Here is a 127,301-nt window from a genome sequence, read left to right as displayed (position 1 = left end):
TATATTATATTATATTATATTATATTATATTATATTATATTATATTATATTATATTATATATAGAAATTATATACTCTAGATTTAAATATTATATAATTAAATATTATTTACATATTATAAAATATATCTATATAATTATATATCATATATACTATATTATATATAGTACATATAATTAAATATTATTTATATATTTAAATATTTATATAAAATATTAAGTACACTTAAGAATACTTTCCCATTATTTGAGCTGTTAACATACAGAATGGCGCTAAATCTTTCCATAAACCCCTTGTCAGTACATCTACCAACCCAACATAAGCTACTAATTACTCTTCATTTTTTAGGACTATTATTCTTTATTATCTCATCATCATCTCATGATTAAGAACTATTACTGCTTTTTCTATTACTTTTTCAGGAATTCAAGTTAATCTGCCTGTCTTATAATTCCTTGGTGTTTGGATGAGTTCAAACTTTGCCTGGCTTCCCCCAATGTTTACTGAGAGTTGCAAATTTCTCCAAGTATTACAGTTTGTCTCTAAGAATTAAAAGTTATCAAATTTATCTCCTTTAAAAAAAAAAAGGGTTGTCTCGCAACCCAAACATTACATCAGGTTTTCATCTTTAACCTATCCCGTTGCTTTATGCAGAGTTGGACACAATTTGTGTAAACTAAACAGTGCTCCTGGTATAGGAAATGGTCTTGCAAGTATTTCCTTGTCTTCCATTGTTTACATGCCTCCTAATGAAGTGTCTGACAAAATGCTGTGGAAATGAAGAGCAGGCTTTAAACAGTGCATGCTATGTTTCCATAAGAAACATTAAACTCATGGGTGCAGGAACACTGCCTCATGTAAAATGAGAAGAAAAATGTATTCTGCACTGAAGCTTTCCAGAGCAGACTTAAGTGTGATAGACTATGATGCTGCCAAGTAAAAGTGTGAGATTACTGAAAATGTGGGCAAGAGCCCCAACTCATTTTAAATGCACATTGGCTTCATAATATGGAAAATCAGCTAAATTAAGAGTACTCTGTACATGCAGTGATCTGAACAGCATCCAAAAAAAATGTACTTTGATGGATGATGTGCCTACTTAGACAAATATTTAGAGAAAAGAGGTGACTGAAAAAATAATGACATTGGCTGCAGAGAACGTGGCTAATGGATAGTCCTTCAGTTGGGAGTTGGCTCTGACTTGAATTTGAATATTGGCCAAGGCTTACCAGATTTCTAGAGGCAATTTCAGACCATCCTAGCAGTTTTTAGTGCAGTGTACCATGGCACAAGGTCTTGTATCTGAAGAACTAAAAACATTTTCCTTGATGTCATATAGACTTTACAGCACCATAATTTTGTGCAGATGCAAAAATTAGAGGATTTATGGTTTGACTTGAGGGGAGGAGCACTTCATAAGTGGCACAAGGGAAGAACTAGGGACAGATACACCAACCTTTAGAATTTTTGTTTTGTTCCTGCATGAATTTGAAATCAGGATGGGTTTGGGTAGAGCTCGGTTCTGATGAGGTATTTTTTAAGGTGGTTACACATGGTGGTTTTAAGGTGCTAGCAGTGGCTGCAGTTTACTGACTGTCCTGTCCACAGCAGTCAAGGTGCTGTGGAGTACTAGCAATGGATAAAGGAAGATGAACCTAATTCTTTCAGAATTCCTGAATGTGAATAATGAATGTGAATGTGAATATGAATGTGAATGTGGTATCTGGTTTACCTCAGGTAAGATCAAAGATCATTCCCCACCCCTCTTTTTGTGTCCATACAACAGGGAGTAGGTGAGAGAAGAGGGAGAGAGGAGTTAGGGGGTGGCTGGTCTTGCTGGATGCCCATGGCTGCTGCCTGGGCTAGCACATGCCTGGCCTTGGCTCCCTGCAGCACGTCTAGTTTGCACTGTCAGCACTAACAAGGCAAACAAAACCTGTCCTGAAAATGGGATCTGAACTATAAATCCCATCCATGACCATCACTCTTGTAGCTCTTTACCACTCAGTTGACTGTCTTCCTACATAGGGATTAATTCAGGGAAAGGATGGTGCCTTTCTCTCCAAAACAGGCAATTCTGCACAAACGGTGTGACCAAGATAGTGTGCCCAGGGCATGTTCAGGCTAAGTAGAGATTTCTTCTCCTACAGAGCAGAAAGTGATTCAAACAACAGAAGGAAGTAAAAAAGAAGAAAATGCACTGCAGTGATATTACAACTCTTAGACTGTAAGAGCTGTGAGAGATTAACTTCCCCTTAAAACAAAGAAATCTGGAAACTATTTTGGATTAAAGCCAGCCCTTGTAGCTATTTACAGAACTCCTTTTGCTGTTTTATTTGAACTAGTGTGCAACTTATCAGAAAAAAGCAAAACAAAACAACAAAAAAAATCAAACAAACAAAGAAGCAAAAAAAAAAAAAGAAACTAAGCCCTACAGATCTTTTTATAGTTTTGTAGTTAAGAGATTCCTTTGGTAACAGTCCATGTGAATGTCTGCTCTCTCTATCTCCTTCTGTGCTGTTAATTATGAAATTTCCTTCCTCTTTCAGAAAATAGGTTTGATACAATTGTGTTTGGAAGGTTTGTGAGGAGGGGAGGAACTCCAGTGTCTTTGCCAGTGGATGCAAAGAAACTTCAGTCACTCCCCCCACAGAGACTGACAGATAGGTCAGGCCATGAATCTGTATTGGGTGAGGACATTTTTCAGATATGGATTTTTTCACACACCCTCGTTACCCATATTTAAAGTCACTTTCTGGACCTCACCAATCCATGAGCAGTGGGGGAACAAAATGTTTTAAATATATTTTTATTCCAAATTTCCTGCTTCGCCATGTTTCTCTAAGGTATTCAAGTCAAATTTGGCATTTAAATTTGGTAGGGAATTTACAAAAGGAAAGGGATTTAGAATCTTTAAAAAAAAAATATCACAAAATCATAGAATACCTTCATCAGGATCATCAAAGACAATTCCTTGTTCATTACAGGACACCCTAACACTAAACTATAAAACTAAAAGCATTGTCCAGATGCTCCTTGAAGTGTTTGCCCATGGGGAAAGTGGTATATACTTTTTTTTATAAGAAAGGAAACAGTGATAAAGAAAAGGAAGAAAACTAAAGAGTAATCATAGAGATAATATAAAGATCAGGCATTTTTCCAGTTATTCTTAAAACTATCTACTGGTATCCAGGAAGTATGACTGGACTAATTATTTTTTTCTTCCACTATCAATTATTTAAACAATAGTCCAAAAATGCATGTTGATTATCTCCAGTGATTGCCGAGGCTCAGTTAACGAGAAGCAGATAAAGGGTAGTACAAAAGGTTGATGAGTGTATCTATAAACCAGCCCTCAGGGAGCATATGTTTGTTTGTCTGCTGTGTCTCAGCCAAAATATTGAGGTTCAGATGCTGTGTCACCAGGCAGGGCTATGCAACATCAGCAGCTGTGACGTGCACCCTTGGGTGCAGTGTCCTAGATGGGGGACTCTTCCATCCCTTAAATGTGGCCCCTGTTGTCAATCGTATTTTTCATGATCTTTTAATTGAATTATGTGATCTACAACCTTCCTAACATTAAGAAAATTATATTTATTTTTAAATATTATTTAAACATGTGTAACATTCTTAGATGTTATGCAACTTGCATGCTTTCAAGGAGGTCCCATTAACGATTTAACATTGCTACATGAAGTTTTTCAAAATTTAAGTCTGACTATAAGCCCATAAGGTGAAGATGATTTCATTTCAGTACACATCCTTTCCTTGCTGTTCTATCCCAAGTTAACATAATTGACACTTGTACCCCAAAAGGCTCATGGGTTGAGATAAGAACAGAGAGAACATTATTTTTAGAAGGTAAAAACAATTGTCACAGGCAAAATAGATTCTACTTGGGGAAATTTTTTAGTCTATTACCATTCAAATCAGAATAGGATGGTGAAAAATAAAAATATTTCTGCTTATTTACTGCATGCTTTGTGGTTGCTTTCACTCAGTAGATTCAGGAGTCAAGCAAATTAATGCAATAGCCAGAGTAGTTTCAGTCTCATGGTTTCTTTCCCTAAATTAGTTCTTATTTTGATCTGTGTGGATTTCATTTGTCTGACCTTGTCAGAACAGCTTTAAACTGTTGCCTTTGTCAGCCTGAATGAGAAGTATTATGAAGGATTATGGCAAAGAGTACCCTTGCTAGAACCTGACCAGAGCAACAGCGGGCTCATCAAAATATTCAATGAAATTTGGCAAAACAAGAAGAACTAATGCCATAACCCATGAGAGCAATGACCTTGCAATGAGCCCCCATGGCTGGGGCTGGTCTGCAAGTGCAGGAGTGCCTTGGCTGCTCTCAGACACTGCAGCTGCTGCATGGCCCATGCCCACAGCTGCTTTTCATCAGAGCAGATCTCTGCTTGGAGGGGATCCCAAAGCACTGTATGGATCTTTCTGTGTCACTGCAGCAGTCTGTGAACACCTAACATCAGTAACTGGCAAATTATCTGCAAAGCCACCATGGCCTGTTACCTCCCACCTCCCATCCATTCAGACCCATCAGACAGGTGACTATTAAGGTGCTGTTGAGATTGTGCTTTCCCCCTTAATCCTAGAGATAGTGGAAGTTTAATGAACCTCGTGGGATTCCAGGGAATCCTTAACAGGTTAGCTTTTATATTTATTTTCTTTAACTCTCTATAAGAGATCAGTGTTTGGGATGTTGGCATAACAACCGAATCTGAAGTAATGGAGATTTGTCTAAAGTCATGCTGGGGAGTACAACTTTGTTGTCAGTCCAGCTTCTGACCTTTCAGACTGGGACTGGCCAACCTGCACTTCATGGCCCAATGCAGCTTGCCCTGAGATTCACCTGTGAGCAGCAGCTAGGGGCAGGTGTCTGACACTACCAGATTTCACAAGAGCAGAGGGACAGGAAGGCAGTGCCACCTCCTGCCTGGTGCTCTCTGAGGTATGTGTCAGGTGCAAGGGACATTGTGAGGCTGGCTGTTCTAACTTTGCCAGTCCTTGGAATCTGCCCTCAAGGATTTCAACAGCCTTGAGCAGGTACCCCTTTGAGGGAATCAGCACAGCACCCCATAATTCACAGTACTGGCTGTAGGAGGAGAGGTACAAGCACACCAGGTATATTTGGGGTATCAAGGATGCAATGCAATTGTTCAGATTTTTAGCCCTAAGACCGGTCTGAGACCAGGCTGAAGGGAAACCAATGTTTGCTTTACTACCAGGCTGTAGGTGGATCTGGCATGGGTTGAGGTGAAGAGGAGGCTGAAGAAAAGGGATCCTTTCTTTTTTATTTCCTTGTTATTGCAAAATACCCAACTGAGAAGAAAATGGAATTCCTCTTGGCCTCAGGTAACAGGTTGTACAGGCTCCAGGGTAAAACAAGTCTGTTAAAATCCCTGGCAATATAAATGACAGTGGTCACATGCAGCAAGAAAATACTGCCAGGATAACGCAGATCACTTAAAGCCAAAGAAAACTTGTTCTTTCTAGGCAAGATCTTTAGCAGCAGATTAAAATTTTATGTTTTTAGAAAGAATGTATTTTCCAAAAGTAGTGGTAGACTTTATCCTTGTTAGCATATTTTGTCATCATCTGAAAAACAAAATTCAGTTAACTTTGCTCTAACATCTGTGCCTAACATTTCCTTGTAATTCCTTATTTCACTGCTCAATTTCTTCCTTTTATTTTAATCCTGTATATTTTCTCATGGAATTTGCCCCCTTTCTTGCATTGTATTTTTGCTGAGAAGACAAGCAGGATCAAATCCTGCATTTGGGAAATACAGTTGTCTTGGCTAAAAACAGGAGAGGATGACAAATTTTCTTGATGTCATACTTTTGCTACAGGTGCCAATCGATATGTTGCTACACTTCAATGATATTTTTACATCACAGACTGTTTTTTATTTCCATTTAGAGCTTTTTCTAAACAAAACAAAATACTTCCATTTTAAAAATCTGCTGTGATAAAATCAGGCCTTTATACAGTTATAGGGACAGTCTTTAGAGGTTGGGAATGGAGTATTAAGAGTGCTGTTCTTCTCAAGTTTCCAACTTTAAGTCTGGAAACCAAAGTGCTAAGTGATGGCCCTGGGTAGTATCTTGATCTGGGTAAAACACAATATGTTGCATTTCCTGAACTTGTGACTGACTTTTGGTATGGATCTCAAACAAGAATTACATACTTTGTAAGAAAAAGAAGAATTTATTTTTCAATAAGCCATTTTTCACATAAATTTCTAGTTGCATTTACATGGAAATGTAGGATAATGGCAAAATCCTGTTGAGGGGCAGAATTTTTTCTAACATCCTGCAGAATTAATTGCACTTAAATGTTCTAAAATCTCATCTCACAGATGAAAATATGAATGTGTTTTCCTGCTAGAATTTTTTTTTATTCTGCATAGGTAAGATGTAAGATTTAAAATCTAAGGCTGAATTTCTGTCTCTAATGTTTTATTGTTAATTTGATCTCACAAGCTTCACACGTCTCCTCAGCAGAGACAGTGGGAATGCAGTGAGGTATGAACTTGTGACCACCTGCTTTCCCAAGGAAGCATGGTTTGCCCTCAGTCATTCTTTTTAGAAGGTAAAATTCGTGCCATGTGGTCTTGTTTTTTAGAAATGTGGCATGTGACAGAATGTTTCCTTATTTAGCACTCAGAGTTTTTACCCAACCATCCAGCCTGCAAAACTGAGGAGGACTGGCTGCTATCCTCTCTTTCAGCAGGACTTTATCGCCAGCAACTCGCACCATCCAGGTTTTGCTGAAGGGAAGAAAAGGAAACAGCATTTGCAATTATGTTCTCTGGGTTCTTGCTTGTTCTCTCTCTTGTTCACAGTTCTTCGCAGCTGGCGGGTAAGTGCCTCCTGCTTGCTTCCTTTGAAGGTTCCTGTGAAAGTGCTTCCACTCCTCTGGCATTTCTGGGTGATTGTGGTTCTGTGGTGCTGCCAGTGTGTACATTATTAGTTTGGGGATGGGGAACCTCTTAATGGCAGGCAAGAGGCAGGGGAATGATCTCACAGAATAAAAAGAAATGGTTAGAGAAGGAACCAGAGGCTTTATTTATATATAGTGGCACTATCATTTTAATAACCCCAGAAGATCAGACCTAAGAAAATAATGATATATATTTAAATGCCTTTTAAAAAATTTATTTAATCCTTTACTTCTGTGCTCTGCTTTTTGAGCTGTTGGTGTCTGGGTAATGGTTTTCAAAATCAGGCAGGAAAAATCTCCAGAAGTGGTGAAATGTGGGAGTATTGGTAGGACATTAAGATATTCACAGATGAGGGCTGTAAAGGTGGTTTTATTCACTGTTTTGAACAGACTCATTGAATTTACTGACATTGATAAAGTTGATGGAAGAATTTCTTTATAATAAAATTGGATTTGGTGTAGGAAATCTCTTGTGGAATTGCAGTGTACAACACTACTGTTATCCTTTTAACTGCACTTTTCTTGTAGATATTAAACAGGTGGCTTCTGCAGACCTGAATGTTGAAGGTTAAATTCTTTCACCTTTCTAACTCCGGAAGATTACCACACATTGTCTCAGAGTATATGATATTTTTTTAATCACCATGGTCTCCCTGCAGGCCAGAATAATTATTTTCAGTGCATTGTATATTATCAATTACATTAATTTCATTTTTTGCAAGCTTATTAAGGAAATGTCTTTAACCTCTTAAATACATTTTTATTAAATATGATACCTACAGCTTAGGACATATAACAGGGACCAAAACTGGTTACAAATCTCACAAGCTTTGGCAGGAAATACAACCAGATGAGTCACAAAATACAAGACAAGGCAGCAGAGCAAATTCATAGGCATGGTTCACAACTGCTGCTGATAAACTCATTGCAGGATTGAAATTAGCTCCCCTACTTCTACCTTATCTTGGAGCCAGCACTTCAGACATGATCAGATAAACTGCCTGGAGAGCTAGGGACCCAGTTTCTGGTGCAGATGCACCTTCTAACTGCCACCAGCTTTTACACACTAGTAAGTGTCAGATGCTACTACTCCCCAGTCCTTGCTGCTTTCTCAGATTGGCTTCCCAAAGTAATTTCTAGTTTTATAGACAATAGCTCGTGGTAAGGGATGGAAGATCTTGTAGTCAGCAAGGCTGAGGAGACCAGAGCGACCCTGAGGAGCCCAGACTGGTTCACTCACATTTATATGATGAAAATGAAAGGAAAGCTGGATTTGGGGGAGGGCTCAGAAAAGATGGCTGTGTACTCACTAAGAGACCTGTAAGATCTGGAAGGGTGAGAAAAGTTCATAGAGGTCAGAAGTCTACAGGGCCATGCACCTGAGGATAGGCTGGAAGGAAGAAGGTAATGGCAGTAGAGGTGTGGTTCAGGGAATTCACTGATGTAAAATTATCCAAGAAGCTCTGCTCAGCTCAGCTACTGCTGCTGCCCACCACTAATCTGTTGTATGGTGACCTATAATTATGACATACATTTTCTATTGTCTTCTTTATTTTTAATCAGTAGAATCAATGTTGCTCTGGACCCTGTTGAAAAATAAAATGTTTTTATCTGACATGAGTGCAATGACTTCTTGTTCGTGGGAATGGGAAGCAAAATCATATCCCATATCCACATATATTCTGTATTAACTATGTGTTGTTTTGTTTTACAGACATTAAAACATTTTTGCTATATAATAAAGTCAACAGGCTCTGTCTTGAGGCATCTATTGCACAGTCAGTTAGAACTGCCACTTGCAACCAAGACAATGAATCACAAAAATTCAGGTGGATCACAGATCATCAGCTTATGAGTGTGAAACTGAAATTATGCCTGGGGGTGCCATTGAAGAAGGATCAGGCCATGGTCACCCTGTATCCCTGTAATCAAAAAAGTGAGCTCCAGTGGTGGGAATGCAGAAATGAAAGCCTTCTTACAATCCAAGGAGAGGATTTATTTTTCAGTCCTGGCAACGAAGAGCATGATAATGTTTTGTTAAAAAAGGAGCTGAGTGCAAAGAATAAATGGAGTATCTATGGAGCCACGGACATTTTATGTTCCCAGGGATATGAAGGTACAGAAAATTGATTCTTTAATCCTTTGCATTAATTCCTTTATTAGTGTTAGAGTGTTTAGGATCTTTGTCTCTGATTGTTCTGACTCCTTCACTGACCATGAGAGTTCTAGAAAATCCATACACTGAGGTACTTTACCTTGAATTTAATATTTATTTCCAAGCATGTATTATACATATACACTTTTTTAGTCTATATATTATAGTGCATTAGTGTTTCAAGTACTGTAAGTAATACATGTACTCTTTATATATTCTATAAATACATATTATTAATGAATATGTATATAAATACTTACTATCATACTATATGTAAGTATCCTCTAAAGTCATTATTGCTCACCATACTGTGTCACTGCATTATCAACAAAGCATGTAAACACTGTTAAATTTCTTATACAGTCACAGGGATATGAAATTCACATCCCTATAAATGAAGCACAATACGGGTGAGGTCTGCAAGTCCTGATTTAGGTGGAGGAAGCATGGCTTTTTTGACTCAGTAGATGAGGATGCTTATGGAATAATTATAGTCACCAGTGCAATTACCTTTTTTGACTAGCTGAAGTCTGATTGTTCTGAATGGCTTTCCCACATCCAGAATGAATGCTCTAAAAGCCATCTCACAGGATGTTTGAACACTGAACTCTTAGCTTTGCATGTGGGAAGCTGCTTCACTGTATGAGACACTTAAATGGTCACTAGAATAAAACCAGAGAGATAGTCTAATATATGTTTACTTTTTTTCCCAGGAATGAATTGTTTGAAATAGAAGTAACTTAGGCTAGAGCTCTGGAGCATTATTAAGATTGTAAAAGCATCTTGGTCAGAAATTTAATTATAGAACTCATCTATGATATATTACTTCTCATCAGAATAGCACTGCTCTAAAACATATGTCAGCAGCTGAAGTCTGAAAAAGTGCTGAAACACTGTTTTTTATGGTCATGGGACAGGAACCATGGAAAGCACTTTGAGGTGTAATTCTGCCACAGACCTTGATTTTTCCCTGGTTTACATTAATTTGTTACTTTTCATATTCATGTTATCATTTTTTCTTCTCAGAGACCTTCACACTGCTGGGAAATGCTTTTGGGGCCCCGTGTGTCTTCCCTTTCATGTACCAGCAGCAGTGGTGGGTGGAGTGCACGGCCGCGGGTCGCACCGACGGCTGGCTCTGGTGCGCGACCACCGCCGACTACGACACGGACCAGCGATACGGCTTTTGCCCATCCAGGGGTAAGGCACCTGCTCCCTCCCAGCTCCCCTCAGTGTGCCACTGGCAAACCAGCGTGAGCAGAATGTGATTATCTGTATAATAACAACTCATAACTCACAAGAATGTATTTTAGTCTATGATGCATTGCCACATGCTGCAGCTCACTATGCGAGGAAATAACATGGTGCACAAAGATGTGAAGTCAGTGATGGAAGAGAAAATCAGCATTCAGTTCTAACTGAATGGGGTAACTGTGGGGGCGTTGCTGAGCAGCACAATAATTCTGAGCTCCTTCCTGTTTCCCAGCAAGTGTGCTGTCACTGTTGTACAACCCTTCTCTGAGAATTCCCGTTGTGATGGATGTGGGCACAAAAATGAGCACTGTAGGAAGATTGATGTTGAAGTTAATGTTTCAATCTGCATGATTCTCATGTGAATACATTTTTTTGCTGAAGTGGAATGTGTCCTTTTATCCATGCTTTTAAGCCCTGTCATATTGCCCAGGAAGCAGTCTTTCCACCCCTTTGACATCTGCCTGGAATTTCTCTTCAATTTCAACCACTTTCTTCTATTTCTGTGGTCACTTCCCCCTCTATCTCCCTGTGTGGCCTGGGGAGCTTCGCATTCATGATGTTGAAATTTCCACCTGACACATCTCATCTTTCCTCTGTATTTTACCCCATGGCTCCTGTTCAGCATTGCCTTATTTTATTAGAACATCCCTTTACTCCACTTGATTTAAAGTGGACCTTCAGTGTGGCACACATCCCCAGCCAACGATGCTTTCCAGGTTCCTGCAAAGATACCTCACACATTGAGCCCTGGTGTGTGACATAGAGTCATTGAATAACTTTCAGTTTTTGAAAGCTAGTCCCAGCCTTCAGTTCTTTTTTAAAAATTCGTCTTCATACTGACTTTTGGGAATGATCAAATACCAGATACAATTTTATATTGTGCTTGATTGAGCACGTGGAGATCTTCTAATCAGAGGAGGAGCATGGTGCTGCTCACAACATTGCTGTGTGACAGGCACATACAGAGGCTCTTTGAAAGGGGATGGGATTCATCTAAGAACCTTTTTGATACTAAATTCAGGTCTAGAGCTAGTTCTTACAGCACTCAGTGAGAGCTGCTGTCCAGAGAGAGAAGGAAATGTTGCACATATTTTCAAAATTTTCCCCTGGGACTTCTGCCATGCACTCTATGCATTGCATTTTCCTGTGATCACTTTCCTTGTGGTAATTCCTGACTTGTCTCTCTTCATGGAACAGGAGGCAGTGTAGGCCAGCTTTACCCGTCAGCTCACCAGCCTTAATTTTGTCCTTCCCCATCTGCTCATAACATTTTCAGTGGTCTTGAAAGAGCAGCTCCAGGTGAAATTTAAGGAGATGAATGAGAACCTGCCTCACACAGAACGAGAACCTGCAAGTCAGTTTTCTGCTGGGAACTTACTGTGTTACTCTGTTGTTATTATTCTTTCCACAGATAAAGACAGCACATGGACTACAGATCTGTCAACAAATGTTCACTACCAAGTAAATCCTGACTCAGCTCTCACATGGCACCAAGCCAGGAAGAGCTGTCAACAGCAAAACTCAGAATTACTGAGTATCACAGACATTCATGAACAAACATACCTTAAAGGTAAGGCAGTAGAGCAAACCCTGGGTTACATTCTGAATCTGTTCTGGCCATCATAATAGCTAAGGATTATTTATGATCATTAAGTATCATTTTGGCCATTTCCTTTAGACCTAAATATGTGTGAGCAAGAAAACAAAACCTTTTAGAATCTGCAAGTTCATATCAAAATTGCTGCCAAATTTACGTAGAATTCAAAGTAAACCAGCATCTTGCAAGTGTAACAGTTTGACTTCATATTTAGAATTCTTATTTTTTATCAAAACATATATTTATATGTTTTATATATATAATTTTTTTCTCTTTTTTGATGGAAGAAAAAATCCTGAAAAGGAAATTAAAGTCTTACTTTTGGTGAAAAGGAAAGTTCAAAAAAACAGAAAAGAAAGAAAAAAAAATTATGCCAAAAGAAAGATGTATTTTGTTTCAAGTGCAGTTTTGACAGCTTTTTTTGTCATTCACTTGACAAAATGAAAAATATCAGTTAGTTCTAGGTATAAAATTGTAGTTTTACTTATCCACATATAGATGAAGAAATGATATGGAAGAAATATTTATTGTTGGTTTTAAGGATTAATTTAATTTCTAACAGATATATTGTTATTGTTTATATTTATACTCTACCAATAATTCTACTTAAATGTGCAGAATTTAGCCTATTCTGCAGAAAAAATTTTGCTTTGGATATACTCTGTGGATATAATCTCTGTCCATTTTGCATTAGTTGATAGAATAAAACAGGGAATTTCTGTTTGTTAGCCTTTTTACAGTATTCAAACTTTGGCATATTTCAATATATTAGGTACCATAGTATCTACAGATATTTGCAGTTAGATATTTAGGAATTGCAAGTCTTCCTATACACTTGTTAGTGACCATTGCTAATAAAAAAGAGATTTATAAAAAAATCTATCTTATTTTTGTAACTTAGAATTAACAGAAGGTACAGATTCTGCACTGTGGATTGGGCTCAACAGACTGGACTTAAGTAGTGGATGGGAGTGGATTGGAGGCAGCCCTTTCCAGTACTTAAACTGGGCTCCAGGTAGGTGTGAAATTGTATGATTTTATATTTCCAAAAAGAAAATGTACATACCTCAAATACTGCTGTAAATTTTATTATCAGATAGATATGCCATGAGATAAGTATTTTAGCTTTTCTTGCTTTAGCTTAAACAAAATATCTTTTTCTATGGCAATATACGACCTTCAATGTATTGCAAAAATATTTTAGCTTAGTGAAAGCAACACTGCCTGTCCCAAAAATATTCAGTCTTCCATTTCTTGAATAGTAGCTGAAGTTGAGTTTACAGGTTTTTATCCACTTACCTAACTCACACACTACATTACATACAGACATTTCCATTACTGCAGACATACCTTAACTCTTGCCAAAACTGGGAAAGACATGACCTCCATCACTTCATCCAGGAGTGGTCTCTCCTGTTCATTTTAGACCTTAGAGCTCTGTTTTAGTTTCAGAAAAGTTAATTTTTTTTTTCATCTCTACTTTTACCAAAGGAAGCCCGTCTCCAGAATCTGAAAAACTCTGTGCTGTTTTGAATCCTGAAACAAAAGCTAAGTGGCAAAATTGGGAATGTGATCAGAAACTTGGTTATATTTGTAAGAAAAAGAACTTTACTTTGGTTCCTTCAGGTATGTTGATACATACTGATAATTAAAGTAGAAACTGTTATCTGAATCACTCAACATATTGAAAAAGATGAACAGAACAATTTTATTACAAATATTTCTTGTTTCTCAAGTTTGCTTTTTACAATGATTGCAGCCTTTCTAGTCTCATCTCCAGCTCCACATCACACAGACTGAAAGAGATAAAAGCAGAGAATGTCCAACTGGTCCCTCCTGTCTGTGTTTCAGTGGCCAGGTCTCCTTTAAGTACACACACTGCTGGCCATCAAAAGGGAGAACAACCCAAAAATTATTTCAGAAGAGGTTCATTAGTCAATATAAGCCCAAGAAAGAAAGATGCATAACTTAGCATGGTTCTAAGTCGTTCTCCATGACTTGTGGTCAAACAGCACCCAGATAAGCAAGTTCAGAGTTCACTGCAGAAGTGGTGGAAAATGGAGACAATGGAAGATTGACACATTGAAGTGAGAAAAGATATTTTAAGTGAATGAAGATTTCCCTGTTGGTGTGACCCTATGAATTCATGTAGCTATAAAAATTTGTCATGATGGCTTTTACTCTATCAATATACTTAATCCTTGAAAAATTCATAAACCTTATACGTTAGCTGCAGATAATGTCTGATTTCTCCTGTTTGACAAATCAGTACTAGGTGTTACAGAAGCTGATACAGTTAAGAAATTACAAAACTAATACGTTTGATTACTATATTATAAAATTAATATATTTGTTGCAGACATTTGACTAAACTTAGAATTTGTATTAGATAATATTTGTATTAAAAAGCTTTCCTTCTCCAAGCTAATAATGGCCTGGTTTAGAGAATCACATTTATGTCTACTACATTTTGTGTTCATCATTTCCTTATGATGAGAATTTCAAAAGAAAATTGTAAGTTTAGAACTTTTGCACAGATGAAGTGGAGATATTTGCAGAGCCATGTCTCTTGCATGGCAATTGAACTCCTCTAAAGCCTTGTTATGTGTTCCTAGGTGACCCTGGGCCTGTTACTTGCCCAGATGGATGGGTGTCCTATGTGGATCACTGCTATAAGGTCTTCAGGGACAGCAAAGGATGGGAAGAAGCTTCCACCTCTTGTCAGAAGGAAGGGAGTCACTTGGCCAGCATCCAAAGCCTTGAGGAGCACAGTTTTATCGTGTCTCAACTTGGGTACAGTGAGTATTCCCAGGGGGTCTCTTGCCTTTGCCTGCATGGAAAACAAGACTGCTGAATTGATAGTACCTGCTAAATTCTGGATGTTGTCAAAACTCTGATTTTATTTATTGTCAAAATAATTCATGTAGGTCTTGGGGACTGGCCTTAGGGGTTTTCTCTGTTTTTTACATTTTGTTGAAAGAAGTTTAAAACATTCATGCTCCAAGTTACATAAAATCAGTATTTCAAAATTTGACCAGTGCAACAGAATTGAAAAGTAACTATTCAGAGTTCTATTCTTCCATCAGCATTCAGCTGGTAATCCACACCCACTGTTATGAGGAAGAACAAAATCTTTCCATCCAGTGCAAGGATTTCCTTACAGCCTAGTTTTCCAAAGCATACAGTCTTTATTTTAATATCTCTATAAAAATATTAGCTTATAAAATTATCATAAAACTTACTAAATAATTTTATACTTCATAAACTTGTGAAAGGAATTCTTTGTACAAAGCTTAATGGTTGGTGCTGTGAAAAGGGTGGAGTGCCAAGAATGGTCTTATCTCTGTTTCCAACTTTAGAGCCAACAGACAAGCTGTGGATTGGGCTGAATGACCGTAAGGTTCAAATGTATTTTGAGTGGAGTGATGGTACCCCGGTGACATACACCAAATGGCACCTGGGACAGCCATCCACTACAAACAACAGGCCAGAAGACTGTGTCCTGATCAAGGGCCAGGTGACATTACTCATTACATATTGTACTTCCATACTGTACTTCTGTATTACAACTAATTACTTAATGAAAGAATAACATGCTCTGTTAGTTCAGCAAATGGCTAAGGCCAGAGCAAGAGATACAGGGATCAAATTAAATGAGATTGAGATTGGATGGGACCTTTAAAAGAGGTCTGCATCACTGATGAAATTTTCTCTTTTAAAAAGTGACAAATGAAACTATCAGGGCTACGAAACTGATCTCTGAAGGTATTTAGAGTGTATTTTCCCCTTTCCTCTGGTGGTAATGATGGTATATGGGGATCTCTGATTCCTGCTGGCTCCTCTTTGCCTGCTCATTTGCCATCCCTTAGCACAACTCCTGTGCAGGACCCAGCACAACAGGTCAGGGAGCAGCTCCATGCACCCTGCTCCCTTCTTATCATATCCAGCTGTGGCTATAGACCAGTCTACTATTTCACTGAATGTGAGCAGATTTGGTTTTGATATCATGTAGGAAAATTGGATAAGGAAAATAAATTCATTTAAAGATAAAAGGAAAAAGAAAACAAATAGTTTTCATTATAAAGAAAAACTTAATTTATCTTTTTTAGATTATTCATCTTTATCTTCTTTTTATTTTTGACTTTTTTTGACACAGAATGGCTATTGGGCAGACCATATCTGTGACAGGAAGGCTGGATACATTTGTAAAAGAAAAGCTACATCACAAATAGCTGGAGAAAAAGAAATTACTGCTGCAGGTTGCAAAAAAGTAAGTATGTGAGAATGGAATGTCAGTTTCTCAGATTAAATAGGTACATTGTCTGAGAATCAATTAAAATTATTTGAATTATTTGTATTATTTACATGTTTGTTGTTTTTTTTTTTTATTTATGATGAAGTTTCTCCCTCTCCCTCAGTTACCCTAAACTTTAGAAAACCATTTACAGAAACTGCTTAGGAGGGGTCTGTAATTTCACTGCAAAAAGTTTTGAATTCATAATATTAGTGATTGTTGTGCTTCATTAATTAATTTCATTCATTAATTTTTAAATGGCATATGTCACTTAATGCATGATATCACGATTATTTAAAATTTGTAAGAAAATGCTAAAACCATGTTACAGGACTGGAGACGATATGGGACCTACTGCTATTTTATTGGACATGTTCCAGCAACATTTTCAGAAGCAAACACCACTTGTGAAAGAGAAGAAGGTTACTTAGCCACAGTTGAAAGTAGGTATGATAATGACATTTTCTTAGCTTTTAAATAGCTAAAGATTGTATCTTATGAAATATGCTTAGAAAAGCTAACACAACACCAAACAGCAAAATGGTTAAGTAACAGATGAAGTCTCTATCTGAATAACGAAAAAGTCTTGTTTTTTTTAGTTGTTTATATGGAATCTGAATCCTATGTAAGGTCTCCTCCCCCAGTCTGAATCAAGGAACAGGAGAAAAAATTCCATCATCACATTGGACTAGTAGGATCTGGGTAAACGACTTTATTGCACCTTTATGATGTCTTTTACAGGTATGAACAAGCCTTTCTGACTAGCCTTGTTGGGCTGAGGCCTGAGAAATATTTCTGGCTTGGGCTCTCTGATGTGCAGGATGGAGGCACTTTCAGCTGGGCCAGTGGTGAAGCTGTCTCCTTCACGAATTGGGATGCAGGAATGCCTGGTATGTGCTGTGATCAGCAGTGATGGGTGCTCTCTGAGACTGTGGTCCCTATCTAGGCTACGTGGGCAATGTTGGGAATTTTATGTTTTAAACTTTTGGTATATTCCACAAGTACTTGCAGCTTTCAAATCCCATATTCTAATTTCAAAGGGAAAATTTTAAACTGCAGTCTTATATTAGGACATCTGATATGTTTATCCATAAGATTAACTTTTGGCCTGTCTTCACAGATAAAAGAGATAAAAAGAGTTAAAAAGAGATAAAAGAGATAAAAGGAGTTAAAAATGAGTCCTAAGACTATTCCACACTTATCCCTCTAGTGAAAACTAGCCTGGGAGAAGAATTTGAAACAGAGAAACTATAATATGGATTTTAAGTTAGAATTCCAAACTCAAAGTATCAAAATTCCCTGTGCCATTATTATTTTTATGTGTGATACTAAGAAAACTGCATTCATGGGTTCATACCATGCAGAAGTACAGAAAACAAGATTTCATTATGCCACGAGGAAATCTGTTCTCCAAGGGATATACTGTGTTCCTCTTAGTGATCATTTGTCTGAAGACTTCCTTGAAAACCTTCAGTGAGGTTATAAAATATAAAATAAAATCAATAAAAAATTAAGAAAGACAAAGACTAAGAAAACCTTAGCAAATGCCATAAGAAGAAAGTTTGCCAGGGAGCCTATGCTGTCAGAAGTTGATCAGAGCATGAAGAAAGCACTCAGAGGTCATGTTTAGGAATTTTCCCTCTGGCCATCCAAGTGACACTCTGGAGTTACACTCACACCACCTGAGCTGGGACCTCCCCAGCTACACCCCCCACACTCACACAGTCAGACAAGGTTTCCTTAACAGCTTGAACCCAGGTTTCCCCAGTTTTTTTGATCCCTAAAATAATTCAGTCATGGTGCAAGAATAAAATAACAGCTTGAGCTGAGTGCCTCCAAGGAGGGTCCATGAAGAAAGGGAACCCTGGGATTTTTACCCTTACAGTCTAAATGCAGTAATGTCTGGGGTCCTTGGCCCCTGCTGAGTCTTTGGATGTCTGGTCACCTTGCAGGACCACCGGTGACATCTTTCCTATGTCAAGGGTCAGCACCAATTCCCAGCCCTTTGCTTGGGTCCCACCACCCAGAGCTCAGACTCTAGCTGGCACTGCAGCTCACAAACCAAATGTATTCCTCAGCAATCAGGCTGGAACAGTAAAGGAAAATCTGTTTCCTTGATTCTGTGTTCACTGAGAAGAAAATAGACTTTTGTGTCCTGGAGATTTTCTTCGTGAGGGTATCTTTGGAGAGTCTATTTCAAGCTGAAACATCAAGAAAATAGATCATGGAGGAAATTGATGGCATGAAGTCAGGACTAAGCGTGGCTGCAAGTGTCCAGGAACTGTTAAGATTACATGAAATAAGCCCTTCTCTTTAATGTGTAACTTCCTGCTAAAGCTGCTTTGACATCTAAACTTGGCAAAAAGACAAATTTGGTGCCAACATTTAAAATGGTTGCAAGGAGATATGGGGAAATACAAATGAATGAGTCATTAGTAATTAATTAATCAATTAGCTGAATCTGTAATAAAGGAGATATAGTGGGAAAGATACATAAAATCACTTCTGGAAAGGGAGTTCATACTTACAGATCTCCCAGAGCTCCACACAGTAGGTGAAAGCATATGAATGAGAGAAATCTAATAAGTGTGGTCTATCTCAATTACCAAAAGCTTTTCAGCTAATCTGACCTAACACAGAAAAGCTCTTACACGTATAAAAATATTGATCAAAAGGCACTGACTGGAAGGTGGATTTTTTTTTATAGGGGCTATTTTCTGCTGGGGATGTGTGTTCAATGATAGAACCCCCATAATGTCCTGTGCCCATCCTGTTCAATGTATTTGCAGACCATCTGGTAAATATGCAATAGTGAGGTGACAAGATTGGCTGATGAGAGTAAATTATTTCTCATAGCAAAAATGTGCCTGTGAGAGAACTCAGGATGGTATCAGGAGAATAAGTGACTGAGCATGATCAGTAAAACAGTAGGTGAACTTTGATGTGGGTAAAGGATGCTCTTAGGAATAAACATGTGTCTTGGACTGCCATAAAATGAGGGATTTATAGCTGAATTTCATTTCAGCTCCTGGAACCATGGTAGACGGGCCCACTAAAACATCAGGTCTGTGCCCAACAAAAATGAAAACAAAACAAAACAAAACAACCCCAAATAAAATGTTAAATATACTTAGAAAATTAAGAAAGAGCACAAGTAAGCCATTGAATAAGCTCATTTTGTGCATTTGACTGTATCTTGTGTGATGCAGACAGTTCTGTTTCCCTCTGAGACAACAGTCTAAAATTACAGCAAACATCACAGGATAAGTTTCATCCTGAAGCTGTCTAGGGTTGCATGCTGCCCTCACCAGTGGGGTTTCTGCGATCTGTGTGAAAACCACTCGTGACCAAGGTAATGATATCTCATGTGAAACAGGCTTAACATAAATAGAAATAAAATTCTCACTTTAAAACACAAGATTTCACTGTATAAACTCTCACTCTATTTTCTACCCAAATAATTAATTATGCAGGATATTCAAAATGGAAAACAAAAAGAGTAGTATTCTATATTCATCATGACCTCCTTAAACAGAAAATACTACTCTGCCTGTATGAAAACCACCCAAAAATATAAATTTGCTTTTCAAATGTTGTTGCATGGCAAAGAGTGAATGGCTGCTGCTCAAAGATTTTGACAAAGAATTAAATAATTCACACTTTAGAAAATATCCAACGTATTTGTTTTGTTTTGTTTTTCTCACAAAGGAAATAATCCAGGATGTGTTGCCATGAGAACTGGGACTGCAGCTGGATTATGGGATGTTCTTGACTGTGAGACAAAGCAAAAATATATTTGCAAGCAGTGGGCAAAGGGTGCAACAGTTCCACCTATTCCAACTACTGCTCTGGTCCCCACATGCCCTGAAGGTTGGGTTTCAAACAATCATAGAAGTTCCTGCTTTAAAGTAAGTGACTAAATCTTTGAAAGAAGCCTCTTGGTTGGGAAAAAAAAAAAAAAAAAAGGAACTGATATTTTCATTTTGCAATATCTGAGATTGGAATAGAGCAAAACACAAAACCCCCAAAATTCTTCTCAGGAAATTATCCATGAGAGGGAAGAAGCTAAGGAAGAAAGATAAAATTGAAGGGAGGGAAGGGAGGGGAGAAGGGCACAGGAAAGAAAATGAGGAAGTTTGTGCTTCAGGGGTTGAAGGAACTGGAGCAGGAAATGGAAGAAGAGGAACATAAATATCAAGGCCCCAGAAAGATATAAAGAAAATAAAAGAGAAAAAAAAAAAAGAAAAAAAGAAAAAAAAAAACCCAGGAAACAACTCCATATTAAAATTGTTAAAAGGAAAATGTCAAAATTCTGTATTAAACAGAAGCAGCAAAGTTAGTTAGTTGGTGCTGCTCTTTATGTCTGTTCTGCAAAGATATGGTATTTGCCTGAGACGTGTGGCAGTTCAGGGAACAAACAGAGAAACAGTGAAGTGCAGCCTCCAGCAGCTCAATGCCTGAGGCTGGACCTTGCTAAAATCAGCACATTACCCCACAAAAATAAAGGATAAAAAGTCACAGAAAAGGTTAATTAAATCAGTGTTTATGAAGGACATTTACTTGAGAGTTTCTGATGCAAAGCTACAGATAACTTGTGTTTGAAGTATAGTCAGCTATATCTGAGCAGGCATAAAAAAGGAGATTGAACAAGAAATAAGTGCAATGTGGGAACAGTGGTTTGGGGTCATGCAAAGTTGAAATGTGCTAAGCATAAGATGTTAATATTTTTTATCGCTTTATTGAACTGAGTCCACTTTTTTTTTTTTTTTTGGGCTCCTTCATCCCAAAGTCATAATTTTAACTTTGGTCAAATATGTGTTTGTTGTCTCTTAAACTAGTTAGACATCATACTGTAAATGTTAAGTGAGAGTTGTAAATGACCACGAGGTTGTTCTTTTGCCTGAATCTTCAGACTCCTTACAGACCATTTTTCCTCTCCACCACTTATGTTTATGTCCATTTATGTTTAAACAAGACTATAATTCTTTTATTGTTGTAACATATATAATTAATTTTTCCATAGTGTTTTTGCCGATCAAAAATTAGAAAGAAATCATGGTTTGAAGCTCGAGATTTTTGCAGACAAATAGGAGGGGATCTGGTCACCATTAACACTAAGGAGGAGATACCTTTACTAACCCAAGCAATAAGGTTGGTATTCAATGTGTGTTTATCTTACCAGATTTAAGGACTTTTCACATGATCTATTATTAAATTATTTCTGAAATGTATGGATTCCTCAAATGCCAGAAGACCTGGGATACTTTAAAATTTTTCTATTCAGTAATGTTTTAACCTTTTCATGGAAAATAAGAGTGATTTGTGTCGACAAAAATTTAAAAAAAACATTATTAAATATTAAAAAACCATTAAAATTTTAAGCATCCAATATCATGATTGCTAGATACAGTTTAGAAACACATGAAATTAGCGATATTTCTACAAGGGTAGAAAATATGACCAATGTGTCGACTGTTGAAATAGATATGTATCTACCTCACAGTGGTCAGTGCTGAAACCACTTTTTGAATCTGAGAAAGTTTTTCCTAAGTAAACAGTACATTAGGGAAATGATCAATACTATTAATAAGTCAGATAAACTAAGCTATTGACACTGAACCACAGAAATATTACACATTTCTATGAAAAACATGTGTATGCACTTCGTGAAAAGTAATAGGGAAATTTGAAACTTCATTGCTTTTATAATGTGCTCTAGAAAGTTCAACAATGTACTTATGGGTTTTTTTGTGTTGGTGCTTACACACTGCTCTGTCCTGTCATTCCTTTTAGTGCCGCTCGCTGTACATTTGAAGCAGTTTGGCTCGGTATATTTTCCTTGAATCCAGATGAAGGATTTGCCTGGAGTGATGGCTCTCCTGTGAGTGTCTTAATTTTTCATCATATTTGTTTGCATAAGACACTTTGGGATTTGTACATATGCTTTTTGGATTTTTGCTGTCATCCTCATTAAAGAAAACACTAGTCCTACAAACATTCATGTAGCTGCTAATTTGTATTGTCATGACTAATATCAAAGCTAAACATTTTAATACATAGAAATTATCTGTATCTCATCAGAATCTGTAGGTTTCTGTGTAATACTCCAATTTATTTTCTTTTCCAAGAAGATAATATTTACACCTAAGGTCAAAACATAAATATTCATTATATGTGTATCATGTATCCTGTCCCTGGTAGCAGCCATAAATGTCTAAAGAGCTAATCAAAGCGCAAGCATGTTTCCCATTGTACTCCTGAATCCCCTAGTAAATGACGGCTCAGGGTATTTTAGAACTAGAACTCATATCTGTAATTTTAATTTTTTTATTTCTGGAAATTTATCCAGTCATCTCTTGAGCACATGTAATTATCTACAGCTGTGAAAAACATTCCTGCAGGATTCTACTCTTTATTACCCTCCATTTACTACTGCTCCCTATTCTTTTTTATTTTTTTAATACAAACAAGGACCTTTTATCTTATCCTGTTCACATTACTTTCCATAAAAGTTTCAGAAAGGGACATTATCAAGAATTCTTGGCAATAATAACTAGGTTGTATCACACGGCTCTCCCTTCCCATTTGGACGTCAGTTTCTTCAGAGATAACTCCTCTAGGCTTGTAGGACACCACTTCCCTCCCAAAAGTCATCCTCATCAACCACAGGCAAGGAAAAAGGTAATGCTGAGTTGATGCACAGCATGGTCAGTGCCACCAGGCAGATGTTGGACAATGTCATTTTGAACCAGGTCAGATGTGGAGTGAAAAGCACCCTGTCTGCACATGATTAGCATGAGTGATACGTGGGCAAAGTTCACAACTAGGCAAAGTTCCCTTGCCTGTTTCTCTTCTGCCTGTGTCTATGGCTCCAGGCACAAACAAGAGGAAAAGCCCTCCATGGCAAGGCAGCCATGTCTGAACACTGACATCATTGGCCCACCCTAGAATCACTTTCTCTGCATTTCCAGCTCTTTTTGGCTAAAACCAGAATCTTTGAGACAAAAGCAGTTAGTTTCCATTTTCCAGTGGAAAGTACAGCTACCAAAACAGATGAAAAGACTAACACAGTTGATTTCTTCTGTAGGTTAGGTACACAGACTGGGGTGATAGTCCAAGGAATTCAGGACGACACAAGTTTTGTGGCTCATTCCATTCTGCGAGATATTCTAATCTGTGGTCTCATGATGTCTGTCAAGTACTGCATTACTGGGCTTGCCAAATAAAACAAGGTAGATTTCTTCTTCTCTTTTGGCAAGAAGATTAAAATGCTTTAATAAGTAGTTGCTTTCTAAGTTACTGGAGAAAGAGACAAAATTTTGAAGAACTACTTTTTCCAAATGCAGGTCAAGAGCATTAAGTAACATATTATAGGCTGAGATTTTTCAATTATGGATGATAAGAATGAATTGATGTTTTTTTTTTAATATAAATTACGGTGTATAAAGAATCCATATATTTGAAAGATTACAGAATTTTTTAATATTAAGAAACTTTTGCTTTTACTTTTGTAGTGTTGGGGGTAAGGAGTTGTAAGGGCTTGTATTGTAGTCCTTACAATACTGGTTTTTATACTAACACAGGTGAAACTAAAAATCAAGTATATCTTTGTCAGATTTGTTGGCACCTCAAATTCTTCAGTGGAATTATTCAGAATTCAACAGCTTTTGGAAAAGCAATGGTTCACAGAAGTGCTATTTCTTTTTCTTTCCCAACCAGAAATAACTCACAGTCAGTATATGTGTGTATATCTCTATCTATATATATATACAAATACATAAAGTATTATTTCCTTTTGCTTATGAATGTTACTCAGAGAGTTTTTTTGATAGAGCTAAAATAAATCTAGTGGAAATTTTCTCCCTCTTGATGAAAATACCCCCAGGTGAAATATGGAATATCTACTGATGGATCAGTAAAGAAGCTGTATGCCACAGTTTAAAATGTTTGAGATAAATCTACTGTGACTTACAGGCTGAAAGAGCAATTTTCCTTTGCCTTGCTCTGTGCAGGAATGTGATTCAGCCAAAGCTATGGCTTTGTTGATGTGAAGCACAGGTTATGATACCAAGTTGAAGTAGACCACCTTGCATATTTAGCAATGTGAAGCTGAACTGTTTAGCTAAGCCTGCTTGCTAGTCAGTGGCAAATCCTGCTCTGTTCCTCACTCTTCTTGCAGTCAGTCACAAGCTACGTCATTACACAGTTTATAGAGATGTATCATGCCTTCTCTTTTCTTCTTTTTCAGGAGTGTCACTAAAACCTGAACCTATTGACACATATGGTAGGCCTTTGTATATATTTATTTTTATTGCTCATAATTTTTTTCCCTAAAATTATTATTCTAAAAAAAGCTTTTGTGTTCTACACATACAGAATTTGAGGGTTCCTTATTTATCTTCCAGAATATAAAACCACTGCAGATGGATGGGTCATATTTGAAGATAAGCTCTACTACATCAGCAATGAACAGGTCCCCATGGAAAGAGCCCAAGAGTTTTGCAGGAAGAATTCTGCAGACCTCGCTGTTGTTAACAGTAACAGTGAGAGAAGGTTCCTACATAGAGCACTAAAAGAAAATGTAAGAATCATGATAAACAGACAGCCTAAAGTAGAAACACTTTCGACAATTTGCTTGTAAAACCTGAGTTGTCTCAGAAGCAGAGCCATCAGCATTTTCACTAATGAAATATCCCCAGATGCACCCTTTGATCCCGTGGGATCTGGCCTCTCCTGCTCTGCACCAGCTGCGCTGATGCAGTTGGCAGGAAGAGTGATGCAGGAAGGTACCAACTCTCCTGGGAAGTAGCTGGTCTTTGAGGGAGAATAAAAAAGGAGTACTGGCTTCTGACTCAAAATCTGCTTCTTTTCTACTCCATCCTAAGGGCCTTCAGTGCTGCAGTTCTTGTCTCTGATGTCCCAGAGAAAAACCTGACTTCTGTGCCTGGGCACATAGACCTGTTGCTGTGGTTAACTGCAAGCAGGTGCTTTACAGCTGTGGACTAGTAGCTGCTCTGTGGACCTAAACAATGGTGTATCAATTTCTGCTTGTTTTGCTTCAAAGATTCATTTTTTCTAATTGAAATGGTGTCTTTCTGATTTAGGAAGGCTATGATGGAGAGAAAATAGGATATTTCATTGGTCTAAGAGTGAGCCTTGATAAAAAGCTCAGGTAAGTTAAGACGATCAGTGCAGCTTCTAACACATAGAAACAAATAGAGTATTTTATGCAGATGGAGGTACTGAATAGGTTCACTTGAAGGTCTGAAGGCTGTTCCATGTACTGTGCAAAAAGCAAAATAGAATAGTTCTAGAATATTCTAAACTCCAATCATTTTTCCCAAAAATAAATGATAAAAGAATCTTTTTTTCCTCAAGTAAGCACTTAGCCAAAGAAAAGCTTGGCATCTCTACTCTCCATATGCACTTTTTCAAGTTTCTTCCAGAGATTTTCCCCATAAATTGGAGTGATACTTCATTGTACTGAATTTTATACCTATAAACATACACACATACACTAAAACATGCCCTATATCATAAGGTTTGGCTTTCCTATGGTTTTTATCTGTATATCAGAAGGGTTCTCCAGAGTTAGGAAGACACAGACAATGAGTCTGAAAAGCAGTCTCTGCAAACTCCTGTTCCAGGAGAAAAGTCAGCAGAAATTTACAATACAGAAACAGTAACAAATATTCTGAAAAGACCAACACACAAATCAAGTCAAAACTAAAATAAGAGATACCAAAGAGCATGATACACTGCCTACCTTCCTACCTGCTAGTTAGGATGTGTCTGGGAGGTGAAAAAATGCGCTTCTGAGGTTGACCTGGAAAAAGTTAGAGGAGATTTGAATTTAACCTTTCTATTTCAATGCCACTGTTGAATGTATGTAAATCAATTACCTTAAGATGGGCAGAAGAGGATTAGGGAGACAAGTTGGTAGTGACTGAGTCAGTAGATGATTTTAACCTCCTGATTTTAGGACTCAGTGAGAATTTCCTTTATTTAGATCAATTGTATCAGCAGCAGCAAGATATAGATGAGGCAGCTGAATTCCTTTCCCAATTTAGGCTAATCTAAATTCTGAAATACTGATTAAAATGTGGTGGCAACCTCTTCTTCAGTAGTGACATATTAAAGTAAATAACAGATAAACATTGAGGAAAAAATTTCAACTTTTGTACTTTAGAAAGAACGGTTTTAAAGAATGTCCTTTAGTTTAAAGAAAAACAGAACAACTCCCCCCTCCCCCTCCACATAGAGCAGGGTAAAATCCACATCAAAATATTTCATTCTTATTTTCACCTATAAAACACCAGGAATAATCAGAGTGAAAAGTATAATAGCTAGGATTACTATAGTTATTGTAGTAACTTAAGACAAACTTTTTTTTTTCATTCTCATGTATTATGATGAACAGATTTTGATTTCTTTTACTAAATGTTGTCAGAAAATCCTGTCCATTAACAGAAAATATGCTTGGTGTATTTTTTTTCTACTTTGCAACCAAAAAAATTTTACAGAATTTTTTGAAATTAGAATAATCAAGTAAAGGAAGGGAAATTTCTAACAGCCTCTCCCATTGTAGCCAGTTTCCTTGAATTCTCATAGACCTTCTTAATCATGAGGTGTTCATTAGGACTACCATGTCACAAATAAATAAATAAATTAATTAATAACTACTTGTTTATATCTATATCTTATTTTTAAGCTGGATGGATGGAACTCCAGTAACCTACGTGGCCTGGGCTCCTAATGAACCCAACTTTGCAAATAATGAGGAAAATTGTGTAGTAATGCAGTCAAAACATGGTAAGTGACAACACAAAACTATTACATTTTATTTGTCTCTGCTTGGATTATAACTGATGCTGTCAAACATCTGCTGCCAACTGTCACACAATCTTTGGTAGCTGTTTTCTGCATTTTCTTTCCAGTGACAAACCAACACAACTTTTCCCAGTCATAGGACCACCAGCCATGGAAGAGTCTTTGTCCTCAGAATGGGGAGGTTTCAGTATCATGAGTAATTCAAAGCAGATGTTTCTTTCTTGGTTTGTAAGAGTGATATTGCACCTTTTTACAGGGCTTTTCACTACTTCTTTTAGTAAAAGTTTGAATAGTCCATCTTCTCTACCATGAACTTAAGAAAACATGGCAGCTACAGGAAATGGGAGTTGGAGGTACATCAATGAAGAAAGAAACAAATACATCTAATGTCCTAAGATATGTTTACAAGTACCCTGAAAAGCAAATTTCTTGCAAATCCTAAAGCTCTATTTCCTCTTGGGTCTACTTCTGTAACTTAACTAATGCGCTAATTAGTAGACACATGTTGATCTCGCTATGCTTTACAAAGAATTCATGCAGTATGTTTGAACACTGTATTGTGCCATTAGATTGATATGGTGTTTATTATCTGATCCATTTCTGATCTATTTTCTTTACAAATTTGCTTACTGGTGTATTTCTCCTGCTACTTGCAATATGAAGATGCCAGAGCTCAAAAAAAACCCCATAAGCAGAGACAGACACTGTGGAGAGAACCCCTGAACCAGGAGCAGATGGGTCAGGGAGCTCAAAATAACTACAAGAGGCTACAGTGGAGCTTATTTGAAGGTCCCATGGTTACTTTACCCTTAGATCAAGCTGTAGCTTTAAATACAAAATAGACAAAAATGTGCTTGTAAAAAAAAAATAAAATAAAGTGATACATTATTATTACTAAATATTAAATACTATAACATTTTGATTTTTTTATTCTTTTTTTTTTGTTTGTTTTTCAGGCTTGTGGAATGACATTAACTGTGGCTCTGCCAATAAATTTGTTTGTGAAAAACATAACAGTTCTATCAATTCAACATTGCCTTCTCCACTGACTCCTGGAGGATGTCCAGAAAGTTGGATTTTTTTTAACAGCAAGGTATGTCAACAAATATCTTTAGTAAATTGTGTAAAGCAGTGGAACTGAGAAGAAAATCCTGAAAATATCACATTTTTTATGAAAAAAGAGTAAATCTTAGTCAAAATGTGCAGACTAGATGGCTGAGCTTTTTTTGAGGTGATTATAGACATTTAACTTTGCAGAGAAATACAGTAAAAGTAGATGTATGCTGAATATGTTTCAGAGAACATAGTTTCTGTGGGCTTAAAATACACAGTTACTGTTTCAGAAAACCTCTCCTCCTCTCTTCATGTACATTATTTTGTTTAGAAATGCAAGCTTGTAATGGTCAGTCTTGTAAAACAGGTGGAAAGGTTTAGAAAGAATGTATTTGAGCAATCCCTTCAGCCTTTAGGGGTTTACAAAGCTTTGAATTCAGAAAAAGGATGGCAAACTACAAATTTTTTTGATTACAGCTTTGCAATCAGACACAGTCTGGGAGTTCTCACTGCAGTAAGAGAAGAGTTTGTACCAAGCTGAGTTGAAGCTCTAGCTACCAAAGGCTATTTTGTCTGCTTTATGTACACTGTGCTGCTATTACATCCTCAGAATGTTAGGTCAGTGTGCCAAAGGATATTTCATACCCTTTGGCACGATGAACAGTTGTAACCACAGTCATCAGAAGGAGGACAAAGCACTGTAGAGATTATTCCCTGCAGCTGTGTCACCCAAAACCACATTTCTTGGTTTCAAATGATGTCTCTATTACTGCAGGAAGAAGGCAGATGAAAACATGAAAAGTGATTATGTACTCAACCTCATTACAATCAGTTCATTTGATACCAGACCCCCAGATTACACCTTGTGCAACGAGGGGGGATAAGTGTATCCCTGGGTAGACATCCAGACTTTCTACCCTTGAGCTCTGACACTCATTCTAGCCCTGATTTCTTTTTCTGCAGAAAAGTACATCTTAGAGCTTATGGATAATATTGACATACAGTAGATCCAGTCTTTGCTAGTTTGAAAAAATTGCTTGATTTGTTTCTAGTGTTTCAAAGTATTTGCTTCCAATATAACAAGAAATCTCACATGGCATGCTGCACGAGATGTTTGCTTCAGTTTGGGAGGAAACCTGGCTACTATATCAAATGGACAAGTGCAAGGTATGTACATGGGCTCTATTGAAAGAAAAAAACTCTCAATCTCTCACTAAAGAAAGAGCTGTATTCTCCAGTATAAAATATGGGATTACCTAATGAAAATTGCTTATTAGCCATGTGAGTCCATGGTTTATTTTAATTTCAAACTGCAAGGCAATAGATAAAATTATTACATATATCAAATAAAGTTTGTTTCTAGCTCTTTCAGCTGCTTTGTTTTCATGAAACTTCCAGTGTGTTCTGAGGGTGGTTGCACAGATGTCTCATACTGACAGAAATCTGCATTTCCCGTCTCTCACTGGCAATAGGATTTTCTAAAATCCTGTGTGTGCATACACAGTGGGAAAGGGATGATTATCTAAACATTTAATTAATGTCAGATGGGCTGTGTCATTGAAAATGTTATCCTTTTATTATGTCCCCCACTCTGGGCTCTTGCATATTTTCCCTCTTTTGGACAAGACCTAACAAGCTTAATGAGAAATCTTTGCTTCTCTCCAGCTTTCCTTTTCTACCACTTGAAGCATGCCACAACTAATGTTTGGATTGGGATGAATGATATCAACAGAGAGTCCACATTTCTTTGGACAGATGGAAGCACTGTTTCCTACACCAACTGGGATAATGGTGCACCAGAAAAGCAGCAAAGCTACTTTGACTATTATGAGTTTAGAACATTGACAGATGATGCTCTGGAGGTAAAGGAAATTTAAGTAACCTGTATACCTTGGGCAGCTAGTTGATTTTCCTAAAATAAAAGTTACAGTAGCAATAATAGGATGCTGTAACAAGTCCTTTTATAAGCACAATGGGGTTTAGCAAATCATCCGACAGTGATTGCAAATACACCTAAATGTTTGGCAGAAGTTCTGTTAGAAGAGGGATTTTAAGCCTTCCATCTGAACTATTGCAAAAAAGCAGCTCTATAAAAGAAGCTTGGAGAAGCTTATACCAGTTCCTCCCCAAACTGCGTTAATGCAAATGCTAAAGCTGCAATACCAATCACAGAGTATGATATTTTGGTGTGATAAACCAAAATTAAGATTTTTGGTGCAACAATAATTTGGCTGCATATATGTTCCACTCCTGGCTAATGTGCTCCCACATGGCTTTATTCATTTCTGATGGTTCAAATTGATATCTTCAGTGAAATTACTATTTCTCTGCCGGAGTTCAGCCTCTTTTCCAAAGGCAGTAATTTCTGAGGAAATGATTGGCAGTTAGTCACCCAAAATTTTTAACATCTACCCTGTCCAGTCACCCCTAGACATACCCTCAGTCAACTTGCTGGTGGCTAAAACTTATTTAAAAATGCAAAAAGGAGAAACTTGGATGGCATGCCAAAAGACTGCCATGGCCAATCTTGGAATCAGGGGAGTCATGAAGGAATACTGGAGCAATTAAACATAAGGAAGTAAAGAGAAAATGTTTTGTTGCATCTGATAATGGTAACTTGATAATGACTATAAAAAAACAGCAAAGAGCATCAGCTTTCTGCAAGAGAGTCTGCTTCAGTTAGACTATTGTAAACTAGAGCTTTTAATAGTAGTTCTTATTGTTTTTCTCATTGACAAAAATGTTTTGAAGCAGATCTACATAACTGTAAATCAGAACTGAAAAGATTTATTACCTCAGTCATTTACACAGTCACTATAGGGCTTTTAATAAAACTGGAAAAATGGGTTTTAATTGGCTTCTTTGGGACCTTAACTGGCAGCAGTGGATGCCTGGTTCAAATTTAAGGGGTCACTAATAAATACCAGGTCAAGCTTCTTGGAAGAAACCTAGGAAATGTGAACACAGGTGTTCAATGAGCTCCTCTCCTCTCTGCCATCAGGCCTGCACTAGCAGCACAGGATGGGCTTCAGCTCATCCCCTCCTCATTGCCCTTCCTAATGGCTGTGCCTCTTCCCTCCCCTGCAGACAGATTGTGTCTTCATCCTGAAGTCAGACGGGAAGTGGAGAGATGACAACTGTGACAACGAAAGAGGCTACGTGTGCCAGATGAATTCCCGTGAGTTCTGTTCCACCCAGTCTCCCAAAGACAAAGAGTACCTTGGTTAGATGAGATGAATATATAACCTGATGTGATTTCTTCCAGCTTTGAGCTCATTTTGAACATCAGGCTTTCAGAGCTCCCTCAGTGCTAGGACAATGCTATGTTTAAAGTACAGTTTGTTCCACAGAAATTGCTGACAAGGAACCACTATCTTAATTGGGGTTTTGTACCTAATCATGAATAATCCTAGAGAATAATAAATGAAAATACTTTGTTTTGTTTTGTTTTTTTTTCTTAGTGAAGTTTAAGAGGTTTAGGCATCCTGTCCAAGTGCAGCATAAATCATGTTCTTGCAGTGATCTTCCCATTCTCTTGAACAAATCTGAGAAGAGCAGATCCTCTGTCACTACTTCTACTGAATGTCATATGTCAGTCAAAATGCACAGATTCTTAGATGTGTCCTTATTGTAGAAGAATATTGTTATTTTTTATTTACATCAAAATGAGTAATGAATTTTGACTCTTCTCCTGTAGAATTTTAATTATACAAATCCCAGCTACCAGAGCATATAATAGGAGTAGAGAAGGCAAAGCACAGATAACAAAACAATTTTGTCTCAGCTTTATTAAAGTATAAATTATTGCCTGGTCCCTCACTTCAGCCAATTTCTGCAGCCTCTTCACTCTCAGCACGCTAGCATACTTGTAAGAAGACCCCCTCCCTGCACAGAAAATATATAGTTTTATGGAGGCATTTTTAATTTTCTTGATCCCAGTTTCAGCTCTTCTGAATACATTTATCATCTCAAGGGTGGAAGTATACAGTGCCTGACTCAAACATGCAGGCAGCATTCAGGCATCCCTCACAGACGGGCCAACAATTTGGAGTTAACAACGAGCAGTGACCAATTAACATCAGGTCTCAAAAGTCTTAGGCTGAGACTCCAGATTATAACAGTTAATGACTTAAATGCCTTGTCCTAAGTCCTATCCACCAGTGATCAGAAATAAATGTGTACTCAGATATTTAGATTTAGTAAAATAACTAAAAGCACAGAATTCAAAATATGCAATTTAGGAGCCTTAGTCTGGACCAGTCAAGTCTATAGTAAGTATACTCTACTTCAGAGCATCCAGGATTTCACTCATCTTATTACATTAACAAATTTGCTCCATGTCTTGAAAGTTATTTTTGGCACTTTTTTGGGCTGGCGGGGTGGGTATTTGGTTTGTTTTTATTTTGTTTTTGTTGTAGTTTTGTTTTGTTTTGCTCATGAGTTAAGAAAAGATTTTGACTTACTGGCTAGGACCTTTTGACCAATTTTTATAGCTTGCATGTTACAGAAGAGCAATATGTTGTGAGTTCATCCATTCAGTTTTTCCTCCATAGTTCCCTCACAGCCTGAGGTACCAACAACAAATCCAACCTCTGGCTTTACTCGTTATGGTGACAGTAGTTATTCAATCATTTCATCTGAAATGCAATGGGAAGAGGCCAGAAAATATTGTCAAGACAAATCTGCGGAGCTTGCCAGCATTTCAGATGCCTACATCCATTCATTCTTGTGGATCCAGATGCTGAAATATGGAAAACCCGTATGGATTGGTCTTAACAGCAACATGGTATGTGCTGGGAGGATGGGAGGGGCAGGTGCTCAGGGAACTTTCCTGCTCTAGTAGTCCTCTGGACACCCAGTTTAGAACAGTGGGACAATTGAATTCTGCATGGCTTCACTGTGTCAGAAAGTGCAGCAGCCATGAAGTGACTGTTGGCTGTCCTGAAAGTCAAACTGCTATACAGGGGGATACTTAGAGCTATTATATTAATAGAAGTTACTGGGAGTATTAGGGAGATATTTTAAGATTTAAGCTGACTATTTAATGTTTAATGTCAAGTAATCTTTATGCACAAATAGCTTCTAATTTTAATTTAAATAAAGCAGAGCAGAGACGACAATTCTCTGTAATTGCTTCTCTTGATGTAGGATTTACTAAATGACTTAAGATGGCCTCATCTGACTTCCTTGATATACTGTAGAAGTTTGTTATTTCAGAAAACCTTCCCAAAAGCAACACAGTGTTGAACACTGCTCATATGTAGCTCTTGTGTAACTCTAATTGCCCAGTGACATTGCTTAGAACAGTGAATGGTGTTTAAAAAAATGGCACTCTTTTTCCAAAAAAATCAAATAGACCTATGATTGTATTTACACTATATTTGTGTGACAGAACTTTTTATGTAAAAAAAAAAAAAAAGAAAAATCTATTGCCAAATTCTCTTGTTTTCAGACTGGTGGCTATTACAAATGGACCAATAACTGGAAAACCAGGTACACAAAATGGGCAGCAGGGGAGCCAAAGGAGAACAATGCTTGTGTTTACCTCGATCTGGATGGTACTTGGAAAACAGCAGCTTGCAATGAAAGCTACTTTTCAGTTTGCATGATATCAGATGGTAAGCAAAGGCATGAAGCAATTTTAAAGACACATTCCTAGTTCCATGAGCCTGCCCAATCCTGGAGACTTTGCTCTAGCTTGGGCAACTCCCACACAGAACTATGCTTCAGGGTAGCACCTACCTCCCAGCAGAACGTGGATGTTTGATATTGGATGGTGTATGAACCTAGGCACAGGAAAAGCTGTTGTTCAAATCCATATGGCTGCACTGCTGTCATGGTAAAATTGCTTCCATAAGATGAAGCTCTATTTTCAAGGTATATCTTGCTCTTTACAAGACATGACTGTAAATCACCTGAGCGTGTGAGTGTGTAATGTAAGTAGGTTTGTGTAGGTTTGTGCACTGGCTGTATGAGCTTCAACTGGGGAAGCTCACACATGAGTGTCACTGAGCCAAAATACAGGCAAGAGTTTAATTTCCATTCTCTACTGCTAGAGCTAAAACTCTAAGAGCCCTGTGTGTCCTGTAAGAGCAGTGTGCATGTTAACTCTCTGCAGATCTGTGCAGAGGCATGTTTGCATCTAGATTTTGTAGAATTGTGCTGTTTTCTCTCCTTTATGTTTTAAGGCTGCATACATTTGTTCTGCTTATGCAGTGCAAGAACTACAGATCCATCAAATGAACTGGAGTTCACCTGTGATCAGAAACCCTCTAATTTGGCAGAGGCATGATCCCCTGATGGCTTTTTTTTTCCTTAAGTAACAACCTGAAGAGACTCAGCAGCCAGACAACATGGGACTGTGGCATTGATGATTCATTAGCCTGCAACAGCTTTCTGTGTTGTGATAATGCAAATTTGAGATTTGTATCATCCCTCAGGGTTTGCTTTTCTCGAAGTACTGCCAAGGCAGGCAGGCAGAGGTTGCAGGATGCAATCTGATTCCTTGTCCTGAGGAATGTGATCTGAGAAATAAGATGTTTCACACTTTTGGCTGCTTGGCTCTCCCTGGGTTGGAGGAATGTGGGAATTAGTCACAAGTAGATGTCCAGACAGATTAAGCTGGGTGAGAGAAATCCCACACTATTTACACACATACCATGGAATTACAGATGACTCACAATGCAATACCAATTTCATACTGTTTGGCTTCTTTAGAGATAGCTCCTACTGACCCTGCTGAGCTGCCTGGAGACTGTCCTGAAGCAGATGAACTCCAAGCTTGGATCCCTTACCATGATCACTGCTACTATGTTGAAGCATCAGCTGGGAGAACCTGGGCACTGGCCTCCCTTGAGTGTGCTCGCTTAGGTGAGAGCCTTCTTATCAAATAAAAACATTTGTACCAATATTTATACAAAACCGACCTAAAAATATAAAGATACTAATTAAAAAAAATAAAATAAATTGCCAGCTGTTCTAAGGCTGGCAAAATGAAAATAAGCTGTCAGTGCAGCCTTCTGTACTCTCAGGTCTACAGCTTCCCTGTGCATGTGGTCCCCATCAGCTCCTGGCTTGTGGGATACTGTCCTGGGGGCAGCAGTGGGGGCCACAGCCTCTAAGTACCTCCAGGTCATTGTCTTCTGAAAGAAGCAGTGGAGAGACCAACAGAGCAGCATTCATGCTGCCAGAAGCTATTGTTTGTACAGACTAAAAAGAGGTTTTAATTACAGTGGTTGATCATGTAGGTTATGGTTATTTTCTTATTAATGCCTTTCAGGAGCTACCTTGGTTTCAGTAGAAAACATGGATGAATCTCACTTTTTGACTCATAAAATTCAACCACTTGGAAATAAAGTAGGAGGCTTTTGGATAGGACTTTACCGGAATGTGGAAGGTATGTCTTAATTTCAATTTTTAATGGAAAAATGCATTGCTAATATGAGAAAAGTGAGGATTACTGTACTTTTACCAAAAAAATGGGTTTCTGCTGAAGAGTGGCTTACTACAGATATTTAAAGTAAATTGCTGAGCTAAGGAGTTAAAATATTAATGAAATAGATATGTTTTAATGTTTGTTTTTACTCTGTGAGTTGCTGTGTAGGCCAGTGGTTGTGGCTAGATAATGCTGTCCTGGACTTTGTTAACTGGGAGGAGAAAGAGTTCAGTGTGGAGCATCAGTGTGTGGAAATAACTGCACCATCTGGCTATTGGGACAAAAGTGATTGCTCTGCTGAAAAAGGATTTATCTGCAAGAAACCCAAAGGTAAGCCCTCAGTGCATCAGCCCCTAGTGACAGGACAGATCTGTTCACTCAAAACTGCTACAGCTCTTCACCACAGGTCTGGAAGTAATTCCTGGCAGTTTGGTTTGGCATATCCCACTTCTCTAACCATTTTTAATTGCCTGTTTTGGCACACTGCAAACTGTCCACATCACTGGAAACAGAGTAACATCCTGTACAGCCTAGGTTGAGAATGAAACTTTCAGAAGCTTTTGAGTGCCTAACACAGGCATTGATACAGCATCTGTCAAACACCTGTGCAAGGGTATGACTATTCCAAGAACTTATTATTGTAACAGTTATTATACCCTTGCAAAGAGGAATCAAAGTGAATAATCAATCTTCCTCTTCCAGCTTGTTATTCTCAAAAAATGTATTACTTCCCAACATTCCAAACTGGCTTCATATTGGCCCTGCTTCAGTAATGCCTCAGTGATTCTAAAAGGTCACCTGTTTGTATTGCAATTCTGATATGAGGAACACTTCCCTTCAAAATGAAAACTTCAGGTCATTAGAGAAGCTGTCTTATCAGCATTTCTGGAAAATTTCACACAATATTATGTATACCTGCCTAATGCTTCAGAGATAGAACACTACATGAATTATTCCCGAGCAGAGATACAAAGGAAATCATCTGCAAGAAAGCAGTATCATTTCAATCTTCTAACCTAGATGTTAAAAGTCAGTCTATCTAACCTAAAAAAATGGCAGGTAGCCATTGTTAAACCTTTGCACTTTCTTTTGCAGTAGCTGTGATCTCAGGTTTCATTTTCCAGCTTTTGCATTGTGCATTGTTCCCAGTAAATCATGGTGGAATCTCTGTCTTATGTTGAAACCATCCCCCCCCCCCAAAAAAAAAAAAAAGACTGGCTTTAAAATCAGTTTTAGGATCCTATTATTCAGATGAAAAGTTGAAAAACTTGATTTCAATGTAAAGATATCTCAAGACATAATAGAAAATTTGTGGTTAGCATTTACTCATTCTCCAAGTAGTCTTTAATTAGAAGACGCTGAACTGTAACCAAGAAATGCTCATCTCCCATGCACTGTTCATTTCTGTGCCTAAATCAGCACATACCCACAACAGCAAGTCAGTTAATCCCTATTAAAGACTTACTAAAAACATCCAAATTATATTCCATCCTACACAGTACTTAAATAATAAGGAATCACTGAAGTTCATCCATTGAATCATACAGTGCTCCTATATATATTATTTCCTGCCTCAGTAGGGATTACAGTTGTTTTGTATCTATTCATTATGCATTCTGCTTTGTTTTCACTTTACATTTTGCCTTTATAAATTCTCCTCTGGGTATCAAGGGTGTTTGCAATCTATAATGTAGAAGAGCCAAGAGGAGAAATATTTTCATGGTGGTTCAGAAATCTTTATTTCTATGTGTATAATTCTTCATTTCTGAGTGCCAAACTGGGTTTTTTTTGTACTTCTTCAAAAGCAACGAAACAATTTTATAAAGGTCTTTCATTTATCTCTATCTTACACAGAGGTGAATAGGAAGCTTAGTCATGTGATTCAGTAGGTGTTTTCTTGGGAAGACGTTTAGAAATCAAAAATTTTGTAATATCTAGGCTTGCAGATCTTCCCTAAAATATGCCATGTAAAACTAATCTCCAAAGAGATACATCATGTTCTTAGTACATTAAAATTAATACTTTAGGAAAAATGTGAAAAGGTATTTTCAATGAACATAGAAAAAAGTCAGTATTTTAATGTTGATAATATAAAAACAATATAAAGTTTCAAAAGTGGATAAAGTAATGTTCAGTATGAAGATGAAAGCTTAGCAATGTATTTTTTGCCTCAGTTTGTTGCCTTTTATAGCAGACATATGTGTTGCTAATGAACTTCAGGGGTTTTTGTTCCTGTACTATTTTTGTAAACAGTCAAATGTACGGATTCTAATAAAGTGTCATATGATTTCTCTCTGATCTTCATTGAAGTTGAGCCAAATGGGAGTCCCATAAAGCAAGAAGGTAAGAAGTTTCACAAGAAAATTAATAAAAATCTAAATAGAGGAAGAACTTAAAGTGAGTTCTTCCAAGCCACTCTTTTTTAGAGAGCAAGTCCTTCTGATGTTATCAGTAGTTATCAATATCTCACAGTTATCAATCCCTCTGGGTAACCCCACTGTGCCTTTCACTCACCTCTTCTTGGCCAACAGGAGCTGCTGCAGGGCTAACCCTGAGCTGGCAAGCTCAGCAGTGACCAGACTTGAGGAGAATTTTGAGAACAACTGCAGAGTGCTTTAACTAGGCTGTTGGAAATGATGTAGATGTATCTGAAAGTTTATTTCAAAAGTATTATTATAAATCATGTAACAAAAAATATTGTAAAACTCATTTCCAATAACATCCCATATCCATCTAAAGCATACATTTTCATTTAATTCTCATAAGCATCCACTGCATGCATTGTACATCACTGTACTCCAGATCCACTAAAAACATGTCAGCTTCAGGAACAGAGACCTGACTACTGAAAAGCAGCAATTCAGGGCTCAGATTTACAGCCTTCAACTTCAGGCATCTCCTTCATGCTTTTCATGTTCTATGGGGAAATAAAAACTACTATGGTTTCTCACAGTTATATGGATTCATTTCAGGCAAGGAAAAGAATGAAGACACTCATCCCCCTGTTCATGTCTCTGTTTGGCCACTCATTTTCCTGGCTGTTTTAACTGGTTTTGGAGCTGGCATGGCAGCCTATTTCTACAGAAGAAAAAGACAAAACCAGCTCTCAACATATTCTGGCAATGAAACATTATTAAAATGATGTCTTGGTGACTGAAGAACTGGTGAGAACAGATCCTGTGGCATGTTACTTGGAGCAGCAAGTTACTGAAATTAAAGGATATATTTGTTAAAACTCTGTAGTGAGATCTTAAGTGAGATCTAGCGTAATCTTAAATTAAATCACTTTCCTCTTTTTGCACTATCTGATCATTTTTTTTTATCATGAATATTTTACGAAATCAGAATTGGAGTTTGATGTTATAATTTTGTAATTGTCAAGATGTTCTCATGTGCCTTAGCAAGGATGGTCGCACAAAAAAGCTTGTCACAAACAATTGCATGTACTGGAAAAGGACTGTGGAAGTCAGCTACGGAGAATGAATGTCCAATAAAGTGTGAATGCCATTTAGAACCACAATGATGTGATACTGTGGACACTAAAATCTCAAAAATTTGAACGTAATTCTTTTGCAAACTTGAACTCATTTAACACCACAAACTTTGCTGCATCAGACCAGTACTTTTATTGTTCCTTATAGCTAAATCATATTACACTAATAAAACCGCTTCACAATCTTTTCTCAGAAAAATCTTGTCATGTTCATTTTCTGCTGTGGAAAACATGGTTCATGACAGTACAGAATATTAAGGCCAGGTGTAAGTTGTAATAATTTTTCAATTCAATAATGTGATTTTAACTGTATTATGTTCACTTACATGAATTAAAATATTCTTACCCTGACATCCTTGTTTCTTTTTGTTTATGCTTTGAAATAAATAAATTTTCTATTAATATAATTTTTGGCTTCAGCATTCCCTGTAAATCAAGTGAGGGAAAAGGGGAAGGGAGGTGCTCCTGTCAGCACAATAACTCTTTTGTCAATAACAAGGAGGGCTTCTCTCCTCAGCACTTTGAATTCAGCTTGAATAAGCACCAACTTCCCATTTTTAAATGGAAGAAAAAGGAACAGAAAACTAAGCACTGCAGCAGATGGTTCTGTACTAGAAATCTGCAAGAGACTAAATTTTAGATTTCAGAAAAATGGTAGAAAGCACTACAAGATAGCTTTGAAGTGAGTTGTAAATGCAGTTAAGAAACCAAATACTTTATGAGAAAGAGTGCTTAACAGATATCCCCAGGAAACAACCTGTCTTCCCTGGGCTGCAGAGTCAATTGAACAGGATGGAAAGTTGGGGGAAAAAAACCCAAAGAAACCAAAAACCAAACAACTAACGCAGTTGTTTTCCTCAGCACTGAACTCCAGTTTTCTCGGTGTAAATACAAGCCAGAGTGTAGTAAGCAATAGTGCTGAGAACAGGTTATTGCTCCAAGTGTTAAGCAGCAGACTGGAAACTGCCCCCAGAAATTTGCAAGTGGCATGAAGCTGGTTGGTCATGCCAAAGGGAGAGCTCTGAAGTACTCAATTCCTCTTTTTAGCCTCCCCTAGTGTCTGCATTAATCTTTCCCCACCACTGTAGCCCTGGACTAATCCTCACAAGCGTCCATTCACACCAGAGGGAGGAGAAAGCCCAGTTTGGACTAGATCCAGGCTGGCACTTGGTGAGGCAAATGAGAGAACTGGGCAGGAATTGTGCCTTCCAGGTATTTTCCCTTAGGATTTCCCTTGTCAGAGCAATGATACCTGCTCCTCCTATGACATCCACTCTTCAGTTTCTATTTATATCTCACTACTGGCTATTTCACTTCTTGATTTTTCCAATTTCATTATCACAACTTCTTTTAATTTCACTGATGTAAACAAACAAAAGAAATAGCCGGACTTGTGAACATTTGCAGTAGGACTTAGCAGCATATTTGTACAAAAACTGCCATGCCAACACAAGTCTTCAGATTAGCACTTTGCTCATAGGTTAAAAGGAGTTTTTCCAACTTAGCTTGTCTTCAGCTGTGTCCTGAACAAGCATCCTTAGGAATTTCTCAGGTAGATAAACACAGCCTTCTACTTGGTAAAGATTAAAGTATTCCAGGAAAAAGTTTCCTTTCTGTTATAGGGAAGCTTACACTAGACTACAGTGTTGAACATTTTCACTTTTTCCAGGTCTTTGACAAGCAATTATGAATAGCCCAGCCCCACACTGGGATCAAACAAACCAGCATAATGATGCTATACTTCCCTCAAAGTGAGCAAGAACTCATCATGCACTGAAAACTGTAAAGTTTCTGTTTCTGTATGGTTTGCTCTCTTTCTTCTACATACACAATGCTGTGACATTATTGCAATGTATTGAACCACTGGGATTTTGCTTCTGCTTGTTTCTGAGATGTAAGGGTTAAAACTGAGATTTTTAATTGATGATGTTTCACTGTGGGTTTCTTGTCCCCAGGTCTCAAGTTGCTTTTCCAGGTCTGTCCAGTGTATTACCCCAACAACTAACCTGTATTAATATTAGATATTAGCAATGTCACAGAAGTGACAATTGTCTCCACCTCTAGTTACAAGGATGGAGGCTTCAGTTTTGGAAGGGACTTGCTCTTCAAAGACAGCAATGTTTACAGTGTGCACTCCAGTTATTTCAAAATACCACGTGACAGGACATTTCCTTATTTAGAGTGCAGAGCTTTATCCATCAACCCGTTGTCACAGAGAAGGACCCATTACTATCTACAGAGAGAAGGATTTTTATATATTGCCAATCTTCTAATCCAACTTTCGGTAGAAGAATGAGAAGCAAGTTACATTTGCAATGAGTTTCTCCAGGTTTCTAGTTTTCCTTTCCCTCATACAATGTTCACTACAGTCATCAGGTAAGTTTCCTGTTAGTTTTGTGTTAAACTAGACATGAGAACGCTTTACCTTGGGTAGCTTTACAGTTTTAATGCATAGATTGATTATTTTGTATGTTTTATCAGACTTGATACATGATGGAAAGAGTATGTTAAGTACCCTGGCAGTTCCTGATTCACAGGATAAAAGCAGGGGGGGTGTAGGGATGATGGAAAAATTGAGGTAATAAAAGAAGGATCTTTAAACTGGAATTTCTTTCTGTGGCAATATTAAATCAGGTGGCACTGTGTGGGAGGGAAATGAATGATGAAGAGCATGGAACTCTTTCCACTTACCTTCCCCATTACACCCATGGTGCGGTGATCAGCAGAGCGATTTCCATATTTACGTGACAGCTGTGTGAGTTTCTCTTTCTGCTGCCCTGTGACATGAGGCATGAGAAGGATGAACTGGCTCCTCCCCTCCAGCCTCACCAAATTAGAAGAACAGTTCTACTCTGAAGACGTTTTTCATTCATTGGGTATAGTTACAGGGAGAAATGGTAAAGCAGTAATGTGTGGAGAACTGAGTGGAGGAACGACTTTGCATGAATGTGAGACAGAGTCAATGTCAGAAATCTCAGGATAAAAGAACATTCCCATCATAATGTAACAGTTTAAAAATATGAAGCATTGCTAACCTTAAAGAATCTGTGTTCAGGATTAATCTGAAAGACTTCTCCAAGTGGAGAAATGTGCTACTGAAACCTAAAATTTTCACTGTGTAAATATGCTCATGACAATCTGGTCTGTATTTTCTCTGGTCAGCCACCCTTTTTCTTTCAACAGTTGAGGAATAGATGGGATAAAAGATTGGTTATAGACAGAGTAATCAAGCAAATAAAGCAAACTTATTGAGCTGTGCAGAAAACAAAAATGCAGTGAATTCACTGGTTTTTTTCAGTTCTTGTAGTTTTTCTCTCTTCAGGAGCTACAATGTATCACCAACTTTACATCACAGAATTTGACTTGCCTACAGTGTATATATACCAAATTCTAATCACAGTATTTAAACTTCTCATTTTATTAAAATATTTTTATTTAAAATCTGTAGCTACACTACAGAGGAAATTAGAATTAAAATAAATTTAAAAAGATTTCATAACTTCTCATTTAGATAGACAAATATATAATAGATAGATTCATTAATAGAAAGTTAGATATTTGATCTTATTATTATCTTAATGTCCTTTAACACTTTTTTCCCTCCTAGTTACTTTTACATTAAGAGGAAATGCTAATGGACAACCTTGTGTATTCCCTTTCAAATACAAAGAGAAGCAGTACAATGAGTGCACAGATGCTGGCAGGTCAGATGGGCTCCTCTGGTGTGCAACAACTGCAGATTTTGATGCTGATGAACTGTACGGGTTTTGCCCACTAATAAGTAAGTCTTGCCCTTTATTTATTAACTTGTCATGAAATGCTGTTGAGAAAACCATCTCTTGAGCTACCAGGTTGTTTTATGAGCTACCAGCTGCACACCTGCCTGCCTGACCTTGTTAGGGTAGCCCAAATGAAAGTCACCTGGCTGGACACTGGTCCCAATGGCCAAGAGCCCTCTCTGTAGAGAATGGAGAGCAAGAGGTGCCACCAAAGAGTGGTTCAGCCCAGAAAGGTTCTGCCTGTAATGCTGGAGGTGACTGTTTCTCTTTGTGAACCAGAGGGATGAAGAGGGTTTCTTATGGGACTTAAGTGCATGGCATGAACAGCAATGATTTATACATCTATCTTATTATTTAGACATTCATCTTCCTTTCAAAAATTCCTGTTCCTCAGACATTCCTTATAAGTAAGTCAATTCTCACTTAAACTGCTATTTTCTAATTTTTTCCCCTAGAATTTTCTACCGTGTTCTAGTTTCCTATTGCCAGCCTACACAAAAATGCTGTTGTGAGAATTATCATCCCCTCCCAACTTTGTTCTGTCTCTGGCACTGAACTTATGTTTGGATCCTTCCAGTTCAAGACACAAGTATTGTTCTCACCAGTGGCCTTCCCAATAGCACAGCAGTTTCCCCAAGCATTGTGAGTTGCTCTGCAAAGACAGCAGCTGAGCTGTACATTGCTGCTCCACAGACTTCTTTTATTGTTTCTCAAGCTGTCAAAGGCCATGTTCTATCATTTTTGGGAAAACTGCTTCTCTTGAAGGTGAGCTAAGAGGTAGTTCCTACCCATCAGGTATGAAGAGCATCCAGGGTCATAGTTCACCTACATACTTGCTTTCCTCCTTTAACTTCACTCTGAAATCTCTTTATTTCAATCAATAGATGTGTTTGGTTTACCCAGAATTGCATTTTCAGGATGAGAAAATTCAAAGGCAAATATTGGGAAACAATTCACTCCTTTCTAAAAACATAGAAAATTTAAAATAGCATTTTTAATTTAAAAAAAATTTATGCATTTTTGTAATATGATGCCTAGAGTTATTTCACTTTTTTTCTGATGCATTGTGCGCATCTTTAGAGATTTTGCATTATTTGTTTTCTTTTGGTTGGTATATGTGGGTCCACTAGAACACTGCTCTTTGCCGCTTCTTCCAGACGACACAGAAAGATTTTGGACAGAAGATGTTTCAACCGGCATTCACTATCAGATAAACTCAGAATCAGCTCTAACATGGCACCAAGCAAGGAAAAGCTGTCAGCAGCAAAATGCAGAACTGCTAAGCATTACAGGGACTCGGGAACAAGCACATATAGGAGGTAAAAGGACAGAGAACAAGACCTTAAAATATGCTGAGATGAAGCTGGCTGCCTTGTCTGCCTCAGTGAAGGAAGAGGGCAGGGTGGCAGGGGTGGTTTGGGTGGTTGGTTCCCCACCAAAAGGGGATGGTCTGAGCTGCCCTTCCACTGCCTGGGGGTTTTTTATGAAGCATTGGTCACAAACCTCTTTGGGAGGGAAGTGTCCCCATGCCAGCACTGTGTTCCAGATGGGAGCTGCTGCATCTGTCCAGGGGAAGGGTTTCCTCAGCTCACCTTTGTGCAAGGGCACTCATTCCAGACCAGGGCTATGGGTTGGTCCTCTCATTTACATTTCTCCACTGTGTTTCAAGGATTATTAATATTTTCAGGAGAACATATGGAAATTGGTTAGATTGGTCCTAATATAGTGATGTTTGCACACATGAAATCAAAATAACTCCAGTGAACTTCAGATACAGGTATCATGGCATCTGTTTGGTTATAGGGAGTGTAAAGGAGGCTTTGAAAAAACCCCATTAGAAAAAAAAAAGCTGGAAAAAACTTACTGACACATGATTTTTTTCATTTTACTCAATGAAATCTGTCACAGAAAACCTTCAGCAAAATTCCCTTATGAAAATCAGAGCTTTTTTACATGTCTTATGTTCTAATGAAAACAAGTGAGTAAAACAAAATTTTATTTCAATAGTGAAATAAGATGTTAATTTGACCTACTAACTCTTGTAAATAATTTACAAATCTTACTTTTTGCTATCAATGCATCTCAGTAATGCAGAAAGTACTTGTTTGGGGGTGGTTTAAACTAAGAAATACAGATTTCTTACTTTTCACATAATTTCTTTTGGATGATCTTACTATGAATAAGAATAGGGAGATACAACTGAGGGATTTTTTTTTTTTCTAATTTAGAGCTAACTAAAGAATTTGGTTTTCCCTTCTGGATTGGATTGAATGCTTTGGATTTCAACAGTGGATGGCAATGGGCTGGGGGAAGCCCTTTCAGATATTTAAACTGGGCTCCAGGTAAGAGATGTATATGTTTTGTAATCTTTAAATTAATTCTGATAAGACACCAACTAAAAAAAAACTGCACTAGCTAACTTTATTTCAGGAAAGCCCAATCTGATTTACAGCAGCTCAAGATCTAGATCCCCATTTTAAGACTAACACTTTCAAATTACAGAGTTCACAGTGGATATCAGTTATAGCATATTCTATTTCCTTATCTAAACAGAGAGCTTGTTTATGCAACAGGGTGTCATTTGGAGTGATGCATAACCCTACACATCAAAGATCAGAATTTTCCTTAACATGTTGTCTACAAGTTTGAATACAAGTCAAATCTCCCAAAGGTAGCAAAATATTCAGTCAACAACGGCACTATGTTGTTTGGAAAAATTCTAAACACCATTGAGGAGCTTAGGGAGCCAGTTTGTAATTCCTCAGCAGTTTATGTGAAATTGCACTGGGCCACTCCAGGAAGGGAAATGGGGTGGGTTTGTGATGTTCCTCAAACAGGGTGAGTTCTTCTCCTTGCTTCTTGGAGTTTATTTTTGGTTCTGTGTTTGCTTTGTGCCATGAGTATTCCAAGTTGTCTCCTGATCTGGAAAAGTTGCAGGGTGTCAAAGGAAAAATTAAACTCTCCTCTATGGTTTTCAAAAACTGTAACAGGAAATTTCCTTTGCTGCTTACAGAGGTGCATGCTGCAACAGAAAAGAAAAAAGCTATTTCATAGGAAAGCAGAACTGTGAAACTCTTGAAATATACTGGGAGGATAATATAACTTAAAACTCAATATTCTAAAGTTTAGAAGTTTTTGACACAAGATAAATGCCCAGTTTCATCAGTTCTTCCTGTAATAACCAGAGTATCAGGAAAAGAATTAGACATTTACCAATACCATCCTGATAATAAAGTCAGTGGAGGGTCATTATTTCACTCCCAGTGTATTGACTAAAGGTAGCACCCTATAAACTTCAAGGCAGTTATCCTGTAGGGAAGAGCTTTTTCCTATTAGTGATTCAAGGAATCATAAAAAGCAGAATTTTCCACTATTAATGTGATGCTTCTGTTAATATTTTTTATTAATTTCTTGCTGTGAGATTCTATTTTCTCTCTTACTTAAAGGAAGTCCTTTCCTGCTCCCTGGGAAAATCTGTGGGCTGTTGAATCCCAGGAAGAATGCTAAATGGGAAAACCAAGCATGCAACCAGAGACTAGGCTACATTTGTAAAAAAGGATCCTTCAGTTCAAAGCCTGACATTATGCCCAAAGGTAGGTTAGTTAAATCAAAATAAAGTCTTTTATGACTTCTAGAAAGAGGAACTTGTATGAAACATCATTTTTCAACAAAGACATTAGAAACCTTCGAAAAATACAGCTATACATGACACACACAGACTTTTATAGGCTGCCTTTTTTCTCCCTTTGGGTATTAAACATTCATAGGAGAATATTACTATTTTGTTCCATCACTCTATCATTCATTCTTGTGAGACAAATTGTAGATACTCTGTCATGGTAACCAGCGCCAAAAAGTAAATTTGCATAAATATGGTAAAAATATTATTCTCACTTGCTCCAAAGGAATAACTGAAGTTACTTGTATATTCATGAGAAAAGTCCTCCTCTGTCTGATGTCTGCAGTTTGCATTGCTTTGGTTTCATGTGAGCAGAGCAGGAGCAGCACCAACACTGACACAGACCTCGTTGCACCCGTGGGTTACCCAACACACCAGCACTGTGAACATGCCCCACCCAAGAGGGGCCCACTGGAGGCTGTCACCTGGGGCTGTTGTAAAATCTACTTTTAAAGAATGAATTATACTAAACAAAGTAGAGAAATAAATTCAGAGAATCTTTATTCCAGTATCAACCTTAAAAAGAAATGTAAGATTCTATTTTTAAAGCAAGACCAAGGTAAGTTTTAAGCCACTGAGAGGATACTCATAGTCCCCACTGATTTACAGTGTGTACTGATCTGCAGTTGTCAACTGCTTCATGCTTTTCCATACCTAAAAAATATGTTTGTGAGAAACCATAGACCAGCAGGCAGAGACAACGTGAGTCACCAAAGCCAGGAGAAGACCAAGCGGTGCTGGGGGGACAGAGGAGAGGCTGATGTCTGCTTTGTTCTCTCTTTTCTCACTGATCATTATTTCAAATTGCATTTCTGACACAATGTGGGCATTTTTCAGTGGTTCTCTGTTTAAGGAGAATTAATTCTATTTACATGTTTAGCATCCTGTGCCTTAATGATATTTCCTTTTAATTTGAATGTACTTTGCATTGCCAACTACAGCTTTATGTTTATTCATATAGTCCCATTTTTGTAAAGAGTACTCAAGAGACCTCATTCTGGTGTCCTTTATTTTCCTCTTGTTCTGAAAAATTGTGTTCTGATTTTAGGGGAATTGAGGCCTGTTCAGTGCACAGATGGCTGGTGGCCATACACAGGTCACTGCTACAGCATTCACCGGGACCCCAAAACATGGGAGGATGCTCTGTATTCATGTAAGAAGCAAAATGGAGATTTGGCAAGCATCCACAACATTGCAGAATTCAGCTTTCTAGTGTCACAGCTTGGTTACAGTGAGTATATGTGTAGGCCCGTATTTCATTTGTTCCATCTGTGACATAAAAGCTGAACTTCAGATTAAATATTAATGCTTTCTCTGAAATATCACAAGTGAAAGCCTGAATCTAACTTACCGTGCTCTTTTATGTTGTTGCTGTTGCATAAATACAGAACTATATCTATGTATATCAAGACATAATCCATGTTGTAAAACCTTATATAGGAGGAGAAGAAAACAAAAAAAGGTATTCTTCCCAGAGACACATAAAGATCTCTAATTGCACTTTTGGCACCTATATTCTATGTACAAGGCTTTAGAACTGAACTTCAAACCTAGAAGATAAGCTTCTTGCTGACATTCAAACCTCTTGCTGACACTAACCTCTTGCTATCTATCCTTCTAAGAAAACAATATCTTTTCACTTCTGATGCTCCTTGGATCTGTAACCAGTCCTGACACTGCAGATGCTGGCCTTGGTGAACACACCTGATGGGCCAGCACCACTCCTCTAGTGCTGGCAGGTGTCCTCATGGCTTGGACTCAGTATGATCTCCTGAGAGGTGGGACACCCACAGCCATTCAGTGTCTTCATGCTCAGGACCATTTTGTTGCTCTGAAACACAGAAAGTTTGCAAAAATCTTCTGCCTGGTGTAAAGAGCCTTATGTTCATTAAAATCAGCATTTCTGAAAGCAATCTGAAGATTTTTCCACCATATATCTCTTACAGAGATCTTAGAGGGAACAGCATTTTTATAAAAGCACAATCTTTTGTCCAAATATATCAGTCCCTGCTGGTTCTGCATGTGGAAACATTCACTGCACAGTGGAGAGTAACAAAACTTCTTTCTTGTGGTGCTTCAGAGCCAGCAGAAGAGCTGTGGCTGGGTCTGAATGACCTGAGGGTTCACTTCTACTTTGAGTGGAGTGACGGGACTCCTGTGACGTTCACCAAATGGCAGCGCAGGCATCCCATCGACACGAGCGGTCAGGAGGACTGCGTCGCTATGAAGGGGCAGGTATAACATGCACTCATTTTACAGCACTGAAAATTACTAACTGCATCAACCCAAAATCAATTACTCATGTGCTTATTTGGGTATCATCCTTTATATCACCTAGAAATAGTTTTGGCCCAAAATTTGGTATCAACCAACCAGAAGACAAGTTCAGACGTCAGGACACATCAGAAGGAGAGGAAGCATTTTCTTAGTACCCCCTTCTGAAATTCCTTGTCTGGTGGAAATTCTGATCCAGAAATTTTACATTAAATTCTTTCCCTTGGTTTCAGAAAAGCAAAAGTTTAAGTTCTGGGAGAAGAATAGGGATGAACTAGTTAATACCATATGTGGGTACCATAGGTGCTATTTGCATACCTCATATTCCAATCAAATAGACAATTTTGTCCCTCGGTGTCACGTCACTGGGACATGGCATTGAGGCACAGAGAGCTGGCACTAGGCATGTTTCTTCAGCTGTCATCTACCTTCCAAAAAAATAGTATCAAGTTCTGTAGTATTTCTGACTGCTTGACTCACAAACTTTGTTTTCTCGCAAGGCATGATGGTTTGATACATTTACCTGCATGTGCATTTTTTGTGTATGCAAATACAAAAAATGTCACGAATTTTGAAAGAAAAAAATTGAAAATGTTGGTATGAAATCCATGCTGTTATTGAGAGAACTTTTATATCATAGAATAATGTTAATGTTTGCCAGTGTTAGGCACCAAAAGAATTGACCCCAAACTAGATTTCATGGGGGGATTAGGAGAAAGCTCTACTTAAATAGGCTGTATTTTTTTTAAAGTAGTCAGTCACATTCAGATTCTTTGATGGATAAAATAGTTAGATTTACTGCAACAGTATCAGATGTTTGGTTTAATTCATCTTTTTTCCAGCAGTGTATTGAAATAATCCTTCTCCAAAAGCAGATACTATCAGCCCCAGATGAGATGGATCTTTACAAATCCTTTCATTTAAAAGTTATGATAAGAAGTAATATTGAGACTTTAAAATGTTAATATCCTTCTTTCACCTCAAACCAGCATTAAGTAGATCTTAAACTAGTACTTACAGATGTGTCTAATATTTTTTAATAAATCTCCAGTTGGCCCTGTGAAGAAAGAGAAACAGTAGCTGTGCTTATGTGTGCCCTTTCTTGACATTTGTTCTTTCTCCCTGCTATTCTAGGATGGATACTGGGCAACTGATGTTTGTTATAAGCAACTTGGTTATATCTGTAAAAAGAAGCCTTCATCACAATCCTCTGAAAATGAGACAATTGAGGACCCAGGCTGCCAGAAAGTAAATGCTCTCTCATAACTAATAATCTTCAAAGAAATGTACAGGAAGTAATTTACTAGTTCTTGCTTCTCTTGGATACTGTCTTTGCATATTATAGAAAACCCACTGCCGAGGAACCCTGGTCTCTTCCTGCAAGCAGTTTACTAATACATGTGCATTTTAAATTTTTGTTCTGAAAATTTTCAAGGAAGTTGAGATTCATTTACATGTGCATGAATACTGCCCTGCCCTCCATTCCCAGATGAGCCAGCCTGTGATTCAGAAAACCATGGTGTCTGTATTGCTCTGTAAGAGCAGGAAGAAGTGGAGTTGTGTTACTGATATTCCTCCTTTCAGCTCTCCCTGAAAACAAGCCCTATCTGGATTCCTCTTGGCTCAGAAAATCTCTTCACTCCTTGTACTTGGGAGTGACAGGGGAAGCTTTGTGCTTGTATGTGAATTCATTTCTGGTCCGCAATATTTTGCAGTATTTCAATATTAGTGATGTCTGATTGTGCAGCTCTGGAAAGCTGGAGCTGCAGGTCCCCCTGAATGAACCACAGGCTCTTTATGGATTCAGTTTGCATAATCCCAACCCTACAGAGCACTGGGAAGCCACAGCAGGTAGCAGTCACAATTTTCTTTGAAAAGTCATGTATGCATAAAAGAGATGAAAACTAAGATCTGAATGTCATCCCTTAAACAAAAAGGCTTCCTGTAAGAGTGAACAGAATAAAAAAATTGATTTTATTTATTAAAGGTCAGCCCACTCTCATTTTAGTTTTAAACTAAGTTGTAACAAATTGAGCATTGAATATTTATACATAAAAGAGTGGAGAAATTTTTACATTGAAGTCTCCTTCCATTACATATTAAAAATCTTATGTTTGTCACAGGGTTGGAAAAGATATGGTTTTCACTGTTACTTGGTGGGTTCTGCACTTCTGACATTCTCAGAAGCAAATAAGATGTGTGAACAGAGCAAAGCTTATCTAACTACAGTGGAAAGCAGGTGGGAAAATAACTTTTTATAAAATCAGTGCTTTTAATGCAGAAACTTGCAAAACTTTTCCATTTTTTGAACCCATCAAAGTGTTTTATCACCACTTTTCAAAAAATTTCATTGTAGCAAGGCATGCAAAGACTACCCATGCAGGAAAAATAAACCCAAAACACACACCTCCATGTTGTAGGGCTATCTACTTAATCCATTATAGCAATTTTAAAATTTCAGGGCTTCTTGAGTTACAGTTTCCTCTTTTAATTTTTAATTAAGGAAACTGCTGGCTTTGGTGTGGTTTTTGGTTTTCTTTTTCATGTGTTTGGGTTTGCTGGGATTATTTTCTGTTGGACAGTAAGTACAATAATTTTCATCTACTTATTGATAGCTGGTCTCTCATTATCACAGAAAGCTTTAATAAAAATATTTTCCTAAACTACCTTCTAAGCCAAATTCTGAACAAATGTAGGAAATTTTCCCCAGAACCTGCCTTCTGACAGCCAGAATTTATCATCTCTAATCTGCCTACATCACTGTCAGGCTTCAGAGGCTTCATGGCCCCTGAGGAACATGACAGACTTCAGAGGTGATGGGTAGCAAAGCTGACAGCTTGGTCCTGTTTTGGTGGTCTGTTTGAGGTACCTCAAAGATTTGGAAAGACAGTGTAAAGAGTAGAATACAACTAGAAGCCCACGTGAACAGCAATTTGTGACTTTCAGATGCCTTCAGCTGTAAGGAGAAAGTTGTCCCACATGAAATTCTTTTGACTGAGGTTTAGACTACCAGGGTTTTTTCTGAACTTCACAGAGGAGCTGTTGTTTTGGGGTCATGTTAACACCCTCTGATTGTGTCACTTAGATTAATATTATACACTAACAGGCTGTGAATGAACACTGTTTCCCACTGCAGAAATGAACAAACATTTCTGATTAGTCTGACGGGGCTGAGGTCTGAAAAATATTTTTGGATTGGTCTCTCTGACACAGAAGAAGGAGGGAGTTTCAGGTGGACCAATGGAGAAACTCCTCAGTTCACACACTGGAACACAGCAATGCCAGGTAAGCTGTGCATAGGCTCAACCCCTGCAGCTGCACTCAAACTGGTTGTGCTTGACATCACCCTTCTCAAAATTGAGTTACCAGGATATTGAGAACTCCACAGTACTTGTCAGGTCATTTATTATGTAAAAATAATCAAGAGCTGTTTTTCCTGTGATTTCCCTGGGGTGTCAAGATAAGGAAGTTTTGTTTTCTGAACTTGCAAATCTCTGGTTTTGGTAAAGCCTTGTTACTGGGACTCATTGACCCATGTGTGGCCACTGACAGGTGGTAATAAAACTAGTTTTATAGCCAGGATATTTTTTAATCTGCATAATCTGCACCTTTCTTTTCCTAATTTTCAATGAATAAAAGTAAAGGTCTCATTCCTTATACAGCAATTAACGTTTTAGTTTTTACTACTTTCTTTTCCACATCTCCAAGGGAAAGAGCGAGGCTGTGTTGTCATGGGAACTGGAATTGCAGCTGGATTATGGGATGTCGTTAGCTGTGAGAAGACATCAAATTATCTCTGCAAACAGCGGGCAGCAGGAGTGCCACCTCCTGCTCCTCCAGGACAGGTCCCTGTGGCCTCGTGTGCCGAAGGCTGGGACAGAGCTGCCCAGGCAGACTCATGCCTCAAAGTAAGTGTGTGTCCACCCTCACTGGGAGCCTCAGCGTGGGGCAGACCAGGGGACACTGCCCTGGTCTCCAAGATGCTGCGGCATTTTTTGGGAATGATCTTCTCTTTGGTATTCAAGGCAAGAACGCATGGGGGGAAAAAAAATCCTTCAAATGTAATGAAAGTCAGCAATGGAAAACGATGAACACAAAGTGCTAGAACTACGCTTTATTTTATGTAAAAGCCAGGTGAGAGCCTCACCTAATTTATTTGCTTCCAGGGGTTTGGAACTTCAGAAAAAACAGTATTACATCTCAAGAGTTGGCAGTGTCATTTGCATAACACAATGTTTCAGTGTTTCTGAGAGAAACCATGCCCATGCCATCCTTTTCTCATACAGCATGTGGTACTCACAGCAAAATTTTTGGATCTGGGTTTAGTTGGAGACTCTTCAGCAAGTAAAACTTTTGAGCATTCTCTTGATTTAGCTAAAAATGCCTTATACAGCTCTCTCTTTTGCAAAGGAAAAAAGGAAATAAAAGACAATATAGATCAAGTAAATAAATATGCAGCCTTGTTTTTCCATGTCTTTATATAAAGTTTGCTCTCACTTGCTTTCCTGAGACTCTCTGCCTGTTGGGAAACCAGAGCTGATTTTATTCCTGTATCTACAAGGGTCCGAGCTTCCATGTCATATGTAATTATCATTATACTGGCCATTTACCAAATTTTTAATTGTCATTTCCATAAAATGTCAAGCATTTAGTCCTGTTAAACATATCCTTAGTCCAAGAATGTATGTTCTTCATGGCAGAAAGCATGTTTTGTACTTGTATGCTTGCACCTCAATACAAAAACCTCTTCCTCAGCTGGGGTCCACACTTGGCCAAACAGCTTTCTGCTTTTTATCTTTTCTACTCCAACTCACTGACCTACCCTTCCCCTTCCTTTTCTCAAAAATCGCCTGCTTTCTACTGCAAATGCCACGGTTCAGTTTTTCCATCTTTTTTTCAGCCTTTCAGTGGACAAAATTCCAATTAAGTTATAGAGTAGTTTTCTCTCCTCAGCACATTCTGAAACCTTTTGTTCTCCTCAGATGCCTCTACTAATTTTGCTTTATTTTAAAATAGATGATACTATGAAAAAATTATTTACACTTCACATTCTTAATGTTTAATATTAGAGGCTTGGACAGGTGCCATGTTGTCTCACTCAAGAATAAAGGGGTGCCAAAATGATGTGATTTGAATTACATATATTCTGTAAGTTTACAAGCTTAGCAATTTATTTATAATTTTTGTTCTCAACAGTTTTTTGTGAGAGAGGGAAACCAAAAGAAGTCTTGGTTTGAAGCTGAAGAATTCTGTAGAGAAATAGGTGGAAATCTGGTCACAATCAATACAAGAGAAGACCAAATTTTATTATGGCAATTAGCTTCGTGAGTACTTGCATAAGGACTATTTTTTATGTTCCTACTATGTTAAATAGAAATTGCTTAAAACATATCAAGGGCAGAACAAGTGAGTGAGTAAAAACAACCAAATTTAAATTACATTGATACAGGATTTTCTTTGGGAAATAGCATCCTGTAACACTGCTTTTTTTTTTTTTTAAAAAAAAAAAAGAAGTTTAATATTTTGGTAATTTTCATCACAAGTTTTAGCAAGGCTGTTTTCCAGATCTTATCAATTTCTAGCATGTTAGTCACTCTCCCTAAAGGGAGAAAATAAATACTCAGCTCTAACTGGCATTTTGTCTGCAATTCTTCTTTAACCAGCTCATTCAAAAATCCCTTGAGTTACTGGGCAATGTAAAGCAAAATTCAAGGACTTAATGTGAAGTTTTTCTGAGTAAAAACTGAAGAATCCTGAAATCAAAGAGTAATTCATTTTAATTAACCTTTGATAGCATTGTAGATCCTATGTCTTTCTTATGATGTGTGATAACTGTGACATTGTTTTCCCCTCAAATTAGACCAATATTCTGATTGTATTCCATAATGTCAAGACATGCCAATGACACATAATATATAGCTCTTTAACCAAAACTGTTTCACATAGTGCAGACTTGAGGTTTATTTTCTGGAACAGATTTAAAACTTTCCTAATGAGAAGCTTTTGTGACCTTACTCTTCTTACTTTTAAATATATTTCAGTATTGTGATCACCTGAATGTGATTTTATTTGTCTGTTAAGTCTCTTTGCTTTAGAGTATAAAATATTTGTGGAAGGAAATCTTTGTGTTATGCAGTGACTGAAATAGTAATTTTATTTGGTACATAAGCGCAACAAGATAAATCACATTAAATATTAACTAAACGACATAGGAAGTGCTAACAAGCAAATGAAAACAGTTGAAAATCAATTCTCACTATTTTTATTAGTTAAATAAACATCTATTTATGCTTTAGTTTTGTGAAAGCCTCTGTCTTTGAGCTCATACTACAACCAAGAGCTGTGCTGCGTTCACAAGGATGGGAGCCTGAGCTGGCTCTAAGCCACATCATTTTAACTTATTTTTAAATGAGAAGTCTTAGCCCAACACAGAGACTATCAACTCTCTAACTCTCTAAGAGTGCAGGGAGTGAGCTTGGCCTTGGGCCACAGCTCCCAGTTCAGGTGTGACAGAAAGCAGGATATTTCTGTGTTTTTCAGGATTTATATTCTGGTCACTCTTTCTATGCTTATAAATCTATATTGTATGAATTATTCTAGGGATAAAGGACTGAACACTCAGGCTTTCTGGATTGGTTTGTTTCTCCTAAATCCTGATGAAGGTTTCGCCTGGATTGATGGCTCCCCTGTGAGTATTTATTGCTGGATATTAATTGACATTTTGTCTTTTAGAAAATACATACTTTAGAATATATATTGAATAGCTGCAGGGAACTGTCTTAACACAGCATTGCTTGTGTTTCATCCCTGGCACCACGTTATATCCCACCTTCCACAGTCTGTGACTTTATACCTTCACAGCCTCCCAAAACGGGCACTGCTCTATGGCAGTACACGGAAGTCCAGTTGCCAACTTTCACAAAACAATATAAATGTGACTCCCTCTGCCCCTCAGTATTTCTCTTATCAAACACATGGTTTCTACACCATGTAGTCTCTGCTCCTTCTTCAGGGAGTGGTGGGGAAAGTAACCTGACCAGCATGACCTTCACAGCCATCTCAGGTCTGCTTGAACTCCTATTGATCCCATAAGAAAGGTACTTGAGATGATGAGATACTGAAATAGTGTCACCATGGCAATCTCAATTACTCCTGTTCAGCTCGGAGCACACAGTAATTGATATGTATTTCCAACACAGGTAATTTATGAGAATTGGGAGGAAAATGAACCCAACAACTATGAAGAACTTGAACATTGTGTTATGTTCAATAGATCACCCAAAATGCACTGGAATGACTTGCGCTGTGAACATTTACTTAATTGGATTTGTGAAACAAAAAAAGGTATTATTACCTTCCCATTTATATGGAGCAATAAACCCAAGCTTAAAAAGCAAATTTTATGGATTTAAACAAATCAAAAGGAAGAAAGACACTGGGAATTGTTCATTTTACAACCAGCTGCAGTGAAGGCAACACATAAAGCATGTGGAATGAATTGAAATATTTCTCTTGTCCTTGGATGTAGGAAGTTAAGGTGTCCCTATTACTTCATCTCTAGTTGTATATCTTTCTGCCATGGGTTGAATAAACTTGGGAAGCAAAGGTACTTATCCCTTCTCCTATTATCTGTTCCCTCTATTTATATCTGCTTCAGGCTTACCCCAGGTAGCTGTAGATGCAGGATGCTAGAGCTCTCTCTACAAAAGTGAAAAAACTTTGTCTCCCACTGTGAAACAACTAATGGCAACCAAGAGATCATCAGTTGATATAGGAACCAGCAACTCTGAAAACCTAATCTGATTAAAAGTGGAGTTACTGGTGTAACTGTGATGGAGTCCTGCATCCACCAACTTTGCCTGGAAAGCAGGGCCCCAGTACCAAAACTCCCACACCTGGTGCCAGGCTCACAAAATGGACCTGACAGATGTTGTGGTACCCACCAGCAGGAGAGGAAATGGGGTCTGTCTGGGATGAAGAGCTCAAGTGACAGCTGATAATGAAAGAACTTGTTTGGCTTACTCAGTCCTCCTTCTACATTCCCACTTCCTGGTTGTGAACTGAATGTTTGTACTCATCTCCATGGAAAAAGAGATTTTTAAAACCTTCTCAAAATGAAAAGAAAGTTGGATGCACACAGGGAAGTACTAGGAGGCACAATAGGAAGGGGAAGGGATAAGCAGTTACATAAAAACACTGAGTGAATCTAATATTTGATGACTCTGCCAACAAAACCCTTGAAGGGTGAATAAGGCACCATGGTAACACTGAAAAATTGCTTAACCAAAAAGGAAGAATCACTGCTCCCTTTTGGTAAATTAGTCACACAAATGCACCATCCAAGCTCTGATTTCTGCATACCAGCTCAAAGCAGCACATCCTGTGCAGCCCTTTCTGGCACACTGAGCATGCTGCTTTGTATGGACGGCTCTCTCTGCTCTTGGTGAGATTACACAGGAGGAGCTCAGAAACCACGACACAGTGACTCTGATCAGTTTAATTTAATCAAAAGCAAGAAAAAAAATGAGAAATAGATCTTGTAATTGTGAATCGAGATTATGTCAATCTTGTAATTGTGAATGGAGATCAACATGAGAGATGACATGTCAGATGTGAATTCCTTCATGTTCACTTGAGACACATATTTACAAAACGTATTCCAGCTTTACAAAAATAATGAATGCTACAGTTATGTTAAGATTAAACAATAAAATCAAAATGACCAGAAGTATGTAAATTCATAATGAGGACATTAAAATAATTTTAGTTCTACTGTTCACTAAATACTTAAGAAGAAAATGTTTAAATGATCCCAAAAAAATTTACTTGATTTTTCTTTTCTCTCATTTCTATAATACTGTGTTTCTCTCCATCAAACCACAGTGGAAGTGGAGAAAGCTAAGAGAATTAGTAGTCCAGAAGAACAAAATAGCAGGCATTTATATGAAAGCAGAGCTTCTAAAGAGAGGCTATAGCTGGCTCTGGAAATAGCAACAGCTAATTTGCTTCCTCCTGGTTGAACCTGCAATCAGAAATTGGAGTTTAATATCCATTGGCTCTCCGGGAATCTTAAAAACAGATTGTTCTAGTAAAAGCCAAGTCATCAGGAAAGGAAGAATCCATTGACACACTGGAAGTTACACCTGATATTAGCAATAAACTAGCATTAAATTTTCAGTACCTGTGGATACTACCTACCTACTAGTAGTAGTACCTATTACTATGTAGATAAACTTTAGAATTTACTAGATTGGGTTATATTGTTTGGCTCTAGTCCCAAGAATACAAAAAAATAATTAATCATAGAGTGTCAAGTAAAAATGTTAAAATAAATTTTCAGAGTAATGTTTGTTTAATCTATCACAAATTTACTGTGAATCCTGGATTTTTCAACACTGTGCTTTTAGATATACTTTACTGTAAATGCATTAGCTAATTCATAGTTTGCTTGGTGGGTTTGGTTTTTTTCCCTCTATTTTACAAAACATGTAAAGCTACATAAAGGAAATCTCTGGGATTTTGTTTTGTTTTGTTTTGTTTTCATGGTTTTGAGGAATTTTTTTTGTTTGTTTGTTTGTTGTTTTTTTTTTTTTTAAATTTGGGATGTTGCTTATGACATCTTCTATTTTACAGGTACATTGATAAAGCCTGAAGCAAACTACAAACTTGGTAGGTTTTTTTTCTCTTTCACAAAGATGACTGTATAGTTTTCAGACCTTGTATTGACCAGATGGGAAAATATTATATATGACTCTTTATCTTTCAGACTATCAACTCACCAGTGATGGATGGATTATATATGAAAATAAGCAGTACTATTTCAGCAAAGAGCATGTCCACATGGAAGAAGCACGGAGAATTTGTCGTAAGAACTTCGCAGATCTTGTTGTCATTGAGAAAGAAAGCAAAAGACGATTTCTCTGGCAATATGTAAGCAGAAAGCCTATTAAATACAGCTGACTTTTGAAGCAGAGCAAGTGATAAAATACAGGGAACATACTAAATATTTAGCAAGACCAGGGTCCTGAGCTTGTTCTATATTACTTATATTTAGAGCAATAGATTTGTTCAGGACATGTTAAAAATTACTATTGTTTTTGATAGGTAGAGGAAAATGGCATGCAAATATTAAAGGTTCAGGCCCAGGTTAATTATCTATTCTAATACATGTAGTGTTTAGCACAGTGAAAATTGCTTTCCTGTCCAGTGGGTTCCTCACTCCAGGATGTTCCACATATCTGTTTCCTGCTTGAAACCTGAGTCTGAACCTACAACCTACCTATTTTTATGTGAGGCTCAAATTCCAAGAAAATAAAGGAAAAAAAAAATCACAGGAATGGTTAATTTGCTTTCAGATTTTTGCTTGACGTTGAGGAACAGTTTAGTGCTTGACTATTCATTACTTTTATTTTAGATGTACACAAAACACAGAGGAAAATCATATTTCATTGGCTTAGTTGTCAGCTTTGATCAGAGATTCAGGTGAGTAAAAGAAAACTATTAATGGACAACAAATGATGTTAATTTCATCTCACTCACGGAGCATTTCTGTGTGTTTTCATTTTATAAGTTAAAAACTTGTGCAATTGACTTCTGGATAGTGTTCAGGAGATGTCTCAGATCCAAAGTGTTACATTCTTCTGTATTGAAGCAGAGAAGTGCATTTGCCTCCTGAATTTGGGAGAAAAAACCCAATAAAAATTCATGGCTATGACAGCTCACTTAATGCCTTACTCTGTGAGAACGCAACCCTGCATAAGTATTGAGAAGGAGCAGCTAATTTTAAGATGTTATTTACCTGATCCACTTTTGACATTAACCTAAGGGTGAGATTTACCCTGACCAGATCTTCAATGGCTACAGAGAAAGCCCAGGAGGTTTTGGTAAAACACATATATAAGGGTTAAATCAAATTAATCCCAAGTGGTTCAAGTTATGTGAGCTGGAAGCAAGAAGCATAAGCAGCATCGAGTCCAACAACTTTCTGAGATTTCTGTCAGGAAGTTTGTTTTAACAATAGGTTTGTGGAAGACTTTCAGGAGGACAACCCTTCTGGGATGTGAAGAATGTCCATAGACTGCCTCCAATGTGGTAGTACTGAACAGATGAGAAGCAGCAATAGTGCTGTGGCTATGTCCTCTCCAGGATATGTGGAGCCTTTGCCCTCTGGTCACTGCTAATACCTTGCTTAGCCCTCTGCCCAAACAGACTTTGTGACTGATTGCTGAGATGTCTGGCAGCCACTGTCCCCTTGTTTCTTCCAGGTGGCTGGATGACACCCCAGTGAATTATGTTGCCTGGGCTCCCAATGAACCCAATTTTGCAAATAATGATGAAAATTGTGTGATAATGTCAAATGATTTTGGTAAGTAAAATAGCAACAATAAATATTTGCGTAAAATTTAGGATCAAAATCCAAAATGTTTGGTACATACTTAAATTGGAGGTTACCCCACAGAGATGTAGTTCTACAATACTGACATTTTTTGTAACACGCTCAAGTTTGAAATTGTGTCATCACTTTTAGGAAACAAACATATTGCAGAGGAAGGAGGAGTGTATGTGGGTAAATGTCTTTCATTTGTGCTTTATGAATGCCATCTGAATCTGACTGCTGTAGTGGTTGTATAAGAGTTTTTCTGTATTCTGTAGTCTTTACAACGATTATCTGTATTCCTTATCTTTACAGGCTTTTGGAAAGACATAAGTTGTGCTTTGAAAAATGCCTTTATCTGTGAAAGGCACAATTCAACTTACTCAGGATTTGCTCCTACTGTACTTCCACTTCTGGGAGGATGTCCTGAAACTTGGCTTTTGTTTAACAATAAGGTACAGTAATAAATCTCAGCCATATTTATCAGATTTGCTCTAGGTGAAGAAAACAACTATCCCTTTTGTCTCATTAAATAAATTCTCTCTCTTTAAACACCAATTTACTAAGATCTGTGCTAGTTAGCAGTGCAGTGAATTTTCAGGTTGACAAATTTGTAGCTAAATATATATTAAAAAAGAGTGATTTCAACATTTGACATTATAATTTTTGTAATGTCTGTATGCCTTTATCCATAGTTACTTTTCTAGTTTCTAGATGCTTCTGCTTAGTTTAGGCATACTTGCTGCATGGAAATCCTGATTCACTATCCCTATCTGTAAGTGTAACTCTTTTTCTGAGTTATAGAGATGAAAAAATGAAAGGTCACACTTTTCATAAGTAATTGGCCATCACAGCAACTCATCTTAAGCTGAGTAACACGAACAGCAATAAATGTCAAATCAAATATAAAAGAAAAGCAAGCATTGCTTTTTGCTATGTTAAGCAAAAAAACCTGGACATATGAACTTTTAAAACACTCCAAGAAACAAACAACAGAGGAAAAACCACAAATCAATTCCATAATGAAATCAATAGGAAAAGTTTTCCTGCATTCAAAGAGCATGAAGAGGAAGGAGCCATGTCTTCTGTCCCTCAGAAAATACACAAAAAAAAATGTTTTATTGGTATTCAGGGAAAACACCTTTCAGAAGGACACTTCTTCCTAACACTGTTCCAGTCACAGGAGTTCTCACATGAGCTGAGGTTTTAGCACTCCATCTGTGGTATATCATTGAAAAAACTTGACCTGAGAGATTATTACCTGCTTCAAATTATGTTCACTATCAGGAAATAGTTCCAGTCCCTCAAAAATTCTATTTTTTTCAGTAATTTCATTCTTCAAAAGCTTTTGGCAGTTGTCTGCTTTTTCCCCAGCAGTGACCCCACACAATTGCTAGTACTGTGTACATATCACTGGGATTGGCTGGGTCTCCTTGATGGCTGATAGTATTTGTGTTTTAGCAGATCCCCCATCTGCAGCTCTTTGCATGCAGGGACTAGCACAGAATTAATCCAAATCAATGGTTTTAATAGTCTTTGACACCTGGAAGTCTGACCAATCCTTTACTCTCTTCACAGTGTTACAAAATATTTGGATCCAGCAAAGAAGATAAACTAACTTGGCACTCAGCAAGAAGTGTTTGTAGAGAATTAGGGGGAAATTTGGCCTCTATCCACAATAATCAAGTGCAAGGTATGACATCTGAGCCTTACAGCACTATCTATGAAGCCACATATTTCACCATCCAGTGATGAGGCTGAACCTACCTCCAGACCTAAATAGCATAACCTGTGAAGGAACACCTGGAGGTGTTTGATCCAGAGGAAAGACTGGAGTGAGATATTGTGGCACTTCCCAAGTTTTGTCAAATGTCTTATATGGAAGGAATAGAATAATCTGTTCCACATGGTCTTGGAAGATGTGATATATTGTAAAAGTTTATTGTCATGAAATGTTTATAGATATTCAAGTTAGACATTAAACAGACATCGATCAGAAATTACATATCTGCAGTTGGTGCTACCTTGGGAAAGACAGTCCTTATGGAGCCACGTCTGGCCCTGATTTCTATAATATTTCCAAGCAGCCTAAATAACTTCTATCAAAAAATGTTTTCCCTTTTTAATCCTCTTTTTTTTTTTTTTCCCTGAAATCAAACTGCTTCAGTTTGATTACCCATTGTAATTTTTTTCTTTTATCATTAGCTCATAACCTAACAGGTTGGAGGTTGGTATTTCCAGTATATTTAGAAGATATTTGGTTGTTTTTTTATTTGTAATTTGATTTACATGGAATTTGAAGAAAGGAAATTCCCCAGGTAATTTTATTTTATTTTTTTTTACCTGTTTCTTATCAGCTTTCCTCACCTTCCACCTAAAGGATGTTGCCAACGAAACATGGATTGGGCTGAATGACATTAACAGTGAGGGTAAATATCTTTGGACAGATGGAAGTATTTTTGACTATTCAAACTGGGCCCGAGGATTCCCATCCAGAGATATAGTCCAAGTGGTTGACTGGAAATATGTTACAATACAGGTAAACAGAAATAAAGCAGAAAATGCATAAAACAAATGACATATTCAATATTTGAGTCACCAGCCTGATTTCTGTCTCAGCTAAGATCTGATCTTTAATAGCTTAAAGCAGAAGGGAACTGAAATTTCAATGATCAAATTTTTAGAGCTGTACTCAGAAATTAATAGGCCTGTTTAGAATCCAGGCTTACTCTCATTCCTTTGTCAAAGTCTAGAAGTGCAGAAAAGTAATCTTTACTGCTAGTATTAATTACGCTTCTTATAATTATTATATTTTACTGAAAATATCCAGTGTTATTAGTTGTGATTTTTATTCTGGTTTATTGTTTTTCCTTGTATGATGTGAATCAAAATGAAACTTTGACAAATTCAGTACAGATTGCCATTAACTCCGTGGTAAAAATAATTTAAATGCTTTCCAAGGAATTTTAATAATCGGACAAAAATTCTTGCAGCAATCTGCCAATGAAAGCACATTTGCTTAAGATATATAATATAATGCATTTAATTTCCAACAAGCAATACATGAAAAGAGCCATAAAATTAGAAAGGAAAGCTATTAACTTTTTCTCCTTATACCTATTTCTACTATTTTGCTGGAAATTTTGCACTTTCTCAGCAACAATTCTATTTTTTATTTTTTCCCTAGACTGACTGTATTTCAATGACAAAAAGATCTGTAGATAATGCAGGATTATGGGAAAACACTGACTGCCAGCATAAAAAAAGCTATATTTGCCAGATGGACAGCGGTAAGTTTGACTTGTCTATTTACTTGTCATTTTTTTCTTGTTGCAAAACATGTACTGAACCTTACAACTCAGAGAAGCCAACCTTGCCTTGCCTGCAGACATCCACACTTAGATCAGGTGCCTGGTACATAGACATTTTGAAGACAGGATTCACCTTCTTAATCGTAAGAAAAATGCCCAAACCAGGTTCCCAGAAGGTCTATACCTTCAAAAGCCTGTTTTCTCTACTAACAGAAAATTGTAGTCATCTGTGCTTTACCCAATTATCAGAGATACAGGGTCCTGAATGCAGGTATTTTGCAAATACAATACAAAAAGAAATCCCTCAGTGACCTCCAGCTGGGGGTTAGCCAAGGCCAATTAAACTGATAAGTTTTCTCATCAATTTCTAGCAAGACTCAGAAGGGGAAAAGTTCGAGTTTTCTTCATGAAGCCTTAGGGTGGGAGACACATCCGGAGCACAGCTACACTGCAGAGTCCACAGGAACAAAAACAGGGAACTGCTGAGCAGAAAGTTAAAATAGAGGAAGAAACCACAGCTGGGTCAGATGATTCTGTCCTATGAAAGTGCAGAAAGCTGCATGAGGATGGCACTAGCAAAAAAAAATTTCCAGGGCATCCTCAACAATGACTGAACACAAAGTTTATGTTTTTTCTTCTGTCCCCATCACTAGCTCTAGGCCCCTGCCTTCTACTTCTGTGTATATAATTATAGGTACAAATACAGTTTCCTTTTCCACCTCATCCTACAAGGGAAAGATGCAGCAGCACAGTCATAAAATTTGCTTAGAAAGAAATTATTTATTATCTATTATATCTTTCTAAGTGGTGTGAAGATCCTGTCCTGTGCTCATGCCTGGGAAAAACTTCACCTGCACTGAGGTGGGGGGACATGGAGAGCTCTGCAGGGAGGATCATGGTGGAACAAGTATTCACATAATTTCATCTGGTCAGTCTGTGTCTATAGATACACACACAGCTCATGCTCTGCCTCTCTCTAATCCCTGAATGTGTTTTTATACCACAGTTTAAAATAGTTCCAAATTGCCATTAAAATAAATCTCTTTAGTTTTATGTAAGAAATGCTGTTACTTGATGCTTGTGCTGCCATGATATATTCATCTGCTACTCAAAAGAATTACTGCTATCCAGCCACTAGTTATTTTCACTGTTTTCTCCTCTTCCTTTCAAATTTGTACCTCTTTCCTACAGAGCCTGAACTGTTTCACCCCACAAGTGCTCCAGATTTCGATTTTGTCCATTATGGTAACAGCAGCTATTTAATCATTCCTTCTAAAATGAATTGGGAAGAAGCAAGAAAAGTATGCCAGGAGAAATCTTCAGAGCTTGCCAGTATTTTTGATTATTACAGTAATATATTCTTGCTGCTGCAAGCAGTACAGTATGGAGAGCCCTTGTGGATTGGGCTCAACAGCAACATGGTAAGATTAATAAATTCATAATTGGTAAAATTAAAAATGCCGCTACTATTAGCAGGAGAATTGTAGCATGAACAGATTTAGAAACCTCGGGCTGGTGGGAAGTCCTACATCTTTTTACTTCTTCGAGCTTGAATCATTAACCTCCATTTTAGGCAATGGAGGAGGATGAGAACCTTTGGCAGTGCTGAACTCTCTACTAGCTCTGTGTGAATCTGTGTGAATGTGTGAAGCTTAGGTAAAAATACCTGGCAAACTTTCAGATGGCCATTTTTAGCAGAGAAGACCCCTACTCAAAAGGTCCAAGATGGTCAGTAGGGCTAGTGCCTCGTGATCATTGGCAGCTGTAGCTCTTCTCTTATGTTTTGGTTCAGAAGGGTTCAGAGGCCAAACCACACACATTTGAACACACACTCTTTGTTACACCTGCTAGGTCCCAAAGGTTAAAACCAATAAAATCTATACTGCACCAGAAGTAGTGAATATTGAGATCCAGGTCCACCACTTTGTGAGGGGACATTGGAATGATAATCAGTCTTATTAGCTCTGTGACTGAGTGACAAATTAAGTTTCAGCTTCCCTACTGAATATGCAGTTATTAAATGCACTTCACTATCATGTTTCTATTGCATTGTTCTTTGATCTGACTAAATCATCTTGATAAAAAAAATGAGCTTTTTCATCAGTGATAATCATCCTAACTATTCATTGTTTTTGTTAATTGTGATTCCACACTGATATATAACACAGCAAAACTTGTCTGAAATTCAGTATCCCTGGGGACACTTGTAATAAATATTGTGTAAAAATAACATTTCCAGTTAGTTATATGATGCAGCAATACTCTGATAAAGCCCCTCAAAAGCTTACATTGTCTGAAAAAATGAACTTGTTGCTGAACAATACATATTTCCACTATTCTAACAGTGTTGCCCCTGGCCCCACCAGAAAAAATGCTCACATAATTGATGGGTAGTCACTAACCTTAAAATAAATCTTGCACAAGTCCATAGGCCATCTCTACCCAAACCAAAATAATACTGTTTAGGTCCACTTGATACCAAAGTAGGTTGTTTTTTAGTCATAGCAGTATGATTTAGAAAGCAGTTAAAATTCCATTTTGATCAAGCTTGAATCACCAGATGTTCCCCTGGTACTTATAAACAAGCCATCCTTGATCTTGCAGAGTCAAGCTTTTTGGTTCCTCCTGCTCCCCAGACAGAGTGACCTTGCCCTGGTGATGCCAAGCTCAGTATGACCTTGTGTACCTGGCATCTCTCTTGGCACAGTTAGACATTGGAGTGAGATCACATCTTATTCCCCTGTTAATGGCAGCAATATATTATCTGTGTCTGTTAGCTTTTCCTTGTAATTCTTCTGATTCTTCCTGGAAAATAAAAAAGCGGAGGAGGAAAGACTAAACAAAGACTCAAGAATTCCTGCTCAACATGTTTCTCTTTTGCTTCTTACAAAGTAATAATTTTCTCAGGCCCCTCATTAGTGAAAGCTTCAGTTTACTCCTGAATGTTTCTCCTCAAAACTGTTGGAGCTTAGAGTCCTGGTTTCATAGCCAACTCTGAGACCTGAGCTTTCCACAGGTTCTTATGGTCTTGATTCTTTTCATGGAGATCTGACTCTTCTGGCATGGTGATTCCACCTTACAACTTTGCCTGTCAAGGGACTGAGTCCCCAGGGAACATTATTTAGCCTTCAAAACACTTCCATGGGCTGTTCAGCATGGGAGCCATACTACTGTGTCTGGGTTTTATGTTGCTGAGTCCTGATTCAACCAGTATTTTAACAGTTCTTGCACAGATACACCAACTGCCTGTATCGCTTTGAAAATGTGCTTGTGTATAACTGCATTCAGCTGAAACAGCAGATGAGAGTTTAGAACAGTTATGTCAAATGTCTGTTTCAATTTTAGAGTTACGGATATTATATATGGACCAATAAAAGGAAACTGAATTTTTCTGAGTGGGACTATGGAGAACCAAAACAGAAAATAGCCTGTGTCTATCTAGCACTCTCTGGGAGTTGGAAAACAGCACATTGTGATGAGAAACATCTTCCTGTCTGCAAAAAATCTGAGGGTAAGCAATGGCAATGACTTTTGGTTTTATGGCAGAAACTTTGCTTTACCTGCTTTGACTGAATTGCAAATTTCTAGGTATATATCGAAGAATAATAAGGCTGAGTATGTAATGTAAATACCTTTATTTTGCATGAAAATGTTTTATTTTGATGGAGTTAGCATTCACCAGCCAAGATGTTGCCACTTTACTGGACTGGAGTGATAGCTGCCATGACAGCAGGCAGACAGATCATAGAGATTGTGGGAACAGCAAGCATTTCACATTAAGTCTAGAATGTAAAATGTTTTGCTGACAGAGGTTTTATGGGAAGGTCTGTAATCAATGAAGTCCACTGAGTATAAAATAAATAATTTCTTCAACAAATGCACATCATTCCTACAGTGGTTGTTAATTCATTGCTTTTGGATTTTGAAAACTAGATACAGGAGAAAGAGTTGTATCTGATAAAAAAGGGTATGCTACTGGCCCAAAAAAAAGTTCATACTTCATAGGATTTCTGTGGGTAGCACTGGGGAATACTACACAGTAAAACTACAGGCAAACCTCAGAATGGGACTGGGCTTTTTTGCTTTCTCATTTCTGTCAGAGTAACATCTGTTAGCTCTAGTGACATGCATTTAATGTAAATTCAGAGTTTATTTGGGTTTTTTTGAGTTTTTGTTTTGTTTTTGTTTTGTTTTGAGTTGGGGATTTTGTGGAGGTTTTTTGATTGGTTGGTTGTTTTTTAATTTCTTTCCTAGGCCATGCTCTGAACTTCATACTATTAATTTCCAATTCTTGTTTTAAAAAAAAACAAATACTAAGTGACAATGTTGCCATTTCTTTCCATGATGTCATTGCTTGTGGGAAAATGAGGGGTTACTACTAAAATACTCAATGAGCCTCATGCTTTGTCAGATATAAAGATGTTCAGAAATTTTATGGAAGGATTATTATCCTGAGGGAAAATATTAAATGAGAAAATTCTACTCTATGATATTTCATTTAAAATAAAACTTATTTGAACTTCTTGAGAGTTATTGAGTTTTCTAGAGGCGACTTTTTTTTGCTTTTTAATGCTTCTTTTATCTATATAAATTTGTTGGTTATTACAAAATAAACTAGAACCAAAATCCTTCAACACTCAAATATCCTTGAGACAATCCAAGTTTGGTTTAGTTAGTAACACAGAAGAGCACAGGTTCACACTGAGTCATCCTCTCACAGCTGACCAGTCCTGATCCTCATTGTCACTCTTGTCAGACACTGATAATTCTAGCACTGTGTGCCAAAGAAGACTTTTAATATTTTTAAGACAAGGTGGTTTTAAGATTTTATTTTATATATTAAGAACTGCAATCCTTACTGAATTAAAGCACTTGTAATATTTCTTCTAGATATACTTCCTTCTGATCTCCCTCAGGATATTGGACAATGTCCTGAATTCGATCACATATCTTGGATTCCTTTCCGAAGCCACTGCTATAACTTCAATGCCAATGAAATGAGCTGGGCTCAGTCTGTCACTCAGTGCATTCAATCAGGTAATTATAATTTTACCCAATATAAAACTTCAATCTTGACATCAAAAAGAAGTCTTGAAAAAATCTTGAAAAGTAATAATGCAAAATTTACAAATATTAAAAATAAGGAATAAATGTCTCATTTATTTTTATTATTATTTGCTTTTCAGTTATGTTGAATTTAAGGTGATTTCCTTATTTTATTTTTCCATCTGTGCTTGTTTCTTGTTATATTTTTTCACTCACACAATTTCTCTTTTCAGTAAGACCTTAAATTTTATGTGATTTGAAAAAACCTATTTGTTTCTGGCCTTTTCCCTTCTTTTCCATATCTTTCCCTACACAATAGGCAAAGTAAATATCATTTAAATAATCACTCATTTTTAACAGGGGCTGTGTGATCTGAAAGGGGTTGATCCAAAAGGAGTTGCATGTGCTGCTGGTAGCCCTTGCTCTGTCAGCAAGGCTCCCTGGCAGACTGCAGAGCCCAGGCAGGGAAACTGCTTCCCTCCTTCTCCTTGGAGACATCTGCTCCTGGCCATGACCAGGAACAGTACCTTGGCACTCTTTCACCTTGGCTGCTGAGTCATCAGCTATCTCATCCATGTCTCAGGAGGCCAGGAAAGAAAAAATTAATGGATCCTTTGTTTCATACCTTTTTAAGATCCTCTTAGCCCTCTTACTCTACCACCACTGCCACAAAAATTAATACATCAGTTTGAATTGCAGATTTGTTTGTTGCTCAGGTTTGTTTGTTGAGCAGTATTTCATGCCACATATTATTCCGTCAAACCATGAAGAACAAATAAATAATCATGACTCCTGTGAACAGTATCATCCAGTCACTTGAAAACATAGTGCACTTTTCCCAGTGTTTAAAAGTCATCACCTTCACTGTGCTTTTCTGCCTTTCATTTCAGATGACATCTCTCACCATCTGTGCTATTCCCCTACAGCTGTACACTACCCTTGTGGTCACTGTTTTATTCTTCTTTACTCCCTAGCAGTGGGAGAGGATTTTTTTATTAACCTTAACCTGTTTCAAACTACACTGGGGATATCTCCAATCATCTTCCACTCTTTTTTTTATAGGTGGTATGTTGACTTCTGTAGCAGATCTGGATGAATCAAACTTTTTAATAGAACATGCAGATTTATACGCAAGCAAGACAAGCGGCTTTTGGATAGGAATATACAGAAATGTAAATGGTAACTATTTTAAGTTCTATAAGTAATCATAAACAGACTTTATTAAATGGAAAAAAAAAACATTAATAAATAAGTTTTAAGCAATTAATTGGAGTAGGAGATCAGACCTGGGTCATCTCTGAGGTTGTCTCCTGTTCCTGATCTCTGAGAAAGCTTTTCCTGATGGGGAAAAAATCCTGACTGGCTCTCTCATCTTCTCTTGGCTGGGGAACACTCATGTGGGACCTGTGGGAGTCCAGCCAGAGCTCCTCTGTGACTCTATTGAGAAAATTAGGCTGCTTAAATATACAGTAAAATACAAACATACAGTAAATAACATACAGTAAAAACATAAACATACAGTAAAAACATACAGTAGAATACATGCATCTGGAAGCAAACAGTTATCAGACTACAAGCAGTCAGAAAGGGTTTTATTTTAAATTATTTTCACCCCATTGAAACATCCAAATTTTTATTTTAGGGTTTATAAAAAAAAAAGGTTTAATTTTTACTAAATATATGTTTAAGCATTACAGTAAAATCTGGATTTTCATTGAGTACTGCTGAAATAATAATTTAGAATGTTTTCATTAAAAAGTCTGAATTTAGCTTTTTTCAGTTGGAAATTTTGATATCCTATGCACAGGTATGGAAAAATAGAAATTAAAACTAAGTTATGACTGATAAATCTGCAAATCATAATTTGGGAAAGCAATTGTTTTGTTTTTGAGCCAAGAATCAAATGAGATGAAATGCATCAAAAAACAACCACGGGTAGAATTTCTGAAGAGATTAGTATTACGTTATTCAGTTGAATAAAGTAATATTGAATAGTCAATATTCACTAAGATGAAGGCTTTTCCTGTGGATCTATTAGTATTGATACTAACATTTGCCACATCAGGGCTGCTGCTTTGGCAGGACAGCAGTCCCTTAGACTTTGTCAACTGGGCTGACGGGCAGCCCTCGGGGGACGAGCTGGCTTTCTGCGTGGAGCTGTCTGCGGCCACCGGCTACTGGAATGTCCTGCCCTGCTCTTCCCAAAAGGGCTTCATTTGTAAGAAACCAAAGAGTAAGTGATTAATATTCACTCTTTCCATTTATGGTTTTATTGCAGTGGTAACAGCACAATATGAGCTTTACAGAAGACTGACCAAATGTTTCAATGTTCAGACAAAAATGATATGAATTTTTTTTTTCATTTGCCATATTTATGATTTCTATCTTCATAACCTCAGATTTTCTTACATTCTGGGAGGAATATCCAATTAGTAACTAAAAATCATAAATATTTCCTGAAAAAAAAAAGCAAACTTCTGTATTGTTTTGTTCTCCTCCAACATAAACATGTGTTTTTTTCTACTGACATTATTATTTTCTTTCTATGGAACAAGAGTGGCATCACTAATTTGCTGTTCTTCCTCTTGCTGCTCTATGATACGTGCTGTTCCAGTAAGAGGTAGATGAAGCAATTCTGTTTAAATAGGAGCGGAAGTGCGATCCAGAGAGCATATAGTGACCTTTGAAAAGAGTAGAAGTGTTTTGGTTAGGGTTTTGTTGTTTTTTTTTTTTTTAATATAGTGTTTCTGTATAACTGAGCACCATCTGCTTTAGTCAGGAAGCAGAAATATCAGAATATTGTGAGCCAAGCAACCATGTGGTATTTTGGAGTTTAACTGTTAATTCTGCAAAAAGTCCAATTTCCTGCCCTGTTTCACAACCCCAAGGTTCAGGATGTTTCTGAGGTTCAGTCCTTTCCCCCACCAAAGCAAACCTGCAGCTGGTGGGGGAAGCAGCAGTCACGGATTGTTCAGGGCATGTCCTCGAAAGGAAAATTCTGCTGTTAGGAAAATACCTAGTTTTCTTTGCAGGCAAGAGACACTACTGAATGATAGTTCTCTTTTACCAGACATCAGAAAGCAGAAACTCACTATCACCAGAAGCTTTATTTGCTGGGTTTGACTGAGAGTGTCCCTGATACGCAATGCCAAAGTACAGAGGGTATTCCCTGACACTGGGCTCTCCAGCAGAACGGCATTTCAGCACAACCAGATATTTATTCCATTAGAGCCAGCTCTGCACCCTTTCAAGAGACAAATGGAACAGCTGCTTTTCCTTTGTGTTTGCAAACACACCAGAGCCCAGTGCATTGCCCTGGGTCTGCTGCAGCAGCCCGGCTCCTGGCACATCCCACACTCCCTGGCGGAGATCCGTCCTTGCTGTGGCCATCACCCAGCAGCTTAAATTTTTTGACTGAATATTAAATCTAAAATTAGAGGCTAAGGTGGGATAAAGAAAAAAAAAACCAAAACAATGGCAAATCAAAGCAATGTAGAGGTTGGGCTTGGAATCTGAATATACCAGAAGTATGACGTGAAGTTTCATCCAGTCTTCAGTCCAGTCACAGGAATAAGAAGGTTCTGCAGGAGAGCAATCAGAAGTCTTTCTCTTCAATAAAATTTGGATCACTTGGGTCATGAAATGTTCTATGCTCTGATTTTCCTAGTAAACCCTTCAATGCTTTACAACCAGCCCCCTGTAACTCCAGCCCAGCTGCCGAGAAAAGCCTTGCAGACGGCGCCCTCTGTGCACAGCCGGGAAAAGCTGCACAAGAAAGCTTCAGTTCATACGTGTAATTATAGATGCAAATAAATTATGGTAAATTAAGACCTGCTGGGTCTCAAAAGAATTATATGTGATACAGGAAATTTCAATTGTCCTCAGCAGTCGAAGTTTTCTCAGTCTACACAAGAAACAGACCCGGTGAAAAGGGCAAGGTTAATTAATCGGAGAGAAGGGAAGGGCAAGTCCTCTTAAAACAGTCAGAAACTACCACAACATAGCTTTGAGATATTCTGGTTATTACGAAAAAAGAAAGAAGGGAGTTTAATATGCAAAAAACTGCAATTTTATTGAAGGGAATATGGGGTTAAAAGGCTTTCATGCCCTTTCAGCTCACCTAATTTAGCAGAAGTGTTTTACAGAGGTGATGTGCAGGTTACCAGACCTTTTACTAACATGAAACTGTCGGGACTTTTTTAGATTTTGACTAAACATTTGTCTGTATCTTTGACAGCTATTCTTAAAGCAGCTGGAAATGTGGAAGGTAGGATTTTTTTCCATTCCAAAGAATTTTAAAGTTATGTGCTTAATATAATTTATTTAGTTTATATATATATATATGTATATGCATATGTATATGTATATTTATGAACTTAATTTACTTAGTTGCCACTGAATTCTTTCCCAGCCTAATTTATCAGTACCTGCAAGACCCTTAGGGAGCCCCAAGATAATCAAATGCTTTGGAAAATTTATCACTCCCTCTCTGATCCTCTTTTTGCATGGCAAGATCTATGAGAAAGACTGACACAGAGACATTATAATAGATTTTCCACCTCGTAATTCAAGGAAAAATTATAGTTTTCAATAGTCTTATATTTATGTGTGGCTACAGTTTATTAATTTCTATTTACTTTTTATTTATTTACAGATGCCGAAAAGGACAAAGCCAGTGGTCACCTGAATATGTGGATACTACTTACTCTGGTCCTCATAATTTTATTGGGGGTGGGCTTCATGATTTATTTCTTGTTCAAGATCAAAACTGGAGGTGGAACTGGAAGAGAGGTGAGGCAGAGAAGCAGGCAGCTGGAATACAGCCGTGCCCTGACTGCAGGGGACAGTGGAATTGATGCTAGTAACAACAAAGGAGAAAATGAACACAGTATTGTCTGATGGGATATCACAGCCCAATTAAATGGTTAAGCTGAAAAAAAAATATAGCTGAACTAAAGGAAACCTTAGTCTCTCTTAAGTGCATGTAACTTCTGAAGTAAAATTGGCAGTTACTCCTTTGGTAAAGATTAGGAACTATTGCTGTATGCTCCTCAATAAACACTCTCAGGTATTTATTAGTACTGTACGAAATTAATACAACTAATTAAGCAAGCATAGAAAATAACAGAATTAGTGGGAATTTAGATTTAAAAGATATGGGTTACCTATTTAGGAATTTGTGACAGCATTACATGCAGAGTCAAGACTAACAATGAGCACTCAGCCCTAATGCCTGCACTTTGAGAGTATCTCACCATACACTTCAGAAGCATGCACACTGATACTTAAGTTATGTTTGGAATAAGCAGATTTACATGAATTGTTTGTCCCCATTGCTGCCCTTGCCTTATACCCTTTATGCAGTATCTTCCTTGTGATAGTATTATAAGTGAAATGCAAATACTTGTCCTTCATTCATGGCTTCAACTTGGACTTTGCAAAACAAATAAATCTGCATACATTTTTATTCTATGACTTTGAATGTTTTTTTTATCAATTATGAACATGCAACTATATAAGTCAACAATTTATACATTACACAATAACATTTCAGTGTTTAATTAGCATGCGGAAATGATATATAGGTTGTTGATTTAATGAAACTGCTTCCTTAAAAAATTGGCTAGCAGGAGGAGACACAGAAACATGAATAAGGCATATGATTAAAAAAGCCGTAAATAAACTATAGAATAAAGTAGTTGGCAAATAAATTTTGGAAGACTGCATTCCTGATTTTATTCCACTTGATCACTCATTTTAGGACAGTTTTGCTTACTATCCTCCACGTCTCTGATAAATGGACTGAAAACTGGGCACTGTGCTCATGATTCAGGCCAGTAAAAGAGTGGAGAAGAAAACAGTGCCTTGCTAGTGAAATATTTTAGAGGATTTTCTGAGATGTTTACATTTTCTAGGAATTCTCTGTTGTCTATAACATTCTGAAGGAAAAAAGATCTCAAGGATCTCTGTGAATAACAAACCTTTAGAAACTGAAGAAGAACTGCACAGGAGATGCTACATGACATTGGATTGACAATTTGTAAATATGGCAATTAAACAAAACATATTGCAAAGGATAAGGAATAAAAGCCATTTTTTACTCAAACTACTATTAATGGCATTCCTCTTGATCTTTCAGCTTATTTTTTCCTCTTCATGTAAGTTACAAAACTTTTTGTTGTTGTTTTTGTAAATACAGAACTGGATTCTGTGCTGTTTGATGGCCAGTGATAAAGGCAAAGTAAATTACAAGAATAAAGTGATTAAAAATCCAAAATAATATCATTATTTTATTTTATTTTTTATATTGATAACAAAACTACAGAGGCTCTGTGTTTTGTGAATGAGTTTCTTCTATTTTATTAAGTGATGCTTTGCTCTTGCAGAAAATACTGTGAGACTTGCCTTCATAACAAAGCCAAGAAAAATGAGAGCAAATTTGTAGGGCAATTTCAACTGAATTTCTTTCCTCCCTTTTTTTTTAAAATAACTAAGGGATAACTACAGCATCATAGCTGTAGTTCATGTCAACTTAATAAATGACTGAAGCTCACTTGTAAAATTTGAAACTATTCCTCTATCCTTGTCTCATTTATGCTTGGTATAAAGAAAGACTAAAGTACTAAAGTTCATTTGTACTTGATGCATGAAATATTTTGAGAGGCAGATTTTTTTGCCAAAATCACAGAAAGATTTGTAAAGATTTGGCTAATTTGTATTGGTTCATCTAAGATAAATTCACATGAAATAATAGCACGCGAGTTCTTCTAGCTGATACACCAGATGGATAAAAGGTAGGTGTATGCATAGTACCCAGTTTGTCAAGTCACCAAGCAAAATTAAATTGTCATGTGTGGGTTAATTTTTCCTACTGAAATAGTCAAAATTTCTCACTGCAGTAAATGAAATCAATATATTTTTTGCAGCAGTGAAGACCTATCTGGTTAAGAAATTTGCATATATTTTTCTCTGAGTTTCTCATATATGTATGACATTTAAGATACATCCATTTAAAGTGCACTCCCTGATTCTTTGTCTTTGAGGGTCAGAATGTTACAATTCCAGCACAGAAACAAGAAATTTAAAAATCATTCAGTGGAATGATCTTGAACTGCTCTAAATTTGCCACTTGCATTTGAATGGATGGAAACTTCACTTCCAGATGCAAAGTTTGAATTCTGTAATTATAGATTTCAAAATACCACATGTGACAGGATATTTCCTTATTTAGAGCCCAGAGTTTTCTCTTTCAACTAAAAATCTCCAAAACTGAGAAGGAGCCAGTGCCAACTGATTCTTTAAGGACCTCTGCTGCAGCAATTAATTTCAACTCATCTCTTTGTGAATAAGAAGACAGAATGAAAACCTTGACCTTTTCTACAGTATTAGTTTTCCTCTCATTTGTTCATACTGCTTTTCAGACACTCGGTGAGTCCATTTTTTCCTATCCCCTGCAAAAGTGGATGTGAAAGTGGGAATCTTTGTTGTCTTTCTGGTGTCTTAGAATCTTTAAGATTTTCACATAGCTTTACTACTCTGCATTTCATATTTGTCCTAAAGGGAGTGGTCCACATAAGTTTCCACAAGACACATACAGAGGTGTTGATTTACTTTTAGAGGGGAATATGCAAAATAGGGTAAAGCTGGGAATCAGAGGTCAGGACTGAGTCACATATGTGAACAAAGATTGACTTTTGAGTACAACTTCTTTATTGGTTATGTTTGCTACTGTAATGTAGATGGATTTCACAGTGTGCTCCATAGTCTTTGTGTATATATGTGACTGACTTACAAAAATGGAAAGGATAAAGGAATTAAATAGGGTGCTGCTTGTGCATCTCCTAGCCTTAGCATGAGATTGTGTGGGATGAGATGGAATTTGTGGATTGATGTAAGATGTAGCAATGTGACTGAGAAAAAGCCAGTGAAAAAATAAAGTAGAAATATATGAGAGTCAAGAACAGCTGTGAAATAACCACTACAGCAGTAAGAGTAAAGATGAGAGAGATACTTAAGGTCTGAAAACTTTCTCCTCTGTTCACTACTCAACACTGGCTTGTCCTAACATCCTATACTTGTCCTAAACATTTACTTTAATGTGTGGAGGGGTATCTCACTGCCTCTTGTGAGTTACTCTCTCAGGAATATGGCAGTGATGCTACATCTCTGTTTCCAGGTGTGATTTTGAGGCACAGAGAGCTGAAGGGCAAAACCTCGCTCTATAGTTCGTAGAATATTCCTTGTAGTCCAAATTGCAATCCCTCACGACCCAAAGCTGGTGAGAGCTGCATGCTACCTGACATTTTTAAGAGCACAGAGCTGTTTGCCCAAGAACTGGGAAAAATGTGTGTGTGTTACAGCACAGCTGCAGTTCTGGACAGCCCTTCCCAGCAGGGTTAACCTGTCTCAGTGGATTACTACATCAGGCTGCCTATAACCCTTTGGGAGTGTTAACTGTTTTGTGTGGCACTCACAATGCACAGGCATGCAGGCCCACACCTATGGTATCTATATGCTCTGCAGTGTTTGTTCTTGTGGCAATGTTTGTGCTTTATTGTGCAAATATCTTCTTCTGATAGATGTGCTAAGGGAAGTATATTGGATCAAGGCAAAGTAATAAGTCACCATCACAAGGTTTTTAACTCAAAAAAAATCCCCAAATTGTAACAGAACATGTAAATTCCAGAGGAAAAAGAGTCACAGAAGGCTCTCTCACTAACTGTATTAAGCACAAATGCGACCCCCTGGAGATGTACATTACAGGAGCTAAATCTATAATGCATGAAAGTGATGGCAAACTTCCATATTTTCAGTAAAGGCCCCTTTTGGAAATGTTGAATGAAATGTGTATTTCAGAAGAAGATAAAATTCCATTATTATGATCACATTTTTGAAGCTGTGTTAATGTAGTTTATGTCTTCTGTGTTATGTTGCCATGTATTTACAGAGCTGTACTTACTTTTCCTTCCCAGAATGAAATGTGTCTTGACAATACCATTTTGTCCTTGTAAAAATTTGCAGCCTCCTGACATGAGTCAGATCAGCATGGAATAAACAGCACATATTTCTCCTCACAAGCTCCCCTTACCATGTGCTTACCCTAACCACTTATTCTGAATGTTTTATTTTACAGACAAGGAAATATTCTTAATATTCAATGAGGATACTAAGTTCTGTTTAATTGCTCAAAGTTCTGAGGCAGTCACAACAGCCACTTGCAAGAAAAACAGTGACTTACAAAAATTCAGGTGGGTCTCTGATCATCAGTTAATGAGTGTGGCATTTGCACAATGCTTGGGAGTGCCCTACAAGAGAAACCAGGCTAAAATTTCTCTGTACCCATGCAACAAGAAAAGTGAATTGCAGAAATGGGAATGCAGAAATGCAGCCTTGGCAATCCAAGGGGAAGATTTATTTCTCAGTGCTGGCAAAAAGAAAGAAAACATTGCACTGAAAACAGGATCAGAGGCAATGGATAAATGGAAGATCTATGGAACCATGGATGATTTGTGCTCTCAAAGCCATGAAGGTAAAGTTTAAAGGTTATTTTTGGTGGTTTATTATATTTATTTGTTTGCTATCAGAGGCAGGGTCTTCTGATTTCTGCCCCACTTAGCCTAGTACCAGCTGTTCCCCTGAGACAATGGTGGACTAAAGAATGATTAGTTCATGTATTCAGACCTGTACTCCTTCATCCTGGAGAAAAACAGCTGCTTAGGTTCAGACAGCATGCAGTACGTGTGAAACGTGCATATCTTTTGTTCTTTACTTGTAAAGCAAATGTGGATGTAGGTTACTTTTAATTGTTAGTGTTAATCACTTTCCTCAGTGGTGCCTAGCAATGGCACAGAATGGGTAGAAACTGAAGCACAGGAAGTTCTGTTTGAATAAGAGGAAGAACTTTCACCAAGCACTGAAACAGACTGTCCAGAGATGTTGTGGAGTTTCCCTCACCAGAAATATTCAGTAACTGAACACAATCCTGTGCCATGTGCTCTGGGATGGCCCTGCTTGAGCTGGGAAGTTGGATCAGATGACCCACTGTGATCCCTTCCAACCTGAGCCATTCTGGGATTCTGTGACTTTGCAATCAAAGCACTTTATTTTGCTGTGTATTATAACTACTGAGATTGCATTGGTATTATTAGATGAAATGGAAAAAAAATCTGCATTTAATACATCAATATTAAATAAAAGTAAATAATTCCATGCATAATTATTACCTTCAGTTCCTCTATGAGATTTCAGATGCCAAAAAATCCCACAACATTAAGCTACATGAAATGGAAGTTAAGCCACACGATAAAAAGATAAAAAGATACAAGATTTTTAGAAAGTTGCATTTAAATATATGAGATAAAAATCACTGCAGCTCTTTCATAGCTGTCTACAGCATGAAACATCTCATTTTCTAGCTGATACAGTTGATGATGTAGAAGAACCAAAGAACCCCAGAAGCAAAGACCTACCAAGAACTTCCATGAAAGACATTGCTGGTGACAGCAGTCCCCCAATTACAGTGGTGTAACACTCAAAATGCTTTCTCCACCTAGTCTTATGGAGAGGACAGGCACATATATTCACTGAGCTATATTAAAACTTCTCTTTTGCCCCCTCAGATCTGTTTACACTGTTGGGAAATTCCAATGGAGCTCCATGTGCCTTCCCGTTCCTGTTGAGTGGAAGATGGTATGCTGAGTGCACAGCTGCTGGCAGGTCAGATGGCTTCTTCTGGTGTGCAACAACACCCAACTTCGATGAGGACCACTTGTATGGGTTCTGTCCAGCTGCCAGTAAGTCCCACATGCTGACATAGACCCTATAACACAACACTGCTATGTAAATATATCAATATTGAGATGCTGTTAATAATGCAGAAGGGAAAAACCTGGCAGTGACCTCAATTTTACTCAAAAAATATCTCTTTCATGCAATAACATCCCTTAAAGAAGGAACAAATCCTGTTTGCTAATAGCCTACAGTCAGGCTGAAGTTTCTCTGGGTGTGTCCCTGAGCAGTTAAGACTCAGGAAAAAAGCAGTGTGCTTTAAATATGACTCTCTTCAGTATAGACTCACCTGAAAATTCAGATGCTATTCACAGTCTAATACTCACTGATATTTATAGATAGTATATATATCAGTATAGACTGATAGTAGCAGTCTAACATTTTCTACCCAAGCAAAGCCCTGTTCTGTATAACAAGATTAGTCTACAGTTCATGGGAGGATGTAGTTTGTTTTTTGAGAGATATAAAATTAAAAGATTGGCTTAAAGGTTTTACTGAAATGCTAGCATCATCAGTATTTCCGTTTAATGTTTCAGAATATATTACAAAACAATGCTATCTTAACAGATAAAAGTAATGGTCATGGGAGTGCAGGATCAAGAACACCAAAATACACATTCATGAAGATATTAAAAATTCTGCCTCAAACCTAAGTTTTCAGTGCAGTACCACAGAATCAAAATCACAACTTGTCATTTTGATAGGAGCATTGCACTGGTAATGCAAGAAAACTCAGTCTCAACCAGCACCAACCACCATAATTCTGATTGATTTAGTGAAAATTATTCTCTGGGGCAATATTGTAAGCAGTAGCTTCAAAATTCCCATGACATCCTCATTATATAAACTAGAAAGTATGACATAGTTTGCATTATAAAATTGTTGGGATATTATCACTAATACTTGAGTCTACAGTTAAAAAAAGAATGTTAAAATTATCTGAATCAGCAATAAAGAAACACAATTAGAAATAGAAAACATTTCCTCTAACAAACCATCCAAGAAATTCAATTTTTTTTTTTCTCAAAAAAGAGAAATTTAGGGCAAGTTGTAATCACAGCTTGTTTTAGTACTTGCTCAGGGGACAGTTTTGCTAACAGTGAGCTCTCAGAGGACAATTTCAACATTCCAGTTATCTAAATAACATGCAGATCACAATTACAATCTCAATTCCCTCAGCTGCTCCTTCACCAGCTCTCTTGCCCTCCTCTGGATGTGCTCCAGCACCTCAAGATCTTTATTGTAGTCAGGGTCATGACTGAACAGAGTATTTGAGGTGTGGCCATATCAGTGCCGAGCACAGAGGGACAATCACTGCCCTGTTCCTGCTGGCCACGCTGCTGCTGTTACAAGCCAAGGTGCCATTGGCCTTCTTGGCCACCTGGGCACTCACTGGCTCACGTTTGGCTGGTGATCAATCAACATCCCAAGTCTGTTTCCCCTGGACAGTTTCCCAGCTGCTCTTCCCCAAGCCTACAGCAGTGTCAACGTGATTAGTGATGGCATAATTTCACAAGAAAGGTTTCACTACTGCAAATGTTTGTATTTCAGTTCTGTTCCAACCAAGAATACCCTTCAGCATAGCCTATGAACTTCTGAACAGGTTCTCAGTGTAGACAATGATCAAGATACAGTTTGGATTTATTGGCCTCTTTAAATTTTTTTTTCTCCTAGAGTTTATAAAATTTGAAGGGGAAAGTGTGAATAAAGGATGAAATGCTCATCACTGATAATGTCAATGACACACCCTCTATTCTTAACAAAGATCAAGATAGACTTGTGGGTCTGAGCCTTAATTGCTCCAAAATGTTATTTCACAAATAAGCTTGCAGTTAAATTTTGCCATAATACCTTGTATAAAATGTTTATGACATACTCAGGTACTAAATCTCCTTTCTTTCACACAGATATTGACAGATTTTGGAATACAGATCCTTTGACAGGGACCTACTACCAGATAAACCACCAGTCAGCTCTCACATGGCACCAAGCAAGGAAGAGCTGTCAGCAACAGAATGCAGAACTATTAAGTGTCACAGAGATACATGAACAAATATATCTAAGAGGTAAACTAATGAGCAAGATTCAGTAAAAACTATTTCAAAAGGTTTTTTTGACTGATTACAAATGTTTCAATGCTTTAATCATACTATAGAGAATAGCTGATGTAAGAAAATGGTATTTATACTAATCAAAAATAAAAAAACTACAGCAAATTAGGCTTTTCATATGTGGAACTTTAGTAAGTTGTGGAATTACCATTTGAAACATTTTACACTATTATTTTATTTTAAAAAAATCTAAGGATTTCCAGCCAATTAAGCAAAAGTTAGCTCAAGTTCAGGAAATACCAGAAAGGTCCCATAAAGGGGACTTAAAAGAAGAAACATTTTAGAAGAGAGCCATTATACAACAATTACACTATATGACATGTTCTACAATTATATTTTGTGTTAATAAATCAGTATTCTTCATGTATATCTAATGAAATAGTTGTTTTGAATTTTTTTACAAATTTTATACAGACTTTATGTATGAAGGTCCTTTATCAATTGCACCACAATCAAGAAAACTTATGGCAATATTAATAATAGAAATTCAATCTTTCAATTTTCAAAGCTTATTGTTTACATACAACTGTAGAATAGCATTAAGTTCAGATAAACTAATATGTAAAATAACCTTTATCAATTCTACAGAAAAAACCCTCCGAGTTTATTATCATTAAACACTAATTCTATGCTGCAATAACAAATCACTAGGCAGATTTTTACTATCTTCTTCTAAACTTCAGAATTGCAGAAATTTTCCTAGCAAATCTCATTAGAATTCAATTCTTTTGGTTACCTAGATTTGATTGACAGCAAGAGATCCTCTCTCTGGATTGGGCTTAACAGTCTGAATCTCAACACTGGCTGGCAGTGGAGTGGTGGCTTTCCCTTCAGATACTTTAACTGGGCACCAGGTAGTAATCTTTTTAAACAATTTTTGGAATTATAATCTGAGAATTATACTTTAATTCACTAGATATAACTCACAGAACTTCAAGAAGACCTAAATAACCTCATCTCCTATCAGAGGCAGATAAAGTAAAAAACACTAGTTGAGCCGTATCATACTGGGAATGCCTTCAAGTCAGTGAAATCCTCTGCGTCTCTACAGCTTCCACAGGGTTATCAGACCCTGCATCCTGCAAGGACTCAGCTGCCAGTGAGCATTGCTCTTACAAAGCCCTCCTCTTCACTTCTTATGCTTTTTTACTCTTCTCTCCTCATTCAAGAGTTCATGCCATCGATATGGCATTCATATATTTTAAAGTCAATTATTGCCATGGCAACAGTTGGTTGCAGCAAACTCTGAATAAATGCAAGCATTTCAGCCTTCTCCAGCCTCAGAGGTGCCACCTGCTTTTATCTGGCACAGAAGATGAAGGGAATGCCCAGAGCTGCTTAGTCTGGTGGAAGATTTTTCTACCTTCTGTTGAGCTGGTCTAATTCCTTGAGCTTTGCAGGACCAGGATGTTGGGTCTCAGGTCACTGAGCCCACACAGAGCCCAAATCAAACCCCCCGAGCTCCTGTAGCCCACACAATGACTATGATCATGAGTTAATCTGCACACCTCCAGTTCACTGCAGAATTCTTTTGTGGGGAGAGAGGGAAAAAAGGTAATTAATCACACTATCTGTATGCCTCTCTGAGAAGAAAACACTGACCATTCCCCAGGGATAGTGGTCCTGTGGGGAAACTCTGGGGGTGTTGGTGGAAGAGGCAGGCAGAGGAGAGACAGAAATTGTGAGGGAATGTCAGGAGGTTCTGCTTGCAGCAAGGAACAAATCTGTGTTCAAATTCCAAAGGGACATGCAGAAAGGACCACTATTCTGTAATCAAATGTGGCAGAAAGTGTTAATTATGCAACAACCATTGAAAGAAATATTTTGATGGGTACTTCTAAATTACATTTCCTTATCTTTGGTAGAAAAATAATTGTAGCAGTGAAATCATGAGCCCATAATTGACACATGAAAAGGCTATCAGTAATTTGCTCTTTTAGCTGCTGACATAAACCCTGTGCTACATAATAATAATAATTTGTTTTTAATCTCATGAAGGAAGCCCTGAGCTTGAGCCTGAAAAGCTTTGTGCAGTACTAAACCCCAGAAGAGATGCTAAATGGGAAAACCAGCCATGTGAGCTGAAACTTGGATATATCTGTAAAAAGGAAAAATCCACAAAGGATCCTTTAATTCTTCCATCGGGTATGTCAAGCAAATAAAAACCTTTTGATAAAGGCATAATTTGTGTCACTAAAGTTAAATTTAATCACTACTTAAAAAAAAAAAGAGCAAGCATTGAAATTTGTTTTTCCACTCTGATGACTGGTACAGAGCAAAGCATATAGTTATTTCTTTAGTGAAATATATTTAAATATTGAAAATGTTCCTGGAGCCCAGTAACCACACAAGCATTTTTTACTTTATGTTATTATTCACAATTCCAGAGGCACTGGGTTAAGCCATGCAGTTTCATGAAAGTATCATGGTCTTCATGGACATGAAAATAAAGTTAGAGAGGCTTCATCCTTTCTGCATTGCATTCTAATGGAAACACAGAGGTTTGTCACAGAAGACTTGGGAAAATGGCATCAGTAGGCTCAGAGCAAATTCTTGATGGGATTGCCTGTAACCTAGAAAGATGGTGAAAATGAGCAACTTCCTTTTCCACTATACTTCTCTCTGGTTTATTTAATGACAGCTGGCATGGAAAGCCATATGTGCAGAGAATTACTTGTGCTGCCTTTCCTTTATGAAAAATAAAAAAACCATAATTGGGTGGGGTACATTGTGTGGAAATGCTACATGTGAAATTCCAAAATATTCCTCTGGCCATATTCTTCTGAATACTTCACGCTAGTGAACCCCAGTAACAACTGGCTCCAGTCTTTTCGTCTTCTGCTTAAATTCAGTATATGCTTTCTGTCAAAGTACTCTGAGCAGCAACATACAGGCTGCAATAGATGTATGAGGAATGAAGTACTGCTAATTTGTTACCGCTTTCTTTTCATTCTAATTTGTTAATTAGCTAATTTTCAATATAATTGTAGTTATTCTAGACTTCAGTTTGCACCATTTAAAAACTTGAATTATCTATTGATTTTGGGGGGATGCAGAGCCTGTTAAATGCCCAGAAGAATGGTTGCCCTATGGAGGTCACTGTTTCATGGTTCATAGAGACCCCAAAGAATGGAGAGAAGCCCTAATTTCCTGCAATAAGAGCAATGGTAACCTGGCCAGTATCCACAACCCTGAAGAGCATGGCTTCATACTGTCTCAGCTTGGCTACAGTGAGTATTTCTACAGGGCAATGCTTGGTACAAATGGAGAGCTGTACTATTAGAAATCCTGCAGGATTTAAATAAAATAATTCTTGCTTGTTTTTTAAGAATATTTATAGGGAAGGCCGCAGATATATAGGTTATAAAAACCTGAAAGCAAAAAACCCACGAGAGGAATCATTATGGTCTTTTCATTTTCATTTTAATTCTTTTCATTTTGATTTTCATTTGTTTTTCACTGCATAAAATCACTTGAAGGAAATAACAGCTCTAGTCACTGCAGCATTTAAGTGGATTATCTGCATCAGACACCTTGTAGCTGTAGATACAGTAATGTACTTTACTGATAAAGCTGCCAAATCTAATTTCCTGCTGGTATTTCATTTTTAACTTCTTGAAAGAAGAACGTGAATTACATTTTAATATAAAGTCCTCTGTCTTTTAATACAGATGAATTTGCATGGCAACATTGTAATTTCAGGTAATCTCCATAAAATCTTTCTCCTATGGACTGTTTCAACTTGGGTAATAACACAGATTAATTTCTGTCCTTAGGAGCTGTGGATGAGCTGTGGATTGGCCTGAACGACCTCAACACTCAAATGTACTTTGAGTGGAGTGATGGGACTCCTGTGACATATACCAAGTGGTTGCCTGGAGAACCAACCCATGAAGTCACTGGCCAAGAAGATTGTGTCATTATGGCAGGAAAGGTGAATCATTCCACATGAATCATACAGTGCAGCACTGCACTATTTGAGTTTTGGTTATACTTCTAGGGACATTTTTAATGCCACTTAACATAGCTGCTAAGTTGCATAGAATCAAAGAACGTTCTCTTTATTCACTCAGACATATAGTTGTTCAAAATTACATTTAAAATGAAATTCCATATAACTAGTAAATGTTCATATCTGATTGTGAGTGTACATCATATGCTAAGCAAACCTTAACAGTCCAGCTTAACACTTAGCTTAACATAACCTCACCTCCAAGCTCAAATATTTGGAATCTATTAAAAAGTACAGATATCCACATTGAAACAGTATTTTGAAAAGAATGATAATGTTTCCAAAATAAAAAGGTTCTGCCTCACTGCTTTTCACCTCTTCCCAAACTGCACATAGGATGGATACTGGGCAGACAGTGCCTGTGACAGGAAGTTAGGCTACATCTGCAAAAGAGACCCACTACAAGGAGTTTCTGGAACAGAAAAGACTGATCCTGCCTGCTTGAAGGTAAGAAGAAAGCATAACCAAGAATCTGTTTAGCAAAATTTCACAAACTCCTCTTGACATTGAAGCTTTTGTTTTTTTTCTTCCCTAACAAGACTTATTCCACAACAAATTATCAGGGTGATAATTTTCACTACATTCCCATATAAGGAATAACAATAAGTCAGGCCTATTACCTCTCAGAACTTTCTGTGAAAGGCACTAAAGCCATTCTGTGGTTGCCTGCATATTTGTTATATTGTTCTGCAACCATTTCTGGTTTATTGAACATGTAGTAGGGACTGGTAACAATTTCTGGACTGTGCAGCATGATGCAAGATGATGACAAATCTCACTACTGAAGCCAAATCAAAACAATAAAATCATTTTCATAAGTGAATTTGTTTTGAGCAAGTTATTGTATCCTACTGCTTTTTTTCCTTCTTTTCCCTCTCTTTACTTTTGTATTTACTATTATTCTATATTTGGTAACCTTTCCCACAAGCCCATATGGGGAACGGAGCTGAGACACATTGTGCTCAATGGAGTTAAGCAGCAGCCAAATATTGAACACAGAGTTTATTTACCTTTCTTGGGTCCAGCAAGCAAATCTTGAAATGGCATAAAAGGGAAAAGTGGCTTGGAATTCAGCTGTAATTCTGAGGATTTTGCTCTTCAGTGTTTTTTATGTTACCTTTTCAGTCAGACTTTTTTGATGACCAGAAGTATTAAATCAACTAATTAGTCTATTTACTGTTCCTTTAGCCTTGAAAACATAGGAAACTTGAGTCAGCATCTCCAATACAGACTACTCTTTTTGGTTCTGAGCAAAGAAGAATTTTATTCGCCTGATTCTGAATGCACTCTCTCTTCTCTGTCCCTCTGACTTTTTTACCAGTAAAAAAATATCCATTATTTTCAAAAATGTGAGACTTATAGGCACTAAATCTCTTCTTTCTGCACTGAATGTTTGCTAAGCTGAATTTCCATTAGTACACTGGAATTGAAATTTATATATAAGCATGTTAGGTTATATTAAAAATATGTTAATTTATGTGTATTAATTGAAATTCAAGTACTAGAACATATGTTGTTTTTAATTGCAAGTTTATTTCATGTGTTTTTGACAGGGTTGGGAAAGACATGGTTTTTACTGCTACCTGGTTGGACATACTTCTGTAACATTTTCAGAAGCAAAGAAAACCTGTGAAAGGAGCAGTGGTTATTTAACAAGTATAGGAGACAGGTATGAAAAGTTTAAAAATTGTATATCGGATAAAATAATATTGGAATTTTAAAAAATAGTTGAGAACTTTTTTGAAAAACAAATAAAAAAAAAATAACCAACTGAAAAACCAAACTAAAAAAACTCAGAATATCCTTTTTCTGAAGAAAAAATAAAATAATAAACACAGTAAGGCTTTTTTTACTAAAAATAATTTATACATCAATGCTTTCTAGTACTTTGTAAGAACAGAAAACAGCAACTTCTGGTCTATAAGGAACAGTTTTTCAGTATAGCACAGCTTCACCCCCTATTGCAGCTGAATAACATATTGCCCATAAGAGGAAATTTAATGGAGATTCTATTCATTCTAGCTGTGTGAGGTCTGGATGCTGAGGAGTGGAAGATGGAAGGAAAGCTTGGCTTAGTCCTATCTGACTCCTGTCATTTCAGATATGAGCAAGCCTACCTGACCAGCCTCATTGGTCTGAGCTCTGAGAAGTATTTTTGGATCGGTCTCTCAGACATGGAAGAGCAAGGGATTTTCAAGTGGGTGACTGGTGAAGGTGTTCTGTACACAAACTGGAATGCAGCAATGCCTGGTACTCTACTGATGCTGAATGATTTTTGCCTTTTTCTTTTTATATTTTCTCCGTATTCTTTACTTGCATATCTGTAGCTTATTAGTAGTATTAGTGGTATTAGTAGTCACAGTACTTTTCCCTACCTTTTCCCTAACCAGAAGGACAAAACATATTCTAGAGCTCTGAGTCCCAGGGGATACAAGACCTCTATCCTATCTTGGTTCTTTCTGGGAACCAAGGCTTAAAAACAGCGCTTCAAGACATATTTTCATTAAAAAAGTTTAGTTTCCACCTGAAGGGGAAGGATGTTCATAAATCCATGTGCCCAGATAGGATCCATCCCAGGGTGATGAGGGAGCTGGCAGATGAGCTTGTGAAACCACTCTCCATCAGTTACCAGCAGTCCTGGCTCACTGGTGAGGTTCCAGATGACTGGAAGCTGGCCAGTGTGACACCCATTTCAAAAAGGGTGGGAAGGAGAATCGTGGTAATTATAGACCAGTCAGTCTGACCTCAGTACCTGGTAAGGTAATGAACAGTATATTGAGTATCATCACACAGCACACACGGGATGGCCAGGGTATCAGACCCAGCCAGCATGGGTAAGTTGTGCCTGACCAACCTGATCTCCTTTTATGACCAGGTGACCAACCTGGTGGATGCAGGAAAGGCTGTGGATATTGTCTATTTGGAGTTCAGCAAGGCCTTTGACACTGTCTCCCACAGCATTCCCTGGAAAAGCTGGCAGCCCAGGGCTTGGACATGAGCACTCTTTGCTGGGTTAGGAACTGGCAGGATGGCCCAGAGAGTGGTTGTGCTGCATCCAGCTGGCAGCCAGTCACCAGTGGTGGCCCTCAGGTGTCTGCGCTGTTCTGTTCAGTATTTTTACTGATGACACGGATGAGGGAATTGAGTCTTTCATTAGTAAATTTGCAGACAACACTAATGTGGATGCATGTGTCGATCTGTTGGAAGGGAGGATGGCTCTGCAGAGAGACCTGGAATGGTTGGATGGATGGAAAGAGTCCAATGGGATGAAGTTTAATAAGTCCAGGTGCCAAGTCCTGCATTTTGGCTACAATAACCTCTGCAAAGTTACAAGCTGGAGATGGTGTGGCTGGACAGTGCCCAGGCAGAAAGGGACCTGGGGGTGCTGGTGACAGCAGCTGAACATGAGCCAGCAGTGTGCCCTGGTGGCCAAAAAGGCCAAAGGCCCCTGGCCTGGATCAGCAATAGTGTGGACAGCAGGAGCAGGGGCATCATTCTCCCCCTGTACTCGGCACTGGTGAGGCCACACCTGGAGTGCTGTGTCCAGTTCTGGGCCCCTCAGTTCAGGACATTGAGATGCTTGAGTGCAACCAGAGGAGGCAACGAGGCTGGTGAGAGGCTGTGAACACAAACCCTGTGAGGAACAACTGGGGTTGTTTAGCCCCAGAAAAGGAGACTCTGATGTGACCTCATCACTCTCTACAACTTCCTGAAAGGTGGGGGCTGGTTCCTTCCTCCAGGCAGCACTGACAGAATGAGAGGACACAGTCTTAAATTGCACCAAGAGAAATATAGGTTGGATATTAGGAAAAGTTTTACAGAAGGGGTGATAGAGTATTGGAATGGTCTGCCAGGGGAGGTGGTGGAGTCACCATCCCTGGATGTGTTTACAAAAAGATTGGATGTGGCACTCAGTACCATGATCCAGTTGAGGTGCTAGGGCATGGGTTGGACTCAATGATCTTAAAGGTCTCGTCCAGCCTAGTGATTCTGTGATACTGTGGTTCAGAGAGAGTTGAACTGGGGGAAATTACCTCACCTCTTATATCTCTAATTGATGGTTTTTATCAATTATGCTAATTGGCTAAACTTATAAAACTGAATTCACCCTGTGGTGGGGTGGGAATCTTGTGGGTATGTTCCATATCTTCTCCTGGAGGCCTCCAATAAAGACCAGCCTTTATATTACCTCCTATATTAGTATTATCTTGAAAGTGTGTTGTTTCATTTCTAGGTTCTTTAAAGTATCACTACCACTGGACTAAATCTATTCTACTAAAGAGCTCCCTAATTCTAAACTGTTCTCCAATTTTGATAAATCCATGGTGACACATATGAACATTCTTCCTTTGAAACTGAAGTGTCTTCAATACATGTACTTGGCATCAGTGAGGCTGCAAATTGAATCTTGGGTTCAGCTTTGGGTCCCTCACTACAAGAAAAATACAGAGATGCTGCAGTGTGTCCAGAGAAGGTCAACAAAGCTGGTGAAGAGTCTGAAACATGAGTCTAACGAGGAGAGGCTGAGGGAGCTAGGGTTGTTTAGCCTGAAGGAAAAGAGGCTCAGAGGAAACTTTATCACTCTCTACAACTGCCTGAAAGGAGGTTGTAATGAGGTGAAGATCAGTCTCTTCTCCCAAGTAACAAGTAATAGAGGAAGAGAAAATATCCTCAAGGTGCATCAGGAAAGCTTTAGACTGGATACCAGGAAAGATTTCTTCACAGAAGGGATGCTCAGGCCTTGGAACAGGCTGCCCAGGGAAGTGGTTGAGTCACCATACCTGAAGGGATTTACAAGATGTGAGGATGTGTAGATGTGGCACTGATGGGCTTGGTGGTGCTGTATTAATGGCTGGACTCTACAATCTTACAGATATTTTCCAACCTAAATTATTCTATGATTTTTCTATGACGCTATGAAAATATTTATTTTCTGATTCCTCATTGTTTCCAAAAGCAAAATCAAACTGAGTGGGAAGGATGCCTTGATGATGGGCAGCCAAAGCCTTGCCACGAGTGGCAGAGGAAAGAGGCAGGCCAGGAGCTGTTTATGCACTCAAAGGGAAGGGACAATGATGAAGGACTTGCTGGTTTCCTCTTTTCACAAAGCTCCTCCTCTGAGTGGACACTACACTTTATTACTTCAAATAGTCTTTTCTAAATTAATTACATGAGCCATAAAAATGTCAAAAGAGCCTCTTTAAAACACATTCCAACTTCCTTTTTTTATCTCACAAAGGGAAGGAAGCTGGTTGTGTTGCCCTTAGAACTGGAACTGCAGCTGGACTATGGGATGTTAAGAACTGTGAAGTAAAGGCAAAATTTCTCTGCAAAAAATTAGCTGAAAAAGTCACTGTTCCTGTTGCTTCTGAAACCATTTCTGATTCAAAATGTCCCTTGGGTTGGGATACAAGCAATAACATGAATTCATGCTTCAGAGTAAGTATTGGTTTTTGCCATAAGCCTACCTGGAAACAGGAGAGCACCAAATAGATGGGTAATCTAAACACCACAAATAGCACAATGTAGCAAGCTTTTACACAACTGTTCAAATATCACTGCAGTTTTCATTCTATCAGTGATAAGTAAGGTTATCCAATTACTTTTGAATCCATATTACAATGGATAATTGTAATGGAAGGTTTACTTATATTTTCTTATGCTAGGTGGCCAGATTTATTTTTAGCACACTGAAAACACAGTGTTCTACCTGCATCTACAGGGTTTTGTGAGGGAAGAAGACCAAAAGAAAACATGGTTTGAAGCCCGAGATTTCTGCAGAGAAATAGGAGGAGACCTGGCTGCCATTAGAAATGAAGAAGAACAAACAGTCATAGAAAACTTAATAAAGTAAGAACTGTCTAATAATTGAAATTTTGGTGTAACAACACATGATGCAGTAATAAATAATAATACTCTAGTTTTGCTCCTGAGAGAATTATAAATCTATCTGGTTTTCACCGTAACAATAAGAAAAATAACTGAGAAAATATCTCATATGAGTAATATGTTTTCAAAGAAATTTTTGGAGCTCCTAAAACGTGTCAAAATCTGCAAACATTTTAAATTCAGGTAAAAACCAACACAACAACGTTTCTTGAATGCATCTCCACAGTACTAATTCTAAGTTTGTTTAGTGGATCATCTTGAAACCAAATTTAGTCTTCCAGTATCCCTGAAAATTTTTTTTCTGAGGAAAAAAACCAATATAATTACAACATCAATGTAGAAAAACAATGTGCTGCATTTTCAATATAGCCATTTGCAGAGCAGGAAATTTTAAGGTGTGAACTTTGTGTACTTGCCAATGGAAGTTTTCTGACCAACAGTACTTTTTATTTTAAAATTTCTGCATTTGAAGTGTTCAATAAGTGTCAAAGTTATTGTCCCACATGACTTATAAAATTAAGCAGAGCTAACAACATATATCCTCTTTCACTATACATTTTTTCACACTCTAGAAAGAAATCCCCATCATTTCAGCCTTTCTGGATAGGTTTGCACTGTTTGGATCCTGATGGAGGGCTTTTCTGGAGTGATGGTTCTCCGGTGAGTGTTTCACCATGCCAGTTTCTTTCTGGTCTGACTTTTTTTCTGTTGGAGAAGTTTCCATGACTGGTGTGTATGAAAGCTGTGTAAGAATTTCCAAAAATGTCTATTTTGCAACTGGGTAACTCTGAATCGTTATTCGTCATACTGGATTGGAAAAAACAAAAGAGGCCAGTAAACCCTGAGGTTATACCATTACAAAAATGATAATACAAAGGACTACTTTCAGCTACAGAAATGATTATCCAAGTCACAAATATGTAAGAATGGTCTCTCCTCATTTTTGTTAGTCTCTGGTGATAAATTGCCATGTTATTTTTTCCCGTTCTTTATTTATCATTTCATTTGATTCCAGTTTTTGTGGGACTGCTACAGTCTGTTTGATGCTGCATAAACTCAGAGCCTTTCTTTCCTCTTGCAGGGTGTTAGTAGTTACTTCAATAGCTCACATTGGCTTCACAGCCAGAGGAGGAGGAAAAGGAGTGGTTGGGAACTTTTGCTCTATTTCTCATTCCTTACAGAGTACAGTTTTTTCCCCTGTAGATGAAAATAAAAACCACAGGTGTGTTTTCTCTGTAGATGAATTATAAAGCAAAACATGATTTGTATGATCCTGCATTTCAAGATTGCGGAGCAATCAAAGAAGGCCCTTTTTCATCATGGATTAAGGAGCACTGTGAATACAGTCATAACTGGATTTGTGAAATAAAGAAAGGTAGGTTACTTTTTACTCTAAACTCAACTTAGGAAGAAATTCAAGCTGAATCCACTCTATTGTAACAGGAAGCTCTACAAGTTACATACTGGTAGCAAGTGCTGTTGATTTCACAGGAATTTTGCAAACAGAAAAGTAGGTCAAGACATATAAATACCTTTGGAATACAAGATTTCAGATGTTAACAATAAACTTTGTGTTTCATTAGAAAAAGTATATTCCATGTAAGCTTTACAAAATTACACTTCTTTATGTAATGGTATAGTAATAGAAAATATGATGAAAACAATCTCAAGAGTTTACTTTGCTATATTCACTGCTCTGCACAAGAGCAGATTTTTGTCAAAACAGAAGTTCTGACTGAGGGAAGAAGAGAGGACTACCATTTGACAAAAAGAAAAAAAAAAAAGAAAAATATTTTTTTAAAATCATATCCTTTGTGAACTGAAACTTCACTCCTCTGCTCAGATGTTGGTACACAACAACAAAGTAGTCACCTACTCTAAATTAAACAACACTGCCAGCATCACAGAATCAGTCTTTTTGTAAGATGACATGTAATGACAAGCCTGTAACAACAGGCCTGCTGCAACAAAAAGATGGTAATGAAAAACTTCAAAATACTTAATACTTTAAGACAGGGTCACATCTTCCTCTCATACTCGTAGAAAAATCTTCCCTACTTCTGTTTTTTTCTCAGCTACTGCTGGGGAAAATATGCAGTGAAATTAGAGAGGACTCAATTATAACTATGTGTTGGGATACATATTTTACTTCCCACAGTAACCACAATGTTTCTTTGGTGGCTCCCTGGGCTCTCACACACTACTTTCAATGGCTACTTTTCTAAAAAATATAATTTCTGTGCTGCTGAATTATTCAGAACAATTTTCTAACCAAGGCGCATAGTCTCAGCTTCTCATACTTAAAGTAATAGTCATAGACATATATCTCAGAGAGATGTTGTGAAGATATTTTTCCTGGTGAGCTCCTTTGTGAGTCTTCACCTGCATAATCACCACAGCTAAAAATCTTTAGCAGAAGTGTCAGTAGTAGCTGTTTACTGTTAATTAGTGGTAGCATATGAATGGCAGAAATTACAGCCTGAAGAAATTGCTATCATTAGTCAGCAGTGCATAACGGCGTGTTGAAAGATGCTGAAATAGACAGAATGCTTCATACTTCCAGAGCAGATACATTACAGTTTTTTCTTCTAAATCTTGCAACCATTTTCTTTTTAAGCTTGTGACCCATCATAAAATAGATTATTTTTAAAGGCTGACATATTTCTTTTTTTAACCCAAGCATATGTTCTCACACTTAGTAAAATGTAACTACACATACAGCAACATAAACATTGCAATAAATTCCTGTGGGGGGGAAAAAAACCCCATAGAATCACAGAATGGTTTGAGTTGGAAAGGATTTTAAAGTTTTAGTTCCAACCCCCAACTTTTGACCAGGTTGCTCAAAGCCCCATTCAATTGGCCTTGAGATTATAAAGGTGACATTTGTTTTACATTTTTGTAGCTTTTGGCCTTGCATGTTTAGAGAAACATTGCTCCAATATCACACTCCATGTGATGTGGAATTTTTTTGTTTAAATTATTTTTCAAAATGTGGCAATGTAATTCTTCCCAAAGCAGCTACATAGAAAAAAAAGTTTAACAAACAAATCAATACTAATAAAATGTTAAATATAAATTATAAAAATAAATAATAAATATAAATATATGTAAAAAAGCAAAACTATGTGTAATATTTGAATTTCTTTTTCAAATACAAGATAATGTCTATAAAGAATTGTTCCAAGTCTACCAACACTGGAGTGTTTTCTCTATTAAGTGCTCTTTCAGAAAAAAGTATTCAATCAGACTAACTTCAGCCATCCAATTTACGTAATATTCAAGATATGCTTATCAAAAATCTACCAAGACACAGGCCTGTAATGCATCTTTTGTACCCTGAACATCCATTTTTAACTTTGCACCAAAGATGCTAAATAAATATATTTTGCATTGAATATATAAAATGTGAAAAGTTAATAGACATAAAAATAATTTCCACTAATTGAACACTTATACTGATTCAATGATTGGGAAAAATTTTACATCATCTTTTTTTATCCCATTTCATTACAGGGACACCCTTGAAACCAGAACCTCTGGGCCCTTCTACCAGTAAGCTTCTGTTTATTTTCACTTACCTAAAGGGTGGTGGAATGTAACACCACCAGCTTTGCATAAGAACTGAGGAGAATTCTGATATTTCTCTTCTGGATTGCAGCATATGAAATCACAGAAGATGGCTGGATTGTAAAAGGAGACAAACAATATTTTTTCAGCCAAGAAAAGACCTCTATGGAGAAAGCCAGAACGTTCTGCAAAAACAATCGTGGAAATCTTGCTACTATTGGAAATAATAATGAAAGAAAATTTTTGTGGAAATACGTAAGGAGAAATTTTGTTATGTTATACACTGTATGGCTATATACTCTTTGTACATATTCTCCTCTTGTGAAGTACAGAAGAATGTGCTTGTTGCATAATATTACCACTTTTACCAAATATTACTACTACTAGAATTTTATTAGGATTAGGTTTAAATATTCTATGAAAAAATATTTATTCTGCTAAATGAATCTTCACTTTAGGAAATAAAACATGTAAAAGAATTTACTGTTTGTAAAATTGAACTGAATGGAGTTCTGAGCAAATACCTACTGTGCAATGAACAGGCAGAGTAGATGTATTCTCAGAAAACACTGAAGGAGTGTTTCTGCCTGAAGGAGGCAGGGTGGTTGCCTCTTATCTGAATATCATATGCTAGAATATATTACACATAGATTGAGCCAGCTGCCAGTGTAGCTTTGATAGTCCTATCTGGAGGTCATGTTGCTCTCCAAAATAGCTTTTCAAACAAAGGCTTAGACTGTTCCATGTTACAGTGATCGTTCCAACAGCCCTTCATGGATTATTACAGTTTCCTTGTACCACAGCTGAAGCACAGCAGGGGAATGCTGAGAACTTAATAGCATGAATGGTACCTCAAACCTCTGCCATAATCCTGTTTGGTTTACTAATACCAACTTAGCCACACAAACACCTTTCTGAGTCACACTATTAGATGTTTGCTTCTATTGTGTGAGAAGGGATACAACAGGAGAAGAACTCAGACAGCTTGAGACACATGAAATATATAGCTGCTTAAAACCAGGAAAGTATTAAAAATTTTATACTAAATGTTTTTCCTCAAGTCTTCTTTGACTTTTTAAATTGAGAACAGAATTTTGAAAGCTTTGATCATACCAGTAATTCAACCAAAAATGGGAATGTATCAGTAAAAACAACAGAGCAAAACTCTAAGTTGTATGGTGTCTCAGGTGACTGTGCACAATCATTTAAAGAATATGTATTAATTTCTTTGTTTCCTCAGCAAAAATCCATACTTTTTTTCTTTTATTAGATGACTAATAAATATTGGAAAACGCCAATTAAAAATAACTTTTTATGTTTAGATCTTAAGAAATGGCAAACTGAACTCATATCTCATAGGATTAATCCAGGATTCTGATCAACAGTTCAGGTAGGTAAATAAACTACATCAAGAGCCATAAAAAGCAGTTGTAGGAATATTGTATTGTCAGAGTTCCTTCTGGAGCAACCACTGCAATGGAGTTAAATGCATATTCAGAGAATGATAATGCATGTTGAAATGTGTGCCCTCCCTTGGTTAAACTACATTGCACAAAAACAGTTGTAAATGGAATTTTTGTATGCTAGGAATATGTCGATAATATTTGTTAAAAGTAAAGGTATTTTTGACTTGATATGCAGGGATTTCATTATCTAAGATCTTTTAATCCTAATGGAAACTCAATTTACAGACAGACTCAGATGTAATTTTTTAAAAAAGGAAAATTTTTCTCAATTGTTTCATGGTCATTGTCTCACCAACCACTACTGTTTTTCAGTTGGATGAGTGGAAGCCCAGTGCATTATGCAGCTTGGGCACAGGGTGAGCCAAACTTCGCACATGCTCAAGAAAATTGTGTGGTTTTAAATAAAGAAGATGGTGAGTTACACAACTCCAGTTTTTGAAGTAATTTTATGCGTGCTACTCTTCTAGTGTTAAAAATGTCTTACCAGTTTTCACCCATTCTTTCCCAGCAAGTTTGAGAAATATTCATAACAAAAATAATCATTATACTTGAGGTTTCTTCAGGGGCCATATCATCCATAAAAATGGAATATTGATTTTAACAAGGAATGCAGCAGCAATTTGATCACTGATGTTTTAGCTGCACAAAAAAAAATATTCTCTTCAAATCAGCAGCAATGTTAACAAAATAACTATAATTTGATAACACTTATTTTAAAATATTTCTTAGAAATAGAGAATATTGTAATATAATATTTTTAAAATATATTTTTGAATACTGAGAGAATTGATTTAATAATAAGAGAATAGTTAGTATGAGCATAGAAAATATATGGAATTTCACATTCTGCACTCACACAGTGATAAAGCATTACTTTACACTTGCACCTTTCAGTTCAACAGAGCTGTTTGGGAGGGTTCCACTGAGAGGCCATCTTTTCTGGCCACTTCTCCCCCAGTCACAGCAGGACCAAATGCCCCTGTATACAGTGACAGTAGGAGGTAGAGTTGAGCTGATGCAGGTTATTCCACATTCCCAGGCACATTGCTTCTGAACTTAAAAGCCCAGAAACCAGTTCCCTTTCCCACAATCTTTCAATCATATTCCATGTCTTAGCACCTAAACTTCAACTGATTTCAGGCTTGTGGAATGATGTCAGCTGTGGTTTTTCCAATGGCTATATCTGTGAGAGGCACAGAAGTTTTTTAAATGCAACCCTCCCTTCAGCAGTACCTTCAACTCCTGGAGGATGTCCTGCAGACTGGATTTTATTTAAAAATCAGGTATGATACTTTCATCTAAGCACAATGATATTACTGCTTGGGAAGGTACTTAAAGATATACTAGAGGCCTTTTGTCTCTCAGACCTCTTTTTTCAGTTGCATTAAAAAATGAACCTGTTGGCTAATTACTGCAAAATGGTGGTTTTACAGATTTTTAATTGTTTTCTTGAGAAGCAGTCATCTGAGGCACAGTGGGAAAACTTTCACATTGTATATATGTTTCAAATAATTGAAGAAGTGAATTAATTTGAAAGCATCAGACATAGCACAAAATTAGTCATTTGAGATGGAACAAATCAGAAATAAGACATTTTTTTTCAAAACAGGCTTCAATGTAATGCTTGCCTCTTTCCCAAAAGGACAAACTTGATGTGCTTGTTAAGTGAGGGTTCTATTTCCTAATATAAACAGTACTGTTATAAAGGCACACATGGATATTACACCAGGTGAGTTTATGACAGGTTACAGTCATCAAAGTTGTTATTTTCCACAAACCTTGCAAAATAATTCTCCGACTGTGCTACTGGCATGGCACAGAGCAGAGAGTGAGCTGCAAACATGGAGAGGGCAGATGAGACATACTCATAATTATAAGAACCTTTGAAGGTGAATATGTATTGGTAATGTGATGGCTACACACTTTTTAAGAAATTAATCATGTACTTCCATTATTAAAAGAGCTGTACAATGAAGAAGGCTGAATACACACAAGAGTACTCTGATCACAGAGACTGGGTCAAAAAGATTTTTCCATAAAGTTCCAGCAATTCCACACATGGGCTGGGCTTTTCCTACAGTGTTAGCTCTTTGTCTTTGACTTGTGGTGGTGAATAGCTTCTTGAAATCTCTGAGTTAACTAGAACATTAGATTCTCATCAGATTCCTACTGTGGTTTGTAAATAGCTATTTGAGTTTTGTTGTGACCTTGTCAGTCCCTTATAGAAAGTTAGAAAGCAAATTTAAAATGTGTAAATAGCTTTGACTTGGCTCCAGATCCAAGTTAACTTTGAAAAAATATTTGGGGGTCTGAGAGGCTGATTTTAATTACACTAGTGTAATTCATATCTAAATTCTTTGTGCTGTCACTCTAACAGTCTATACTTATTTTTCCATAGTGTTACAAATTTTTTGGCTCCGGCTTTGATTACTGGAATACTGGAAGAAGAGTTTGCATGAACCTTGGAGGAAACTTGGCAAGCATACATAATGAAAAAGTTCAAGGTATAGTGCAACAGCCCCTTAGGTAATAGAGAGCTTTTATTCTATATAAAGTGGTCATTTCCTGCAAAGGCAAGTGTCAGTATGAAAATATATGCTTTTTATAATTTGTATACTCAACATTGACTATATTGCCATGGCATGAAATGTTTTTAGAACTGACAATCTGTTTGGGGAATGCTAGTGATGCTAAGGATTGCTTCCTCATGTTTCATGCAAAGTGTCTTACATTATTTATGGGCACAAATTAGGATAAAATTAAAAATCCAGATCTGGCATTTGTAGCTTTAGGCACAGAAGAAAAACCAGAATGCATGTTCTGTTTTTGCCAGAAATAGAATAGGATATGCTTCTATACTTCTGCCTAAATTCTGCAACTTAATTTAGCAGAATGTCAGAGAACAACATATTTTCACCTTGCCTATGTTCCCTGCCTTCCATCTGCAGCTGTACATAGCCACATATTTTCATCAGTCAAGTGGCTCATCCTGACTGCAGAAATAAGTGAACTCATTAGATATCATGGTGGTCAGACAGGCTTTTTATTTTTTCTTTCCTCTTTCCAATCTTCCTTCATTGTTCTCTAATATTTTGACACTTTGAGGTTTTTCACAGGCAAGGGCTTGGCATAACCTTGAAATAATGAGCTCAGATAAATTTCTGATCAAATGTAATTAAAATATTTTTACAAGACTTTAATGAACAAAACAGTTAAGTATTTGTTTATGATTTGATATTTTGACTGATCATCTGACACTTTAATCTTCTCTGTTGGCTTTTTTTCCTAGCTTTTCTTACTTACCACTTGAAGGATGCTTCAAATGATCTTTGGATTGGCTTGAATGATTTGCTCAGTGAACTCAACTTTGTTTGGTCTGATGGAAGTGCTGTCTCATATACAAACTGGGATAAAGATTCTCCAAAACTTGTAGAACCTATTTTGTATGACAGTCTGCATCCAGAAGATGGCCAAAATCGGCTGCAGGTAAATATTGCTTAGTGTTTACCATCAAGTGTAAATCTGAGGAGAAGCACCACTTCCAGTAAGCAGCTCACTTCACTACAGACATTTTCCCAGCCTTCTCCATTGGTTGGACATCTGTCTTTACACTGGGACTCACTGGGACTAGATATAAAACCTTTCAATGTTTGAGTATTCTAGATATTTCAGAGCATAAAATAGAATTGCTGTAATTTTGTGAAAGTATTTGAAAAAATTGCAGCAATGAACTGATTGAATAAAAATTGGATATATTGAATTAAGCTTTCTTTTTCATAGTAAATTGTTAGTTTTTCAGAGAACATAAATACAACATTCGAATTTTAGAAGTTAACACACCATTATTTTCATGTCTATGAAGGAAGGAGAAGAGGATGCAAGAGAAAAGAGTTCAGCATTTTAACTTCTTCCCTTTTTAAATTTGTAATTGAATTACTAAGGGCCAATAGATGTCAACTACTTTCTAAGCCCATCAAACCCTCTCCATTGCCAGTGCTTAAATTAAACTTCATAATGCAGTAAATAAAATAGGATTTTACATAATCATACCAATACAGACAGATTTACACACGCACATTACCATTTCTATATCTTGCTTTTCTAACTTGCCCTTCACAATATGTCATTCCACTCACTGTCCATTCTCCCATCATTTTGTGTCCGTACCTTTAGAGAAGCCAGGGATCTGGACAACCAGATTATCTACACCTGAGCCAATTCATGCTGCTCTTGCCCATGTAGCCATTGGTCAAGGCATGCAGGAAGACATAAATGACACTGCACAATCCATAGCTCCACTGCTGCTCTAGTAATACTAGAAAATACTAAGCAGGAAAAAAAAAAAAAAGTGTAAAGGTACATCCTACTTTTCTTCTTCACTTTCAAGACACTAACAGCTCTCTCCTTCAGAGGATCCTTTTCAAAGGCCCAAAGGCTCAACAATTACCCCGTGTCAGCTTAGCAGAGGAGACTGCAGATTGTAAAAAGCTTGACATCTCAGCTTCTCAAGCTGATCTCATGTAGCTGAAAGAGAAATTCTAAGAACTAGAGCTGATGAGAGCTCTGCCAAAGACTGTAATCTAGGTGATTTTGTCAAGAATCAGCACTATTTATAGCTGTCTTTGCAGGTGAAATATGAAGCACAACCTCCATTTCATTCTTATTCAAAACCTTACTGAGTCACTTATTAGTGGGGACAGATATTGTGGGGAAAAGTTCTTAAAAATAATAATGCCTTTCAAGTATTTCTCCTGGAAAATAACTAAATGAACAAGCAGGATGAGCAGAAGAGTGTACAACAGGGGAGCTGGCCACCACAAGGGAGGTCAGAAAGGACAGAGAAGGATGAACGAAAGGTATTTCTAGAGTAGTGACACATCCTACAACATCAGAACCAAAAAACAACCAAACCTGAAACTGCTCAGTTATAGTACTTTCTTTTATAACTTCTAATATTCATGTATATTCTTTTCCTTGTTTTTAACAGTTTGATTGCGTTTCCCTGAAGAGAGGTCCTGCTGATGACACAGGAAAATGGAATAATGAGGAATGTTATAACTACAGAGGGTATATATGCCAGAAGGATAGTGGTGAGTTCTGTATTTTTAATCTTGAAAATGATAAGGATTAAAACAAATTTTCTTGTTTAACATACTTTATTTCAGTTTAGTTTAGGTTTTGTTTTGTTTCATTTTGTTTTGGTTTATAGGTAAAGAATCAGTAAAACTTAAGGGCCCATTCTGCCTCCCACTGTTACTCAGCAATGTTTTTGAGAAAACATAGCAGACTATAAGAAAAGAAAATTATTTTATGTTTAAAAGTGTAATTTAATAGATGAAGCCCAAAAATATTTGAATTATAATGTTCATATTGACCTGTAGGATATCAAAACTAGTAAGTTTAACACTTATCCATATAAACTTCATAGTCATTAAGCTGCAAGGAGTATTTTTAAAAAAAGCAGGAAAGGTGTGTTATTTTTGAATGATGAGGTAAATTTACCTCTGCCGTATAAAATACTGTGCATTTATTGATTCAAAATTGCCAGAGGCTGAAAATACATTTCTTTTATCAGAACTGTTGTTTTGATGTTATACTTAATTATAAACAGCTAAGAAGATCTTCCATTCCATTACTCATTTTATATTAGGTTTGTAAATAATGACAATGTTACTCAATTGCTCAAGTCAAATATGTGACTCCAGATTTAACTGCTCATAGGGCGTATTTTTTCCTTTTTCCTACAGATCCAAAACTTTTTAAATCACCAGCAACAGTGCTGGACTTTGCTTTTGACCCTTCTAATGGGATTAGCTATTCTGTCACTCGTTCCAAAATGAGTTGGGAGGAAGCACACCAAAACTGCAACAACAATGCCTCAGAACTTGCCAGCATTTTAGACCCATATAGTCAGGCTCTGTTGTTCCTACTTGCGGACGAATATGGAGAGCCTCTGTGGATTGGTCTTAACAGCAACATGGTAAGAACAAATACATTGCATACAAGCAGTCAGGCTGACACAGGACCTGATTTCACTGTATGATCTTGTTGCTCATTGGGATTCCTGCCAGCATAGTGCTGCAAACAGCATGTTATATCAGTGTAACAGCCATTTGCACTGGAATTCTTCCAATAAGACTCATAGAGACTTCCTTTAGCACAAGGAAATGTTCCTGTAAAACCAGTATACAACAATGTAGTGTGTTGTTTGGAGCAGTTTAAACTACCTTGGATATAAATTGTAAAATCTCCTACATTTTAAGTTTATTTTAATCTAAAAGTGATCCCAGGCACAATATACATCCTGTCCTCCTGCCATGTCTTTATGTACCTCAGTGATCAGTGGTCACACACCTGACACCCAAGGAGAAACGATTTTTATACGTGTGTTGATGCTCACACATTTTACTAGAGTGGCCTTATTTATGGTAGCAATAACAAATTACAGCTGTGAACAGAAACTGGGTAAATATTAGTAAAAGGAATATGGAGGCTATATCATATGGTACATATTGACCAAAGGCCAAATTGACCAAATTTTTTTAATTTGAAAATGTAATTGGCATAATTGCTCCCATTAGAAGTTAGAACATTATGGAAAAACAATCCTTTCTGTTTGTGAGATGTCTAGATCAGTTTTATGGCAGGAGAGGGTGAACATTTGGATGGTAGGCGTGTTTTGACATGCTGCACTCTTCAGCATGAATCACAGCCACGATAACTGCAACAAAAGCAATGGTGATCACAGCTGCTTAAGAGCACTCCTACACACGCTCCCATTCTCTATGCAGACGTCTGGGTGGCCATTCCAACACAATCTCTTACCTGACTCCTAGTTTCATGCCTTTTCTCATGTCCTCTTTATTTTTTTCCCTTCCATTTCACAATGCTTGAAAAAATGCTCTGAATTAATGTTGGATATTTTTTGGAGGTGTTCATATTTGTGGATGACAGACACTGTACATTTCAGTTACCATTTACAAGCTGAGAAGGGGCACTAGTAAGCAGATGATTCTACACTGCTTATGTGAGTCCTCTTGAGGATCCTGTATAGTAGCTATGTCACTGTAAGCAAATATGAAATTACCATATAGATTTTACTTCCAGACCAATGGCAAGTATCAATGGATTGACAGGTGGAGATTAACTTACAGCAAGTGGGCCAGTGAAGAACCAAAGCAGACATTAGCATGTGTATACCTAGACACTGATGGCACCTGGAAGACAGCTTCCTGCAAGGAAAAATTATTTTCTGTCTGTAAAAAATCAGATGGTGAGTAACTCCATACATGCATCTTGACTAGAGGCAGTATAGAGTAATAAGTTACTGGAAAAATACTTTATACTGTATACATGAAGACAGGATTATAACTAGTTCTAAATATTCACCTGAATTCTTTCCAAAAGTTAATGGATTCATAGTAATTACCAAAAGCCTAAGAACCAAAGGATTGACTATTCATTCTTTATACTATTCATTCTATTAAGAAAAGTAATTGACTTGCTATAAGATCTGTTTTCATAAGGCTTTATATGAAATTCTGTATCCAGGTTGGGGTACAAAAGTTTGAAAAGCTTCTCGGTCAGCTAGGGTTTTCTGATGACTGGGTAACAATCATGTAAAGAAAAGACTGGAGTTGGACAGAAGACTAAGAAACCAAAGACTACAAGAAATCATATTATCAATACTAAATATTAAAAAATTAGTCTTATGGGATGGAATTTATTCTTTCTATGTGTCTGATATGAGTTGGAAAGGTTAAATACAGCACTGAAAACCTTCTAATTTTATCGATACAGAAGTCTTTAGTAAATACTCTGGACAGATCAATGAATCTCCATCACCACAGCTTGCTAAGAACAGACAGGACTAATATCTGTTAAAAAAATATATCAGCTTCATGTCATCTGTGAGCACAATGATAAAGTAAATAATCCCTTGGAAAGCCTTCCAAGCACAAACTTGTATAATTTATATGAAGATAAGCATAAATATGTTTTCAAAATTTAGCTGCATTCTTGAACTTTTCAACTTGATGGAAGATGTTGAATCATAAGCAAATTTAAAATTACATGCCAGATTATGTTCCAAGATGTTTTAATTTGACAAAAGTGCTCAGAATTCATATATAATGTCTCTTTCCACTTCATGATTCTGGAATACTCAAGCTCAGTATTTCTTATCAGGGAAAGAAACAGACTGTAGAAGACCTAGAGGAAGAAAATGTAATTTTTCAGAACATATAATTTAAATTCCATCTGCATTTATCTACCCATCCAAAATCTTCCTATTATATCAGTCACTATGGAATGTATTCAGGATGCAGTTTAATAAAAAATCCTGCAAACTATGCATAGTTATACCAACACTTTCATTCACAGTTTCTACTATAAGGTTTTATAAGGTTTTGATACTGTCAAATCACATTGTTAAGTAAATATGAAGAGAAAATATTGTCTCAAAGAAAATATTGAACCATATTCAAGCTCTTCTTAGAACAGGCTTCATTTCCTGTAAGATTACAAACCTAACATAGTCGTTTAGTTTCGTCATACTAGTATAATGGGAAGAACAAGTTATATAAAGCAGCTGGACTCCAACTACTTGATCTCTTATCAGTAATGGCCCCTACTGAACCCCCACAACTTCCTGGAAAATGCCCTGAATCAAGAAGACACAAATCTTGGATACCTTTCTCTGGCCACTGCTATTACTTTGAGGCCTCCAAGAAAAGAAGCTGGTCTCAAGCTCATGAGGAATGTGCCCGACTAGGTGAGTATTTAGTCTTAGAAAGATTGATTATGAATTAAACACATAAAATAATGGATAACGTTGATAACCAAATCTCAAATAAAGTTAAAACTTCACATTTAATTTTTTTTTGGTTGCTTTTGCAAGCGTGATTTTGAACAGTAAAAGTAATCTGTCAGAGACAGCAGCATCTCATATCTCAATATCAGGTGAAATATGAGTACCTCAAAAATATTAAATTCCTAAAAGTTTTATGGCAAAAAGTAATTAGGCAGGGTGATAAACACTTTTACATACATACTAAGGCACAGGCTGCAGCATTGGCTTTCCCTTCCCCAAACAAGAGGGAGTCACACACAGTGTAATCCAGGAGACATAAAGACATAGGATAGTGGTGTTTGTTAGTTCCAGGGCACAGTTCATTAAGGGGATCTCACAGTCTGGACAACAAATGAGATGCAGGAGCTGTTTATCTTTCATGAACTGGTAAAACACAGCCAGCCATGCAGTTTCTGCTCTGAAACAGCCCCATGCTGCCTCCATGGAGAGAAGAGCAGTACCTTCATCAGGGAAGGGAAAAGACACTTTGCTCCACATTTCTGAGAACTGGTGCGATGCAACATATATTTCAGTGTGAGTAAGAGTAGGAAACATTTCTAAAGGCACTTCCTCATAGATCTGAAAACATTGACCTATAACTGAGCAAGCAGAAAAAGTAGCTTAGCAAAGGTGTTTTGCTGTACAGCTGTACGACAACAGAATTCCTGGAGTGGTTTTGCAGAAAGATAAATCACATAACTACTACAAAAAGTCAACATTACAGTAATAACCAGGATGAAAGGTTACAATTGGACACTGCTCCATGGTCTAAATTCCTACACTTTTGCCTGCCTGTTACCCGCTGGCCAGGCCAGGAAGGCGGCCATTTCCTGATGATTCCAACACAACTCTGTGTATTTGCAATGCCAGGGTGTATAGCAATTATAAATCAACTTCTGGACATCTTATGGACTGAAACCTCCATCTGTTGACATATCCTACCTAACCTGTTATCATCAGGCACTGCCAAAACTGCTGCCCAGCCACTTCAGGTAAGGGACAGAGCTGTAGTGGCAACAGGCACGGTGGTGACTACATCACTTGTATCTGTTTCAGGCTACCAGCACCACAGTCTGGGATTTGGTCAGACCTATCCGAAAGTATTGCAGGAGAGCAATTATTCTTCTCTAAAATACCAAAGACTAAAAAAAGTCAGAAAATTTGAGAAAATCCATATAATTGTGCAGATTTACATCCATACAACATACAGTCATGCTCAAAAAAGAAAATACCATACAGTGATATAATAACCACAATAAGAGCAGTGAATAATACAGAAGAGTTGGTCTTTTATATACTTTTTCATATTTTTTATGTGTTTATTGACTTGAGCTCTAAGAAATGAGCCACTGTGATGTGTTCTGTAATATTTTTTTCAGGTGCTGATTTGGTATCAGTAGGAGACTACAGTGAAACAAACTTTCTGTCAGAAACCATTAAGATACTCCATGGAAAATCACTGAACTTTTGGGTAGGGCTAAAGAAAGGTGACAGAGGTAATATTTTTCATCATTTGTTGCCCTATCAAATGAAATCACATGTTATGTTAAAAAGAAATCAACTTTGTACACTTGAAAGCGTATATATATATATATATATATATATATATATATTACACAAAATTTACTTCGAAGTATGCTTAAATATGCTTAAAATTATAATTGAAACATTTAACTAGATATTCATGTTATAAATTTTTGTTTTCTCCATTACAACTCATTCTATTTGTCTACATCCATGCATTTTATACATATATGTTATTTTTTAATATTAGAACAGTGGGAATGGACAGATAAATCTGCAATGGATTTTGTCAACTGGCAGTTGGGAGAACCATCAAACAAAAGGCTTAAAGACTGTGGAGAACTATGTGCATTGTCTGGCTACTGGAAAGCCAACCTCTGTTCTTTCAAAAAAGGATATATCTGTAAAAAAATGAAAAGTAAGTAGTATTCCTAGTATGTTAAGGTTAATAATGTCTAATAATGTATTTTCATTGTACAACACAGAAATGCAAAATGCTCTAAGTTTGTGTGCAAAACGAATCAATTCTAATGGCAGGATGTGGCTGCCTAAATACGGACAAGTCCCACATGGCTCCTGACTGCCTTCTCAGATGGCGGCATCTCCCCTACATCCTCTAGAACCACCATCAGCCCTGTGCAGACATCATAAATACCTCAGACCCCTGAGTTTAGGCAAAAGCTAAGCTCAAAACCACACTTTGTCTAATTTCAGCTGAATGTATTCTCAAACAAAATCTTGTTCTGATGAGTACAGTGCAAACTGTCTTGTAGAAATGCTGGAATTGGTGATTCCTTTCCTTACTGACTACTGATCTGATGGATTACAAGAATACCATGACAAACATTCTCGTGGCGTTCTTCATCTACAGTATGATAGAATCACGTTTAATAAAATACTAGTAGTATTGTGATAGAAAAATTATCATCTATAAGAAAATGCATAATATTAATTACCAGCTGAGATTAAATCCAAGTAGTCCAGCACATAGACATTTTGTTTGGTTAAACTTCATCTTTCTGTTCACCTTTTTACTACCTGCTAAGTTCAGGAAGAGCAATTACCATAGGAGCCACATCAACATGGAATGAGTGTCTCTGACAGAAGGGGCTACAACAATAGAAAAGTCTTTTCAGCTCAAGTAAAATGCTCATGATCCACTGCTAACACTCAAGATGGGAAGCACCTTAAAATTACTAAGGATCCTGTGGGGAGTTTCTCAGAAATAAACATTTTTGAAAGCAATTTTTGAAGTAACAGAAATCTGTCTCTACATGTTATTTTGGGTATCACAACTGAGGAAGTCAGATGCTCTTAGGACGAAAGCCCCAGTCATCCTACTAGAGTTTTACATATGCTTAGCTCCATCTCTCTGGGAAAGTGATTGTCACCACATAAATTCAGGGGGAATTGTCAGAAACATGGGTACTTAAGAACTTTGAAAAGCCTCTTTTTAACCATTCAGAATAAACTTTTTTTCCTTTCAAAAGCTCCTGAAAACAAAGAGATGTCAACAGAAAATACAGGTAAGCATGCTTCCTTTTAAGTAGAATAATAAGAGCAAGCTAAAATAAAACCAGAATATAATTATATCATTTCTCAGTATTTGTTTTGAGAGTGTTTAAAAATAAAAAGTCCATAAGCTTTTACTTTGGATCTCAATATAGAATATAGAGGTTATCCTGAAGTAAATATTGATTTATTTTTATGTTTATATTTTTAATATTGGGCTTTGATCAGATTTGATTATATTTTGTTTGGTGTCCATAAAAAATAAAACCCAATGCACATGTTGAACTGAAAATCTACATGCTCATTGAATTCTTTTGCTTTCTTATTATAGAACTTTAATTTATTATTAGATTCTGAAATCTTTTAACCTCAAAGGTTATTCCATTGTATATCCTTACAGAAGAGAAAATGAAGAAAGTATTTTCAGCTGGCATCATTTGGCTGTACATTCTTCTAGCCCTATCTATAGCTGGAGCTGGAAGTATAATTTATTTCTGCTTGAGGAGGAAGAGACAAAACCTGCCACATATTTCAACCAGAATGAGTGGATCAGAAGCAACTGTGGATATTCAAGAAAAAGACACAGCTTCAGACATGTAGTCTGACCAAATGCCCATGTGATCCAACTACCAAAAAACAGGCCATAAATCAGTGAAATCTTACCCCAGCTTCATGTTTTCCTACTCAGACAATAGTCTCCTTTCTTCTAAAATACACTGTTAATGGATTTATATAAATACACACATATACATCTTCCAAAATTCCTTCCAAAGTGTTACAGATTCATTTAATCTGGGGAGTGTTTTTCATATAAATGGGTATGACTGAAAAGTTGGCTCCAGAGGTGTTATGGGGAAGGTTTGAGAGATATTTACCTGTGAAAATCACTTTATTTAGCTTAGTGTAGAAATTTTCCCTTTTTACACACAGGGGAAATCATTACTTATTACTTTAAATTTATTTTCCCTATGTGTTACTTCAGTGGTATCTAGACTATGATGGGAATCACAGAATCATAGAATTAACTAGGCTGGAAAAGATCTTGAGATCATTGAGTTCAACCTATGAAACACTGCACATTTCATATTTTCAGCTTCATAGTTTATACCATCTTTTCATTCATGCAAAACCTGTTATGATACCTGCATCTGTGCATTATTTGTAAAATTGTAAAAACATTGAAGAGGCTCATTTAATTTTACCCCCAGTCTGAATTTTTTGATTATACCATTTCCTATGGCCTTGAACTATTCCACTATTCTGCAAATACCTCTATTTTTCTGCAGTTCAAATTAATAATAAAGATAGAACAGAAGAAGACCTTGCAATTGGGTTTTATTTCAGTAATGATTCTTTTAGTATGAAGAGGTGTCCCTTTTTAAATCCAAGCATGTATAATAAAAGGCTGTCTTATAGTGCAGTGTGTAATTCTCTGTGCAGAGATAAAAATCACTGACGTACTTTTTGAAAATACATTCTTCCTTTTTTGTTGTGATTTCATTTGACAGTGTGCTGCCTAGACCCTTCTCAGCTTTTCTTCCATTGTACACAGTAGCAGGGTTTGCTTTAGGGGTCAGTTTATCATTCTGCATATTTTAAGACATGCATCACCCCTTCTGAGGAATGGAAACACCTTTCCCCAAGCCACAAGAGGACATGTGGCACTAACAGGCCTCACTGAAGAAGCACATGGAGCAGCAGGACTAGAGCAGAGGAGCTTCTACCAAATGTATGTACTGGGGAACAGATTCCTTCTTTGGCCCTTCTGTCAGAATTTCTCACTCACTCCACATCTTATGGTCTTTGACTGACAAAAAGATGAGGCCACACTAAAAATCTCTGCAACAGAAGAAAATGCCTGGAATAAGAGGAATAGGTTTCTGCACTAGGACATCTGTGCCTATGCTTTAGCAGCTTGAGAACATACTTGAATTACCTCTTTTACATTTCTTCTAGATATCCATCAAGTAATAAAGGCTTCTAACTAAATATGTTATTGATAGTTACTTAGAATGGAAGTACTCCCTTCCTCTAGAAATACTTATTTCAGATATTTTAACAAGGACTATCTTAAAACATAGGTCACCTCTGGTAACATTTCCTCCCGAGAACTCAATTTTCCCCAGCACTCCTTTGCTGGATGGACACACATTATTCCATACATTATTCTACACCTTTGGCTAAGCTAGTAAAGAACTCTAATCAATCACAGAAATAGAAAGATATCTGAAGAATGTATGGTTTTCCCTTTCTTATTTAGCCAAGTAATGTCATACAAACATAAGGTCTTTTAACCAAGACCTGGTTAAAAACAAAACAAACCAAACCACCAATAAAACCCAAACACAAAACTCCCATCCACAGGTTATTTAAAATACAGTTAAAAATTAACTAAACCAAAACTTTATTTTACAATTTATGTCATTTGAACACTTTGTAAAGCCCAGAGATAACAGCCTTCAGATAACAGTTCCTTAAGTTACTACAGTAAGTCCTGTAATACCAACTCCTTGCAAAAAAGGTCATTGCTGTTTGCAGGAGGAAATAGGAAATAGCTGTGAGAGCTTTGCACAAAACTGTGCAAATGAGAAAAACAACACCTGCTTCCCAAAGAGGTGAATAGAGGTACAGTTGTTTCCTGGTATGTACTACAGATATCTGGGAATACGTGGTTGTGCTTGCCCTTTGGACAAGTCCAAAAGGCAAGCACTTTTCTTGGTCTATGTTTGCAAACAGTATAGGCTGCTGGACCCTACTGTATTTATGGTCAGCTTAGTGAATCTGATAAAGTTACCTTTCCCAAAAAAAAAAAGGAAACATACAATAGAAAAGAATAATTTTTAATGGTATTTGTAAGTTAACTATAAAAACTGGGAGTTCGTAACAGAAGTATTCTGCTGACCAAATGTATCACCCACCACACAGGGAGCATGGAGAGCTCAACAGCCAGGCTGCTCTATATGCCAGCTCTATGTGTTATCATATGAAAATATTTTGATATATGTATATTTTTTATGTCCAGCTACTCTATAGTTGGACTGAACCTCATGACTGAACAAGAACTGGACAGGATCAGAAGCTAGACATTGAAGTATGTTGCTGATCTCCCTGCAAGGTACTGAGAGACCAGAGCCTGATCCAAAATGCCTCCTACAGAAAGACAGAGAGCACTGTGGTAAGAAGAGCACTGAAAACATGAGTACAGAGTGAGCAAATGAAGTGATGCTCACACCTGGGGACAGGGACTGAGAGCCATAGTCCTGACCAGACCTGCTCACACCTGGCAGCCACTGTTATTATTACCTGCCAGAGCAAGGACACCTCATTCAGCCTGCAGTCTCTCAAACAACAGAATAGCCACTGGGGAAGAGACTAATGCATATGAGCACTGACTTCTCTGCATTTGTCATTTGGACCTGACCATGGATATGAGTAAGACATTGCCCACACATCTCACACATTGCTCAGACACAGAAGAGAGCTGGGCTGAACTTGGTTAAACTCCAAAAAAAAAAAAAAAGAAGGCCCTTACACCTTTCAATGTTTAATCTCAAATCCCAGTGTTTCTGCTCAAGTAAGATGTTTAAGTGTTTCTCTTTTCTTTACAAAAAGTCCCATATACTTAAAATCACTGTCCTGTCAGTTCAGTGATTGGAATAAGAAAAAAATTGCCTATTGTGAATGCTGCTCTTTAAATTAGATTCAGAGTGGAAAAGACACTTCAGCACTGATGTGTTTCATACTAATGTGTGTGATGTGGAATTTTTCCTCTCATCTTCATAAATAAGTGGTGCCTGATTTTCCTTTGTTTTAGTCATTACCACTTGCAATGACAACATAATTTCTTTCATACATAGGCTCAGCTATCTAAGGCACCTGAAGGTGATGAAATTCATCTCACATAATGTAGATATCTAAAATGCATCCATATTTAGCTAAACTATTCACCCAAGGTCATCGCTGTGGTCGGCACAGAAAGATGGATACATTAGGGTGCAATTACTTCATCTGGTCTAGAGACTGATCTAGACTCTAGATTCTCTCTGACACAAAGCCTAAAACAATTATCTCACAGTAAATGAGTTCTACAGAATCCAGTTCTTAATTGATATTTTATGCAATTTTGTACAGAACACACTAATAGCTTTTTGTCTATTATATTTTTCATCAATAGCTCCAGACTACTCAGAAAACAGCTATCAAAACCATCCCTCAAAGACTTTTTTCCCCTGGCTTGAAAATAATTACTTCTGGTAATAAAAAGCATATGTCAAATTAAAAAAAAATTCTTTCGATTTTATTTTCCATACTATTTCAGAATGGAGACTGAGACAATAGCATTTCTTAAGCAAATGTTAAGAACACTGACAGAAGCTCCTACAAAATTACAAATAAACTTCCAAGGCAAGCATCTGCCTTGGTATCTCCACAAACACTTCCCAACCTAGTGCCAGGACAGGTGAAAAATCAGTGAAGTGTGTCTGCACATAGTCTTGATACAATCTCTGTGTTTAATGTACCCCATACTGTTTCCCTGAGTAGCTATTGATGTGTTCACACCAGTGAACCCTTAGGAAGGTTAAGTTGTGCTGTGCATCAGAAATGAGAGCTCTGCCACTTCTGTCTCCACCTCTGATACATAGAGTTGAAGTAGAAAAACTAAGCATAAAAGTACTGTTCAGTCCCATCAGAGTGCTGCTGATAAAAGTTCCCTCTCCTATTCTCCACAGACTGCCATAAAACCACTGCACCTACTTTGGCTACATTCTGTTTATATTTCTCCCATCCATTTCCTTCTGTATTCATTATCTTGATGCTAAGCTGGTAATTGCAGTTTACCAAGAATTGTTCAATTTTTAGTTCAGCTGGACAGAATTTACTTTTAATTTCTGTAAGCCCCATTTCTGTTCACAATACCATAGATAAGTCTTACATCATAGATACATAATGTCATAGATAAATCTTCACTACCATTTAAACATCATTACTCATTAATATCTTGTATATCTCAGCCACTCCACCCAACGTTGTCCTCATGCAATGTAGGAAATATTCCTGAATTATACAGTATTATTTTCCTGATAGTTTCAAATGATGCCATGTTCCACTGGTAAAAAGTGATCAGAAAAGGCTCATTACTTGAACAGTATTAACAAATAATTTTTAAATTGTTTGCACAAATACACAGATACATGTGGGTAGAAAATGGACTGAGAGCAGCCCTAGTGAGAAGGACTAGGGGTTGGTGGATAAGAAGCTGGACATGAGCTGGCCATTTGCCCTTGCAACCCAGAAACCCAAACATGTCCTGGGCTGTATCAAAAGAAGTGTAAGCAGCAGAGTGAGGGAGTGATTCTCCCCCTCTACTGGTGACACCCCACCTGGAGTGCTGCATCCGGCTCTGGGGTCACTGGCACAGGAAGGATGTGGACCTGCTGAACCAAGCCCAGAGGAGGCCACCAAGATGTTGAGGGGGCTGGAACACCTAAAAAGGGCAGATTTAAATTAGATGTTAGGAAGAAATTCTTGACTGTGAGTGTGTTGAGACACTGGAACAGGTTGTCCAGAAAGTCGTGGACCACCCCATCCCTGGAAGTGTTCAAGGTTTGACTGGAAGCAGCTTTGAGCAACCTGGTCTGTGGAAGGCGAACCTGCCCATGGCAGAGGGGTCCCTTCCAAATTGACCCATTTTAGGATTCTATAAAATTAACATATTGTTACGTTCTTCTTCTTTCCCTCGATTTATTCTCTTTACTCTACCAAACCTTGCCATTTTTATAAATTTTGTCTCAAAAATTATTTTTTAAAAACATTTTCAAAGGAACACCAACTACTCACTTTTCACCCTCCAAAATACATCCAAGATAATTTTTAGCAGCCAACTGCTTCCAGTTACTGGCAGTGATGATTACCACCAATATCTAGGTTATTTCCTTTCTATTTCAGAGCAGACTAAACTAGATTATTTCAACTGGAAGGTACCTACAATGACCATCTATTCCAATTGCCTGACAATTCAGGTCTGACAAAAGTTTGTTAAGGCCATTGCTCAAATACCTCTTAAACACTGGGTAAAAATGCTTGGGGCACTGACCACCTCTCAATGAAATCTTTTCTAGTGTTTGACCACCTCTCTTGATAGAGAAATGCTTCCTAAGTCCAGTCTGAACTTTTCCTGGTGCAGCTTTGAACCATTCTCTTAACAAGCACCTCTCCTCTTCCCCTAATTTTCCTTCCCTGTTGTGATTTTAGTATTAAGTTCAAAACTGAAACGTTACAAGGAGATCAAAGTATTAGACCACAGATTTTAATACCTCTTTTTACATCAAGGAAAGTGGACTGGTTACTGCAGTTACCTAATTTGTCATATAGTTGTAGGATTCTCTAAGAGAAAACTCACTCCATTTCCCAAACTTTCTATCTACCACAGACAAGTTTAGAAGATACATTTAGAAATATATTTAAATATAAAGTCTTCATGTAATAATCTCAGCACTTCTGTTAAACACTTAAGAATATTTTGCAAATTTTTATGGTTGACAAAGATTATTTGAAATTTGACATATGATATAGTTTTATGCTCATTTAGCACTGACACACAACCAAACAAGCTTTTTTTTCCTAACTGAACACTAGTTTTGTCCAGTGGGTTTCTGCAATTCCCAGCTGTTACTAACTTTGTAATTTCTTGCTCATAACTTTGCTACATATTCAGACAAAATTGTTCAACTTCATGACTTGATCCCTTTTTAAATAGAAACAGAACTTGAATGGTTTACATTATTCCGGACATTGTCTGAGTCAGATTCCAGGTATTTCTACAGAAGCTGCAAAATGGAGAAATTTTTTTCCCACACTGACATTCAGATGACAAGCTGGCATTGGCATGCCAATGTCCCATGACCCATGCACTGAGGACAGGGCTTCATCAAAGCCCTGCTGACAAGTAAGCTTTTATTGTTTCCTCCTGCAACTGCAAAGTAACTGAAGGATCCTCCTCATCCTGGAGTACTTCTAGATGTCTCTCGTTACTCAGGTTATTGGGCTGAAGAATGACCACTGGAGAGCGTGTCTCCCGCACAATGAAAGAACCCAGGTTTGGTGTGTGCCTCCAAGTCTGACAATGGTCCACAGTCTGTCACTGTGGGCTTGTGGGGTGTTCAGGCTGGGAGAGATCCACAGCCCCGCTCGAGGCCAGGGCCGGACTGGGGGATTCCTCTTCCCAGCTTGGGGTGACTCGGTGGCTTGGCCATCCTCTCCATCTGCCAGGGCAGCCACGCTAGCGCCCGATGTGGCCAAACCTAACAAAGGAACAGGGCCCCAAAAGCGAGGGGAGACTGAACCTTCTTCTGTCCTTTTCATTAAGCCCCGGGCTGAAAGACCCGCAGCCCTTCCCGGCGCGGGGGCTCAGCCCGGCGGGGGCTGCAGGCCCGCACCTCACACCCGGCCTGGGCCGCGCCGCCAGCAGCGGCCCCGCTGCCCTACACACACTGGAAGCCTCCCCTAGTGCCTCTGTGGGAGCTGCGAGAGCCAGCGGGGCTGTGTAGGGTTCGGGGTCTGTCGGGAGCCGGGAATGCACAGCGGTGAGGCAGGTACACGAGAGGAAGGCAGGGCAGCAGAGCTGTAGACGAGGGCAGAGCAGGGGAGGCCATGGTAGTGGAGGAGAGGGCACAGGAGCTGAGGGGTGGGCAGGGTATAAGAGGGAAGGGGAGGGCAGGGTGAGGAGAGCACGGCAGAGGAGGAAAGAACAGGGTAGAAGAGGAGGGGAGAGAGCAGGGGAGGGCGCGGCAGCCAGGATGGAGGCCGGGGTCGGAGCCGGGGCCGGGGCCGAGGTTCAGGGCCGGGGGCTGGGGCCGGGGCCGGGGCGTGAGCCCCGTAGCAGCCGATGGCGCCATCTAGCGAGCGCGCGCGGCCGTAGCGCTGGCCCGGCCCCGGCCCGCAGGCCTCGCTCGCCGTGGTTGCCGCTCTCCGGAGCCAAGGGCAGCAGCTGAGCCCTGGCCGGGAGCGTTTGTGCCCGGCAGGAGCGGATCCCCCCAGCTCGAGGTGTCCGGGACGTGCCCCAGCACCGGCTCGCTGCGCTGCCCCGCGGGCTGATCCCAGCTGGACGCGTGAGGCCCTGGGAGACGCGGCCTGGGCCCAGGGGAACGGGCTGTCCTGGGGATGAGAGGAAACGGCTTCAGACCCATCGTGAATTTTTTAGATGGCGAATGAATGTCCTGGTCTTCTCTCTCCAGCCTGTTGTCTATTTTTCTAGCTCTAGGTTGTATGTACATATTTTTTTCTTATGTTTGACTTGTAAGTGAAGCAGAACTAGTAGAATAATGGTAATTTTCTTCAGTTTCTTTTTTGTTACTAGCTTTTTTCCCCTCTTCTCACAAGTGTTGTAGGACCATCACTGCAGTGTTGCATATAGGCATTTGTCATCATACATGACGTTAGGGTCAGTTTAAACAATATTAGCAACAGAGAGAAAGGATGTGTGAGTGATTTATTGGTGGTTCTGGTAATCAGCTCATTACATGGGAAATCAAAAACTCTGTGCCTCCATCTCCCTTGCTAATAAAGGGATAATGTGTGTTTGTCTCATAGAAGCATTATCAAGATCAGGTAATTGCTTTTAAATCTTAAAATTGAAAAGTCTACAGAAATGCAAAGAACATTAGCTTATTATCATTAGAGATATGGAACTGACAGGAATTCTCCTGACTCAATTTCAGAAACTTGTTTACACACCAGTCTTGCCCCTCTTGGGGATATAAATATGGACACTTCTATTTCCAATGTCTTTGTCATAATGTCAGGATGAAGATACTTCACTGACTGCATCACTTGTCTTTCTGTAAATGTCCATTGTGTTGTTTTTATGGATTTTTTTTTCAGACTTTAATGAGGTACATTTATTTCTTTACAGATTTCTGAGGAAGTGAAATGGAAATTGCAATTAGAAGCAATATGGTTTTGACAGATCAGAGACCATCGGTGTAATTGCAAACAGTACTTCTGTTTTTGTTGTTTCTTTAAACCATTTGCTGTTATTGATTATAACAGTTTGAGAGACTTCAAATGAAGCAAAGATATTCGGTTATCTGCACAATGAATTATATTTATTGTATGGGGTGGTATACATGTAGTCATGTAGACTGCAAATGTCATGTCTTCTCTGCCTTTTGGAGCAAAAGCTGACCACAGAAGGCTAATCCATCCTAAGAACACAAGGCCCTGTTAGCATTATGCTGGGTGAAGGTCATTGTAACATTAATTACATTCTACTCAAATTTTACATGTGTTAAGAAAAAAAAAAATTAAAAGTGCCCTAAAAGTTGTTCTGAAAGAACTAGAAATTGCTGTTTGCTCTATTGCTTAATCTCTTCTTGAAAACATTACCAGTGCCAGAGGAACAGCAAGACACAAATACTACATCAGTCTCTAAAACAAGCTGTGTTTGCTGAGTACTTTAAGATGGCTAATTTAATTTTCTGTAATGTAGACTGATAGAAACAGTATTAAGGAAAGAATTAGGAGATAGCTATAATAACTTATAAAAGAGTAAATGTGGGGTTTGTATTGGAAGATTAGGCCTAACAGCTCTATTACAAGGATCCAATAAATGTGGAGAATGTATACCATACCCTATTCAAGAAGTCCTAAATCACCTGGGAGAAAGAGGTAGTGGTGGTACCTTTACTTGACATGATACATTACTGATGTCTTCATGGTCGCTAAAACTAGAGCTTGAGTATGGATACCTGCTGAAGATTTTTCCACTGCTGAGCTGTGACATAATAAGATGGAAACTAAATTTAGTGCTATGAAAGTCAAACTAAAATACAAGTTCAGTGGCAGCTAAAATTAGCAATAATGTTGTGGAGTTAGTGAGTGTGATGAGGTTAATGCACTAGGAGTTATAAGACAAGGTGTCTAAGGGTAAGTATTAGGGAAGCCTATAAAATCAGGAGCTTTGACATAGTATGGCCTATTGTCAGAAATGGATTTGCCATGTTTCTGGAGAACAGGTTGACAGGGCCCCTTGAACAGTTATCCAAATGTGACCAACCCCTGGCTCGGGAGGTTCCTAAACCTTTTAATTGGAAGGAAACATGTTGGTATAGTGATGAAGAATGATTCATTGTATGCTTATTTCTACCCTCCTGTTAAGTGTCCATTATTAGACTCTGTCAGAGAGAAAGCAATTTAATACATGGACTTCTGGTTTGAGGCACTGTAGTACTTCTGCAAATTCTTGTTGTTACCAGTGACAAAGTTGAAAAGAAATGAGCTTCACTCAGTTAAAGAATAATCTTCAAAATCTTGAGTATCAAACATGACTCTATGGCATATCTTTTAAATATGTGAAACGTTTGAAATATTTCTAAAAAGTACATGACTCTTAGCTACTGCCTCTGTATTCTGTTAGTGTTTGAAATAACATTGTTAAGTAATAGTCTTAAAGGCACAGAACCTATTTCTGGGCTTAACAGACATGCTTTCACAAAAGCAGGTGTACTGTCCTTTCAAAGACATGAAGGGATGAAATATATATTACACTGAGTATCTCAGAGGGCTATGAAATGTTATTTCTTTCTCTCACATGTATCCACTGGGGTGATTCCTTTAAAGTGTTTCTTTACTGTCTGAAATACTCAGCTAGCTTTCCTTTGTCAGGAATTCTGACAGTTAATAGCAATGTTTTATTTTGTCTTGGAAAAGAAAATGTATGTTTTCGTAAGACATTGCCAAATGTATTCAACTGCAGAAAATACTCATTCAAATTCCATGCTTGCTTATATAATGGTTTTCCAGCATTTGAAAACAAGCCTGAAATATGACCTGCTTATTTATGTGGAATCATTCATGGAGATAGATTTTACTGACTAGCAAAAAGACACTTTCTGTAGCACTAAAAGCCAGATATGTACTTCATCTGGGATGCTTTCCAGCTCTGTTTACTAAGAGACTATCTTGAAAACTTCCATATTAGTGCTTTAGTAAGAGCTCAGAACATGAGTAGAAATCCATATGTTTGGTATTCTGAAGATACTGAGTGGTTCACTTGATCTAGAGCTCATGATGGGGCAGCTGGAACTAGATCTTTAACGTTCCTTCAAGCCCAAACCATTCTATGGTTCTATGATTCCACTTATGCTTTTCCATTGATTCAGATGCTTAGCCAGTATGTAGGGCTATGCCAACTTGCTTGTATTCAAATACATATTTATATAACACAAGTGATTAATAGATTACAAGGTCAGAAAACAGCATGATAATTGCCATTTTTAATCAGAGACCAGATTGTAAGACTTAGAGCTGAGTCAATTCATGTCAAGCTATCCTTCTACCATATCTTTTGATTATTTTACAGAGATTACATATTTTTCCACTGCCAACAAACACATTAAACTGTCTCTCTGCTTTGTTCTTGTAACACCTGCTTTGTTTCAGAAATCTCTTATTTCTTGCAAGATTTCTTTCCTTGGTCTGTTATTCTTTCTTACTTAGATTAAAAATATCCTTTAATCTTGCTTTGTAGCTAAGTAAGGAACTTGCAGCACTGTGTTTATCTGTGCAACATGCTAGAAATACTTTGTCCCTCAAATCTTAGGATGCTTGGAATGCCAGTTACTTAACCTATAAAGACCTAGGATAGGGCAACTAATAATGCTTTTCAAGATAGCAGCCTTCCATTCATTCAGCCACCCTATCAATTATTCAGAGTTGTGTTTCTTGTGGACACACTCATATTCATTAAAATTTACCTTGACTTTCAGTCAGTTTAAAATCAAAAATTTGAGGTTTCTTTATATTACAACAAATTATACTTTAACATATTTTTTTTCCAGCTTTAGTGAAACCAGTTTAAATATCACTTTCAAAACTGACATAAAAGTGCTACATGTAAGCAAGCCTGTAGTCTTGTACAGCTGCTTCCTGAGAATTTGTTAGAAACTCATTGCTGCTGAAAATGTAAGCTGGGTTTATTGTGCCTAATGCAAACTGGATTTATTTGTGCTCCTGTGTAGGCTCTGCTTGCTCTAGGAAAATGCTGTATGCTGTATATCGTGCAGTAACTGGCAGGACTGGAGCCTTACAGAAATAAGATACATGAGGTGAATTGATGGATTCAAGTCCAATCATTTGTGAGCCTCTAGCCAATGTACTTCTCTCTTTCTTTCCTTAAGAAAGTGTCTCAATGGAATTTGAGACATGTGATGGATTTTTCATGGCAAATATCAGCTATTTTCTGTATTTAAATTAGTTTTGGAATGGCATATATTGAACTTATGCAAATTTTGTCAGGGAAGTCCATTATGGTCTTATAAATTCAGCAAAGGTTTCAGTGATTGTATCTTGTGTTCATATCCCACAATTTATTATTCAAACAAACATTGTTAAAGGTTGTGGTAACAAACTACAGTGACTTATTTCACCGATGAATAACTTCTGGACGTAGAAATATTTTCAAATTATGTAGTATAAATCACATATTATCTACTTGTACATTTAAATTTTTATTAGAAGTGCTATTTTTTCCTATATTAAACATTAATCTAACAATTTATATGAAACTATTAAGAAGACAATCAAGAATTGTTGGCAGGATTAAACAATCATTATGCAGTTACAGGTGCAGTACTTGGAATGCTCAGTGACTTTGCTGTTTAATCTTTAGTTTAACTTTATACTAGATAAGTTATGGACAATTGAAAGTGCCATCTTTTTAAGCAAAAAATTTAAAGCCAGTTCTCTAAACTGGCTGGTGATGAATCAGAAAAAAAGTCTATCTACAAATAACATAGAGCAAACTTTTTTGTGGTCTGTTGCTTTCCTTGTTCAAAAGGACATGAATTTAAATCTGAGCAGGCTCTTCAGTACTTTACTGCTGCATAAGGAGTAAGAGACAATCTGTAAAGCAGGGAAATTTGCAGTCTGTTAGTTTTCTTTGACATTTTCTACTAGTCTGGATTTTTAAGGAAATGTTGCAAATCACATAGCCAACAAATGAACTGTGGAATCACTACAAGTTAAGAGTGCATGAATATTCAATTGGCTCATTTACCATATTAAGAAAGAAAGCTTGGTAGGTTTTACTGACAGTGTTGCAGCTGTCTTCCATTTTTATACAATAATATGTAATCACACTAATGAATTCTTTGTCTTGATAATACTTTTTATAGTGTTGTTGTTATCCTTAATGTTTCATGTATGGTCCTCTGCCTATACACAATTTAAGAGCTCCATTCTTATCAAATTAAATGAATTCTTTACTAACTAACCACTTATGGTTAGTGTTTTACGTATCAGTTTAAGATTCTCAGCCTTGGGCAGTATCCTGGATGAGTCCCCAATCTGAGTTATAGCTAAAGCTAGAAACTGAAATTCAAAAACGCTTACTTGATAGGAATATTTAAATAAAACCCTTTAGTGTGAAATGTGGCCAAGTGTACAAGTGTTCTGTTCAGTTTCCTGCAGTTGAATAAGGCCCGATTCCTCTGAGCTACTGGCATTGTGTGCTATTACAGAGCAGTCTATGTTGTAGGTACTGTAAGAAGACATCAGACCTAAAATCCATTTTCTTGATGAATGGAACCTTAACAATTTCATCAGTGGTGACCCCAGTGCATCCAAAACAGCAAAGTATTTTCTCAGTTAACAGCCAAACCAACAGTATTTTCTCATACAGATGATTGAGAACAGCAGTACTGTAAAGGAAGCTACCATCAAATGTCTTTATACAGGCAGACTGTGTTTTAGGCAGGCTAACAGAACAAAGGCTGGCTTGGTATACACACTCGAAGTTACAACCTTCCAGCAGTGTTACTTTGTGGTGGTAGCATGGCCACTGTTCTAGTGTGTAGCACTGCCTTTACTGTCACACCTATGCAAATCCCTGTGACAAGGCATGTCTGCTCTTGTGTGCAGTGCTGCTTCTGCAGCTGCCAGTGTCGGAGCCTGTCAGTTCAAATATCCTATCTCTTGTAAGCACCACCTGAAGTCATGCTGACAAATAACACCCGAGTCTCCAAAGGAAGTTGGTATGTTTATCTGGTCTTCCTTCACACTGGGTCCCTCCACAGCAGGTCTTTGCTGAATTATGTTAATATTGGAAATAGTATAGTGGATCTATTCCCCTACCAGCCCCAGCCAACAGAATCAGCCAGGATTGACAAGGTGGGGTGTGTTTGTAGTTATGTCCAGCATTTCTTAGTTTAGGCAGTTTCTGTTTAGGTACAGGCTCAGAGATCTTGGGGAGTATTAGACTAATCTTAATCAAAGGAGCTTTGTTGGGCACTTGGTGCAATGGGTAACAGCTCTACTCTCCCTTGGGCAGTGACTTCCTTATTTGTGGATCATTTCTCAAGCCTTTATCGGCATGGCATGCTTACAAATACTCTCACTACATTATTCCTGTATAGTATACCACTGGTGTGTTAAGAGCACCTGAAAGCAGCCACTACAAAAATGAAGACAATATATTCATGTTTCGCATGAATCACTATTTAGACTGTTTAATTTCTTTTTCATTTAGACTAATGGTGTTTTCAATTGACTTGTCAGTTGAAAATGGCCTGTATTGCTGAAAAAGCCAAAAGAAAACAAAAGCAGACTGTATCCTGTCTTTACACAGAACTAGCTGAAATCTGAAAGACTGTAACATAAAAGGAAAATTATATCTTTGAAAACAGCTTCAAAGTAAGCAGTTTAATATAATAGTTTCAATATGGGGACATGATATTTTCTTAAGAGCAACAAGGATTCCATTTAGCTCGCAAGTTAGCAATGGCAAGTTAAACATGAGTCAGCAGTGCCCAAGGGCCAACCATGTCCAGGGGTGCATCAGGCACGGCATTGGGAGGGGCTCACACAGTAAGTGCCCCAGGACACAAAGAAAATGCTTAGAAACAAGATTTCTTGAGGAGTACAGGAGGCATGGTTTATGTGCAAATCTGGTAAATCCAAGCAACGTTTATTTGTAGTTTGAGTAAATTCCTGTAAAATGCTTAACCGGTCACCAGGTGAATTCATAGAGCTTACTCCCATGTCAGCAGCAAGAGGCAGCTCCTTGTAATTTCTTTTTGTAAAGCATATGCTGTGAAACGGGACTCTTGGGGAAAAAAGGTAGGTGTTTTCCTGTCCTCATCCTCACTAGTCATAAACTTTAGCAGACATCACGCTGTCTTATCGACCTCCTCCCCACCTGCACACAAGTTTTTCTTTCGATTTTTAGAGCCAGGCACCTTGCAGAACACGTGGAAAAACAGTGAAAACTGCTGCAGATTACTGTCTTTATGCATTCATACCAATGTTAAGATGACCTACAAAACAAGTATGATTACAGGATCCGTATTATATTAAGGTGATAAACTAAATCAAATGCCTTTTATTAGTAATGGCTTAGAAATACAGGAGAGAAAAAAAAAGATTCTGTGAGTTCTGCTAAAAAACCCAATGTAAGTACATTCAATTTCAGCTATGAGGAGTATAGTGTCCTACTGACATTTTGATTATTGTTTGAAGTGGGCAGAACATGGGTTTTGATTGGATACAAAGGAAAGCAAAATTATTTAGTGCTAGAACAACTCTCTTATGAGAGAGAAGCTAGAGAAAAAATACCTAAATCTGGACTGAAAAAAAATGATGAGAGATATTGGTAATATTTACAAAATCAGGAAGTTTGTGAAATGGATACAGAACTGTCATTGATTGAATTTTACAGTAGGCTAAAAACTTAGTAAGGAAAATTTAAGAGGAAATGGATTTTAAAGGGATGAAAAAAAAATCCCTTTACGCATGAGGTAGGGAATTTCAAAAATCTTTTTAGCACAGGATCTTATAAAGGCAGTGCAAAGATGGATTAACTACATGTGTTGAAAATGTTTATGAGCATTTAATAAAGGCAACAGTGATGGGTGTGTTCTCTAACAGCTCGTTCTAATGACTGCTTGTGCTGGGTGTGAGGGGAATGGACCTCAAACAGTGTCGAGCTTGCATGCACTGTCTAAATAGCATTTTCTGTTGCTGTGTTATAATGCTGAGCAAGGTAAAACAATGCTTAAGGCCAGTAGAGCTTTTCTTAGCCCTTATGGTCCTCTGCTCTGGGTTATTAATTTAATTTCATTTTCCATCCTTTTCTTCATATGGTTTGCCTTGGAGCTTGTTGCTTATTCCAGTAAAAAGGTAATTTAAAATACTGTGCCTTATTAAACAGAATAAAATGGACAAAAGCCATGGATTTTTGCAGGGTTTTCAACAAAACCATGGATGTTTCAGAAAATGCACAGGAAGAAAACATGCCTCATAATTTGTGAATATGGATAAGTTACCGATGTGCCTAAGCAAAGCAGTTTGTGCTGTAAAACTAAAATTGTTTTGTTTTTAGGCTATTTTAAAGAGTCTGTGACAAGCATCGTATCTATCTATGCCTTTTACTACCTAAATGCGTAAGTAGTTGGATGTGTACCCAATTGAGGGTGTGTTTTCAAAGCTGTAGCTTTCCACAATGTAACTGGGCTACCCTGCAGTGCAAATTACATCTTTGCAGGAAATAGGTTTATTATTGTTGGGAGTATGGTATGGAAGAGTAGCACTTTCTTCTGAGATGTACAGATGGATGGATGTATTTAAAAAAAACAGAGTAAGAAAATGTTGGAAACAAACTGTACTGTAGACTGTTCATAGACTGTTCATGTTGGATCTTCTGTTCTTACTGCCTCCTCATTTATAACATTCATTGAGAGATGACATTTAAAAAGACATTAAAATTAATGTCATGGATATTGCAGCATGTTTAATTGAGTCAAAATATCTCTTGGAGTAAGTCATTCTACTTTGCAAAACAAATTTGAGAATATATTTCTTCGTTGTATTATATATCATCTTCGATAATCATTTATTTACTTTGACAATTTTGAGTCCTACTGTAAAATTCACATTCCTTTGCTGCCAGATAAACTTCATTGCAAGTTAGAGGGATAAACAAAAGCAATCTGGCATATGCACTTAAACTTCTACTTCTAAAACTAGTCATTCACCAGCTTAGTATGAAATAAAGACACATGGAAACTGTTCCGTGCAGCAGAGGGCAGCAGTAGTAAAATGGTGTAGGAAGGAGGTGATTTCATGATGTCTACTTTTATAATCTTTAATACAGTGTAGCTCAAAGAGTTAAAAAAAAAAGTTAAAACAGAGTTAATCCCTTATTTCTGTCTTCTTGATGATGTTGATGCCAGCATTTATTGTCATTAATAAGAGAAAACTATTTTCTTACATAGTTTCTAAGATCTGGACTTGAATTACTGTGGTTTTCACTTCACAAAAAAATCCCTGAACCTTCTACCCTGTAAAATTTTTATTTTTCTTTGAACAAATGATACGAGATCTGGTTCTCAGCTAGCAAATGGACATGGGTTTTTTTTCTGAGATCATAAATTACTGCTTCTACAGATGCATTTTATTAGGGATTGCTTCATTACATTCTAGTGGTCAACATCCTGTTATACTGCCTTACAATCAGTGAATTCTTTTTTATGAATATAAAAATATTGGAAAGCCTTTATAAATTAAATAAGTATCAGATGCAATGAAGATGTTTGTGTACAATGGCTTTGGACATTTTCTTTGGATTTGTTTTTAATAGCATGGTTTATGGTTTTCATAGCATTTCTTTTTGTTTATTTCATGTCTATAGCTGAGTCCTATGTCTGCAGCTTTCCTGCGTGTAGGTATTAGTAGAATGCTTTTTCTAGCCCTTGTTTTGCACAAAACTTGCAGGAATCTTGGAGATTTTTGCTCTTCTGTCAGATATATTAGAAGTAGTAGAATTGGTAATAATGTACTGGAGTGAAAGGAATGAGGGAATTCATACAGGGACAGGGAGGGATTTAACAGGCAAATGTAATTAATAATACAGATGTCTACAGCAAAGGCAATCTCTCAAGGCTTGTTTAGCTGTCAAGGGTGTTATAATTACAGAGGCTACTATACAATTCCTCTCACCCAAAAGTTTGTTGTGGAATAGGCCTGACAAACTGCCTCCTAAAATGCCTCAGTCTCCAATGACTGCACAAGGATCCTAAGATGACTAGTCCAGATCCTTCCATATGCTGCAAATTTAGATAATACCCAACTTAAATACACACACAGATCTTGTCAGCTTTAGCCTCACTTTTTCAGGAGATCACCCTGAAAAAAAGCAAAAATACCCTGCCTTTTTAAATGAGGGGGGGAAATGAAAATAAAAGAAAGAGAAAAGATAATTAAGACTATACTCAGTTATGAATTATAAAGGTTGCAAAGTGTTTTCTTTAAAAAAAAATACAGGTGAAAGAGAATTAATAGTTTCCATGCATATATTAAAAGGCTTTTTGGAACTATGTTTTTGGAGATAATATTTAGATTAGAGACCAAAGAGTTGCAAGCAGGTTAAGGGTGTCAGCTTTATTGTAAAGTTTGTAGATTTTTAAAGAATTGATTAGTTGACATAAAGCTAGAAATTTGCATTCTGAAAGATTTAATTCAGCTTTATCAATATGTTAAAGAGGAGATAACATGAAGGAGCATGACAAAAGGGAACAGGGTTTATTTTTCCCCTCTCACACACATGTATTTTCCTCTTTCAATGACAGTAGTCTTTGACAGGTGTATCTCAGATTCCATCCTGCAGCAAGAAAGCAAACAGAAGTTAATACATACACAGAAACTTGTAAAGACAGCCAATGCACCAGTGTCATTTATTGGCTTTTACTGGCAAAATTTATTTGCAGAAGAGTTCCATGTCCCTCAAAAGCAAGCATAGAACAGTGCAATGAGTCATCACTCAGAAGATGGGGAGGAAAACCGATGCATTGCATCTATCCATTCTCCATCTGAAAGTGCATACAGACTCACACTACCCTTTTTCTTCACTTTGTCACTGGTTTATGAAGAGTTTTTATCTTCCTCTTATACAAAATTACCTCAGTTTCCTCTTTAGTTCTTTTTAAGATTTCTGCACAAAAAAATAAAATTTTTTAAAAAATAAAATTCTGCTAAAAAAAATCCCCCAACTCT

General features: G+C 37.5%; 3 protein-coding genes across 4 annotated transcripts; all 3 read left to right on the top strand.

The window, feature by feature from the left end:
- The first annotated feature begins 6,714 nt into the window (after nt 1–6,714).
- On the top strand, nt 6,715–39,422 carry LOC107199770 (macrophage mannose receptor 1-like). 2 transcript variants are annotated; one of them, XM_015617244.2, is made up of 30 exons: nt 6,715–6,879; nt 8,675–9,076; nt 10,142–10,315; nt 11,781–11,939; nt 12,868–12,981; nt 13,458–13,592; nt 14,582–14,764; nt 15,326–15,483; nt 16,123–16,236; nt 16,592–16,707; nt 17,002–17,150; nt 19,969–20,168; nt 21,284–21,411; nt 22,054–22,141; nt 23,348–23,492; nt 24,509–24,544; nt 24,666–24,841; nt 25,365–25,432; nt 26,972–27,072; nt 28,047–28,183; nt 29,196–29,310; nt 29,809–30,005; nt 31,231–31,321; nt 32,697–32,929; nt 33,596–33,761; nt 34,861–35,013; nt 35,423–35,539; nt 35,747–35,908; nt 37,889–37,921; nt 38,551–39,422. In XM_015617244.2, the coding sequence occupies exons 1-30, from the start codon at nt 6,822–6,824 to the stop codon at nt 38,718–38,720; spliced, it is 4,278 nt and encodes a 1,425-aa protein (XP_015472730.1). In that variant the 5' UTR covers nt 6,715–6,821; the 3' UTR covers nt 38,721–39,422. The 2 variants fall into 2 exon arrangements, with proteins under 2 accessions (XP_015472730.1, XP_015472731.1); XM_015617245.1 differs by lacking the exons at nt 37,889–37,921; nt 38,551–39,422 and having other exon boundaries at nt 35,736–35,913.
- A 1,843-nt stretch (nt 39,423–41,265) lies between these two features.
- Nucleotides 41,266–74,006, top strand: LOC107199772 (macrophage mannose receptor 1-like). Its single transcript, XM_015617246.2, has 29 exons — nt 41,266–41,447; nt 42,679–42,852; nt 44,008–44,169; nt 45,079–45,192; nt 46,297–46,443; nt 47,578–47,760; nt 48,610–48,764; nt 49,938–50,051; nt 50,927–51,042; nt 51,940–52,088; nt 52,512–52,711; nt 54,000–54,127; nt 55,404–55,491; nt 56,003–56,147; nt 58,437–58,472; nt 58,570–58,733; nt 59,218–59,285; nt 60,068–60,168; nt 60,493–60,632; nt 61,756–61,870; nt 62,535–62,716; nt 63,365–63,467; nt 64,680–64,909; nt 66,834–66,999; nt 68,379–68,525; nt 69,597–69,713; nt 70,600–70,767; nt 72,772–72,801; nt 73,189–74,006. The coding sequence occupies exons 1-29, from the start codon at nt 41,387–41,389 to the stop codon at nt 73,431–73,433; spliced, it is 3,948 nt and encodes a 1,315-aa protein (XP_015472732.1). The 5' UTR covers nt 41,266–41,386; the 3' UTR covers nt 73,434–74,006.
- Nucleotides 74,007–75,775: 1,769 nt separating this feature from the next.
- Nucleotides 75,776–109,575, top strand: LOC107199769 (macrophage mannose receptor 1-like). The gene is made up of 30 exons (XM_015617243.2): nt 75,776–75,962; nt 77,668–78,063; nt 79,154–79,327; nt 81,230–81,388; nt 82,174–82,287; nt 83,432–83,578; nt 84,490–84,663; nt 85,210–85,367; nt 85,782–85,892; nt 86,999–87,114; nt 87,547–87,695; nt 90,685–90,884; nt 91,168–91,295; nt 91,907–91,994; nt 92,574–92,709; nt 94,851–94,889; nt 94,996–95,159; nt 96,227–96,294; nt 96,683–96,783; nt 97,511–97,653; nt 98,769–98,874; nt 99,660–99,856; nt 101,358–101,460; nt 102,118–102,350; nt 103,478–103,643; nt 104,991–105,143; nt 106,601–106,717; nt 106,996–107,163; nt 108,236–108,271; nt 108,658–109,575. The coding sequence occupies exons 1-30, from the start codon at nt 75,893–75,895 to the stop codon at nt 108,855–108,857; spliced, it is 4,314 nt and encodes a 1,437-aa protein (XP_015472729.1). The 5' UTR covers nt 75,776–75,892; the 3' UTR covers nt 108,858–109,575.
- Nucleotides 109,576–127,301: the final 17,726 nt, after the last annotated feature.

This window comes from Parus major, chromosome 2, assembly GCF_001522545.3.
Source record: "Parus major isolate Abel chromosome 2, Parus_major1.1, whole genome shotgun sequence".
Classification (NCBI taxonomy): domain Eukaryota; kingdom Metazoa; phylum Chordata; class Aves; order Passeriformes; family Paridae; genus Parus; species Parus major.
This window is presented reverse-complemented; position numbering and strand designations above follow the sequence as displayed.

Bases quoted from the DNA above. Each gene is read 5' to 3' on its own strand.
- LOC107199772 (XM_015617246.2), top strand. From the start codon at position 41,387: ATGAGTTTCTCCAGGTTTCTAGTTTTCCTTTCCCTCATACAATGTTCA. The intron at 54,128-55,403 runs GTGAGTACTTGC...GAATTATTCTAG, and splicing joins TTATTATGGCAATTAGCTTC to GGATAAAGGACTGAACACTC. The intron at 63,468-64,679 runs GTAAGTTTGACT...TCTTTCCTACAG, and splicing joins TATTTGCCAGATGGACAGCG to AGCCTGAACTGTTTCACCCC.
- LOC107199769 (XM_015617243.2), top strand. From the start codon at position 75,893: ATGAAAACCTTGACCTTTTCTACAGTATTAGTTTTCCTCTCATTTGTT. The intron at 99,857-101,357 runs GTAAATATTGCT...TGTTTTTAACAG, and splicing joins ATGGCCAAAATCGGCTGCAG to TTTGATTGCGTTTCCCTGAA. The intron at 103,644-104,990 runs GTGAGTAACTCC...ATCTCTTATCAG, and splicing joins TGTCTGTAAAAAATCAGATG to TAATGGCCCCTACTGAACCC.
- LOC107199770 (XM_015617244.2), top strand. From the start codon at position 6,822: ATGTTCTCTGGGTTCTTGCTTGTTCTCTCTCTTGTTCACAGTTCTTCG. The intron at 12,982-13,457 runs GTAGGTGTGAAA...CTTTTACCAAAG, and splicing joins GTACTTAAACTGGGCTCCAG to GAAGCCCGTCTCCAGAATCT. The intron at 35,014-35,422 runs GTGAGAGCCTTC...AATGCCTTTCAG, and splicing joins CCTTGAGTGTGCTCGCTTAG to GAGCTACCTTGGTTTCAGTA.